This window comes from Homo sapiens, chromosome 21, assembly GCF_000001405.40.
Source record: "Homo sapiens chromosome 21, GRCh38.p14 Primary Assembly".
Lineage (NCBI taxonomy): Eukaryota > Metazoa > Chordata > Mammalia > Primates > Hominidae > Homo > Homo sapiens.
In genome coordinates, this window is record NC_000021.9 from 14,957,526 (window position 1) to 15,095,944 (window position 138,419).

A 138,419-nucleotide genomic window follows, 5' to 3' on the forward strand; every position below is an offset into this window, starting at 1 on the left:
AGGCAAAAGATATGGGTTGTAAGCTACAGATTAGGAAAGTCTTCAAAAAGTGGCTAGCGTAAGAAGAATCTGCTGAGGACCAACATTTTTAGAAATAAGCAAATTCCCAACAAAGGGATAGAAGAACAAACTGGGGAGAATGGCTGTATACTGAATTCAAGATTGGGGCATGTTGAAATTTAGCTAATAGGTTGACAAGCTGGATATTCATGAGTGGTAGGAAACAGAAGACAACTAGACAATTAGAAGGAACTTGGAATACAGTATGAGGTGCTTGAAGACATAGGGATGGCTGTTTCTGCTCAAGATGTAATGAAGGAAGAGACAGCTGTAAGGCAGAATATCGGCAGTTATGGGAAAATAAATCTGTTATGAGACCAGATGAAATTAGCATTAAGAAGAGAACTAGGAGACACTGGGTTGTGAAAACCAAAGAGAAAAATGGGTCAATGGCTTGCCCAGGCCAGAAATGCAAGTAGAAGGAGTTGCTGCTTCTGACTCAGGCCTGCCTGTTTTCTGAGTGATTTTTGATTGCTACACTCTTGGTATATATCATCTATAATAGTCAAAGTAGGCCAGAACTTCACCCTTAAGCATCTCAGTCTCCCCAGAACAGGCCTTTCCAGAGTGAACTACAAGCAGGAAATCTCCCCTTCAGAGGGCTGTCTATTCTTTGGCAGGTAGACCTGACTTTAGTAGTAAAGGCACAAAATTCTCTGGGATGCAAGCAATTCCAAAGGGATCTAAAAGACCATCCCTGCTGCTTACTTTGGAAAGATTATCATGATTATCTTTATTAGCACAGAACTATGTAAAGTGAGGTAGATTTTATTATGGAGGTGAAAGTGTGGGTAGGAGCAGGTAATCATGCTTGAGCCCACTAAGCCCTAAATTCATCTACCCTCTCTCTGGTCAGACTATCCCCAGAGTTTAGCCATGTGTAAGTCCCCATTCTTGACTCCACTTAGGAGATAAAAATCTCTTTGTGGATGTTGTTGGGGGTGGGGAATGGAAGCTTCCCCCCTGCCCCGACATTGTTGTCAACTGTCCTTAGAAAAGCAGAAAAGAGCAAAGAGCTCTATGGACAAAAGCCCAGATTTTTATGGACACAGGGAAAGGCCACTGCAGCTTTAAAGAAACACTTTCTCTGTTGAAGTGGGGTCGGAAATGTAATGGAAGTAGGTAGCAAACTCAAAGGTATGGTCTTGTGAGAAAAAGTATTTATTTGTTATAGGAAAGCAATCAGGGAAAAGGGAGAGAAAGGCCTTCGCTAGAGATCTAAAGCTTATTGATCAGTGTGTGTTACAGCATTGAACCCACTGGTATTATTCCCATACTTTAGTCTCTCCCACAGACTGGATTGAGCCCGTTTTTATCCACATTAGGCTATCAGCACTCTAAGTGCTTTTCTAATGGACATTTCCCCCCCAAAAGTAAGGTAATTGAAAGGAGAAAGCCATGATTTAGAAGTTGCGGAAGTGGCGAAGGTTTGTATTACAACTTTGGTTTTTGAAAGTGACTACAAAATTATGAAGGGGAGAGAAACAGGATCTCTCCCAGTTTACCTAAGCATTTCTATATACTCAAAGACACCACTGTGAATCAAACAAGAACATAAGAAAACTCAGAAGACATGGGCAGAGAAGCAAAATGGCCAGGTACGATGTAAAATGTAATGAGGCTAGCTAGCACATCCAACCTGGTGCTAAAAGTCTTTTAAGGACTTGAAGCTAGCTTGTGGAAAGATCAGCTATTAATGTTTGCCAGAGGCAACCCTTAGGCCTTTAGAGAAAATTGTAGTTTTCCAATGATAAGAAAATTACCCCATGGTTCTATTCTTGAATTATTTTATCAATTAGCTAAGGGAAAATACAATCTCAGACAATGCACTGTACCTGCACTGCGGCTCTATTGTGTGGCATCGTTCACATAGCTTTCCAAAAATGTGGGCTATGACAACTATAAAACGTTAGGTCATTTTCTTTTCCAGATGTGATCTCAGAGGTGAATGTTTCTCAGCTGAAGTGAGGAAAATGAATATTCCAAAAGGATTGCAGCTTTTCTTAAGGTTTGGAACACATACCAATGAAGTTTGGTAAAGGCAACAGAGGGAAAGCAGGTGGTTGTCTAGGACTTTGTGTCAACATAAAGGCTGTAAGAAGACTTTTGAATGTCTCAAAAATTCTCTTCTGACTGCAAAGGTATACTATTTCAAAATTTGGTTTACTGATTAAAAGGTTTATATGCGTACTTTTAGACACTCATAAGAGGACATCAAAAGTGCAACAGCACCTCCCCAGGACTGGAATTTATGGGACTCTATTTCCTATTATTCGGCCTCCAACTCAAGTACATAAATTTTGGCTTTTAGAGTGAGAGTCTTTAACTTATTTATGAAGATGGAATCTGAAAAATGTTGTAGATATTGTTGTGCCAGCCACTTATAGAGAATTGGAGTATTAAATGATGCTAAATGATGCCAAAAGCTTCCTCTACCAACCCTTATAAGGTGAGGTAGTATTAGATACAAGTTTTATGGAATAAACAAAAAAATTACCAGTATGCTTAATAATGAACATTTAAAACCTGTTTCCTACAGCCAAACAGGTCATAGTTGAGTGATACCAGTGGTAGGAAAATAAATTTCAAAATTACTTTTGTTGATGATTTTCCACACTAACAAGCTTGAAATAGAACCTTATATAGTATGTGATTTTAATCTGAATTGATTTTTAAAGACCCTCCATATTAAAGTCACAGGCACTATTTTATAATCAAGAATAGCTAACTGGTGCTTCTCTTCATAAAAATCCCTCCTGGGCAATTCACTACTTGATGCACTTGTCAGGGTTTTTCACCATGTAAATAAAAGAAGACATGGTTGTGCATCTCTCATTCTGTTATTATACAAATAGCAAGATGCAATTTTTCAACATTTTAATAATGTAGAACAGCAGGAAGTATTTTTATTACTTGAACATTTTTAGACATTTATAAACCTATTAAGAGAGAAGCTGCATGGATTACAATAGACCTATCTGGGTCCCAGGAAACAGAATTCCTCTTTGGGAAAATGTCTTTCTCATAAATTATCATTATTTGTAAAAATAAAAATTCCTAAGCTGTTAAGTTTACCTGGGTACAAAGTTTTTTTTTTTTTCTTGGAATCCACTGGTCTCTAATACTTATTGAGTATGTATGTTGCTTATCAATTACTCATTACCTATACACATACAGCATATATTTAAACATGTAAACACGTGTATATACATACACATTCATTTTTGGAAAATTATTAAACTCCTTTTTCTTTTATTTAAAATAAACCACACCCATTAAAAACTGGATAAAAGCCTTCTGATAAAGTCTTATCCTAAAATGAAGTGTGTATGTATATACATATAGTCAACATTAATTTTGAATACTGCACAAACTATTTTCTAGTTTAAAAATTTACAGTGATCAACTAGTTACACACTGAATCATGGGAGAAAGGCCATAGGCTGATTGTCACTTTGAGTTATGCCTTAATTACCCTGTTTCTAGTGCACTAACTTGCCAGCCACCTTCTTTTTTGTCCCCTTTATTTTTCTAAGAAGGGCAAAACATCCTTGAAGATCACTGTTATATTCATAGCAATGTGTTTTACGTTTATGGAAAACCTAAAAACCAGAGAAAGCCCACAAAATAACAGTCATTTCAAACCAGAGACAATGCATTTTTTCTCATTTATTCAAATTCACTGCAGGAAGTAAACACTAAAAGATTAAAAAACAAAACAAAAAAATTCACACTGCAGTATGTACAGTTTCATGACATCACATGAAGAAATTAAATTTCTAATAAAAATGGCAAATTATATTACTGAGCAGATCGCATCAAATTTGGTTGTGTAAACACCAGAATTCTTACTATGAATGGTAATGTGCCTATATTCCAGTATTGCTAATACTGGGATACTCTTGGAATAATGTTTGCAATGGGATTAAAAAATTCATGAAAGTAGTTGTGTGAATTCTTTATGTTTAAAAGTGGTTGACGATTAAAAAAATTCTTTAAGACCCTTCGAATCAAAGCACATTCTTTCACAAAGCTTAAACCACAGACGTCATGTCCAGAAATGGAATACTGTCATGTTAGGATGAACATCTGATCTGATTTGTTAAGACATTTTGCCAAATGCACAGATGCACAGGGTCCCCCATGCACTTTTCATGCAGCAGGTAATCACAACTTAAATAAAAGGTTTATTCTATACATTTGTCCAGACTTGCAACTGTATACATACATGCACAACTTTTAAACCTGTCTGATTATATTTACACTTATACATGGAATATACAGGAACCAAAGAGATTAAAAGGCTTTTCTGTTGCATTAGAACAATACAAAATATGTATTTTTCATTAAGGAAATCACTATTTACATCACCTTTAAAAACCGATTTTAACATCTTCATGTAACAAGTCAATATATATATATATACATATTATATATATATATATATATATATATATAAAATATATACTCTCACCAGTTTACTCTTCTGTAAGATGCAGCAGAGAATAAACAGGTAATGAATGCTACCTTACTGATGTCAATAAGCTGTAGTACCCTTTCACAAATGACTTTATTAGAAGAAATTGTCTAGATATCTAAAATAGTCCTTGAAAATGTGTATATGTGCATCCTTGTATCTACATATGCATAAACAAAGTGAATCTGTGGATGTATGCCCTTTCTCACTGTTCTTTAAAATCACCCTAAATTCAAATTGGGAACATTCTCTAGTAAATCAGAACAGCATTCTTCGTGGTCATGTTTATTTAAGTATTACATATTCTCATTCCTTTGTTAACAACAACGAAAACAACCAGCCAACCAAAAAAACAAAACAAAACCCACACACACACACACAAAAGTAGCAATGCTGGCCCTTGGTCTTTTCCCTGACCTAAATTTCACTCTCTTGTAAAAAGGTCATTTCCCCCTACCCAAGGGAGAATACCAACATATTTTTTCTGACATACCTCTAAGGCTCCAAACCTTCCACAACGATCAAGAAAAATGACTTGTTTAAAAGCTTATTTATATAGTGTTGACAATAAGATTGTCATAGTATGGACATGGAATAGAATATATTCAACTGGCCAGTGGAATTTTATGTCAGAATAAGCCTATGCCTTCACTTCTCCATGATGTTGCATAATACCCACTCCTATTACTGTATAATATTTCCAGTAGCTATTTACAAATCATTCTGAGGAAAAATAACCATTTAGGGTTTTAGATCATATTAGGAAATCACACCTATTTTTAATATAAAAATCTTAGAAACCACTTCAAGTAGAACAATTTTAAATCAATATCCTAACTAGTAGTGATTATAGAATAATTTTTGATAGGTCATTTGCTAACCTGGTTCACAATTAAGAACAAAATATCTGGTGAATGAATTGTGGATTGTACAAACTGAACATAAAAACAGACCTGTTTCGCAACTGAAACCCCATGTGGCTTCACTAATATATTAATTTCTTCTAAGACAGTATCAACATGTACTTTTCATCACTACTTTAAAGTAAAAGATCCAATGGAGTGATTGTGTACAATTCTGTCACGTATATGTGCCCTTTGTACTTTTTATTTAGTCAATCTGAGTTTAGTGCCCTTCTTGGGTTTAAACTAAATGTTGTAAGCTTTGTTGGCATTGTTCTTAGGACAATGGTTTTAATAAAGGTTAAGGATGCATTCAGGAGAAGTTTCCAAACCATCCTGGAATCACCTGAGTTTGGTAAGTGGCCCTGTTTTTCCATCCCTAAGGCTAACTAAGTAGATGTTACTCATTAGAACACACAAATAATCACAGATTTTCCTGAGATGTTGAGCCAGATATGAAAGTTATCCCCTCCACCCAATTTTTGTCATAAAAAGTGTTCTGAACCCGATTTCCAAAGACATAACGGTAATATATGAACTACAATATTGCAAATTTTGAGCTGATGTGTGACTGTATTGGGGAAAATAGAGGCATCACATAGTTTTTTGTTTTTGTTTTACAGTCTCATGTTCTGAGGAAAGTCATAAGTCATGGTTCTCAAACACAAGAAACACCTAGAGAGCATGTTAAGATGCAGATGGAAGATTCCAGGTCCACTTAGCAGAGATTCTTGTTCTGTAGATCTGAGATGCTGCCTATGAATCTGCATTTTAAAACAAGTGCTCCAGATGGTTCTAATGCAAGTGGTCTGAGTTCAGGTTTAAGGAATCCTGGTCATAACACTCGCAGGTACCACAGGAATGGTGAGAATTAACTTTTACAAGAGATGGTGAAAACTGTCCAAAGAAAAGCCATTTTGCTTCTGTTAAAAACAATTTCTTAAATATTCAACTTTTCAGGAAACCACCTAAAGATAAATGTTAACTTTTCTAATTCTGTAAAAGGAGGAGTATTAATTTAGTAAAGTAGTTAAAATACAAAAAATGGAAATCTGCCTTTTTTTTAAAGGATCTATCAAACTTCCCTCAATTGTAATCAATTTTTACTAAGTAGCACAAGGTTTAAAGAAATATATATTGAAAAGGATCAGGGTGGGACAGACACATTGGGAACCACAAAACCTCTTCCAAGAGTTAAAAATAAACACCTTTTTTTTTTCTTTTTAGCAAAAGTGAAAAATGTAAGCATATATTTTTCTAATTTATTTTTGAATTGGATAATAAGCTGTGAATCAGCACTAGGTTTTTTTTTATTGGATAATTATCCTTTAAAGAGTTGTTTAACAGTTTAGACTTTAAAAATGTGTTATGTAGGCTGACTTCTGAAAAGCAAAATAAAGTACCCTAATAAAGGCAGCAAAATGCATTAATCCACTATGAATGGAGTTTTACATTTTAATTTATGCCTAATATTTATAAAAGAATTTCATTCATAGGCTACTCACAGTTGTTATCTGATGCATACAGAAGTGTTAAACAACCAATTGCTAGTTCAGTAGTTTCCTCATGACATCTAATGTTAAGCAAAAATTAGTATGCATATTTCAACATCACCAGTAACCAATACTTTTCAAAATGAAAAAAGTTTCAATTATACCATGCTTTTTTTCAAATCATGCTCTTATTTATACAGATCTCAAGTTCATACTCATTAGTTTTAAAAAGATCCAAAACTGGATGGCAGGTACATTTTATTCTGATTCTTTCTTTATCGTTAGCACGCTTCCCAGAAGTCCATAAACTTCTCCATTTGCGCTGTGTGGGCGAGAAGCATTATTTCCCATATGGCTATTGTAAGGGCTTCTTAAATTAAAGAAAGAAGCTTTCGTTTCTGCAGTAGGAAGTAACTCTTCTTTGGCTGTGACCTGTGAGACACTTTCAGCAGATGAAGCCTCCCTCCAAATGTCCTTGTCTTGTGTTTCTCGACTGGTAACAGAATTGCCTCCTTTTTGAAGCATGTAATATAGTATTGGGTTGGTTTTGGTCAATCTTGGAGAGTCTTTTTCATACTCATTCTTCTCCGCATCAGTGATAACCCACTTAATGGGTCCTTTCTCACTGGGCATGGAACACCCATTCAAAAGCCCAGATTCTGGTCTAGACCCTGCACAGCCCAAGTGCTCAGGGAAAGTAGGACTCACAGGAGTTTTTACTACACCTGGGTATGAAAATGTCCTGTTATCCATGCAACTGCTGGGCTGAGTGGAACTGTACATCAGTCCATTTAAAGAAGAAATGCTAAATTCAGGTTTGCTGTTGGTCACATTATTTTTGTGTCCTTTCTTTTTACTGTCAGCCACAGAGTTACTTCTGTGCGGGGACAAATCTCGCACACAGTTTTCTGAGAGAAGCAGCTGTTTCAGAACATTAAAGCTTTTGCTCTCTCTGGCCCAACTCCTGTGTTCACTTTCGCTGGCTGAGCCATGACCAGCAGGATATTTAAATTCAAGATCATTTCTGCTAAATTTCAGCTCTTCCTGGTTAAGCAAGGACCCATACAGTACTTCTGGGGCACTGTGATTGTTTGCAGCATCAACAATGTTGTTTTTCATCTTTTTAAATGGATTTTCTAATGGCTCAGTATAAAGCTTCCTTTTCTTAGGGACCATGCAAAGATTCTTTGATTCTAGAAGTGCCATTTCATTATTTCTGTGACTCCTGTCTGAATCATCTGCCAGGTAACTATCTTGATTTTGTCTTAGCAATCGACTTAGCAGACCATTCTTGGAGAAAGAAAAATCCTGAGGTGAAACAGGCTCCGATTTAAAGTCTTCGGACACTGGTAAGGCAGGTGCGCTTCTCTGCACAGCAGGAGCCATACCCAAGAATGGGGCACTCTTAGCATCATGGCTCAAGTGCACATTTGTGTTAGGAATTTGTAAGTCATCACAAGGCTCAGATTTTATTTTCACCATCAGTATTTGTTCACTTAAAGCTCTCTCTGAGTGTTCCTGAGTACTTTCATCTCTTAAGGGAGTTTTCTCTTTTTTTTCACTCTTCCCTTTGTTGGGGTTCCCCAGGAGCAACTGGAGGACAGTACGTCTTTCAAGCAGATTTTCTATTTCAGAACCAGAAAGCCCTGGTTCAGGACCTGTTGGTTGACTACTAAATGCTTTATTTTCTTCAACTGCATTTGTTTTATTTGAGAGCAAAGGGCTATTTAATCTATCAATCATACCTATCGGTTTATCTGTGTTTCCAGTTAACAGCTGTTTGCTGGGTCTCTGCTCTTCCACTGACATGGATGACTGCATTCCACATTGTGCTAAATTTTGTAACAGCTTACTGGCACTAAACGTTGCAGAGTTCTGTGCACCTTCATTTTGGGCTGGTTTCTCTCCTGGTGGGTCTTTGCTTTTTGTAAGGTCCATTGAGTGGTTAGATGCAGTATTTGTTAGCTTTTCAGACTGAGTACTGCAGACATATGGTGGGGAATTCCATTTGATGACCAGAGAGTGTTGAGAGAGATTGATGGGAGACCCTGCTTTGCTTGATGTAAGTAAAGGTGGAGTGCTCACTGGAGTAGTCCGATTTGTACTGGGGCTTTCTATCACAGAAGTCCTTGCATAATTTTGTGTATTGAACTTGCTCACATCATTGTGTACTCCCTGAGGGCTGGTGTTTTTTTCTACATTTTCTTCATTCTTATGGCCAAGTAGCAATTGAAGAAGTGTTACTTTCTGGTGTGAGTTTAGCTTAGAATTCTTTGAGGTATCTTGATCTTCTTTGATATCTACATCTGGGACTTTTGGATCCCAAGTGTTTAGCAAGGATTGAGTGAAGTTATCCAGGGAAACAGGTTGGTCAGATTCTGATTTTTCAGTTCGGTGTTTGCAAGACAAGTCTATGGGAACACAGTTGGAATAAGAACTTTCATCACCACTGCTGTCATCTGTAAAACTAGGATTGTTATCTGAATATTCATCAATAGTTGTAGGTGTACTACTTTCCTCAAAAATGCTTCCTCTCTCACTGTGACTGTGTCCATTCATTGGCTTAGGTATAGTCTGGCTTTTAAGAAGATGTAAAAGCAAACTATTGTTAGCAGCTTGTTTTATATTGTTTCTTTCCAGTGAGTTCTTATAACCTGCATTTTTAGGGGAAGAAGGAATGATACCCATTGGATTTTGAAACACTGTAGCACTACTTTTGCTAGCCATCAGTTTGCTTGATGATGTTCTTGCCTGACCATTAAGATGGCTTGACATTCCTTTTGGGAGCTGGTAACTGCCAACATCCTTCTGGCCATTTTCTTGCAATCTGGCCATAGCAGCAAGTCTTTCACTTGCTGCTTGATTTGCATTTTGCGTTTTTAAAGCGTGTTCTCGAGAATACTGCTGCAAATGGGCTTCGCTTGACAGAAGTAATGCTAACTGGCTACAAGCAACACTAGGTTTAGGTGAGGTGGCAGGACTAGCCCTTTTTTCCACCATGCTTGCAACAGCCTGTAATCTTGCAGCACATGACAACGGTTCACTCATGACCTTTGTTCCACTTTGTCCAACATGATGAGGAGACTCTGCAAACCTATCTCTGATGAGGTTTTTAGTCACATCAGGAAGATTCGTATCAGGCTTTTGATCTTTAACTTTACTTTTCTTCAACAAAGTTTTTAAGTGACTTGATGCAACACCATAGCACCTTAAATCCTTCTCCACTTTTAAAGAATCATGACTGAGGGCATATCCTTGCTCCTTGAGGCTCTGCCTGATTTGTTGTGACAGAGCAACAGTCTGCAGCCTAGAGCTGAATGACTGAAGCAAAGAGGCCAGTAATGTGCTATCCTGTTTGCCTTTAGGCACACTGTCAACCATGCCAGCTAGCAAAGCTTCCTTCTTTACGTTTAAATTCATGATAGAATCAGACAGCCTCTTCCGCTTTGCTGCATTCCAGTCCTCAGAAGACTGCAACAGTCTGGCTTTTTTGAGGTGCAGCATGCCAGACCCCTGATATGTATGTGTATTGAGAACTGGACCATTACTTTGACAGGTGGGAAATGCACTGCCAGAAATGTTAAAGTTCTGATCCTCTTCATTATGCCCAGCAGACTTTTTGTCAACGGCAGTACCTGATCCCCCTGCTGCCTGATGCATTAGTAATCCTTCTAGGTAAGTTAAAACAATAGAATCCTGGTGCACATCAGAGCCAAGCTCTTCTCCATGAGTCATGTTCAATAGAAGTGTTCACAAGGGCTTGGTTTCTATTCACTTTAAAGAATGGTTTTCTGTGGTGAGTGCGATGTAACTTTAATAAAGGAGTATCAGTTTATCACCTTCCATCGCAATCAGAGAGAGACGTACTGTTACATTCTGTCCAAGATTTCTTCTGGCAATGACAAGATAAATGCAGTCTGACCACAGTGCTGATCAACTTCTACGCAAGGAGGAGGAGAAGAATTCCTTAACACATAGGTCTGTAGCAGTAAGCAGATAGAATCCTTAGTGAATATATTCCTTTTCCTTCTTCATCTTTTGTTCCCCATTAAATGCAAATATCAGTGTTCTAAAAAAAATAAAAATAAGAATAGTTAAGGAGGCAGAACTAGAATCACGTTATGATACCTACAAGCAAAATAATATAGCATCTGTAAATGTATATATATATTACATATAAATAATAGACATATAAATGGATTATAGTCACTTTAGTAATTTGTTTTATTGCCGTTCCTATTCAATTGAAAATGTCTACTGGAAATCCTGTGGGTTAATGCATACTGTTAAAATGATCAAATCATTAGAGAAGAGAACATACTTTAATGTTACATAGCCATCTTCCAAAGCCGCCAAGTCTCTGAATTTTCATAAGCACCTTTCTGCAAAGTAATGTGAATGTTCAGTCTCCTTTATAGCTTTATAGCTCTACAGGGGAACTAGAACTTGCTTCCTTACATTACTGGGCACTTAGGAAGAAACAAAAGTAGATGTGCAGAAAAAGGAAAAGAGATGCAGACTCTGATGAGTCTGATGTGGGGTTGAGGCCAACAGAACAGATTCATTTCTGACATCATCCCCCAAACACCAGACATTCCATAAGTAATTTTTAGAATTTCCGTTTTCAAAAAAATGAAACCACTAACAAGTTGAAGATTATTTTGTGAGTCTGTTCAAAGTGTGACCATCTTAATCATATTCATAAACATTAAAATACAGTCATAAACTTACCTACCCATACTTTTTACCATGACTTATTAAAGACAGAGAGGAGTGATTCTTTAGATGCTTGTTCAGGGCTATCAAGGGTTTAATGTAGTTCGTTAGTAAATCCTTACTCATGTGCTCTATGGAGAAGTCTTAATGTCAGGTCCATTCCTTACAGATACAGAAGACAGGGAGGGCATAAACATATATAAAAAGTACAATGGAGAATGCCAAAGACATTTTAGTCACAGTTTGAAAAATATTCCAATGATATTTATTATCTAAGAAGAGACCAAAAAATTTCCTATCACTAACACATACACAACAGAAGAAGCAAGAACTCATTGCATTTCTGAAAACTTGATAGGTAAGTGTCAAAATTGACCTAAGGAAGGGGGGCCATGACACCTTTGGAAGAGAAGCTGGAATAAATTCCATGCAGTTTGTTTTTCAAGATGCCAGAACATTTTGTTTAAGTTATCAGACCTGAAGCTATCAACAAATACCTTGGTCCCTATGGAATTTAAAAGATAAATTTTAATTGAAAGACTACCCTGTAGCTTTTTAAGTACAATGCTTAACTCTAAGTCAAACTTTAGGAAATAATTATCTGATTGTATCAAATTGTTGAATTTATTGATTAAAAGGATAAGAAATGATAGCCAAAGAAAAAGATACAGAAAGGAGGCAGCAACAATTAATTTCAACTGTGTAAGGAGTAGGATGAGAAGAGACTTTCTTGAGATTCCAATGCCACCATTTTAAGAAGCTTTGCCATAATGTACTTAAGATGGATATTTTAAGAGGTTAATAATGATATAGAAATGAAATGGTTATCATGACTGCCACCAAATATCCATTCTCCCATTTTCATTTACTAATAAAACCCTGACTTGTTTTTCAGGGAGTAGGGAGGTATCCCAGCTAAACACTACTTTTCTCCCCCCTCTGGTTATATTTTACAATTGATGGCATGTTGCTTAATTGGAGGCTTATTTTTCTTTCTTAGTGGTATAAAACATACGGGTACATTTTACAACTGATAACATCTTGGAGTTGAGGAAACCCAGTTTTCTAATTCTCTCAAAAAACTTAATATGGCCAGGTACGGTGGCTCACACCTGTAATCCCAGCAATTTAGGAGGCCGAGGTGGGTGGATCGCCTGAGGTCAGGAGTTTGAGACCAACCTGACCAAAATGGTGAAACCCCATCTCTAGTAAAAATACAAAAATTAGCCGGGTATGGTGGCATGCGCCTGTAGTCCCAGCTACTCAGGAGGCTGAGGCAGAAGAATTGCTTGAACCTGGTAGGCAGAGGTTGCAGTGAGCCGAGATCGTGCCACTGCACTCCAGCCTGGGTGACAGAATGACACTCTATCTCAAAACAAACAAAACAAAAATAACAACTGCTAATATACAATTAATTCTCAACTAGTTAAGACATTTAACAACCATTTAATGGGATATGCAAGTCCACTGTATTTCTCTCCACACCACTGCCAACCTTTTTGCTCTTGGGTAGACTCAAGAAAGTCAAAATCATACCAGTCATTTGAAAACTGGTTTGTAAACAGCCATAAAACATACTTTATTTAAGAATAAGAATGAAATAAGGAGCATCTTTGAGTTCATATTACTCCTGTTATTGCTTTCTACTTTTTACTGTGCATGATATAATTTGCAAAGTATTATTCATTGCTTTAAAAAGACTGAATTTACACATTTCTGAATTTACAAAGCAGATTTGGAAGTTGATTTAAAAAGGAATTATCACAGTTTCCTTGTAAAGGAGCTCTAACACTGTATTTTACCATTTATTTACCTCTCTACCATTTATTTCCTATCTTCACAGAGAAAGTAGATGACAGATATTAAGAATAATCATCTCTTAATAATCCATTTTTTGGCAATCAGCTTTCTCAGGTTGAAAATCATTTCTTACATATGAAAACAATTTTTAACTTCAAGAACGAAAATGACATATACAAATAATTTTATTAAGCTCCTTGGGTCTGAGGACTGTGCTAATTATAATTACTACAGTGCAACACAGTCAACAGATAACTGAACCTTGGGATACATTAAGTTATTCAATGACCAAATTCCCAGTAGGAAGGAAGGGAATTTGACATTCAAACACACACATTCTCTCACTCTCAAAAAATATATAGATGAGATACTAAAATAATTCGAATCACAAATTTGAAACCACACACTGTAGTTCATCACTTGAAGGAATCACGAGGAGAAGGTCATTCTAAATATTCAATTGTTTATTTCATTTAAATCAATACAACATATTCTTACTGAACTCCCAATCTGCTTCAAGATCTGTCTTAGGATTGGTGAATTATGTTCATTTTTAAAAAGGGATGTGATAGACAACATCTAGAGAAACAGGCAAGGTGAACATCCACCTTTAAGTTTCTAGAACATCTCTAATAATAAAAATATCTTCTCCTCATGCTACTTCTTTTCACATTTTCACATGACTCTTATATCACCAAGCACAAAAAAATTAAAAAATGTGATATGAAAAATCTTCCAAAGATTGTTTTAAGATTTTTAAATGAAAACTATAAAACAAACATTTTTAGTTCAGAAAATGTGGTTACCATAGTATGGATAAAAGTCACTATGTGTATGCACTAAGCTTTCACACTTTCTTCTAGAGAAGTGGACCAGTAACACATTTAGAATAGATTTAAAAGGAAGATGAATAATTGCTTCCAAAATATTCTAAGTCAAGGCAGTTATTTTTCATTAATTTCTTTGAAAAAAATCCTATAAAACGTACCAATTACATGAAGTAGTGGAGAAAAAGGATTTTCTTATGGAGACCTGTTTTTTAAATGAGATAAATCTGTAAATCAAAGATTGTGGTCACGTGGAGAGGCTGCCTCAGGTGACACAGCAGCAACACCTACCACTGTTCTAGCAGAAAATGAAGTGTCTATCCTAGGAAAGCAGGAATTCTTACACCCCTTAAGGCCTGAACGCACTTAGCTCCTTCTATTGAAAGCTCTTCAGGGAGCAGAGTGAGCCAAATTTCTTTAGATATCTTCCTTTTCTATCTCTTAAACTAGAGAGGGAGAAATCACTAACAATCCTTCTCACCTTTCCCAATCCTTGCCTTTTCATTTCTATAGTATAGAATATAATTGAGAAATATAGCAAAAAAAGAAAATGAGGCACGATACTAAATAGTACAGCTTGTTGGGACCTATGGATTTAGGGTATTAAGGTAAAATATGACCACTACCTAATAAATAGACGTTTTAAGGTTAAAATGTTATTTTAAGTTATTCAATATTAGCTTAACTCATTTTCTTTTAGTGAAAGACAACCACATTATTCATGAAATTCCAACATATAGTTCTCTTGCCTGGTTTTATATAAATATAACTTAAGAATGTTGCCAGGTGTATTCTTGAGTATATTTAGTTACCAATACCTAAAAGTCAACACACATTTAATAATTAGGTTTCTTTAGAGCAGCAGTCCCCAACCTTTTTGGCACCAGAGACTGGTTTCATGGAAGATAATTTTTGCATGGAGTAGCGGGGTGGAGATGGTTTCAAGATGAAACTGTTCCACCTCAGATCATCAGGCATTAGATTCTTATAAACAGTGGGGAACCTAGATCCCTCACATGTGCAGTTTACACTAGGGTTCGCACTTCTATGAGAATCTAATGCTGCCACCGATGTGACAGGAGGCGGAGCTCAGGCGGTAATGCTTGCTGGCCCACTGCTCACCGCCTGCTGTGTGGCCCAGTTCCTAACAGGCTTGGCCTGGGGGTTGGGAACCCCTGCTTCAGAGAATTGCAATTAATGTATATTTTGAAACTGGAATTGTTTATAAAATATTGAATCCTCTGGTTTGTTATTTTCTTAATTTTGATGGTGATTTCATTAGAGCTTGTGCATGTGTCTATTTAAAGTTATTAAACATTTGCATCACAGTAAGGGAGAGACTTTACTTGTATGGTATATACTTGTTAAATAACTTCTAAGTAAAGAAAACAGAACTTTTCTAGAATTTGGCTTATGGCGGATGAGAAGAACCAAAGGAAGTAAAAATACTAAAGGGACAGAAAAAGAAAAAAAAAAGGGAAAAATACTAAGAACAAATAAAGGCATCATGAATTCTGCAACTCTCATGAGGTGCCAGAAGGAAAAACTTAGTTTACAAACTAAGTAGATTATATTACTAGCCTGCCTTTAAACATTAGGTTGGTAGATATGACATGCAAAGTGAAGAAACATCTTTTATGAACACTAAAAATGCATATATACAACGAGAAAAAAGTAAAACCTACACAATAATAGAATAAAAGCTAACTCAGTGATGTTTGTTTCAACTTGGCTGTCATTTTTATAGAGTGGTTCCATAAAATTTTGAGGAAAAAATGGTTAATTTTAACAAAAAATTTAGTATAACATTCAGGATACCAAGAAGTACTAAATTTTGATTTCAGTATTATCGTCTTAAGTGAAAATCAGCTCGCATAATTTTTTTTTTTTTTTTGAGACAAGTTCTCATTCTGTTGCCCAGGCTGGACTGCAGTGGTGAGATCACAGCTCACTGCAGCCTCAGCCTCCTGGACTCAAGGGATTCTCCCACCTCAGTCTCCCAAGCAGCCGGGAATACAGGTGTGTGCCACCATGCAGAGCTGATTTTTTTTTTTTTTTTTTCCTGTGGAGATGGGGATCTCACAATGTTGCCAAGGCTCATCTTGAACTCTTAGCCTCAAGTGGTCCTCCTGCCTTAGCCTCTCAAAGTGCTGGGATTACAGGCGTGAACCACCACACCTGGCTCTTTTACAATTTTAGTTCATTTTAACCCTCAGTACACCAAGAAAAACAGTCATCATCATTTATCATCTGGGTCCAAAAGACATTTTATTAATATTTAAGTTAATTCATGAATAATTTACACAATAAGAATAAAGAAATGACACAAAACAACTTCACTGATTTTTTTTCATAAGAATTTAAACATAACATTGTAATTCAATTCTTCATTCCCTGTTTTCCTGGTTTTGAAGGAGTATATATCTGAAAAGGACAAGGCGCTTTGAAACTGACAGCTCATCAACAGGTTCATGGATGAACCTGGAAATATTTATAAATATTGATTCCAGATTTCAGGTATGTGTTTAAAAGGACTCTTGGGTCTTCTTCTTGTACTTGAAGAATTCAAAATGTGTTACTTTTGATAATTTTAATAGCTCATAATGATGTTGAAAAGATGACAGAAATTTCTGCTTCGTAATTGCCCAATATATTTCATTTTTAGACTAACAGCAATTACAATGATCAATCCAATGAATTACTTCATTTCTGTATCATCTCTTTCTTTACAATCTCCTCTATCAAACACCTGCCTTAAGTATCTGTCCACTTACGAACAGTGTCAAATAAATTTGGTGTTCCAAAAATCATAAAAGATGAAAGAATACTGTCACACACCCTTTGAAGAAAACAGAGCCATTGAAGTTTTTGCCACAAAACACTTGAGTGTTGAATACCGAGCAATGCAGTCTTTCCTAATGAATAACTAACTGTATGAAAATACTATACTTACTTTTTGTCCTGAGAACTGTATTTTTGAACTATATTGTTACTCATTGCTCCCTGTGTTTGAGAAAATTCACCTGGCTGGGCGCAGTGGCTCATGCCTGTAACTTCAGCACTTTCAGAGGCTGAGGCAGGATGAATGCTTGAGCCCAGGAGTTCGAGACCAGCCTGGGCAACATGGCGAGACCCCATCTTTACAAAAACATTAAAAAAAAAATAGCTGGGTGTGATGTTATCAGCCTGCAGTTTCAGCTACTTGGGAGGCTGAGGTGGGAGGATCACCTGAGTCTGGGGAAGTCAAGGCTGCAGTAAGCCATGATAGCACCTGTGCACTTTAGCCTGGGTGACAGAGCAAGACCCTGTGGAAAGAAAGAACAGGAAGGACGAATGGATGGAAGGAAGGAAACATTCATCTAGGATGTATCTGAAGACAACAGTCAGTGGTATTGCTTATATAATCAATAGCACCATAATCATTCACATGTAAAGTATTAGCATCAGTTTTTTTCCATTCATCTTCTGGTTTATCTAAGTGAAATATCTTCGTTTGTCAACTTTCCTCTTTGACATTACAGACAGAAAAATACTGAATCATCAATTTTTAATAAAAACTTAAAACAAAAGGGAAAGACTATAAAGACAGTGTCTCCAGATGTTTTATTTTTATTTTTTTACATTCTTGAAAGATAATGTAGTATAATGGGCTCTAAGAAAACTGAAGATGGGGCTGGGTACGGTGGCTAGCCTGTAATCCTAGCACTTTGGAAGGCTGAGGTGGGAGGATCACTGGAGCCCAGGAGTTTGAGGTTACAGTGAGCTATGACTGAGTTACTGTACACCGCATTCTAGCCTGCGTGACAGAATAAGACACTATTTCTTTAAAAAAAAAAAAAAAAAAGGAAGGAAGGAAGGGAGAGAGAGAGAGAAAGAAAGAAAGGGAGGGGAGGGGAGGAATAGAATGACGGTAAAACAGTGATGATTTCAGTATTGCCTCATCCTTCTAGACACTTCCGTTATTTTTACTTTTTATTATTTTAGCCTTTTTTTTAAAGGACAGTTGGGAATAAATAATAAATTCATTGCCAAAATGGTAAAATGCCAAAATACTTAAAGATACAGAAAAAATAAGATCACTAAGATTCCATATGTACTTTTGACTTCTAAAAGGTTCCAATGGACATATATAGTAACAGCAAGGTACTATGTTTGAGTCTATTAAGGACACATTCATTAAAACTTCAAAAATGTGGTATTATCCTTCCTACCACTTACAAATATATTTTTTAAAAAAGCATTTGAAAACTAAAACTGAGTCCAAAGAACCCTGATAGTATACCAAAGGTTAATGTATTTCATGATAATAAAATTCATGTCCAACTACTTAACAATGTTAAAATTATAAACAGAATCTTCCTTTTATTAATTTAAAATTGTTTATAAGCATAAAAATCCTTTAAAGTTTATAAAGTTAAGATTTTACTGATCTACATCATGTGGTGGAAAAAATCATTGTGGTGAAAAAGAATTATTTTAGAAAGTAATAAAATCAAACTAAACCATGAAAAAATTCCATGGAATCTTCACCATATGCGTAGATTGATTTGGGGAAAGATCTAAGTTTCAACACAAACTAGTTTAATGAAATATCTAATAAAATGCTTGAATTACACAGTATATTTTAAAAAGAGCTACATTTACTTTTTTTTATAAGTATCTGAAAAGTACAGAACTAAGTGATAGGTAATTTTTTTAGAGCTTTTTAAATAAAAGACAGTAGTAAATACTGTGCATACTAACAGTTCACAAATGGGTGCTATATTGATTCTCTAAAATAGCTAAACTATTTTCATTGCAATATGTTTTACATTTTCTGTTTGGAAATGGTTTATTAAACAAAGGGAAACTTTGTGGAACTTCTACACACTTTAAAATGATAAAATCCAAGTGATAAAATTTTACTTAGTTAAATGAAGAATGCATCTGGCAGAATTCTTACATGTAGGACTATTTTTGGTTGAGAATAGAGAAATAATGACAACGGTCTTTCTCCAGCTGTTTTTAAGGATTCAGTATCTTACTTGCAATTAAATACTCCATTAAAAACACATTTAAATGATTAAACATCTACGAGTTCACTTGGTATGCCATTTAAATTATATCTAAGGACTACCTCATGACTTCCAATTGTGTCCATGAGATCTCCCCCAATTTGTTCTGCAATATCAAGTAATACCTATTTGAGTACTGAATTTAAAGGGATTTCTACAATGCAGCTTTGACCATTAGGACACTTGGCTTTGCCTGGTTCCTCAAAATGCGTAAGTAATCAAAGGGCTACTTAATTATGTCATTCAAGAATAACTCCTAATGGACAATATTATTATCTATATTCCACTGTGGATAATTTCAGGGGTATTTTTATACAAATGGTAAGAAAAACATTAATATGTTTCATTAAACATTAGAAGAAAAATATCTAAGTACATACTAAGAAGATTCCAAAGTCCTAATTATTGACTCTTTTATTTAAAAAAAATACAGATCCAGGTATTCGGAGAACTCTCGTTGTTCTCCAAAGCAGGGCTTTGAAAGGAAGTTTTAAAAGCTGAATGAGAAACACTAAGCCAAAAACAATTTACCAACAGGATGTAACTCCAAACATTTTATCCGAAGGGATGAAAGTAGCTTTCCAAACCAAGGGCCAATGAAAAGTTAAAATACGTAAAACCCAACACTTAATTTCACATAAAAAGAAAGGAAAAGTAACATTTTAGGTATGGGTCCCGAAGTTTCATTTAAGAAGACAACAGTGAATCCTCTATTATCAATTAAAAAGTCACTGGAAAAAACATTTAAAAAGGAATAAAAGAAACATTCAAGTGTTGACATTTCACAGCAGGGAATAATAAGACAATAAAAGAATATGCCTGAAGTTTCATTTCTTAAAATATATTTCTAATTACTTGAAAAAAATGAATCAAAATTAATATATGTCTTTTAAGGGAATCTGAATTCCAAGATAATAACTTTCTTTGAAGTATTATCTTTATGAAAAGGTAGATGTGTGGTCATACAATTTAACAGATGCCAAAAATAATTATCTAAATACATTTTGCTCAACTGAGGGCCTCAACATTTGAAATGAGAACTGAGGAGTTTCTTGCTCTCTCCCAGGGGTTCTCATTTTAGGTGCAGATACTCCTCAGAGACAGGTGGCATGGACACCAGAGACACCGGTGACGAAAACAGCTGCCCAGGCTGCTCTCCACTGCAACCTGAAGGACTTAATTTTTTGGCCCAAGGCCAAATTTGCTCCTAACTTCTAGGTCCATTGGCTTTAACTTGCTCGTCAGCTGCTTCCATAGGAGTAAAATAGTGTCATTCACATTCCCAACTAAAAAAGACTCATTAGAGACACTCCTGCGGGAGTAACTCAAGCATTCAACGCAAGGACACATGTATATGAGGACCCCTCTAAATCTAAAATTTTATTCCTATGATTCCAAGTAATTTGTCAAATTATAGCTGATGAAAATGACAAGCATTTTAACGAGAAAGATGATATGCTGTCATAAAGTTGTGGAAATAGCCCTGACCAATATGTTTTACTGTCTTTTCAATAAATTCCGGGGGAAGGAAATGGTTTTGAAATAGCCACACACTCAACCCACCTAATGCCCCAAAAGGTATCTATGTTCACAACTTTCTTCTGTAGGGTCACAGAATTGCAAACAGATGTTTATTTAAAAGCTAAATATGAGCTTATATTCAAATTGGAACTTTTGCTTATCTCATAACAGCTATATACTGAATAAAATGGAGGATAATCACAAAGATTTAAGATCTTTGATGACACAAATAAAAGAGACAGATGAAATAACCGTTCTGGTGACAGAAAGAAACACCCCATAATTGATACGGCAAAATAAAGAAGGGCTTCTTTGTTTTGAATTCTCCTCAGAAGGCCTAGGTATATGAATCGGATTCAATAAATTTGCTATTCATTTTACACTGCCTCTATAGTTAATCTTAAAAACATTTAATTTTTAAACAAAATTAAGATGAAAAAGTTGGAGATTTTAAGTTAAAAATCAAAGATCTAGACAAAGGAGCTAGAGAAAGAGCTAAACTGCCAAACAATTTCTATTTCAAAAACACAATACATTTCTGGATGCTGTACTTCACTCTGTCTTGAAAATACTGACACTGGAAAATTGTTAAATAAAGTTAATTTTACCTACAATTTTTAAAGCTCCAGAAAACTATTACATGACAGACAGTACATACCTATTTATGATTAGTACTAATGTCTATTCACTACCTTCTACTGTTATCAAAGAAACAATAGTTTTTCTTAATGAACACAAAATAATCATTAACAAATTATTTTGGCAGCACATAAGTATAAGAAAAGAGTGTAAATACAAAATTAACAGAGAGTGTTTGCTTCTCACCTTTCTCAACAGCTCTTTGGAGTAACTGGTGCTTTCTATCAGTTTTCAAGAGCATAATATTTTCCAATCTCTATCAAAATAAGAAATGTAATGGAAAATGGATCTTTCTTCTTCTGGAATTGCTTGAGTGTTTATAGTATATATGCAGGGATATCCTTTGAGATGGGAGCATCAATCCTACTAAACTCAACTATGGTTTCCCCATCCCTAAAATAGATTTGACATACAGACACAAGCACAAGGTCAAGGTCACAGATCAGCAAGAAAGATTACCAACAGAACTGATGTAACCAGCTGGCTTTTGATCAAAGCTCCTAGGGTTTTTAGTACACTTAGACACTCTGCACTTACCCACATAGTATATACTCTGTTTTAAAAATGTTCCCCATCTTTGAAGTCAAGATCTTCATGCACTTCTTATTATAAAGTATGTTTTGTTAAATATATTGCATTGGATCAAGAATAAGAGGAGAAACCAGTATGTTTGTTTTTTTTAATAGCGACGGGGTTTTACCTTCTTGGCCAGGCTTGTCTTGAACTCCTGACCTCGTGATCCACCTGCCTTGGCCTCCCAAAGTGCTGGGATTACAGGTGTGAGCCACTGCACCCGGCCAGAATTGTGAATTTTTATGTGTTTGTGTGCCTGTATATATATATGCTTGCACTTTTATTTGTTTGCTTGTTATAACTGATCATTGCCATGTGACAATTTTAAAATTAACTTAACTTGCAGTTCCCTGAATAGATAATGCTCTCTCATAATTCCAAGCTTTTGACCCATCTGAAACTGAAATTAGTAGTATGCTCTGCAATGCCTTGGGTCACTTGTTCCCAAAAACACAGACTTAACTTGTAAGTCACTGCTTCAACAAAAGAAGTTTTATAATTTATCCATAGTCTTCCACAACAATTTTCAAATCACAGGGATCAAAAGAAACTTTAGTTATCAACAATGACAAAAACAAAAAGTGATTCTTAAAGGAATATATTATTAAATATATTAGTGCAGGCTAGATGTGGTGGCTCAACCTGTAATCCCAGCACTCTGGGAGGCTGAGGCGGGAGGAGTTCAAGACCAGCCTGGCCAACATGGTGAAATCCTGTCTCTACTAAAAATACAAAAATTAGGTGGACACAGTGGCATGAGCCTGTAATCCCAGCTACTCAGGAGGCTGAGGCACGAGAATCGCTTAAACCTGGAAGGCGGAGGTTGCAGTGAGCCAAGATCGCACTATTGCACTCCAGCTGGGTGACAGAGCGAGACTCCGTATCAAAATAAAATAAAATAAAATAAAAATAAAATAAATACATACATATATGCAATTATCTAACAAAATCATGCCTTTTGTTTTAGCTGTTTAAACAAGATGTTAAATTTATTTTAAGTTACATTTATGAAACCAAGAGTTATGTGATCAATGTTCTTACTGAAGCATTCTGGTCAAGAAATCATTTTGAAGGATGCATAAAGCTGTTGGGGTAAATTTACACTATAAAAGCTTTCCTTGCTAAATCAAGTACCACCTGCTGTAGCTTTATACAATTTGCAAACTACTTATGCTATATGTACATGTAAATGTTCTCAATTAGTGGTTTTTCATATTTTTGATAAATTAAATACCTTTGCATGAAAATAACCCAAAATTTACTATCCTAGAAAGATTGCTAGTTTTTCAAAAATAAAGTAAAAAAGAAAAATTATGTCAAATTATCAAATTAAATACTATTGAAATGACTTATATGACATCACTCTAGTCATTACAGGCTCCAAACACAAAGATATCTAGATAGAAGTTTCCAGTCAAGCTGTGGAAGAGAAATATCACTACAGACACAATTCATGAGCACCCAGACATGGTGGTGATACCTGTGAAGAGTCAATAAATCTGACTAGGTCCCATCCTACAGGATTAAGGAATCAAAACCAAAAATACTACATGCACAATGTACCTGCAGAAATTCTATGTCTTTAAATTTTCACAGGTAACATTAAAGTATGTCTGTCAACTTGGAAAATGAAGCTACCAGCACACCATCAGCAGGCCACTTACTTACTTTAAATGGTTTTATTTATTTTTATTGAAGAAACTGCGGTGCGTGCTTTACCCTGATCTCTTATTTGCCCATCTATCCATACAACCAAGTGTTTGAAGTACTAATCTCAGGAACAATAGCCAGTAAATGCTAATCTGAGAACCAGTTCTGCTGTTGTCCAGGTTTAGGGCACGTTCTGCCTGTGCAGCAGGGACAGTGACACATGCTCCTTGGCATGGCACCTGCCACTCATAGTCAGATACAGACCCAGGTTGGGGAGACTCAGGAGGCTTTAGAGGATGACTCCGGTGTGCTGAGGAGACAGAGGCAGATTAGCGGTCTAGGGAATGTGGGTCAGGGCTTTTGTGATTTCAATTGTTGGACCAAAAATGTTTCAGAACAACTTTTCTCTTAACAATAAAGAACATTAAAAACAACTACTTACTTCCTACTATTAGCATCATTTAATAAAATTAAATCACTTTAACACTGAAAACTAAAATCTTTAATGAAAATCTCTCATCATTTTTCTGTTGCTTTTTGTCTTGAGATAGAATGATGTGTGGAATAGTACATATATACTATATTGATCTCTTCACTATTTAGTAGTTCATTTGATTTTTTTTTTTTTTTTTGAGACAGAGTCTTGCTCTGTCACCCAGGTTGGAATGCAGCAGCGCCATCTCAGCTCAGCACAACCTCCGACTCCCCAGGATCAAGCGATCCTCCTACCTCAGCATCCTGAGCAGCTGGGACCACAGGCACACACCACCATGCCTGACTAACTTTTGATTTTTGTAGGGACGGGTTTTACCATATTGCCCAGGGTGGTCTCAAGCTCCTGGGCTCAAGAGATCCTCCTGCCTTGGCCTCCCAAAGTGTTGAGATTACAGGCATGAGCCACGATGCTCGGTCCTAGTTCATTCAACTCTTAAGTTACTTAAATCTTTACATCAGAATTTCCCACTGTTTATATTTTGCTTTGTGTTTTGGTCTTTCCCTTGATTTCAATTATCACATTTATATAAAATATATAATTTGTTCTATAGAAATTCTTGTCATTAAACAAGAGGTTATAAATAAGACAGCAGGGGAGAAACAGGGCAGTAAGAAGAATAAAGAACCTTCTGCTTAGTGCCCTTCCCCCCATATCATCCTTACCATCCTCATCTTTTGAGGAAAAATACATCAGACTTAAAAATGCATACAGAATCCTGTAATAAGCCCCATTTGTTTACAGTCAAGCTAAACAACTAGGACATTTCTTTCATTCTGTAAGTCTCAGCTGACAACTCATCCTCTCTTTAGGCAGCCTTCACTGAACTCCATAGCCTGAGGGTAGTTGTTCCTCTCTGTGACTCCACGGCACTCAGTAGATCTTTCAATCATCTTGCTTACAAAACTGTACGGTCACACGTCATTTTATTGTGCTTTGCTTCATTGTACTTTGCCATTATTGTGGGGTTTTTTTTTGTTTTTTTTTTGTTTTTTTTTTTTACAATCTAAGGATTTGTGGCAATTCTGTTGAGGAAGTCTATTGGTACCACTTTTCCAACAGCATGTGCCCACTTTGTAGCTCTATGTCTCATTTAGGTATTTCTCACAATATTTCAAGCTTTTTCATTATTATTCTATCTGCTACGGTGATGTGTGATCTTTGGTGTTACTATTATAATTGTTTTGGGGTGCCATGAACTGTGCCCATATCACAGCATACTTAATAAATATGTATGTTCTGATTGCTCCACCACTTAGCTGTTCCCATCTCTCTCCCTCTCCTCAGTCCTTTTTATTGCCTGAGACACAACAATATTGAAATTAGATCAATTAATAACCCTACAATGGCCTCTGTGTGTTTTGCATGTCTCACACTTTAAATCAAAAGCTAGAAATGATTAAGCTTAGTGAGGAAGGATGTTGAAAGCCAAGACAGGCCAAAAGCTCAGCCTCTTGCACCAGTTAACCAAATTGCAAATACAAAAAAAAAAAACAATTATTGTAGGAAATTAAAAATGTCACTCCAGTGAACACATGAATGATAAGAAAACAAAACAACCTTATTGCTGACATACAGAAAGCTTTTGTGGTCTGGATTTAAGATCAAACCAGCTATTACATTCCCTTAAACCAAAGCCTAATCCAGAGCAAGGCCCTAACTCTCTTCAATTCTATGAAGACTGAGAGAGGTGAGGAAGCGGCAGAGGTGGCTCATACGATTTAAGGGAGAAAACAATAAAACTGCAAAGGGAAGCAGCAAATGCTGACAGAAAAGCTCAGCAAGAAAAGCCAGAAGATCCAGCTGAGTGAGATAAATGATGAAGGTGGTTACACTAAACAACAGATTTTCAATAGAGACAAAACAGCCTTAAATTGGAAGAAGATTCCATCTAGAAATTTCATAGCTAGAGAGAGGTCAATATCTGGCTTCAAAGCTTCAAAGGAAAGACTGACTCTCTTGGTAAAGGCTGATGAAGCTGGAACTTGAGGTTGAAGCCAATGCTCATATACCATTCCAAAAATCCTAAACCCTTAAAAATGACGATAAATCTACTCTGCCTTTGCTACATAAATGGAACAACAAAGCCTGGAGGAAAGCACATCTGTTTACACCATGATTTGCTGAATATTTTAAGCCCGCTGTTGGGACCTACTGGACAAAAACAAAAATTCCTTTCAAAATATTACAGGCCATGTACCTGTACACTAAGAGCTCTGCTGCAGTTGTACAAGGAGATTAATGTTGTTTTTATGCCTGCTAACACAACATCCATTCTGCAGCTCATGGATCAAAGAGTAATTTTGACTTCATATCTTATTGGAAAAACACATTTTCTAAGGCTTTAGCTGTCATCAAAAGTGATTCCTCTGATTGGATCTGGGCAGAGTCAACTGAAAAGCTTCTGAAAAGGATTCACCATTCTAGATGTCATTAAGAACATTCATGATTCATGAGGGGAGGTCAAATATCAACATTTGCAACTTCATGGATGACTTTGAGGAATTCAAGACTTCAGTGGAAGAAGCAACTGCAGATGTGGTAGAAAAAGCAAAAGAACTAGAAGTGAGCCTAAAGATGTGGGTAAATTTCTGTAACCTCATAATAAAACATAAATGAATGAGGAGTTGTTGCGGGTTTTTTTTTTTTTTTCAACTCCTGAGCTCAAGTGATCCTCCCACATCGGCCTCCCAAAGTGCAGGGATTACAGGCATGAGCCACTACACCGAGCCTGAGGAGTTGCTTCTTACACATGTGTAAAGAAAGCAGTTTCTTGAGATGGAATCTACTCTGGTGAAGAGACTGTGAACACTGTTGAAAAAACAACAAAGGATTTAGAATATTCTGTAAATATAAACTTAGTAGATAAAGCAGTAGGAGGTTTGAGAGGATTGACTCTTTTTGAAAGAAGTTCTCCTGTGGGTAAAATGCTATCATCAAACAGCAACACATGCTACAGAGAAATATTCCATGAAAGGATGTCAGTCAACGTGGCGAATTTCATTGTTGTCTTATTTTAAGAAATCATTACAGAGACCCCAACCTTCAGCAACCTCCCCCTGATTCTTCGGCAGCCATCAACATGGAGGCAAGGCCTCTACCAGAAGAAAGATTATAGTTCTCTGAAGGTTCAGAGGATCATTAGTATTTTTTTAGCTATAAGGTATTTTTAAGTTAAGGTATGCACATTATTTTTAGACATAATGCTATGGCACACTTAACAGACTACAGTATAGTGTAAACGTAACTTTTATATGGACTGAAAAACCAAAAAATGTGCTTGCTTTACTGAGGTATTCATTTCACTGCAGTGTCTGGAATTGAACCTGCAATATCTCTGAGGTATGCTTGTGTTTTGGTTCGTTAAGGCCTGGTTCCCCATGAGAGTATAAACTCCTTATGGGCAAGAATTATGTCTTTTTCATCTTTACATCTTAGCACCTAGCAGAGGCAGCATTCCTAGTAGAACATGCTGTAAACAGCAAGTAAACCTTTTGGAGCCTTGGTCTGCAAAATAAGGAGTGGGCTGTCATAATTCTATGGAAATAGGAGAATTAAAATGATATGACAATGTTATTTAAAATGATGGTTTCAGATCCAATATATCTTTTTCCCTGGAATATAAATTAATAAAAAGGCACAAAATTAAAGAATAAAAAAGTATTTTATCCTACAGAGAGTTCTGTGGGTTTAGAAAACATGCGTGACTAATATTATGGTAGAAAACCCACAAGATTTAAGCCAGCTATCTATCATCTATCATCTGGTTTTAAACTCCTGACCTCAAGTGATCCACCCGCCTCGGCCCCCCAAAGTGCTGGAATTACCAGTGTGAGCCACCATGCCTGGCAAAGTATTTTAAAAATATACATATTTTTAGAGTATTTTAAAGTTTTTGTAAGATGATCTTTATTTTACCACTTGTTTATGAAGAACTGATCATACTAATTTGGTTTCTTTTAGTTGCTGTTTCCCATGTCAAGGTTAGTAAGATCTGGTATGGATTTAGGTTATATCAAGAATGAGTATATGCTTCAAAATACCAGTTCCATCAAGCTTTTCATCATTTTTCCTTTTCAAATTACCTCCCCTAGATAAAGATGAAAACCCAGTTAACATTAAAATACTACTTTGTTACATTTTCTTTTGATGGAGATATTAAGAAATGAAGTATCACATCAAAAGATTTAGTCTCTAAAACCAGACATTCATTCTAAAAAATAAGTTACAATGAAATAGGCAAAGTAAGCCTTTATGCAAGAAAGGCTTTTTATTTATTTATTTTTTTACAGTATCAACCACAATTAAACTATTTCTCTGTGCCCATTTTAAAAATCAATCATTGAAGCAGATAATAATTATATGCCAAAGAATTTGAGCCCTTTAAATGTGTGATAAAGATTAAATCAAATTGGTCAAAGCTATTCTTGGAATGATCTTTTTAATTTGAATCTGTATTTGTTGAAGAGCTTCAAGTATGAATGTTCAATGAATATGGCTAAATAAAAACAGTATCTTAACTAAAGTGATTAATTATGAAAAAAGTAGTGAAATTCCCTTTTAAATAACTGAAACCTGAAAAACTAAAAACCAATTCAACAACAACAACCATTACCCAAATAAGTCTTGAATACTGATGCAAGACGACTCACGTGTCATTGCCACGGCTTTCAACTTTTTACCATATTAGCATGTTACCATTAGTAGAAACATAAAATCAAGACAAATCACTCCTTTGACCTCTTTCAAAGAGTTTCAGATCCACTCTCGCCTTATGGCATAATATTAAACTTTAATAACATTTCTCAGGTCTGAGAAGGCTAAAAAGTCATGTGGGTCCAGAAAAGATCTCACTTTGCTGTGAATGGGTAAGATTTAGAAACCTAGTGTTCTAAAATGCATAGTTAAGACACTCTTTTATTTAGGCAATTGTTTAGGTATTTGTTTTAAATATATGACACATCAAATCAAATTTCCTTGTCTATAATTAGAAAACGGAGATTTTTGGCATATATTTTATTCATTTGAACTAACGACTTAAACTAAACTTACAAACATCTTATCCTTCATAATACCAGATTACACAAATTTAAAGAACTTGTATCCAATTGGAAGGGCAGCTAATTTTTATGAGGTGAAATCTATTTTCCTCTAATAATTTTGCCACTGGCTACTGTTTTCATAATAGCATGGCATGTAAAGTAATTCTCCAAACATGACAGAATCATAATTTAAAGGTTGGGAGGCAGTTGAAAAGTCATCTGCCTAATCAATCATCCTGTCTGATGCTTAATCCCCTTTATAACCCATTTGCTATCTCTGGATATCTAGCTTATTTCTAAAAACCTCTAGTGACCATGAACTATCTTCCAAGGTGGTCTTTTGGAGACGGATGGCTCTGGGTTCAATTTATTCCGGCTCTACCATTTACCAACTCTTTGATCATAGGAAAGTTGGCTACTCTTGAAAGTTTATCATTATTAAACGTGCAAAAGCACTAATACCTGTTTCATAGAGCCCCTGGGCTGAACAAATGTGGTAATGCTCACATAGCCTAGCCACAGAGTCGCTGCTCAGTAAGAGTTCCTTGCGTAACTCCAACAGTATGAAATTCTGCCTTGCACTGAGCTATAATCTGTTGAGTTTTAGTCTGACTATTGGTCTTTTTGGGGACACAAAAAACAAGGCTAATCCATCAGTTACCTTTCAAACATTAGAAACCTGCTGCCAGGTTCCACTGACCAGGTCTGTCACCTTGTTAAGGCCAAGATAAGATAGTGAAAACCCATTGTTGACAGGGGCTTAGCAAAGGGCAATCAAAGGAAGACAAATGTTCCTGGGGCCAGTCTGTGGTGGGTGCTGCAGAGATGCAATTCTTTACAAATTCTTGACTGGCCAAAACAGTGTATAAAACCTCCTGGGAGCTCTTGTCACTGACCGTTGATTCCTACAAAGTGTATTTTACATTTTAAAAGCCCTGCTTTATCACAGGTGCTTTAAGCCATACTCACCCTTCCTCGAATGAAATACTAGGATAGAGTTGTCTTTGATTCTCCTCACGGGGTTGGTTAATACATTATTTATCCTCATTCCCATGTTACCAGGGCACTAAAGCTCAGAACAACTGAGTGGTTGGTTAATTATCCAGTAAATGCCTGATCCAAAACCACGTCAAGGTCTTCTGGAACACAGTCTTTCCTATCATATTCAATTGCCACAGACTGTAACAAATGTGGATTTGAAAACTTTTCGTAAAGCAAAATTTATGCAGCACTCTGAGAATTCTGGATTACTTTTCCCACTCTAAAATCTTGTCTCTGCCAGTGTCAGTCTCTTGCTTTTATTAGGAAGGCCACAAAGCATTGTGGTGAAAAGAACAGTCTCTGGATTCCTGACTCTGCTATTCAGTAGTGGGTCACTTTGGTGGATTTACTTAACTGTTCCGAGGCTCAGTTTTTTCAGCTGTAAAAGGAATAATAATAGTATTTACCTTATAAAACTGTTGTATTAAATAAAAGGTACATGTAAAACAGTATAATATCTCACATTTTCTAAGCACTCAATGAATGTTAATTGTTTTACTATTCACAGACAAAGCTTCAGCCCAGAGAACTTTCTCAAACAAAATTTTTTTTGACTTACTAGTCACCCTATATAAAGCTCCTTGAGGCTTAGGATTGTCTTTTGTCTTTAGATAGATAGATAGATAGATAGATAGATAGATAGACAGACAGATAGATAGATAATATAGATAGATAGTATATATATATGTGTGTGTGTGTGTGTGTATATATATATATATATCCTGAAAAACTAAAGAAAAAGCATTTGGATCTGTAAAATAATTTAATAATCTAGGTAATTAATTCTTTCACTCATAATTTTGTGTGACAGGTTTACTTAAAGCAAAAAGTAATTTCATATACAAAAGATGCATATAATTTCTTCCTTACCTAAACCTTTTTCTTAAGAACCTATACCCAAACCACAGACCTCAGGAGAATGGAACAACACTGGGAACCTAACTAATGGACCAATCATTTCCTCTCTTGACATCTGGAATTCAGAGGGAGACAGAAAGCTTCATTTTGGAGTGGACTTCATGAGGCCACATTTCAGATTAGTGCCTAGAGGAGTCAGTATTCTGAGAGAAAAGATTGAAGTAAGCACACAGAGAGAAGCAGAGATGAGGGAGGCAAAACGAGGAGAGGAGAGGAGAGGAGAGGGAAGGGACAGCAGGGAGGTGCTGAATGAATGGCTTTCCAGCTTCAGGAGGGGCAAAGTACTCCGATCACCAGGTTCCTGAAGAGTTCGCTGCATGCCTCTAACAAGTCCTCCTGTACCTGAGCTTTGTTGAGGGGCTTCTGTTCCCTGTAATCACACCACCCCTAAGATACTGCAGTAACATTATGTAAGACAAACTGCACATTTTAATCCATGGTCCTGAAGAACTCTGCAAACGCTCTTTTTTCTCACTTTTCCTATGGTGCCTTTACCTCACGTATGGTCAAAGAGCAACATGTGGCTCTGAATTTCAAATGGGGAAAGCTAACAGCACAAAGAGGTAAATAAGATGTCCAAGGTCATACTTACAGTTTGTAGGGGCGGAACCAACAACAGAATTTCATATTTCTTATTCCGAGGGGCCTGCACTAACCAATAAACCAACTGCCTCCCTTGATGAAACTAAAGTATGCCAATTATCCAAACTGTGTAGGAAACGTTGACCAAAACAGGGGTTAATTGGACATTGGTTGTTTTAATTCCATAATCAGCTCCTTCCCTGAGCTACCCTGGGAGTGAATAACATATCTTTCACAGGAATGGGAAGGAAGCCAGCATAGGCCATCTGGCTGAACATGTCCTTTCCTCAAGTTATCCCTGCAGCTGTGTGAAACTTAACTGATGTTGAAGAACTTTACAGTTTAATTTGCTTTATCATGTTCCCTCTATTCCATTAAAATTAAAAGTAGACAAATCTTTATGTTCATATTAGCCAAGCAGTTTCCCTGACTCCAAAGTCATGGAATATACATGAACATATATAGTCTATGTGTGTGTGGAGGTGAGGAGGAGGGGAGCCTGAAATTTTTGGATATCAAGAAACACGTTTCATATTCAAAAAGAACAATTCATTTAGACTAGGGCCACTAGAAAATAAACAAAAACTTGTCATTTTCACATGAAAATGAAACTAAAATACTGGTCTTATTAATCATGAAAAAAAAAGAAACATGAAAGAGAATAGGTAGCTTATTTCCTTGCCCATTTTCCCCACTTCTCCTACTTTGTAAATTTGTAAATATGACAATAAATCTAGACTATTAAGTGGAAGAGTATTTCCTAATGAATACTCTAGAATCAGATGTGCATCCGTCAAGTGGGTTCAGTCACGATTCTAGCGCCACTAGCCTAAGAGCTGCTCCAGAAGGTGAGCATGTACTCTTTCCCTCTCAACAATTCTCTCTTCCTGCCTCCCTCCACCCCTCCTCTTACATGGTTTATTTTCTTCTTTTCTCCATCTTTTATTTCTCAAGTTTGAATGTATTTCTACCTGTCTTACTCATGAACATTGCTGGCATTCAGATACTGATATAATGCCACCATATTCCTTATGCTGGGAACTGTGTACTAGGGAGGGCCGGGGTGGGTTACTTTTAAGCAATGCAAATACTAATGCCCAAGTTTGGGTCAGACTAGGGCTGTCCAAGCCCTAGATGATGAGCCTTGAGCAAGGTTGAAGAGACTTGAGTAAGGATGAGAATTAATGAGGCAGTGTAGAGGGAATGTCTTTTCCCAATACAAAATTTAGGTACTATGACTATTAACTAGAAGAAGGTAAGAGCCAGAGGGCAACAGTAAGAAACAGCCAAGAGGTAATGAAATCTTAAAAGAGATGCTGGTGTTCAAGCTATATGTGTGAACAGACATGGAAAATGAATTCCTAAAGTGAAACTCTAATGCAAAGACTGGGTGGATGGTTATGTTGAAGTTGGCCAGCAAACAAAGACCAGATGGTTCTCCCTCAGAGGGCTAGATGGCAAAATATTAGATAAAGGGACCCTGATACAGCTAACTTCTATCATTTCTAGCATCATATGCCTGTATTTATAATAATAAATGGACATAGCATCTAATAATAAGTAGCCATCACACTGCCTGCAAAGTTCATTAGTGAAGTTGAGTGGGAAGAAGGGTTACCCTAGGTCAGGTAAGGCCAGTTGTACCTAAGGGCTCTACGTGCTTCTCGTTTCATTTGCTGCTGTCAACTATTAGGTTGCCGCATGTCTCTACTTCTTCTTAAATAAACTCTGATGGCTCCTGGTCCTAGATTACAGCCCTGGCCCAAAATGTCTTGACAACAATTGCCTAAAGGAAGGAGTCAGGAACAACAATTATTCCATGGTGTGATGGCTAAGAAAAAGAGGCAAAAGATTCCACTGCTGTAGTTCTAACTACTTCTCACTTACTTTCTTTGTGCGTATCATGTAACATGCCTCTTCTTATTAACAGGACCTGGGCTCTGTGGGACTGCTCTGAATCTGTCCATGCAAACCAACTTTTGGAACTCTGGGGCTACGAGATAAAGGAGAAGAAAAAATGTTCTAGGTGTTATTTTCTCTTTGTGCCTCACTCTATTCATTTAAAAAAAGAAAGCTCAACAAGATCCTCTTTGAGATTCTACTGCATTTTCCTGGGCTTCAGTTATTTTACCTCCTTATTTTAAAGGCCTTTTTGAGAATGTTGTTAGTTCAGCTAAACATGATGACTCTGCCTTTCTTCCTCTGCTCTATCTTGTAGGACTGATGTTCCTTTCAGGCAGAAGCATGCATTTCCACTCCTGACAGAATAAGATGCCTTATTTCACCTCCCCTATTACCCACAAAAAGGGAGACTTGTAAGTGTCACTCCAGAATTTTTGCCATTGAGTTTTAGAGAATATCATGGCCATAAAAAGGAAATAAAATTATTTGCATAAATAATGTCAAATTTTCAAAAAGTAAATGGAATAAAATACTCTTGTATAGAAAGGAAGAAATAAAAGGAAGCAAGGTCACTGTTCCATTCATTTTCCCCACAATATTATTAACACCCAGGCATATGATAAAGATTTGTCAAAAGACTTCCTAATATTAAATTGGAAGATGACTAAAAATGTTGTCTATTTACATCTGAGATAGCAAGAAACCTCATCCAGAATTAAAAAGCTGCGTTCCTTTCATCTTTTTTTTCCTTTTCCCCTTTCTCTGACCAACATTTTCTCCTCTATTCTAAATATTGTACACAGCCCAAAGGAAGTCAGTCTTGTTTTGTTTTGTATGCTTTCAGACAGGTCTCACTCTGTTGCCCAGGCCTGAGTGTGGTGGTGTGACCATGACTCACTGCAGCCTGAAACTCCTGGGCTCAAGCAATCCTCCCACCTCAGCCTCCGGAATAGACGGGGACTATAGTTGCGTGCCACCATGCTTGGCTAATTTTACATGTTTGTTTGTTTGTTTATAGAGACGGGGTTTCGAAATGTTGCCCAGGTTGGTCTAGAACTCCCGGACTCAAGTGATCCCCCGACCAGGCCTCCCAAAGTGCTGGGATTATCGGTGTGAGCCACCAACCCCTGCAGAGTCTACATCTGAAATAAACCACAGAAGCAAGGATATCACTTAAACAATGTAACTTACCAATTCAGTCTGAGTGAGTTTTGTAGTTTATAACATATTGATGAAAACAGTTAAGTGTCCACATTCCGTTTACATAAGAGAATGCTATTCAAGCTTTTAAAATAAAAAACTTAAACTATTCCCCTCACCCCCCAAAAAGTCTAACTATAAAGATGGGTTTGCTACAAAATAATTAGCAAAACTGATTTACCAAGTAAGATGTCCTCCCGCTCACTGCCCCCCAGAAATACGTATACTGTAGGAATACTCCTAGGAAGTGACACAAGTGAAAGAAAGAATATTCTTTCAATATGCTAAAAACATCTACAGTGCACTAAAAAAAAGTCCCTAAATTTGGCAATACATTTCTTCCAAAAATGTTATTCAATAACATAAACATTATGAAGTAGAACTGGCTGTCCCATATGTTCAGAATAAAAGGGTTAAGTGGAGTCCTGCATAACTAGCAAAGTGGAAGAATAAATGGTAAGATTAAGACATACACATACAAACATTAAAATCTAAATATCAGAACAACTAAATAAAAATTTACCTTGCATCTCTACTTTTAACTATATAATAAAAAATGGTCATTGGATAGCTGATACTTGTCAAATCTCAGCAAACTTATGAGAGAGAAGGGATAAAAATGGTTAAACCTTAAAATACCTGTTCAATAATCAGTTTTTAATTATCAAAAAAATGTTGACATGAAAGGCACTTCTACAATTGCAAAGGGAAACCTTGTATTTTGCATGGCTATGTAGTTATACCTTTGTGTTATCAGTGGTGAGTCTGGAGATAAAAGATGATCACACATAACCAACTAAAATCGAGACCAGTAATGACCAAAAAAAAAAAAAAATCAGGGCTGAGAAGCTTCCTATACTTGACTTCATAAACTATTTTACTGTATTGGTTACTCAGAGGACTAGATACCACTCCAATCCACAAATTGTCAACCTCAACAATTTAAATGTACGAGTCAGATTTTCCACAGTTCACTTCTGAAAGATCTTCATTTATACAAATATCCCTTCTATATTCATATCTAAAAGATACCATGAGCCTTAAAAACAGTAACACTGAGGGTCAACCATTTGCTCTGTAACCCCAGCTTAAATGTGTCTGAGCCTCAGTTTAACATGTATAACAATGTATTTAATGGAGCAGTTATGAAAATTAAAGATGACAACGTCAGCCTGGGCAACACAGCGAGACCCCATCTCTAAAAAAATAAAAATAAAAAAATAGCTGGGTGTGGTGGCACGTGCCTGTTGTCCCAGCTTCTTGGGAGGCTGACACGGAAGGATCGCTTGATCCCAGGAAGTTGAGGCTGCAGTGAGGTGAGATCATGCCACTGTGCTCCAGCCTGGGCAACAGAGAGAGATATGTCTCAAAAAAAAAAATGACAGTGTATATACAACGTCCAATCCAACACAGGAGGTCCTCAAGAAATGTTAATTCACCTTTTTCCTTCTTTGTATTACTTACTACTTTGAAAATGTTTTTATACTCAAGTATCTTGAACAATTTTCGGTATAATACTCATACCAAGTATCTGGTATTTCCAATTCCTGACAGATTCTGACATCTACAGTTGGATCATGTATTTATATATTTTACTATGCCTTGGTACTTTCAATCATATGACACTGCTTAGTCACAATAAGCGTATTGATTCCTCTATCCTATTGTTTATAAAACCATCCATTAAAGGCAAATTGCAAGATTTTTTTGGGGGTGGGGTGGGGGCGCAGACTGAGTCTTGCTCTATCGCCCAGGCTGGAGTGCAGTGGTACGATCTCAGCTCACTGCAACCTCCGCCTCCCGAGTTCAAGTGATTCTCATGCCTCAGACTCTTGAGTAGCTGGGATTACAGGGGTGCACCACCATGCCTGGCTAATTTTTGTATTTTTAGTAGAGACGAGGTTTCGCCATGTTGGCCAGGCTGGTCTCGAACGCCTGACCTCAAGTGATCCGCCTACCTCAGCCTCCCAGAATGCTGGGATTACATGCAAATTGCAAGATTTTTATGCTATACAGAGAGTTTTCTTGAGTGCTATCTAACTTTTTTATTATTTTCATTTGACTAGAGAAAATAAAACTATTAGCTTACTGAAAAGGATCAGCCTTCTGAGTGATATGACATGGATCAACTTTAATTTCACTCAAGAAACAATTTTTTAAAAATAGAAATTTTCATTGGAATTTCAAATGAACTTTGCTTTTTACAGTGAAAAACATTGTTGTCAACTGCAAACGATATACAACAGGCATTTTGTGAAGACATTTCATTTCAAAGATACCTTAAAAAAGTAGACAGCACACTGAAGCTAAGAGAACCAGCCTTAAAGTCAGGTGGCCAGGCTTTGAATCTTAGGTTCAGGCAGTAACTTTTCTGAGATTCTAGGGATAATATTAACTATTTAACAGGGCTGTAAAAAAAATGAAAGCACTTAACATTGTGTCTGCTATCCTCTAAGTACTCAACAAGTTCAAGTATTCTAGAGCAAACAAATTTTATTTTTCCCTCTGAAGTAAAAGCAAAAACCTACACTCACCTGCCTTGTATTTTATCAGTACTACAAAATAAATCCAAAACCTTTTGCCATCACTCAGTAGTATAAGTAACAATAAAAACCCAAAGGGTAATAATTATTCCAATTTCATACACATTAAATGATGGTATTGCAAATACAGCTTCTGATCCAAATAAAACAAATGGAAAATGTAACTCACATTCATGCAGACAGACAACCACATACATACTAAATAAAAGGAGTAACTAGATAAGCAGAAATCACAAGACATATGTCAAAGATCTGAGTTTTAGCCTAGAGACTGTCATTTGCTTACCAGTATTAACCTTGGCAGCTTGCATTTAATTAAGTCTCAGTTTCTTCATTTACAAAAGAGGGAGAAGGAGTCCTACTGCAGAGAATAGTTGGGAAGATTACAGGCTGGACTGTATGAGGAGGTTTCTTAAACCTGGGATACAAGGCCTTCTGAGAAATGCACATGTAGGCCTATGGGATCTGAGATTGTCAGTAGCTTCCAATAAATCATCAGTTACTTGAACCACAAAATATTATGAAATGTAGGTTTGTCAAAACGCTTCAGAATCTTTAAAGCTATAAATGATTTTAAAGTCGTGTTAAACTTGCATGAATTACAGTGTTCTGGGAGAGTGAGAGATTTAATTTTGTAAGAATTTTAATATTTCATAAATATGAAAGAAAGAGAATTCTTATATATGTAAAACTATAGCCTAGGAAATTCTGTCAAATAAGACTGAGAAACTCACTGGTGATTAGAGAGACTATTTTTAATGTAAATTTGTCTGACAACTGTTGTGATAACTGGTTTAGCTGTGTGTGCGTGTGTGTGTGTGTGTGTGTGTATTACTGTACTCACTTCCTAACTGGCCCTCCTCCAACACATTTTCCACACTACAGCCAATGCTCTTTGTAAAAGGTAAATCTCTTGGCTAAAAACTCATAATAGTTTCTATTTCACTTAAGAATAAAGTCTGAATTCCTTTCTATGGTTTGGAAGGCTCTGCATCAACTGGCTCCAGTGCATCTGACCAACCTTATCTCGCATCATTTAGTCCTTTGCTCATTCATTACGCTCCAGCCAGGCGATGTCCAACAGAAATGTAATGGGAGCCACCAATACAACTTTAAATTTTGTAGTAGCCACACTTTTTCAAAGTTGAAAAAAAGTAAAATTAATTTGAGTATATTTTATTTAACAAAACATACCATGGTATCAATATGAAATCACTATAAAATTCTTAAGATACTTCACATTCTTTTTGTAGTACTAAGTCCTTCCTCCAAGTTGGTGTGTATTTTACACCTACAGACTACCTCCATTCCGGAAAGCTGCATGTGGCTTGTGGCTCGTAGCTTCTTCATTGGACAGTACAGCTCTCCAGCTACACAGACTTCTCTGGATCCCAGAACACCAACAGTGCTCTCCGGTCTTTGGGCGTCTGTGTGAGTGGTTCTCTCTTTTGAGAAAGTTCTTTCTGGCTTTCTTATGGCTGCCTCCTTTGCCTCCTTCCCCAAACTCAGCTTAAATATCACCCGCTAAGATACGTCTTTCCCAATGACTTTAGGCAAACAGTCTCCCCATTTTATTCCCTAGCAGAGCACCTCGGAGATCACAGTTGTCTTAGGACTTCTCTCATTCTGTCATTTTTTGTGCTTGCTTTCCTTGCTTTTCAAATATTTGTTTATGTCCTGTTTTCCACCACTAGACTATAACTATTGCTCCATGAGAACAAGGACCACTTTTATTCTGTTCACCATGGGCACATCTGAGATACCGAATTTTTGCTAAATATAATAAATGCACGTCATTACTCTTAGTTGCTCCCTGGCCACTTCTAACATAATATTCAGAAACAACTGGGAGCATAATATACGCACAAGAAAACAATAAATAAATATATATAATTATTTAAATTATAAACCAAATAAAGATGCTTACATGATATAATTTTTGAAAAATCCTTATTTTCAAGACACTTGTATAAAGATAAATAAATCACTTTATTAAAAATTATAAGTACTATCCAGTTAAAAAATAAAACTTCACTTAAACTCAAATCAAATCATAAGGCATTTCGGATATTTCTCCCTTTCCTGCCTTCCTGAGAAAAGCACTGTGTTAACTGCTCTTCATTCGGCATTCAGACTTTTAAAGTCAGATCACCCCAGTCTCCTACAGATCTACAAAAAATCTCTAAATGCCAATAAATTTTTACAATTAAAGGGAGAAAAAAGGAAACTATGAGTGATATTTGAAGAAAGATAAAGGTTTAGTTAAGATTTAAACAAACTAAATTTTACCTTTTCTGCTCTTAACTCTCATTTTCCAAATCATTTATTGTAATTCTAAACTGAGATTCACAGCTCCTTCAGACATATTATACTTTTAAGTGGAAAGGTGATCACTGACAAGTATGCAGTTTTTGATACATATTTTAATAAATTCGGTACAAATAAAAATCACATAACTGATCATGACAAAGAATATATACTTTGGGAGAGGAAAAAATATGACTAAAGTGACAGACCATTATCTAGGTTAAAAACTGAGAATAAATTAATAGGTAAAAAATAGACATAAATGGTTGGATACAGCTCCCATATTATGGTTACCTAGTCAAGTCGTCTGTTATTAACAGCAGGATAAAAAAATACGTCAGTAGAAGACATGGTAATCTTACACGTAGACACACAAACCCACAAAAATAATCATTATATATATCATTTATATTATCCTTGAATATATATGAAAAAATATATTTTTATATTTATATATATACACATAAATATATTTATATATACAATTTATATATAATTTGTATATACTCCAGGTATTATACATTTGTCTTCTCATTTAATCCTCATAACCTAAAGAGGAAGACACTAAAATAATCCCCATTTTGCAGATGGGGAAACTGTGGTGTAAAGAGGTGAAATAATTTGCTTGCACACTTTGCCCAACTGTTGAACTAAAGAACCAGGCCTGGAGATTTATTTTCCAGTAATTGGAAGGAAAGGGTTAGAAACACTTTACCACCATCCCTATGACTTGTAAGCTTATAAACTTAATTTTGAGCATGAGACAGCCACGTCTCCAAACCACACTGCTACTGTCTAGCAGCTTCTCCAGTATCTCTGTGTTTGGTCAATTTGGCTTTCTGATCATTTCTCTAGTTCCTTGTTCATTTCTCTACTGGAAATAAAACCAAGTCATGAGTAGCCCATGTGGTTGAAGGCCTGACCCACCTACAGCTAAGTCTGTCAGCACCCTGAACTAGGCATGTGAATTTTGGATGGACCTTCTCAGTCTTTAACCTGAATATTTATCTGACATGTACCGCTGGGACCTATCTGCAAACCACAGCTCCAATCCCAGGAGTCTAATCTCTCCATGAACAATCTGAATTAGAATATTTCTTGAATTTCTTGAAAAGTCAGCATTTAATTATCACTGAAGGAGGCAAGCATTGCCCCTTGGTGGTCCCCACATGGCAAGAGACTCAATTGGCTGCCTTCCTCTGCAAAGCCATGACTATATTATTAAAGAAAACACTGCCACAGATACCAAATGTCAACAGACTATATAACGTGTTTGTGATGTGCTACAGTTGACCCTTGAACAACGCTGGCTTGCACCGTGTGGGTCCACTTATAAGCAAATTTTCTTCCATTTCTGCCAATCCTGAGACAGCAACACCAACTCCTTAGCCTACTTAATGTGAAGATGATGAGGATAAAACCTTTATTATGATCTACTTCCACTTAGCAAAGAGTGAATATATTTTCTCTTCCTTATAGTTTTCTTCAGACATCTTTCCTCTAGCTAACTTTATCATAAGAATACAGTATATAATACCTATAACATATAAAATACATGTCAATCAACTGTTTTAATGTTATTGGTGAGGCTTCTGGTCAACAGTAGGCTATCAGTAGTTAAGTTTTGAGGGAGTCAAAAGTTATATGCAAATGTTTTAACTGCACAGTGGCTGGGACTCCTAATCCCCACATTGTCCAAGGGTCAACTGTATTCACAAGTTTATTCCAGTGTGAACTCTCGTAGAAAGAGAGAGAGAGAGGCAGGCTCGTGCTCTGTTGTCCAGGCTGGAGTGCAGTAATTCAATCACAGCTCCCCATAACCTTGAACTCTTGGGCTCAAGCAATCCTCTCGCCTCAACCTCCCAAGTAGCTAGTTAATTTTTTAATTTTTAGTAGCGATAGGGTCTTACTATGGTGCCCAGACTGATCTTGAACTCCTGGGCTCAAGCAATCCTCCTACCTCGGCCTCCCAAACTGCTGGGCTTACAGGGGTGAACCACTATGCCTGGCCACTGTAATTTTATGTAAAGTTTTCTTCTCAAATTTTAATACCTTTCTTCATAATACTAAATATGTTGTCACCCATTCTTGGCATGGAAGTCTACTGAGTCCACATCCATAGGGAGCAATTGAAAATTCTGTGTGTATGAGTTTGCTTTGATTTATGTTCTATTTGGTTATAAACTTTACTGCAGCTACAGGAATAAAATTTGGCTAATATAAACGTAACAATTATTATTTCAGAAGCATAAAATTGAACAAAGAGTTGATACCAGGTTAAAAAAAAAATCACTTTTTTAAAAGCTAGATGATTTGTGTTTTAGCCCTGGCTCAGGTCCTAAGCAGTTTTATAACAGTGGCTAAGTAGGAACTTGCCTAAAGCCCAGTGTTCTCATCAGTTAAACGAACTCTTTATAATAATTCCTAAGGTTCCTACTGCTCAAGAACTCCAGTCCAAGCCTAGCTAACACTGGATACCAAGTAACACTGCATGCTCATTTACTGAACTTAGGGAAGTATCACCCACATAAAGTTGTTCTCATGAATGTCTTCCATTTCATGGCTTAAATTAATAGCCATAATAACATGTCAAATGTTTGTTTTCTCTATAGTTTAATGTACCTAGATATATCTGACTAAAATTAACTGGTGATTTTCTTGGATGTTTAAAATAATTTGTTGATATTGGTTAATAAGCATAATGTACCTAAACTGACAAGATGAAACTCTAAGAATTAGATTTCACAGCTTAACAAAATTCAACAACACAGTAGATCTGCATATGAGGGGAAAGAATAGAGGCAATTTGAAGGGAAGAAGAACTCAAAGCACACATTTGGAAGAAGTACACTTTAAGACTCAGTCATTTGAACTACTCTGACTGGAAAACAATTCCATAAACACCATTCAGAGAGATTCCTGTTTCTTCAATACCTAGAGTACTTTCAAAAGAGCAACTCATGTAAAAACTCACTACCATGAACACTGCACAGATTGAAACCACAAATAGCCAAGAGAGAAGAAAGGAATGTATCGGGGTGGGTGAGAGGGGAAGGTGGTTGAGGATTCCTTATTCATGTGTTCAACAAATGTTTATTAAGCAGTTATTATATGCCAGGTACAGTGTTAAGCACTGTGGATACTTTGGTAAACAAAATATAGTCCTTTCCTGTTAAAACAATCTTCCACTCCATCAAAAAATAAATAAATAAGAAAAAAAAAGGAAAATATCAATTTTCTCTACTTGGTAACCTATTTTAACTTCCCCATCTTACTTGGCTAATTATTAACCATGTGCATGCCATGTATTTCTTTTGAGAAAGTGAAAGATTCTAAAATCTTCAAAATTTGTAAAGTAATTACAAAATCAAAAACTGTAAGTAAAAAGAGTTTAAAGAACATGTTTAATTCTGAAAAATAAAATATTCTGATTTTTAGTTCCATAGTTTACTTTTCCTCTACAATTTCTGATATGTTTTTTCAATAGAGAAAAACCCACAAAACTAGGTGTACAAAAATACAGTACAAATAATTTTGATGCCTATATCCAATTGAAACAAAATTTAATAGTCTGAATTTTGTAAGGGAGTTCCAAAGTTCTTTGAAAACATCCCCTTTATAGACAATATGACCTCAAATAGTTCATTTTAATCAATGTTTTTATGTCACAGAGTGATATATTTATTATTAACAGGTGCTTAAAAATGCTTCTTCACTTGGTCATTTTCTATAAAAGTATCTGCAAGCCAGTCTAGACCAATGTCTATAGCTTGTGATTATACAGATCTCCGGAATGTCTTCAGGATGTATAATTACTACATACAGAACACTTATTCACACATTTAAATGGAAGTGAAATGTAATCTAAAAAATGTAAAGCTATATACTAGTTTCAAGAATACAAAAGTAAACAATAGGAAACAACTTTCATTTCATCAGTGTATTAGTATGAGGTATTTTGCTTCCTCTCTCTCCTAAATCAAGTGTTCTGATTGTAATCGAAGGATCAGGATGGGGACAGAAGAGGGAAAAGGGCACCTGCAGTTCACATGTGGCAAGAGGCTTGGACAAGAGGAATTTCTTTTCTCCCCTTGCAGTACAGATTTATACACAACCGAAAAAGTGCAGCTATGACCACATTTTAAGAATGCCTAAAAATGCCCAGGAGTCTAATCCCTATCACAGATATTTTAATCACTTTATAAAATCTTAAAGCATTTATTCCTTTCATATTAAGTAACCTCAAATAACCCAAATTGTACACTACAAGTCTCTATTTGAGTAACAATCACAGAATTAAAAAAAATTATAAGAAATATGCAATTTCCTTTTCTACAACCGAATAAAACAGTATAATGTTTATGCAAATCAAGCTAGCAGAAGAATAAAGTAAACAACACATTTCTTAATTTCTTAATATAGTTCAAGGTGGTGTAGTGGCCACCTCTTTTCTTTTTTTCATGAAAATCTCTTTCCTTTGCACCATGTTATATAGGATCTTTAAGAATATAATGTACTGAAGATAATTTAAAATAATTTTCTAAACTATGTCCATAACCACCTCCATGACTGCTCCCATCTGATGGTTAAAATCTTACAGTACTAGCTTGAATTTCATCTCTGCCTCACATGTTTCAAGCAGGGAAGCAGATTTAGTGCCTCAGAACACTTTACAGGGTTTCATTATCAATCAGGTTATGTTCCCGGTGACGCTTTCAGTAAAATTATCTTATTCAAATGAACTCTCTTGGACTGAAGTAAACAAAGCTGTAGCCCATTGCTCTCACATACTCTCCATTCATTTATTTCCTTTTTCTTTACTTAGACTTACAGCACGTGCCCTAGAAAGAGCGCATGTTGAATATTCCTGGAGTGTCACAATATGCAATACAATAAAACAGATTACGGCCCTACCTTTCTCTCACAGCAGTGGTGCCAAGCACAGGTACACCGGAGTAATCAATTTGTTCTGCAGACCGTAAGGCTTTCATAGAATACTAATGTAAAATCTCTTTTCTTTCTCCTTTGCCTTGACTCCCTAATGCCCAGGTCCCGACCAATACAAGGAGGAGGGCGGTATGTCTTCTGCTGAGATAACCACAACTACTAATCAAGTATACGTGTACAAGGGCACAGGATTAAACCTCCACCAAGCTTGAGTCAGGGTTTGAGAGCAGCTAAACACATGCACAGCATGGTCAAAATTAAACACACACACACACACGCACCCACGCACACACACGTGCCATGAAAATACAGATGTGTCTACTTCGGTGAACTAATTCATCACACTTTACCATGCCTCGTTTTTTTAATCTCAGGGGCATAAAATTACCTCCTGTTGAACTGAGGACTTAGATTCAACAGTGCCCAACAATTGTTTTTCCAGAAACGAGAATCATGATCAGTCTTCTTTGTACTCAACTGTTAACCATTTTTAAAACTAGGCATTTTTCTTAATTGTACTATCCAGCGCAGTTTTACATGAATTTATCATTTCAGGTATTAACATAGGGTTAATAGACTCTGCATGGATTCTTCAGATTTTACACTTAAAAATATATTGTAATAGCTCAAGTCTACTTTACCAAGAAAAGTATGTGCATTACCAGTAATAAGACATACAAAAGATTTTCATGTATCTTGAAGTATTTACATTATGAATAATCCCAAGCTATTTGAAAAATATTTTCAGGTCTCAACAATTATTTAAAAAGCACCTTTAACACTTCATAATTATGGCATCACGGTGGTATGGTTAATCTTATAAATCTAGAGTTCTGGTGTTCTTTTCAATTAGACATTTTCACTTGGCTTATTTTTCTTTTATTCAAAATATGAAAAGGTATGCCAGTCATTGAGTAGGCGAATGACAGAAGTTGTTAAATATTTTTTAACAACATACATTGCCACATTTTAATTTGCCTGCCTTAATTTTCAAATAACTCTTGAAAAGTATTGATAGTTAAGGGGCTGCAAACTAGGCAAAAATTAAGAACAAAATACTCAAAATAACTGAAGAAACTTATTAGGAGGCATCCTAAGCCGTTCTGTTTTCATGTAAACAACTGCTTTAACACTGCTAAAATACATGTGTCTCATTTTGCACTTTTTCTATTTCTTAAAAAAAATCAGTAGGAACAATTAAGAAATACTAGGGACTCAATGAAGTATTGCAATAATGTTTAATCGATACTGATGCATTTGTCCTTGACACACTGACCATGTCATCAGGCTACTGTCATCTTATATCATGTCATTTCTCCACCTGGCTCATGACCTTGTCCTCTAAATGACCTAAAGCTTCCCTCAAGTAGCAGGAGGCCCCTCCCCGCTGTCTCAGCAAGGTCGAACGGGTCAGCGTGTCCTCATCTATAATCCACCACCATTTGTCAGCAGGGAGGCTGGAGGAGGCAGGCTTGCTACAAGGGGAGAATGCCCAATTAGGCAGCTGTCACACAAAGCATAGGCTGCAAAATTATCCCCTGTCAAAAGAAAGAGCAGCTGCGGGTGCCAATTACAGCAACCTTTCAACCCTTTAGGTACTGGAAACTACACAGAAGTAAATGAAGAACAATTAGTGATAACAAATCGATGAATTAGGACAGTAAATTAGAAATTACTAGCAGGTGAGCTTGGGTCATACATGACATTTAGGGCACACCAGACTCCAGGCAAGGGCAGGATGCAATGAATCACACTAACCATTTCCTCACATATAGATTTCCCCTCCAATATTTTCTTTTTGCAAACCTGAGATCTTTAAAATACCCATACCTAAAAATATGTATCTTAATATACACACCTTTTCATTTCATGGACCCCCAAAATTGTTTCTCAATAGGAGAAAAATCCTTCAGAATAATAAGTCTAGTTCATTCTAACTTGTTTTCACACAGTCCAACATGTTATCCCCTCAAACAAATTTCTTAAGTGTCGCCCACAAAATCCAAAATATCAGTTTAAATCATCACACTTAAAATATTGTACTTGTCCTGATTCTACTTCAGTCAAAAAGCAACTGGGTATAAATTCTGAGAAAACTGCTTTGCTAATATCATAATGTTGAAGGTAACTTTCTCTACACAATGTCATTTTGTGGATAAAAAAATAACTGCCATGTGTGCTTCTATACATAATACACATAAAGAAAATATCAACCACAAAATTACTCTCTTAGATTGTTCTGCTCCAATCCTGCAGAGGTGATATACATTAAGTCTCAAGCACAGAAAGCCAATGCACTTGGACTTTGTCCAACTAATTTATTTGGTAGTTAACATTCGCAGGCAGTGAAGGAGGAACATGGGGAAACAAGCCCCACCAAGGGGAGCAGATCCAATATGGCTACCGAGTGTTCATGGACATGGTTTCATTGTGCCTTAAAATGTCATGCATGTTCAGAAACAACTTTCTTAAAGTCCATTTTTAACTAAGATTAATTTTTTTTCCATAGAAAAAAGATGGTCTTCCTACATCAGTTCTTTGAAAGTTGAGAAACCTGAATGATACGTGCTGTTATTTCTAAAGAGGCAGGAGAAAATTGCTTAACTAGACTTCTAAATCACAAATGGATAAAAGTGAGGAAGAGAGAAGGTGAGGCAATAAAGAAGCACTTTACTCACCCACCTCCAACACATTATAAATAAATCACAGTTGCCAGAGGGAAAAGTGTGTAACTCCTAGTTCCTAAGTCCAGCCATGTGATAATGTTTCTAGGAGATAGATGTCATGGGGAGAAAACTTCTCCATGAAAAGTTTATCTGAGAATTTGATTTATAAATTATATTTCATCATTTAAAAACTGGGCATTTATAAATTCTCTTAAGTTTAGAATGCAACCCTCTAAAGTCAGACATAAGGAATTCAAAGCAATGACAAATAGATAGGAATGAAGGAGTTAATGCCTTTAGAATTCAGCTTCCATCATACATGGGTGACTATCTCTTTAAATAATTTAAATCCTCTCCATCAACTACAAAGCTGTTTTGAAGCCATTTAGCTTTGTTCTTTACATGTGTTCTAATTAAGAGATGACCTTGTCATCACACACACCAGAAATCCGGGATTATTTCCTACAGCAAAAATTCACAGAGCCCCCCAAAGAAGAAAAAGGGGGGTAAAAAAGTCTTCTTCCTCAGTTCCTCACTAAAGGAAGTTGTTGGTTGGTTGAACGCTGAGGCAGTTTCACCGCATAATTTTTTTGTTGTTGTTGAATGTCACAGGGCGGGTTAGTGTGACCTTGAGCTGCATCAGCAGCACAGCAAGGGTCGAGATGCCTGCAGGCGCCCTTGTACTGGATTTGCAAGACAAAAACCTTCAAACTGGCTGAAGGACATCTTAAATCTCTTCAAAGGTTTTCCGAACTAATCTGGGCTGCTCTTAGCAGGATCTGTGCCAGTGTGAGAAGCAAAATTAAAAACAAGGTCTTTGACAGGATGTTGTCTCCTCTTAACCCTTCCCAAGCAGAATAGAACAAACCACCAGCATTCTGGAGAGAGGGTTTACCTAGAAGCATTCTTTTATAACAAATTATGTAAGCAGACAATCACAAAGAATGGGGCAGTTATTAGTTCTCAAAAGTAAACAACCCTTCCATTGTGCTTATTAAAGAATTCAGGTCGAATTCTTTCTTGACTATATTTCAGTGTAGTGAATGTAAAACTTAAAGCTCTATTTGTATCTTTCAGATTTGTAGCACAGTCACAGGTTAAGACTAAAAAATATTTCCATCAATATTTATCTCTAGAATTTTCATTTTTAAAAAAAAATACATGGTTTTAGTTGGTTAAGTCACAAACTTCACGCATACTGCATATAGCTTACTAAAATTACAGGTAAGGAAAATTACATTATAGCATGTTTACTAAATTTCTTATTCCCAACATGATGAATACATTCTTAAGACGGAAAAAAAAAATCATTAGAATAGTGAGTAACACAAGTAAAACAAGGTAAAGCAATCTCGGTCTTGTTATAAAAACATCAGCATGACATTTGATGTTTTAGCATTACCAGTGCATGGGCCAAAAGAGAAAGTATTAATGCCAGTAGAGGGTGTTTGATTCTTCCCTGGCAATGCTCTCAAAATTTAATTTAGTAGCTAAAGTAGGCAAATGTTTAAATCATTACTCTAGAACAACAAAAGGAAAAAGGTGAATAAAATAGTCCTGGCTTTCAAGAAATAAATAGTCTGGTGGAACAAACAGCTGTAATGCTTAAATCACAATATATGCTAAAATCAGTGTGTCTCCATCTATAACATGCTGGTTTGTCATCATCAGATATAAGGTATGTCATGATTAGTTCTAAAGAGTATTTAGTGTAAGTATTTAGTGTTAAGTACAGAATTTAATAAGGTCTAAGAGGTTGCAAATTATTCCCTTTTAAAAAAACAGACTAAATAAATTCAAGATAACTTGGGTGATAACCACACTTTCACTCACTTGGATTCAGGTATGTTTTCCTGAACAGGACAGGAAAAGGACAGAGTAATAACACCTAGTGAGTAAATAAGACCCGAGAGTGCACAGTGCCGGTGATTTTCTTCCTTAGTCTCTGTGCCAAAGGAGAGAGAGTATATACTGTGCTAAATGCAATGACTGAAATATGTAAAAAGTGCTCTAGGAACACAGATAGGCTGTAACCAGGTTTTTAGTTCATATGTACACATGCAGGTGGTAGTCAGTGATGGTTAAAAAATGAGTAAGGGCTAGCCAGGCAGAAGAGAATGGCAGCCATTCTAGGGTCCAGAAATAGCACTCAAAGGCAAGGAAGAGCTGAGTGTGACACAGGAAGTGTGGTAGTCCAATGGGAGTGGAGATTAGGCTGGAAATGCAACTGGGACCAAGGACTTTGAATCAAGGCCATGCCAAGAAGCTGGCCTTTATCTGGTGGGTTTCCTTACAAGCAATGGTATTATTAAAAGCATATTAGAAAAACAAAACCAGAAGCTATGGGAGTTGTTGATAGCTTGGAGGGAAGAAGAAACTGTAGATCAGTTAGTGCACTGCCATGGTCAAAATAAGGCAAAGGCAGGAGAGTTGAAGAAAAAGACAGCTCTGGAAACAATGAAGGCTGCTTTGAATATTTAAAAACCAATTTGTTTAACATAAACAGTGCTATAAGATAGGGTGTTATTTCATAGCAACTTTATTGAATCAAAGATAAAAACGATAAAAATAATTACTATATCTCAAGCCTAGGTTTGATAAACACTGTGCTAAAAAAATGATTTCTACAAAGTTTCAAAAAAGTAGTAATTCTTACAGGGGTGCTTTAAAGAGGCAGAATCAGATCCTGTTTGAAGTCTGAATTTTGTACTTTGAACTATCAACCTTCATTAAGTATTAGGTAAGGGTTTTGCTAAGACAGTGACATGTACCTTTTCAGAACAGTGTGAGAGCGTATTTCCCTTGGCTATAAGACAGAGATGTCCGACTTAAATTATAATGTGGTTCTTGGAGCTAAGAGTTCTATCCAACGCTAATGAGAAAAAAAATTAACTCAGCAAACATTTCTTGAGTCCCGACTACGTTTAGGACACAGAATTAAAAAATAAAAACTACCCAACATTCTATCAGCTTCATGTTTTTAGATGATCACTCATAATGATATCAAGTCCTCAAATTCCAGCTTGCATGACATCATCACACAATAAAAACACTACGAGTAAAAACAGTATGAAGCTGTCAGTAAATCAAGTGTCGGAACTAGCAGCCATCTTGGTATTCCGATCCAGCTGAAAGGTACACAACGCATTCCCAGAACCCTCAGGGAAGACCCAGCACCAATGTAATTTGAAGAGCGTCGTCAGATACTCTAGAGACTGACTGTCCCGCTGAGACCTCAGAAAGAATTTAACAGAGTATCAGCCAAGGTAAGAGAGTAGGGAGTAAAACAGAACAGGAGTCACCAGGGCCAAGTAAATATCTGCCAGAGAGCAGACTGTACTCTCAGAAAAGGACCGCCAGCATCAGGGATCAGGTTGAGGCAAGTGGAGGGGAAGGTCACACAAAGGAGAGAAGGAAAGACTTGAGGGGAAGCCTACTCAATCCTGCAAAATAACACATCAACTTCATTTTGTGAAACTTTTTTAAACGACCAAACCTCTAGAGTTGGGCGAATCACCGTAGAAGAAGTATTAGAAGGTACACAAATCATAAAGAGGACTTGAAAGCCGGGGTAGGGGGAAAATTGACAGGGCAAAACTAGGAATGACCTTACTGAGTATCCACAAATAAAATGACTTCTCCTTGAGTAAGCATCTCTGTCTTACAGCTGCCAAGCCAACGCTGGCAGTAAGTTTCAGCACATTCTAGGTCTAGACATTAATAGAAAAGTGGGTAATATGATACACCGTGCAGTTATTAAAAAAAAACTTATTAGTCTACAAACACAAAAGCAAGGTTAACATTATTGGAATAAAAATATAGAAGATTCTGTTCGCAATTAGACAAGTGAATTGCCATAATACAGCAGTCCTCAAAGGGTGGTCCAAGGATGCCAGGGGTGGCCATGACCCATTCAGGAGGCACATGAAGAAAAGACTACTTTCATACTACTAAATGTTATCTGGCTTTTGGTATCATTCCTTCATAAGTGTACAGTAGAGTTGTCTAGAGGCTATATACATGGAATGCATCCTTGTGTAACTCTTGTTTTAAATTTTTTCTCAGTTTAAATTTCTAATATGATAAACATCAGTTGATATGAATCTCATAAATAAAAGCTCTCTTGGGTCCTTGATAATTTAAGAATATAAAGTTGTCTTGAAAGCAAAAAGTTTGAAAGCTGCTGCTATTAATAGTTGAAAAGTACAATGTTGGTTTTCTTCAAACATAATCTCTTCTAATTTCAAGAATTTCCACTATAATTATGGCAGATAAATATTGTTCTCTGTGCAGAATGTCCCTAAGACCAAGACGAGGAAAGAAAAGAAAGAACTTTCTAAAAAGATGAGTAAACTAAGGAGGATATGAAAAATCTCCCATCTCTAGAGTCGTTATTATTCTGAATTTACCATACAAGGAGTAACAAATGTACAAATATTTATAAAGAAGCTGCTATGTTGTTAAGAGCTGAAGTTATAAGGATAACTAAGTGATAAACCAGCCCTTAGTGGGCTCACAATCTCATCGGGAAAAAACAGATCAACAACATAGTGAGATGCTACTAAAAAGATGGCATGGACAAAGTGGAGAAAGCACTGAAAGACACAATTTTTGGAAGAAGACTGAGTGGTAAGGCAGGGAACACCATTTTTAGTGAAGGTTCTCTACAGAGGCTGCATGTGAACTGACTCTAGGGACAAACAAGGCTTTCTCAATTAGAAAAGAAGCTTCAGTATTCTTCAGAAAGTAGGAGGACCATAAGCCCAGTCCAGGAAGCACAATGGCATAGAGTATGTTCTAGAAACTTTAAGTAATCACCTCCAAGAATAAAAATTGCCAGTAATGACAAACTTTTATAGAACATGACAAAATAATTTGATGGCATGTTCTATAAAAGTTATAATTAAATTTAATGATGAAAGATGTGGACTTAGATTTTGTAGTCTTGCTAAAAACTTCTGTCATATAGCTTTTTAAAAAGACAATAAAAGTGAGTTACTAAAAAAAATAAAATAGAAACAGACAAACAAATTATTGGCCTTTACTGCAGATATTTTGAGAAGCACTAGCTTGGAGGACAGGCTAGAAGATGGCAGGTGGGGAGGAGGTGCAGAGAGGGGCGGCAACAGCAGGAGACAAAGCTTCAAGCTAGAAGCTTACATAGACTGTACTATGAACATTTTTTTAAATAAATAAATGCAAAAAGGAAGCAAGCGAGGTTTGAAAATTACTCATATACCTCTAATCCAGAATGAAGAAATTCTAGTTATCTAAATAAAATGCATAAGCTCTGACGTTAGAATCAGAAAATTTTCAGATATGCAAACCACAGGCCACATGGTTGAAGGGCAAATGTAGCAGAGAATCAAGGAGACTATCAGGTTCACAACAGTTAATTTCAGTGAAAAAAGACCAGGGTCTGTGTAAGAAGAGAAAGTGTATTGACAGTTTGATCAACACTTTTAAAATTATTTTGATTCCTTCATTTGAAACCTTTCATGGAAAAGGAAAAAAAAAAAAACCTGAGTTGATATGGAGGCTTCGCATATAGCGACTTTATAAAATCTGAGTTGATATGGAGGCTTAGTCTAGTAGGGATCTTCCTCCCCAAACAACGTAAGTTATATCAATTAAGATACTAAGTAAAAGACTTAAGGAAAAGTCAATTATTTAAAGATACCAAATTAAAAAAATGTTAATTGTATTAATGTTTCCCATAGTAACAGTAAGTTAGGATTAAGGAAGGTCTATTACTTTTCTATGTTCATTATGCTATTGCAATTGCTACATTATTTTTGATCAGACAAGTAACACAAGCAAGCTGGAGTTTTAGGAAGATCTGGTGGTTGTAAAAGACTCGAACAAGGATGTCAGTAAACAGGCCTGCCAGCACAAGAGCTCCAGATGAGAAATGATAAGACTCTGAACGAAGATGGCTGGCTGTGAGAAAGGGAATTAAGAGTGGATGGAAGCAATGCTGGAAACTAACAATGATTCATTTGAGCCAAGCATACAGATTTTCTTACCAGGGTTATCCACAAGGCCAGGAAAACACTAGTGAGAAGGCCAAATTGGTTTACGGCAATTAATTCCAACTAGGACAACTCACCCAGATTATAAATTGATCTTTCTTTCACCAGCATCACGTTTCTACTAAAAATCTGGTGTGAAAGTTTAAACACATTTTACAAAGAGTTATTTCTTAAACAAATAAAAAAAAATATGACTTTGAGGAGTGTTTTATGAAGTTGGACAGGCATTCCATGTATACAATTAGCCTACTTTACCAACCTCGTAACCCAGCTCATCAGTACTGGCACTTTTTTTTTGAGATGGAGTCTTGCTCTGTCGCCCAGGCTGGAGTGCAGTGGCGCGATCTCAGCTCACTGCAAGCTCCACCTCCCGGGTTCACGCCATTCTCCTGCCTCAGCCTCCCGAGTAGCTGGGACTACAGGCGCCCGCCATGGCGCCCGGCTAATTTTTTGTATTTTTAGTACAGACAGGGTTTCACCGTGTCAGCCAGGATGGTCTCGATCTCCTGACCTCGTGATCCGCCCGCCTCGGCCTCTCAAAGTGCTGGGATTGCAAGCGTGAGCCACCACGCCCAGAGTACTGGCCCTTTTTTAAAAAAAAATTTATATAGATATTTTATGTCTGACAGGAAAGTTTTAAACTCAAGACATCTATTCTACCATAGTTGTCAAAAATTTAATCAAACTAGAAAAAAGTACAATAGAGAACTCGTCCTAGTGGAAAACCATGACATATAACAATAAAAATTCCATTAGAGAAAATTAGTATATTCAAGTGTTTAAGCTAAATTGATTTATGGTCATTTAGTTAACACTACCGAAAATATTCTCTGTTTTTGTATCAGCAATTTTATCAAAATTAGCTAATAAATATTATACACTGAGATAAACAGCACAGAAAGTATATAAAGTCCTATAAAATATAAAAAAGGGTGAATTAATTTTGTTAGTTACTCAATATGATGATTGTATCTCTTTCAAAAGAAGGAGCTAACAAAATAGCAAGGGAAACATGGCCTAAGACACTGAAAGGCTTTTTAAACACTTCATTCTTTATTTAGTTTGCAATATTCAATTAATTACATCCTTTTTCCTCCCAATCATTATCTTTGAGCTTTCAGTCAAAAAAAATTACTATACTTAAAAATATAACATGAGTGTTTTGCAGGGTAAGACAAACTATAGTAAAAACCTCATAAAACATTAGTTTAGAATCCTCAACTTGTCAAATACTCATCTCCTGAGATATACCAGATCCTCCTTTTGGAGACACAGTCCACTGGTTAATGAAAGGCATATTGAAAAGACATTCTATACTTTGACCCAACATCTCCCAAGCTTATTTGACCATGGACTGTTCATTTAAAAGGAAAACATATTTAACACAACACGTTTTAGAAAAAACACATTTGACATAATCATCTTTAAAATCTAAAAACGTTTAAAAATATGTGAAAGGAATATAGAAAATCACTATCAGTAATTTGTTTTTATAAATTTTTAGTTTTCAAAGTTGTTCACTATACATTATAATGTCTTTTTTTTTTTTTTTTTTTTTTTTTGAGACGGAGTCTTTCTCTGTCACCCAGGCTGGAGTGCAGTGGCACAATCTTGGCTCACTGCAACCCCGACTGCCGACTTAAGTGATTCTCCTGCCTCAGCCTCCCAAATAACTGGGACTACAGGCACGCGCTACCACACCTGGCTAATATTTGTATTTTTAGTAGAGACAGGGTTTCACCATACTGGTCAGGCTGGTCTTGAACTCCTGACCTCATGATCTGCCCACCTTGGCCTCCCAAAGTGCTGGGATTACAGGTGTGAGACACCATGCCTGGCTGTCTTTTTTTTTAATCTGGAAGAAAAATCTAAATTTGACAATTTTCTAAGAACAACTCATTGGCTGTGTATATTTACCAGATGGCTACCTATAATTTACTTATCCAACTCCTAGTTGGATCCAGTGAGCATTGCTTATCATTCTGGCTATGTGGTAAAACAAAGGTGTTGAAAATTAAGAACAACAACAAACCAATTATATCTTGTGGCGGGGCGGTCACAGGAATATGCATGATTATAATGTTAATTTTAATAGAATTAGAAGTTCAGAAATGGGGTTCAATATCAACTGTTTCATCAAATATAAAAGCAGATTTCAGACTGCCAACCAGTGATTAACACCTAATTATATCTGAATAAAAAAATTTTAGTATTTACAAATAATTGCGTCATTGATTTTAAATTCCAATTATAAGTAAAATATAAATGAATATACGAAAAGTGACTTGCAACCAAATAATTATTAGTAATTTTATGCAGTCTTTTAAAAAATAACATTTTAAAGATTTTCTTGATGAAATTACAAGAAAAGCTAAGCATTTAAGTGGGTGATTAAAATAACTTCATTACTAGGTTTTCTGAACATTATCAGAATAGTGAAGAAAAAGCAGTTAGGATTATCCATATGAGGCCTACAGGTAAAGAGCAAATTTGGCTCAAAGTTGCCATTCCCTTTTTGAAACACTGTGGTCAGGTAAAACATGGTGAATTTCAGCATGCTGTATCTGCTCTCTCTCTTTGACCAGAGTTTTTCAGTTAGCTAGATGAAACTGAACTATTCACAACGGATTATGAGCACAATAATCAATCATTATGCCTTTACCTAGTTCACTTGGATTTCTCCTTCCCAGAAATAAGCAGCATAAGGTCCAAGAGCTTAAGACATGACAAATTCATTTAGGTTGTAGCTATACTAGAAAACAGGAGTGTTAATCCAAGTAGAATTAACCACTTGCTCATCGTCTTTTTTGTTGCTCTGCCCACCTACTTGTGTTAATTTAATCCAATTACTTTATCATTTCTCAGAAATACTAATAATGCTCTTTCCTTTGTAAGAGGAATTTTAATAATTCCAAAAGTAATCACTGGCCTATACTATAATAAACACACAATAATCAAACATGCTTCTATTTTTCCTCAAAACGGTAATTAACTTTTTATCTGAAATCAGGGATTGCTATTGTAGGATTTGTATTAACTGTCCATTTTCTCTGGTTTTTGATAAATCGAATTAAGTGTTGTCAACAAAAATACTATTTCTTCTTTCAAGCTTTCCAATTCCTCTCTCCAGAAGTAATCTACACACTGAATTCTCAAGAATATTTTTCTCCATTTCTCTTACAGCATTTAACCTCTTTTACTGTTTGATTACATTATTTATCTACATTTATTCTTTCCATATAAGTTCCTTAAAGGAAGGATTGTAGCTCTTTCATTTTTTAAACCACATTGCCTGATGAAGTAACTTGCACAGATGAAGTACATAATACATATTTTGAATTATAAGCTAATTTATAACTGAGAAAGAATTGTCTGAAATATATTAAAGTCATAATGATTAAGCCTTAAGAACTCAGGAAAAAAATATTCTCACCGTCTGTCTCCAAGCTCTGAGCCTCTGCTTTCTGAGAAAGAAAATTGAGAAGGCTGTTGAAAAGTAGCTCTGATGTCATCCGGAGTCTTCAGATTCCCTGTCCTCCTTCAGTCAAGTGTGCATCTTAACAAGAGGGAAAAGATAGTTTGGCATCTATTCCAAACCAGATTCTGGAATACCTTTTGATCAAGTTCAACTTATCCCATTACCTTTTCTTGTTCAAGTTCAATGCAAAAGTAGTCATTTGACAGAAAAATATCAATTGTTTATGAATGCTGGTTCATTAACAGAAAGCAATAGATCTCTGCTTTCTAGGTAATAATCGATAAAAGTAGCTGCTTCAACAAAATAAGCTGTGAAAAAGGTTTATAGTTGCTAGGATGTGTTTATTAACCTTTGTTAATTTCAAATTTCTTAGCGTGCTGTGCTAAATTAATTAATTTACATACAAAAAATTATAAATCCTCCTAAACGTGTATTTCTTAAAAAAAAAAAAAAGAATAGCTATAGTTTTCTTATATGGAACTTTTTCAGTTTCAAAATACCAAGTATGTAATCTTTGCAGCAAAAAAATTGGTAATAAATATCAAATGCCCTATATATCCATGAAAAGATTTACACAACAATGCCCAAAGTAGATTTATTTTTAATAGTCAAAAACTGGAAACAACTGAAATGCCCATCAATAGGTGAATGAATCATATGGTATATCCATACAATATAATTTTACTACTCAGTATCAAAACAGAATACACACAACACATACGGAAAATAAATATGGATGAATCTCAAAATAATTACCCTGAGTGCAAGAAGCCAGACAAAAAGAAACATATTTTGTGTGATTCCATTTGGATAACATTCCAGAAAACGCAAATTCATCTATTGTGAAAGAAAATAGATCAGTGAGGTTGCCTGGGGATGAAGGATGCCCAAGGGAGGGATTACAAAGAAATATCATCTTAATGGTGATGATGGTTTCACAGGTGTACACACATGTCAAAACTTGTCAGATTGTTCCTTAAATATGTGCAGTTTATTCATCAATTATACCTCGATAAAACTGTAACAAAAATTAAATGCCTTAACATGTTATATGTCCGTTGATGCAGCAATTCCATGTCTAAGATTTATCCTAATTAAAAAAATCATGGAGGATAGGTGTAAATATTTAGCCATAAGGATGTTCAAAATACATATTATTATATTTGTGCAGTACATTGTATACAGCCATAAAACGTCAAAATGAAAAAATTAGAAATAGTTAAATAAACTACAGTATATTACATCATGGAATATTATGTAGTCATTAAAATATTATACAAGAAAATTAAATTATATGAAATTATATACTATATAAGTGATAAAAACAGGAAACAACATTATTTCAGCATAATTGAATTTTTGTTTTAAACAAAAGTAAATGCAGTAATTATTTCTGCATTTAGAGGTAATTGTTATTTTTTCTTTTTGCTGATTTGCATTTTCTAATTTCTCTACAGTAAATACATACATATTATTTTTCTAACAAACACCACAAATAAAATGATGCAAATAGGAAAAAATCTAAAATTTTCCACTCCCTAATACAAGTATAAAACTCCTAAGAGGCAGTGCACAATACAGATGTAGTTCTGAGCTATCACACGGCCACCAGCAGCACCCTACTAAATAGCTGTGGGAAAGAGACAGGTCTGACACATAAATGGGAGCATCATTAAGTGAGTAATGCTTTACCAGTTACAAAATGCTATCATGGACATGACTGTATTTGATTTTCACAACTCGGTGAAATGAGCAGAGATTCCATTTCATAGAGGAGCAACAGATACTGAGCAGGGCTGGTTAAGTCATATGCCCCAAATTATAGATCTTGGACTCAATTAAATCTTGACTATAAATTCAGATAGGAATTCTAAGAAGAGTAGGAAACAATCACTTGCCCTGATTATATATACCTAGAAGGATGTGATTCACACATCAACTTAACAATAACCATATGTGTAATTACATGAGTACTCCTATTAGAATGTGGTAGGGACCTCGGGAATTTCTGAAGTCTCCAATCCCCAGTCTCTGAAGTAATACTCAAGGCACGCCCATCTTCCCGTTATCAACATTATCTACCAACTCACTGAAATTCCAGTAGAATTTAACTGTTCAGTTTTCAATTACCTTTTTTCCTTCTTGAAAAAAGATTATAACCTTTTATTTTAAAGTTGGAACAAGAAAGTACCCATAACTATATTTGAGAATGCTGGCCGGGCGCAGTGGCTCACACCTGTAATCCCAGCACTTTGGGAAGCCGAAATGGGCAGATCATGAGGTCTGGAGATCGAGACCATCCTGGCTAACAAGGTAAAACCCCATTTCTACTAAAAATATAAAAAAATTAGCTGGGTGTGGTGGTGGGCACCTGTAGTCCCAGCTACTCGGGAGGCTGAGGCAGGAGAATGGTGTGAACCTGGGAGGCAGAGCTTGCAGTGAGCCAAGATCGCGCCACTGCACTCCAGCCTGGGCGACAGAGCGAGACTCCGTCAAAGAAAGAAAGAAGGAAAGAAGGAAGGAAAGAAAGAGAGAGAGAGAGAAAGAAAGAAAGAAAAGAAGAAAGACAAGAAAGAAAGAAAGAAAAGAGAAAGAAAGAAAAGAAAGAAAAAGAAAAGAATGAAGGAAGGAAGGAAGGAAGGAAAGAGAATGCTGCAACTAGTAATCTATAAATTGATTACTGGAACTTTAAAATGTGAACTTGTGGGCTAAATCTTTTTTTGGTCTGTGTATATAGATAAGAAACCCTACAAACTGGCATATTCTATAAAGAAAACCACCAACTCCTGAGAAGGGTAAAAGGAAATATCTCTAGAGGAACATTACTATTATCATTATTATTTTTATTTTTAGAGACGAGGATCTCGCTATGTTGCTCAGGCTGGTCTCAAACTCCTGGGTTCAAATGATCCTCCCGACTCAACCTCCCAAGTAGCTGGAACTGCAGGTGTGCACCACGGTGCCCAACTTAGAGGAACATTATTAATGAACTGGTCATTATCTGTTGATGACACCATGAGGAATCCTTACAGCTACTACTCTTACCAACACTCCTAGAACTAAGAGACTTAACAGGTAATGATAACTATAGTTTAATGAGCAATTACTATGTCTCAAACATAACAATAAGCCTTTTACAGATATAATCTTAAAAAAACCCTGTAAGGTGATTATTATTATCCCCAGTTTGTAGATGAGGAAACTGGGTTTAAGTTACCCCAAATCACAAAGTCAATAAGAGACTGAGGTGGAATTCAAATCCCAGTATTTTGGAAAAAGACAGGGCCTTGACAGTTCTCTGGAAAATAAATTCTGATTTTTCCCTACTACTGTTCATCTACAATGGTCTCAATTCAGGTAATGCAAAATACTTGGTACTAGCATATGAACTTAATGAGCCTACATTTTCCATGTAAAAAGTTAAAAGTATTCCGAGCCCACAATGTGTATTTGATATTTTGTCACATTCTAGAATTGTTTATGTTAATGGTTGGTCTCTACTAAGACACTCTCCTTCTGAGACAAATATATGACCACACAAAAGATAAATTAAAAGAATATTTAAATAAAACCAACAAAAGATAACACAAAATAAACTACTCTAACATTAATACTTAAAGTTTTCCTATATTAATAAGTGAGTAAATTAGCCTTCAGTTCAAGTCAGTGAAACTGAATATGCCAGATGTGTTCTGAATCATGACAAAAGAAGCATGTCTAATGAATAAGAAAATTTTAAATAACTTCATCATAATTATATTATGAAATATTATACAATCTTTAAAATGGATGTTTTCAAAGATCCATTTATTTAATAATGTGGTAAAATTATCACAATACAATGCTAAGAAAGCAAGATACTATTCATCTGAGTTGAACAAATTGCTAAACAAATTAGAAGGCTAGACACTATGCTAGGTGTTGGAATTACAACATGAATAAGACGAACACAGTTCCCATGGGAAAGAGACAGGAAAGAAGCAAACAGAAAATAAAATAATTGAAGATTTCAAACAAAGCAAGAGGTAGAGAGGAAGCTATTTTACATAAAGTGATAAGGAAAAGCAAAAGCTTCTCTGAGAAAATGACATTTAAGCTGAGAAGGCCCTAGTCATACAAAGAATAAAGTGAAGAGAATTTCCAATAAAAGAAATAGTGTATGCAAAGGACGTGCCTGCTTAAGGAACTGAGAGATGACCAAAGTAGGTAGTAATGAGCAAGGAAAAAAATGGTAACAAATTAGGTCAGAGATGTGAGCATAAAGGATGATCTCAAATTTGTTTTTTAATGTGTTACCCCACACACATATACACACACCATACTGAAGGGACGGAGAACACAATGATAACAGTGATATTCTAGATGGTAGGAAAAGGAGTTGGGGTTATTTTCCCTTAATATTTCCACATGCTCCAAAATAGGCTGCATAAACATTACAATGAGAAAAAATATGGCTAGAACTTCCAGTCTAGTGTTGAAAAGAAGTGGTGAGCGCAAACATTCATGCTTTGTCCCCATTTTACGGAGAAAAAATTCCACCTTCCACTATTAATTATTATACAGCTGTAGTATATAATACAGCTGCTATTCCCTCTTCCCTATGTGTAGTTTGTGAGTTTTGTTTGCTTTTATCACTGATGTGTTGGATTTTGTCAAATGATTTTTCCTGTATCTATCGAGATAATCATGTGAGTTTTTACTCTTTTATGTGGGTTTTTAGTCTTTTAGTCTATTAATAATATATTATTATATTTATAATATATATAATTACTATATTAATTGTTTCAGTGTTAAAACAATCTTTCCTTTCTAAGATAATTGCCTACAACTAATATCATACTAATGGTGAAAGACTGAATGCTTTCCCCACCTAAGATCTGAAGAAGACAAGGATATCTGATGTCTACTCAGTGCAACAAATATAAAGATAGATAGACTGAAAAAGAAGTCAAAATTATCCTTATATGCAGGTAACATGATCTTGCTTGCCAATAACTCTAAGGACTCTACAAGAAACCCAAAATAATTAATAAAAAAAAGTTCAGAAAGGTTTATGACAAGATCCACAAACAACTGCATTTCTTTTTTTTTTTTTTTTTTTTTTTTTTTTTTTTTTTTGAGACACAGTCTCACTCTGTCGCCCAAGCTGGAGTGCAATGATGCAGTCTTGGCTCACTGCAACCTCTGCCTCCCAGGTTCAAGCAACTCTCCTGCCTCAGCCTCCCAAGTAGCTGGGATTACAGGCATGCACCACCATGCCTGGCTAATTTTGTATTTTTAGTAGAGACGGGATTTCACTATGTTGGTCAGGCTGGTCTTGAACTCCTGACCTCAGGTGATCCACCCACCTAGACCTTCCAAAGTGCTGGGATGACAGGCATAAGCCACCACACCTGGCCATTAAATTTATTCTTAAGCTTTATTCTTTTTGTTACTCTTGTGGCTGAATGGAATTTATTTTTGGATGGTTTGTTGCCAGTATATAAGAAACGCAGCCAGGCACGGTGGCTCACGCCTGCAATTCCAGCACTTTGGGAAGCAGAGGCAGGAGTAAAACATGTGCACTCAAAACTACAAAACACTGTTGAGGGAAATTAAAGAAGACTTGTTTATTGGAACAAAGATTCAGTTGATTGAAAGATCCAATATTACTAAGACGTCAATTCTCCCTACACTGATCTACCTAAATGCCATCGTAATCTTTTTCTAGAAATTGGTCCTAAAATATATATGAAAGTATAAAATACCAAGAATAGTGAAACAACTCTGAAAAAGTATGAAGCTGCAGGACTTAAACTTATCTAATCTCAAAACATACTATAAATCTATATGGTAACCAACAGTGTTGGTCCTGCTATAAAGATACACATATAGACAATGGAACAGAATAGAGTCCAGAATAAACTCCCATTCATAGTCATTTGATTTTCGACAAATATGCCACTGCAATTAAAATAATAGTCTTTTTAATACATGGTGCGGTACAGTTAGATATCCATATGTGAAAATAAATAATTAAGTGTAAACCTGTATCTCTCAACATACAAAAATAACTAAAAATGGATTATAGTCTGAATTGTAAAAATTAAAACACAACTTCTAGAAGAAGGAATAGGATAAACTCTTATGACCTTAAGTTACAGAAATATTCCTTAAATAAGAAAACAAAAGCACAATCCATTTAAAAAAATTAAAAATGGAATGTCATCAAATTGAAAGATAATCCACAGAATGGAAGAAAATATATGCAAATCATATAACTGATGAAGATATACTATACAGCATATATTAAAACCCTTTGAAGTCAGCAATAAGATAAACTAACCAAATTGTTTTTAATGGACTAAAGATTTAAAGGTACTTCACCAAAGAAGACATGTGAATGTTTGGTAAACACATAAAAAGATGCTCATTGTCATCCACTAAAGACATGAAATACTAGTAAAATCACAATGAGATCACATTACACACTCACTAGAATAGCTATATTAAAAAAAAAAAAGACTGAAAAAACTCAAAGGTTGGGGAGGACAGGAAGAAACTGAAACTCTCCTCCATTGCTGGTGAGAATGTAAAAATGGCATAACCACTTGAAAAACAGTTTGGTGGTTTTTCAAAAAGTTAAACATACATGAATGTATAACCTTGCAATGACCCACTAATTGTACACTGGAGTACCTAAGAGAAATGAAAAATATATGTCCACAAAAAATCTGTCTACAAATGGTGATATCAGCATCAATCATAATAACCAAAAACTGTAAACAAAACAAATGCCCATCAACTATTAAAGGCAAGCATAAAGTGTAACCAACAAAAAAAGGGAATGAACTAATGATTCACGTCACCAAGGATGAACCTCAGAAACTTAATGCTTAGTGAAAGAAGCTAAATACGAAAGATATCTATATTGTATGATTCCAAAAAGATATCTATATTGTATGATTCCATTTATATATGAAATGTCTTAAAAAGCTGAACTGTATGTAGAGAAAGCAGATCACCTCCTGGGGCAGGAGAGGAGAACAGAGATTGGAAATGGGCATGAAAGACTCTGTGAAGACATGAAAATGTCCTAACGCCGGACTGTGGTGATGGCTGCAACATCTGAGTGCATTGACTCAAAACCTTCCAACTGAACACTTGCAGTGGATGAATTGCTGGATACATGTAAATTATACCTAAATAAAGCCATGAAAAACAAAAATAAAAATGATATATTACATACAAAATCATAAATTTATTTAAAATGAGTCCGATGTGCTGACAAAGGTCTCATATCCAGAGTTTACAAAGAGTTTAAATAAATTTACAAGAAAAAAAACATTAAAAGGTGAACAAAGACATGAACAGACAGTTCTAAAAAGAAGACATTCGTGCGGCCAGCAAATATAGATATAAAAGCTCAACATCACTGATCATTAGAGAAATGCAAATCAAAACCATAATGAGATAACCATCTCATGCCTGTCAGAATGGTGATTATTAAAGAGTCAGAAAACAACAGATGCTGGCAAGGTTGTGGAGAAAAAAGAATACTTTACATTGCTGGTGGGAGTGTAAATTAGTTCAACCATTGTGGAAGACAGCGTGGCAAGTCCTCAAAGACCTAGAGGCAGAAATAACATTTGACCCAGCAATCCCATTACTGGGTATACACCTGAAGGATTATAAATCACTCTATCATAAAGACACATGCACATGTATGTTCACTGCAGCACTATTCACAACAGCCACGACATGAAATCAACCCAAATGCCCATCAGTGATAGACTGGATAAAGAAAATGTGGTACATATATACCATGGAATACTATGCAGCCATAAAAAGGAATGAGATCATGTCCTTTGCAGGGACATGGATAGAAGCCATTATCCTCAGCAAACTAACGCGGAACAGAAAACCAAGCACTGTATGTTGTCACTTAAAAGTGGGAGCTGAATGATGAGAATACATGGACACATTTCTGGGGAACAATACACACTGGGCCTGTTGGGTGGGAGGTGTGGGGGGAGGGAGAGCATCAGGAAGAATAGCTAATTGATGCTGGGCTTAGTATCTAAGTGATGGGTTGATCTATGCAGTAAACCACATGGCATATGTTTACCTATGTAAAAAACTTGCGCATCCTGCACATGTACCCCAGAACTTAAAATAAAAGTTGAAGAAAAAAATGAGTCTGATGTAAAATACACTGCCACTTCTCTCATTATTTTAAATAACAATCATACTTTAAGATAAACCTAATGTATTACAATTACTCTTTGGAGAATGCAAAAGTAGAATTAAGATGACTATCCACCTTCTTCATACACTACTGGTGGGAATGTAAAATGCAGTGTAGCCACTAAGGGGAACAGACAGTTCCTTAAAAAGCAACATCAAGTTACGACGTGACCCAGGAATTCCATTCCTGTGTATATACAGAAGGGAAATAAAAACCTGATGTCCATCCACTGATAAGTAGATAAAATGTGATAAATCCATACAGTGAAGTATTATTTAGTCACAAAAAGGAATGAAGTGCTGACACATGCTACAACATAGTCAAACTTTATTACGCTCAGTGAAAGAAGCCAATCACTAAAAATCACGTGATCCCATTTCTATGGAATGTACAGAATAGGCAAATTAATCTAGACAGAAGGATCGGTGGTTGTCTAGGGCTGGGGTGGGAAGGGATGGAAATGGAGAGTGACAGCTAACAGGTGTGGAGCTCCTTTTAAGATCATGAAACTGTTAAAAAAAGACTGTGGTGTTGGTTACACACCTATGTGAACATAAAAACTACGGAACTGAACACTTTAAACAGGTGAATTTATAGTATGTAAATTATATCTCAGTAAAGCTATAAAAATGACTATTCACCTAATACTTATTAAAACATCAAAAGTAATTTCAGGGTAAAAACCTAGATCTCTAATCTTACTTGTGTGCTTTTGAAGTTATGTCACATTTATCAGAACAGTTTGTTAATATTCAATTAATTCTGGCTAAATATTAGAATACTTTTTTTAAATAAAATCAACTGTATTTTTGTACACCAGTAACAAACAGAAAACAACATTTAAAAAATATCCAACAGCAAAGCATACCTAGGAAGAAAAGTAACTTGTAAATACTGCATGCTCAATATAAATAAAATATATTGGAAGGCATTAACAACGAAACCTAAATAATCCAAATAAATGGAATGACACACCATGTTTATTATATAAATACTCAGTATCGTAAAATGACAATTCTTCCCAAATTAAACAAATGCCTTTAATGCAATGCCTATCAAAATGTAAAAGGTTTAATAAGTTGATTCTAAAATTTGCATGGAGCAGCAAAAGCCCATGAAAGAGAAAAAATCCTACCACCAAAAGAAAATAGTAGGAAACTTGCCTTGCCAGATACCAAAATGTATCATAAAGTTCTAATAATTAAGCTAGTGCGCTCCTGGAAAGGAGAAAAACAAATTGATTGCTGGAGAAGTAGATCATCACACAGAGAAAATATTTGACAAAAGTTACACTTTAGATCTCCAGAGAACGGAGACATCATTCAATAGTGTTGAAACAACTGGTTACCCATCGTGGAGGCAAAAGTGGATTCCTGATGTCTAACATATAAACAATAAATTCCAGAGGGATTAAAGGTTTAAATAGAGAAGGCATGTCTTTAATATTTTTAAAACAAAATATAAGAGGATATCTTTATGATCTCATAGTAGGAAACGTTTCCTTAAGACACAGAAAGGTTAACTATATGCAAAGCGTTAAGATTAATAAATTCAAATGCATTAAAATTGAAAACTTCATTCATCAAAAATACAACAGAAGATGAAAAATGAACAACACCATAAAATACACTGCCAAAAACATTGGGGGTTGGTGTGATGGCTCACGCCTATAATCCCAGCACTTTGGGAGGCTAAGGTGGGTGGATCATTTGAGGTCAGGAGTTCGAGACCAGCCTGGCCAACATGGTGAAACCCCGTCTCTACTAAAATACAAAAATTAGCTGGGTGTGGTGGCAGTCACCTGTAATCCCAGCTACTAGGGAGGCTGAAGCAGGAGAATTGCTTGAACCCAGGAGGCGGAGGTTGCAGTGAGCTGAGAACGCATCACTGCACTCCAGCCTGGGCGACACTCTGTCTCATATACACACACACACAAAACTTTGGTATCCAGAGTGTGTGTGTGTGTGTGTGTGTGTGTGTGTCTGTGTGTGTGTGTCCTATAACATTTTAATTAAAAATGGGCAAAATAGAGAGGGGGTAGCCCTAATAAGAGGAGTCAGAGAGCTCAAGCAGGATGAGGTTGGTGTCACTGTGGAGTGGAAGAAATGATGTGGTATGGGGAATTCGAGCCCAAGCTCTAGATCTGTATTGTTCTTGTTATTGTATGTGTTATTTTAAAATTTTAAAAAATTTAAGACATAAAAGTATTTAATGTAAAGTTTTAAGTATATAATGTACGAAAGGTATGAACTCGCATTTCACGAAAGAATACACTAATGGTGAATAATCACATGAAAAGATGTCTAACCTTATTGTCAATCACAGAAAAGCAAATCAAGACCAATAAGATGCCATTTTGCATCCAATAAATTAAGAAAAGGGTGGTTTGAGGTGAGCAGGATGACAGAGAAGTCCTTGCACAGGAGTGGTCCAGCACTGGGTATCAATGCCCAAGTTGGAGCAGAAGGGCATCCACAAAAAGATGCACTGTGGTGTGCAATGTAGAAATCGATGTGGGGTGAGAACGGCTTCCACATAAAGGGGCTTTGAGGCTCAAGTAAAACTAAGGGGCAGGGTGAGGGACAGGAGAAATGGCAGATTGACTACATACAGGGAGAATGATCAAATAAAGTAACACTAAGGATCATGGTAGTCAGGTTTCTCACTATAAGAGGAGGTACAAAAAGGGAAGGAAATATAATTGAAGCCTATAGGATTGGAATGAAATTAGAGATATCAGTATGATCAAGGGATGACATGTCAAAAAGATACTGAAGGGGGTACTGCTGGCAAAATCAGGGACAAGATGGGCACCAAAATAAGTTACAATAGTAACGGATTACAGCTCACTGAATAAAATACGGGCTCATAAGCACACACTGATACAAATAAATTAACTAAAACTGTGATCAGGAAAGGGATTTTACATAGTTTCAAAGCACCTGCATGCAAAATAATTATTAATTACAGAGGGAAAATGAGTAATTTCACAGTAGATGAAATTAGCAGACACCATCTTAATCAAGTAATCCCAGTGAAAAGTCAACAGTAATGGGTCAAAATGAAATTGTATGCCACCGCAGAGGATGCAAAGAGAAGACACAGTATCACTTCTGTGATATTCCTGCTCAATATTCATAACATGGATCTAATCATGAGGAAACAGAAGACAACCCTAAAGGAAAAGATATTCTACATAATTACGGGCCGACATGGTCTTCTAACATGCCAGTGTCTTTAAAGTCAAAGACTGAAGAACTGTTCCAGACTGTGGGAGACCAAAAAGATGAGACAATAAAATGCAAAGTGTGATTCTAAATGGAATCCTTTTGCTGAAAAGGACATTATCGGGACAACCTGGAAACTTGAATGAGCTCTGACGATTAGATAGTAGTGATGATCAATGATTTTGATGGTTTTGTTGTGGTTTCCAGGACAAGGTCTTGTTTCTTTCTGGGAAACACACACTTGTTTATTCATGGGAAATAAGTCAACAGAGGAAAAAAGTTCCACTGTATTGTACGTGTAACTTTTCTGTATGTGTTACTTTAAAATTAAAAATATGTAGAATACAAATGCATAAAAAAACAGTTTTGAGTACATAATGGGCATAGGACATAATAAGAATTTCATAAGATAGTACACCAATGATGAAAAAACACATGAAAAGATGTTCAGCCTCATTCGTTATCACACAGAAAAGTAAATCAAGATCATAATACGATGCCACTGTATCTACTAATTTGGAAAAAGTTAAAAAGTCTGACAATTCTTAGATCTGACAATGATGTAGCTCAACAGAAACTTCTGATATATTATTAATGAAATGTAAACTGGTCTGATAACATTGGAAACAACTTCATATTATTTCATATAATTGAGCATTCTTTACATATCTACTCTTGGGTATATACCCTAGAGTCTTGCACATCTTCTTCAGAACACATATAAAAGAACGTTGACATCAGCAATGCTTATAATAGTCATACATATGTGTGTAAATATAAGTACACCTATATATGTATGTAAGTATATCAACATAGGTATATCAAAAACAAAACAAAACAAAACAATAACAAACAAACGAAAGGACCCAGCAACCATCCAAATGTCCACACAGAGGGGAAGAAATAAATACACACAATGGAATATTGCCCAGGAGTGGAAATAAATGAACTATACCTACATACAGCAGTATAAATAAATTTCAAAAAACCAATATAAGTTGAAAAAACAAGTCTCATAACTGTACATATTAAATAACTTAAAGAGTGTAACTGGGTTGTTTGCAACTAAATGTATAAATGCTTGAGGGGATGGACACCTCATTCTTCATGATGTGCTTACTTCACATTGCATGCCTGTATCAAAACATCTCTGTACCCCATGAATATATACACTTGTACCCACAAAAACTAAATTAAAAAAAAATTTGAAACAGCAAGTATCCGAAGACTTCATACAGAATGCTACCATTTTCGCAAAACAAAAACATAAAGTAACATATTACTTAAAGATTAATGTAAAAACCAGTATTATTTAAAAGGCAGTAAATGATTAACACAAAATTGAAGAAAGCGGTTGCAAGACACCAGGGGCAAGGAGAGCAACATATCGACAGATTCAGCTGTGGTAGTTAAGTCTGATTCTATGCTCGATGGTAGGTTCTTGGCAGATCACTGTCATATTGTGCCTCATAATTCAAATACATTCCTGTTTATACCAAGGGTTACTTACATAACAGAAAACAAGTGGCTATATTGTGGCAAATCAGAGCTTTGACAAGTATCTTGTTTAGGTAAGCATCTTAATAATTTTCACACATGAACAAATGTTAACTGTTAGGTGACAGATTTTCTTTATTCTCCTTGTTAGAAACAAAACCAAAGGAGTATATAAAGAGATACACTCAAAAGAATTGAAAAACTGACTGGCAGATAAAAACTTATAGCTTGGTCAATCAAAGAATGAGGCTAATTCATATCTACCACCACTTTGGTCTCAAATAAAGCTAACATAAATGCTTGCTTACTTAATTACTGCGAACTTCAGAACTGTCTGATGAAAGATGATCATTTTGCAAAAATTACTTAACATGAGAAATAGGTAAACTGGAGTAATTCAATACACTTCAGGTTCTTAACAAAATGCATTTTCCCTCTAAATCTAAACGGGCTTTTTTCTCTCTACTTGGTCACACAGGCCAGCAATCATATATTCACCATGACAGCCAAAACTGTGATGAGAAATACTTAATCCATTTTAAAGAGCAAAGTTTACTTGCACAATAAATAACTCTTTATATTTATTATATGGTACTTCCATCTAAAAAAAATACAATTCAATTTTCTCAACAACCTTGCATTACAGGTAAAGCACACACTGTTAAGCAATAACCACTGCATGTAGTATAATACTTAAAAATATTTTAAATAAGTTAGAAATGTGAATGATACTCTAAATCAAATTTGCTATCCAAATACTTCTTGAGTATCTAGCATGTGAAAGGTACTTTATAAGGTGCTTTTTTGGCATTTTATGTGATGCACACGGATTGAAAATCTTAGCTACGTGCTGCATTCTTGTTAAATGCAAATGAGTACAATAATCTTGTTAAAAGACATCTCACACTAATTCCTCTTCAAAAGAAAGGGAGTGAGAAGCCATTCATCCTGATAAACTTGCATAAGATATACTGTACTGATTCTTTCTCTGGGCTTGGATTTCTTTTTAATGATGTGCTTGCACATTAACTACAGGCTACACAATACTGAGGAAGTTGGAGTGGGGTAAGATCGCCTATTTAATAACACATTTCCTTTAGAAGGATCATTGCTTCACGTTACAGAGGAAACAGTCATAAAACTACATCCACACCATTAGTCCTTGGGTTGTATTTCTTTTTGTATGTATATTTTTTACAAGGTTTGGGGCTGAAAAATCAGGCACTGATTCAAAGATTAAATAGATTTAATATGCAATTTTTAACACTAACGTAGGCACTAAATAAATGTACAGTGTACAAATGTTTATTTGAATACTCTTATTTTAAAATTACTTCCAGTGTTTCCCTGTGTTGTTCAATGGAACATAAAATATCCACTCCATATAACACTTAATTTTTCTATTTCCTATTCTTTATTGTTATTATTGAAATTACATACTTTTAAAAGTCATTTCCTATTATTAATGGTCAATATCGTTCTTTTAAAAAATATACATTGGTCCAAAAAGTATTTATATAAACAAGTGTTTATCTGACATCCCCATTTGGAGGTCTCCAAGCATTTCAAGTTTAATATGTCAATAACTGAGTCCCTGTTATTCCTAATCTCAGATCAGCTCCATTCTTCCAATTGTTCAGGCTGCCATCCGAGATGCCTCTCTTCCTCTCACACCCACATACAATCTTTTAGCAAATTCTGCAGGCTTTACCTTGGAATCCAGAATCCAGAATTCAGCTACTTCTTACTGTCCCCATTCAAGTCATCTCCTTCTCTCCTGAATTATCATAATGGCCGCCTCACTGGTTTCCTTGCTTCTGTTTTTGACACCTCTTTGGTCTACTTAACACAACTGCTGAAGCGATTCTGCTAAAACATGATATTGGGCCACTCTTCTGCTCAAAACTTTCTAGGGGCTTCCCCCTCTGACCTCATCTCCTGTGACCCTCCCTCACTCACCCCACTCCAGCCACAGGAACTTCGACTGGAATACTCTCCTTCCCAGAGGGCTGCATCACTAGCTCCCATGCTGACTCAGCCTCTACTCAAGTCACCCTCCGAGTAAGGCCTTCCCTGGGTGTCATCTAAAACTTCCTGGACATCTCCCCTGCCCCTGCCCTCAATACCCTCCATTCTCCTCTCTTTGCTTCAATTTTTATTTAGCACTTAATAAGATACCATAAATTGAATTGCTTTATCTTATTTGTCTATCTCACCAATAAAATGTAAGCTCCAGGAGGGTAGCAATTTTTTTTCTCTTTTGTTCACTGTTCTATCCCCAGGACTTAGAAGAATAACCGAAATACAGCAGGCACTCAATAAATATGACTGGGTAGGGTGCATAGTTCACACCCATAATCCCAGTGCTTTGAGAGGCTGAGGCAGGAGATTGCTTGAGCCCAGGAGTTTGAGGCTGTGGTGAGCTATGCTAACCCCACTGCACTCCAGCCTGGGCAACAGAGTCCCTGTCTCCAATAAAGGAAAACAAATAAATAAATAAATAAATAATAAACATGTCTGTACTTTGTGATCTCACCAGAGAGTCTGCAGAGATGAGCAAAACTCATATCCTCACCAGCTGTGACAAACACTGCAGTGACCTCCTCAAAAACACACTGTCCTCTTCCTTATCCACCTGTAGAAACTCACCCTCTTCCCCTCAGGAGGTGAATCCCAATTAAGTAAAGCCACTTGTGACAAATAATGTCTACTCTGATAGTAAGAGGCAGGGCTTAGGCATGGGTATATGATTTAATTATGACCAGTGAAGTTGACAAGGAAATGTGGGAAAATAGCCATCTTTCAACCATGAGGAGTGACATCACCAAGTCACTCAAGATGGCAGAGTAGAAAACAGAAAATACCATGTGGGACACTAATAAGATCATTATGACAATTCATTAACTGCCAATACTCCAAATTTTTTGTTGAGTGAGAAGATACACCCTTACTGTTTACTTTACTTGTAGTAAGGCCTTCTATTACTTATATTTTTATTAACACAGAAAAGTTTTTACGAATATTCACACAGTTTCCCACACTGGGTTAAGTCAAACTAACACGAAGTTGGATTGATTCCTCTGGTAGAAGTCAGGGGTTTTCCCTTTCTTCATGCTGCATGCCTAGACAACATGTCACATGACAATAAAACAAGATATTTCAATGGAAATCATATTTTCTCATAGGAATAATATGTTACAAACAGGGTTTCCTCTTAATTAAGAATTGAAAATAAACATATTACCAAAGCAAAGGCAGTACAAATATAGAGTTCTAATAAGTTAAATGGTAAAATTATGCTCCCAATGACTACATATTTAACAATGTTCTACAGAATAAGTGCTCACTCAGAGGGAGGAAAACATGGAAGGAGGGAGAGAGGAGGATAGGTGGTAAGGAGGGAAGAAGGGAGGTCCCAAGGCCAAATAAATTCAGGAAATGATGATTTAAGTTAAAATAGATCACGACATTCCCTTTCTATGTGTATACACTCTGGAAGGCGGTTGGAGGATCACTACCTTCCCCTTCTATGTGTGTACACTCTGGAAGGCGCTCGGAGGATCACCACATTCCCTTTCTATGTGTGTACACTCTGGAAGGCACTCAGAGGATCACCACATTCCCTTTCTATGTGTGTACACTCTGGAAGGTGTTCAGAGGTTCACCACATTCCCTTTCTATGTGTATACTCTGGAAGGCGGTTGGAGGTTCACTACATTCCCTTTCTATGTGTGTACACTCTGGAAGGCGCTCGGAGGATCACCACATTCCCTTTCTATGTGTATACACTCTGGAAGGCGCACGGAGGATCACCACATTCCCTTTCTATGTGTGTACACTCTGGAAGGCGTTCAGAGGTTCACCACATTCCCTTTCTATGTGTATACACTCTGGAAGGTGGTTGGAGGTTCACCACATTCCCTTTCTATGTGTATACACTCTGGAAGGCGGTTGGAGGTTCACCACATTCCCTTTCTATGTGTATACACTCTGGAAGGCGCTCGGAGGATCACCACATTCCCTTTCTGTGTGTATACACTCTGGAAGGCGCTCGGAGGATCACCACATTCCCTTTCTATGTGTATACACTCTGGAAGGCGCTCGGAGGATCACCACATTCCCTTTCTATGTGTGTACACTCTGGAAGGCGTTCAGAGGTTCACCACATTCCCTTTCTATGTATATACACTCTGGAAGGCGGTTGGAGGTTCACCACATTCCCTTTCTATGTGTATACACTCTGGAAGGCGCTCGGAGGATCACCACATTCCCTTTCTATGTGTATACACTCTGGAAGGCGCTCGGAGGATCACTACATTCCCTTTCTATGTGTATACACTCTGGAAGGCGCTCGGAGGATCACCACATTCCCTTTCTATGTGTATACACTCTGGAAGGCGCTCGGAGGATCACCACATTCCCTTTCTATGTGTATACACTCTGGAAGGCGCTCGGAGGATCACCACATTCCCTTTCTATGTGTGTACACTCTGGAAGGCGTTCAGAGGTTCACCACATTCCCTTTCTATGTGTATACACTCTGGAAGGTGGTTGGAGGTTCACCACATTCCCTTTCTATGTGTATACACTCTGAAAGGTGCTCAAAGGACACCACATTCCCTTTCTATGTGTGTACACTCTGGAAGGCGCTTGGAGGATCACCACATTCCCTTTCTATGTGTATACACTCTGGAAGGCGCTTGGAGGACACCATCATTCATCTGAGATGCTCCCACTCATCTCTGAAGTAATCCTAAGTTCAAAGTGGAGGAAGGAAGTAGGTCAGTGATAGTTTGACCCAAAGGGGTAATTTTGAGTCAAAGGGTTTTGATTTTTAGCTCAAAGCCAAGCCATTAATAACAAAGCCAGAACTATGACTATCCAAAACAAGAACTCTTCAAATTCTCACTACAACCACCTAACAAACCACACACTGCCTCATTATAAAAGTCTTAAAAACTTTGAAAATTCTAATAAACTCCTTGTACTATCAAGTAACTTACTGTAGACAAAATAGAAGATATTTTTTAAAACTTTCCTATAGGATAAACCTAACTCTATCCTTAACACAGTATCTGTAATATACAGTAATTGTTTAGTTATCAGTAGTTTTAGTAGCTGTCATTTTTGAAAAAATATTTGGATAAATGATGGCTCTAAAAAAAAAAACCGTTCGAAGTCACTGAAAAAAAGTAGGTATTTCCTTCAAAACCTTCTCACCATATTCTCTAATAGTAAACAAAGGCTTAAAGTTATTCTGTTGGTAAAACTTCAAAAAGCAGCAACTGAATCAATTTAACTAAGGACTTTAGTCCAGAGAGGATGTCTTGCTCATTGTAAGGTTGACTACAGAGGTCTACTGATTTCAGATCCAATCCCTGCTTCCTTCTGCTCTCCCCTGGTCACACTACATTCAGGAAATGAAGCAGGAGATGCAGCAGAAGGGTGAGTTAAGACTGGAATTAAAAGTCTGAAGCCACAGAAGGACCAAAAGATGTGTGTGATGTAAAAATGATTTTACAAAAATATAAAGTAGTCTGTTTGATTTCAAATATGGTTCTTTTAAATAATGGGCCACTGAGAAAGCTGAAAAATTAAAATGATCACCGGGCGCGGTGGCTCACGCCTGTAATCTCAGCACTTCGGGAGGCCGAGGTGGGTGGATCACGAGGTCAGGAGATCGAGACCATCCTGGCTAACATGGTGAAACCCTGTTTCTACTAAAAATACAAAAAATTAGCTGGGCATGGTGGTGGGCACCTGTAGTCCCAGCTACTCTGGAGGCTGAGGCAGGAGAATGGCGTGAACCTGGGAGGCAGAGCTTGCAGTGAGCCCAGATTGCTCCACTGCACCCCAGCTTGGGCGACAGAGCGAGACTCTGTCTCAAAAAAAAAAAAAAAAAAATACTGCATACTATGTGCCAGGACTACGTTAAATGCTTAACGTAGGCTTAATTCCTATATGGTAATTCTCAAATAACTCTATGAATTTATTTCCATTTTACAGATGAGAACACTGAGCCTTAGGGAGGTAAGGTGATTTGCCCACAGTCAACAATAGTAAGTAAGTGGCAGAGTTGGGGTTCATACCTAGATTATCTGGTCTTGTTCAAAACCACCACATCACAGCCTGTGTCAACTTCAATCCATTTACCCATAAACACTACTTTGGCTGAAATGCAGTTTCTTAAAGATTTTAAGTAGCCTCAAGTATACTTCTATACTGTAATGGTGACTTTCAACATGGAATGTAAGTTTTAAAACAATTATCGAGTGGGTTATTGTCAGTTATCATTATTAACTTTATTAATTAGACACTAGTAAATACCTGTTACAATACTGCTAAGACATACATTATTTCACTTAATCATTAATTGTAAAATAGATACTATCCAATTTTACAGATGAGGCTGAGAAGTTTGGTGACTTTCTCAGTTAAGGGGTAAATCTGGGATTCAAACTCAAGTCAGTGTGTTTCACAGTAAGGCATTCCACAATCACTCCCCAGTAAACCTCAACAGTGTGAGATCAATTGCCTTGGTCACCTGGTCTCCTGATCATTTCATGAAAAATTAACCATCTGTTTACAAATCATTCATCAAATTTCTTGTTCCTGGAGCTATGCTAAAGACACAAATATAATTACAAGTCCTTGCTGGACCCCACTAGACTCTTTAAATAAAAATATGTTCCTAGGGTCATCTAGATTCTGGCAATTTCTATTGCAAATTCACCAAATCCCTTGCTTTTGTTACTACCACAGGATAAACACCCTGAATTTCCCTTACTGGAATAAAGCCTGTTAAAACTTTTTGCAGGAAAATCTCTAGGACTTTTTAGGTATCAAAAAGCTGAGGAAATGTTGGTACTTTAAAATAAATCCTGACCCAGTAAGAACTGGCACTGAGCCTTTTATTTTCTTGCAGTCAGCAAAACTACAAACCTATAAAAATTCAAATAGTAGTTAAGGGGCATGCATTTTGAAGTAGTTCCATATGTGGTGAGTCACTTCCAAACTCATGCTTTATACTGAAAACTTTTTTTAACCTGGATATGTAGGCAGAAATCACTTTTAAAACCTATCACAGCCATACTATGAAACGAAAAGCAAGTCCATGTGGGAGTTTACTAATTGTTTCCCCTGAAAACTGTTTTCCTGGGGGGAAAAAATGAATATTATTATTGACTCCTATGTACCACCTTGCTTTATAGTTCAAACAAATTCAGAAACTGTTTTTCCTAACCCAGTATTGATCTAGATATTTGCAAAAATGAAATGAAAGACAGGTTAATCATCCAACAAACATAATACACAAGTGTGTATGAGGAGAGGAGAGCTGGAGGAAGTGGAAAGAACTAGGTCAGTAGGTGGCAGATGTTAAGTGGTTCAAACTTGAAAGGAATCCTAAAAGCATGGACCGAGGTTTGTGGAAACTCTTAAAAGTAAATGAACATAAAAAATAAAAAATAAAAATAAAAATGTGTGGAAGAAAGGTTCTAATTAGAAGGACATGGTGATTAAGTAAAACAGTGATCATCCAAAAACCTATTTTCTTTGTTTTGAAAAATACATTAGAATTAACAATATTGTCCATAACACATTATCTTTCTATAGCATTACACTGATGCACTTTATGTATTTCCTCATTTATTCTGCATAATATTCTTATGATGTAAGATGTATCCTCATCTTACAGATCAAAAAACTGAAGCTCAGGTTAACTGATTTACTAAGAGTATATGTGAAGATGCAGGGCTCAAATATAAATCTTAGGATTCTAAAGCCATCATTTTCCATACTATTCTATTTAACTGTGGCTGTGACAGTAGCTGCTCTTAATGCCTACTCAAGAGGTAAAAGAGAAATATACCCTTTGTTTTAAATTTTTTTAAAAAAATAACAATTACCTCTGCTTTTTCTGAAGAGAAAACAGGAATCCTTATATCTCAAATAAATGTTTTCTTTTAAAATACAAGTTTACAAGGTAATAAGTAGTATTCATGTGATAAGTTTATCAGAAACAAGTCTAAATGCCTGAGCCAATTTAAATAGTTCACATTTATTCATTTCATACAATGTTGCTATAAAAATAAAGTCTGTATAATTCTCATTTTACATTAAAGTAACCAAGATGAAGAGAGGTTATACTAATAAAAGGTTTAAAACTAAGAAAATAGCTTTCTGTGGTCACCAGACTAAGTTTAAATTGTATATGACTTTTTTTTTTTTTTTTTTGAGACAGAGTCTCGCTCTGTTGCCCAGGCTGGAGTGCAGTGGCGCGATCTCGGCTCACTGCAACTTCCGCCTCCTGGGTTCAAGCATTTCTCCTGCCTCAGCCTCCTGAGTAGCTGGGATTACAGTTGTGTGCCACCATGGCCGGTTGATTTTTTGTATTTTTAGTAGGGACGAGGTTTCACTGTGCTGGCCAGGCTGGTCTCAAACTCCTGACCTCGTGATCCACCCGCCTCGGCCTCCCAAAGTGCTGGGATTACAGGCATCGTGATGTATATGACTTTCTAACAAATACTGTAATGATGCTATTCATCCTTAATAGAAATCCATGGGAGTATTTAAATAATACAATAATGTTAACGATTTCTTATTTTCTGAAATTACTGCGAAAATGGCAAATTAGCAGTAACTCAGTAGAGGAGTATCACTATTAATACAAACTGCATGCCCATGTTTTTAAAACACTTACAAAAGTAACTTTAATAACACTCCTTGTGAGGTTATATCCATTTCTATGACAATAAACAGGCTGTCTTTCAGAATTTTTGTTTGTGATATGAATAAAGCCAGAAGATCAATATTTTTTTAACCTACACTGGAAAAAAATGCTGAATATTTTCTAAACTTTATGCCCTAGATAATAAAGGGCTGTGTATACTGCCCACATAATCTAGATGGCCAATAAAGTTAACTTCCCAAACCTATTCAGTTGCCAAAAGGGTATCCCAATTGCACATCATATTTTGTTACAGTAAAGAAGATTGAGAAACTATAATCATTTCCTCCTCCCAAATTCAGTTTCTGCTACTACTCCGTGTCACCAACATCTCAGCATTTAAATACATAAAACCACAGTCAGCCCAAATGTTCAGGGTCTATGTATGATTACAGAATTCATCTTTGCTTATGCTGCTGATTCTATGAAACTCATTTCCTCCTTTAACCTTTTACCATTTCTTTCTGTGAACTAAATTTACACCCACTACCCAGATATACATGATCTTCAGATTTTGGGGGTTTTTTTGGAGGGGGGGATATCTCTGAAAGTCAAACTTATTTCATTCTTAGATACTGTTCTTAGCACGAGAACCATGCCCTAATCAAATAAAAAAAAAAGTCACTATCCCCAATTCAGTCCCATTTAGAATCTCCACTAGCCAGGCAGGCTACTTAGCAATATTTAAAAAATACTCTTAAGAAATAGAATTGAAAAGGTTGGGTTTATCTTGAAGAAATTTAGGGAAATCTGTGAAATGATTCTTTTTTAAAAATATACTTTACCCCAATGTGAATTAAATATGAAAAACTAAGGATAAATTTTGGGAAGTTAACAAAACTTTTATCTTTGAAATTGTTACATTCTAAGCAGGTAATTTATTACTTTCACCAAAAGCGTTTGTACTTTCCCTCTTGATGAACAGCAAAGAATATTAAGTCTATAGTAACTTATAAGGAAATAATAAGCAAAATTTAAGCAAAATAATAAGCAAAATTTGTTTAGCTAACATATTAAATAAATTTTGCTTATTCAGGTAAGGAACATTAAAAGAGCATTCTACATATCACAGTAAGTTAAGTCAAAGAAATGTACATATTCAACAAAATAAAGTCTGAGTACTGTCATAATTACCCATATCACACTTTGCAACCTGTAAATTTCTAACACACATGATATCATTTCAAGTCTTCATACAAAGCACATGAAAAAACTGTTGCACAAATGTAAGTAACTTGCGTAATATAACAAAGATGAACTTTTATCTTTTTTGATCGTTTCTAAGCTTTAAAATTATATCAGGACACACTCTGGAGTTGTGTTTCACCAATACTTTGATTTATCACCCTATATGTGGGAGGCATCAAGTTGAGTGCTTTGTAAGTCACAAATTTATAAAAGATACAACCCCCTCCATCTAGAAGTTTATAATTTTGCTGCAGCGATGAATGAAACGCTATGAAAAATAAAGGCAGTGTGAATGGCATTCATCAACCACTAGGAGAAAGTAGATGGGAGCACATGTTCCCTTCTGTCCGAGTGATCATACAAATCACAGGATGGATGGCCTTTTGGTAAAAGAAAACTAGTAGGGTTCAAAAGACATCTGAGCTGAAGATAGCAAAAATAATGTGGCAGAATAAGAAATGTGCAATTAACATGCTTAAGGAAGGGGCAAACCAAATATTTGATCATGAGATATGCAAGGAACCAGGTAGAAATAGGACTTGTCTTATCTTGTGAGCAAAGGTCTTTGTTCAGGGTAATAATAATTTTCTGCAGAAAGTTTTACTTTGCTGTGTAGAATGTATTGGGTAATAAAAACTAAAAGGCAAAAGACCAAATAGAAAGTTACTGCAGTAACTATCTAATAACTATCTAATAATCAGAACGTAATAAAGCCTGAATTTGGAAAATGGCAGTGGAAAGACAAAGAAACCAAAACTCATAATTCTTCCTGTTCCAATGAAAATGATTATTGACATAGTCATAATTAGGGTTGACTGCAATCAAATGTTAAATATGTAAAGGTGTAATATAAAACCAAGAACCTGCCAACAGACTTTCAGGAAAGACTTTGATCACATTTATCATCTCATATTTATCCTACAATGTAACAAACATTATAATGTCCCCTTTGAATGTATTCTAGGGTACCATATACCATAACTTGGTATGTCTTTAATTAAATTTTTGTACTATTTTAAAAACATTTATTGTAGTTGACCTAAAAATAAAACTTTGAGAACTACAATTAGATACCACCTGTATAAAATGAAAGCCAAACTATACTTCTCTTTCCAAAGAGGAAATTTGGAAAAATTACTTTCCAAAACCTTTTGAGCTCTGCCTGATCTATACTAAGATACCAAAATATAATGTATGTCTCCTATATTTTACAGAAACAGAAGAAATCTTTTATAAATGTACTTCTCAGACTGATTACCAACATAATTTTATTATCCAAATGAAAAAAACACATATTTATACCTATAAGAAAAATTACCTGACCATAATAATAAACCCTATTTTTTGAAAACTTCATATTTACATATTACCTTTCAAAGGGATGTGTATGTCAGTTTGATGAAAAAAACTACTTTCAAATTATTCAAATCATCCAAATGTATTCTTATGCTTATAACTTACAATTTTTGTTTTCATTTCCTTTAAATATTCCCTGCCCCAGAAAACCTATAAAGGCAAATTTTCAGAAATAAAAAAAAATGTGTATCTTCTCCATGCATTCAATAAATAACTAGTCTATAAACAGGTATGTCCTCCTTCTAGATGCTCAGCCTCAGACTAGCTTCTTCAGATTTATTAGTAACGAACGCAACAGAAATTCTTGCCTTCAGGGAGTCCCAATTTTAGAAAGATTAAACAATAAATAAACTATACTTTAAAAAGAAACACAAATTTCATTGTATTTTTAAAGGTGTTAAGTGCTTGGAAAAAGAGAACAGCATAAAGGAGAGAGGAAAAAGAGGAGGCTTCCGTTTTGAATTGTGTGGTCACCAGGGTGGGCTTCACTGAGAAGACGCCTTTTCAGCTAATGCAAGGACTTTAGTTTTATACCAAGTGAGGTGAAGGCTTTTAAGCAGAGAAATGATTTTCTTTTCTTACTACCCAATAAGAATTGAGTGTCAACAAGAGTACCAATTTCATTTAAGAGTGTGGAGGTAGTATTATCAAAAATGTGTTGGGGGTAGGGCTATAAAACAACCACTGTATCCCAGATCTGGGAACCAAAACAAGCACTAAAGTGTGATTATGCCGTTTATTTCTCAAAGGGCTATTCCCTCCACAATAAGTTTCCATATTGACTGTTCTCACAGGTCAATAGTCCCTTATCCACATTCCCAATTTTGAATACCAAGAAGCTTTAAAACCCAATTTGGTGGCAAAATCAAACCCACATTAATGTGAGATGGTTTATAGTCTTGATTTATCCCATTTGGCAAAAATAAACATGAAGAAACATTAACCCTCAAAATTTAGGTAACCTTTAAATATCCTAAGTAATGAGAAGTCATAGGCACATCTATATGTACACATACAAACTATCTGTAAACTTCCCTATTTTATTAAATATGGTGGAGTTACAGCATACAGCAATTTATCACATTCAATTAAGCCAGCCATGCTTTTGAAAAAAGAAAAACACACTTCCCCTAAAAGTAAAATTCTACCTAGTATAATAGAAGCTGGAATAAGATGGAAGATATGAATCTACTGTTACAGATTTTGATTTTTTAGTTTAAAGATATGTATCTGTCATTCAACATGCCCCCTAAACACTGGCTAATTGATTTATCTGATGTTCAACCAAAGAAAATGCTACTTATTCCAAAATAGAAGGAAAAATAGGCTGTTTGAAACTTACTGAAAGATGGTACTTCAGCATTTGACATGGCACCTTTCTACTGGATTTTTAAGGGTAATTTTAACTAGTCATGAACTTGACTAAAGCACTGTCTTTTAAAAACCCAAAATGTAACTCTATAGCTGTGCTGTCTAATACAGCAATCACTAGACACATGTGGCTACTGTGCACTTGAAAGATGACTAGTCAGAATTCAGAGAGCTGTGCGTCAAAACACACACCAGCTTTCAAAAATTCAGTACAGATTTACATTATTTTTCAATGCAAAATATCTCATAATTTTATATTGATTATTCATTGAAAGGATAACATTTTGCAGATACTGGGTTAAATCAAATATATTATTAATTTCACCAGTTACTTTTAACCATAGCTACTAGAAACTTTAACATTTAAAATTTAAACTTACATAATGTAGCTCACATTATACTTCTAGTGAACAGCACTGCTCTATAGGAAAGACCTAGAAAAAGATTAATTTTTCAAATACTTATATGCTAGAATGAATAATATCAATTTTAATCACCAGAATAATAAAAACACAAAGGTCACAAGAAACGCTTGTCAGGAATGCTGAAATAAGTGTTTTGTGACTCAAAAGTATCTATTACTTTAAATATTCAAAGAGGTGTCCAAATATTCAACTAATAAAAAAAGCCTTCAATACATGTTATGCCTGATTTGCTTCAAAATCCACTTTCAGTATTTCAATCATACGATCATAAGTACATAGAGGAGGATATTGTGTCCTAGTTTCATTCACTAGGGTTAGAACAAACCCAGGTTTTGTGAGCCAAATACATATTATAATGGAATCAGAAAATAGGTAACTTATTTTTTAATAGATGGGAAAATTTAAATAACTCCTAAGAAACAACTTTAGAGTTTACATTAAGTCAAAGAAAAATAAGTCTCTCTAATTATAAAACCTACCATTAACAAAAGACACACTGATTGACATTTCCTAAATATTCTTAAAAGCACTGTAAGTACCTATTACTCTAAACACATGCACATCCCACCACCCAGCAGTTCCACTCCCATGCTTACACTGTACTCATGAGAAATGAAGGCTTATTTCTACCAAAAGACCCAAAAAAGTTCACAGCAGCCTTATTTGCAGACACAAACTCGAAAGAAAACTAAATGTCCACTTACAGTGGAATGGATAAATGGTGGTATAATCATAGAATAGAACATAGACAATTTAGGGGGAAAAAACAAATAACATACACAACATGGATGACTCTTACAGACATAATGTTGATAAAAAAAGACACTGATGAGTTCATACGACATGGTTCCAACTTTATATAGTTTAAAACAGGCAAAACTAATCTATAGTAAAAGACGCCAAAGACTATTCCTGTTAGGTAGAGGCAGGATCGATTAGAAAATACACAAATTACAATAAGCCTTCTGGAGTAGGGTGCTAGTTACTCAGACTATACTTACATAAACAACAATCAAGCTAGCAAATAAGGGTGTCTATTTGATTACATGAAGTTACACTTCAGGAGGTTTTGTATAAAAATAAGAAACTTCTTCTTAAAAGGACCTTATGCATTATGATTTCTTTTCAAAATAATTACTTAAAACTAATTCCTATCTTGAATATACATGGGAATTTGTCGATTTAATCCTTCAGCTAAACTTTCAATTTCTTTGCAGTTTCTTTTTAATAAGAATAACTATCAACTCTATTGAAACATACCTTTAATTTTGAGATATGATAACCTTTCATGAATTGATAATTCATATTAGCATTAAAATTATAACTTCCATCTTTATAGCTAAGTGTGAATGTTTATACGAAATATTTATAATAGTTCATTCTCATCTTTAATTTGAAAAGATAACTCTGAATTCCATAAAATCCAGTTTCTGATCATATAATTTATTTTACTGATAAAGTATATTTTAAATTTAATTTTTTGGGTTCATTTACAAGTTCTTTCACAGACCTAATTTGCTTATTTACATTTCTTATTTGCTTTTGCCTTTCCCCCGTAACCGACAAAAAGAGGAAGAATATGCTGGTTTGCCAATAAATAATAATCTTAAACACAGAGTTTCCATTTTAAAAGTTCAATGCAGCATGCTGGGGAGACTTATTAAAAGACTGTATTCAACCAACCCTAGAAATTCACACTGCTTGACAGTGATTAAGAAAATCGGTAAAAACCAATTTTTGTATTATTTCATATGAATAAAAATCATGAATATTCAGCTAATAAAGTTACATCTGTATTATAGTAAAAGAAGGTGGCCAATTCACTATAATCTTAACAAATACATTATTTTATTGCATGTATTTATGCATCCTTCCTTCATCTGTTTCTATCCCAAGCAAGACAGCTGGCAAAAGTTTTTGAGAAGGAAAACACAAGATACAGAGGAGGTATAAGGTCGAATATTAAGAAGGATGCCTTGGATATAGATCAAGAAGACTATGTTCACCACTGACATTAGTCAAATTGGCTGGCATATCCATATGTGATCTATGAGGTATGCTATGGCCTGAATGTTGTGTCTCCCCAAAATTCATAAATTGAAACCATATTTGCAATGTGAGGGTAATTTGGAGGTGGGGCCTTTGGTGAGTGATTAGATCATGAGGGCAATGCCCTCATGAACAGGATTAGTACCCTTATAAAAGAGGTCCCAATAATTCTCTGGCCACCTCCACCCATGTGAGGTTACAGTGAGAAGTCAGCCATCTATGAGGAACAGGCCCTTACTAAACATTAAATCTGCTGGCACCTTGGTCTTGGACTTCCCAGCCTCCAGAACTGTGAGAAATAAACCTCTATGGTGTATAAGCCTCCCATCTATGGTATTTGTTACAGCAGCTCAAATGGACTAAGATAAGGTACAAAAGACAAAGCACAAAGTGAGTAAGTTTCTCAACAGATGATTTTAACATAACCTTCCTTCCTAGTAATATGTCACATGTCCTGACACTCTGGGCCTACAAGCAGATAAATTATTATGCTATACCAATCTATCCACAAATGATAATGCAAAGAGAGAATTTCGCAAATGGATGTTCGGAGGCAAAACCAGGTGGCCTGGCTGAGTCTGTCCACGGACTCTGATGACAGACTGATCCAAATGCAGATGGCAGCTGATCCCTACACTAGAAGGTAGAGCTGTCACAGGCAGGAAGACTTTTAAGACTGCCTGAATGTTTCAGGTATACTTCACACTGTCTTAGATAAAAAGGAACTTTATGTATCTCATTTTCAAATCAAGACATTCTTTAAAATAGTTCTATAGTAGTAAAGTAAAATGTAAATACCTCAGTGTTTAAAATAGGTAAAACTGGTTTACTCTAAACCAGACGTTTTATTCGCTTACACAAAATTTTGATTTACCAAAATTGAAATATAACCTTCTTTGTGACAAATGGCAAGGTAGTTTATCCATATCTAAAAGTTAAAGAAAAATAACAAAATGTGGCATAACAGTCTTACTTTTCTACAATTGGAAAGGCTTGATAACATTTTTAAAAGTGGGGCAATGAGACAAAAGACAATACCTTCTGGCTGTGTTTCTCCCAAATGTTAAAATAATGAGTCCTGAGAACAGTTCTGAAATAGCTCACAATCCAAACACTTCCTGAAAATTAAGAGAAATAAGTGTTACTTCAAGTGCACCTTATCTCAAAGATTTGTTTTACAATGGAATTTTAACTACTAACTAAATCATCTCAAAAAACAACAAAAAAGATGTATTACAAGGTAAAAAAAAGTATTCATATTCTTCATGATACATGCTTTCTTTGGACATAGTTGTTGACCACATGTAACAAAACAGCTTTCATTACAGAATTATTTGCCAAAATACACTACCCAATTGTTTTTTTGTTTGTTTGTTTTTTGAGGTGGAGTCTCCCTCTGTCACCCAGGCTGGAGTGCAGTGGCGTGATCTCGGCTCACTGCAACCTCCGCCTTCCAGGTCCAAGCGATTCTCCCACCTCAGTCTCCCAAGTAGCTGGGATTACAGGTGCCCAGCACCACGCCCGGCTAGTTTTTGTATTTTTAGTAGAGACGAGTTTTCGCCATGTTGGCCAGGCCGATCTCAAACTCCTGACCTCAGGTGATCCACCTGCCTCGGCCTCCCAAAGTGCTGGGATTACAGGCGTGAGCCAGCACACCCGGCCCACTACTCATCTGTTTTTATTTTACTATAAAGATTGTCCCTATTGTCAATGATGTAAAAAGTTAATGTCAAAGATAAAGAGGAATTTCAGTCAAGGATTCTGGGAGAAAAAGTATTAGAATTATTTAACAGTCATTGCAGAGTTTGAAACACCTCATTTCTTTTCTGTACCACTAGGAACAGAAAATGTTAAACTCAGAATTAGAACCATACTAGATATAGAATGACACTGACGTGGAAAAGTTCATACTTTCAGGAACAAAAGAGTGGATCAAAGTTTTTGGCCAGCAAGAGATGTAGCAAACAATTTAACATTGTGGTGGCTGAGGAAACTTTATTTTGGTCAACAGGCCAATGGACAGTGAAGCTAGCGGTGATAAGGGAGGTACCATGCGAACTCCCTGATACCACCATAGCAGCATTCCATTTCTATCAGCCACGCCACTTAGATCTGACTTATACTTCTAGAACTCTCAATTCCTAGCCTATAACCTATGATCAGTTCTCACAGATTATAGCTTTGAATAAAAATACATCTGTAAACCTGAATTCTAACCTCCCAAAATAAAGTAGCTATTTTTCATTTTCATTTCATTTTACTGGGGGCCCTTCAGTCTCCTTAAAACCACTTAAAGATAACAAATTGCTTAAAGTAATACTTCCCCAAAATCCAGCTCTTCACCACTATACCTGTAGGTCACTTAGTCTGTATCTTGCTTATTGTTATTCTCCCTGTGTCTGTGAGCCTTCAATACCCAGCATGGTGCAAGGTATACAGCTGGTACTCAGTAAATGTCTGATAAATGACATCAATTAATCACAGAGCCTTAATCAATTAATATGCCAGGCTTAAGTAAAAATATAAAAGAGAAGACGGTAGTTTTATATGGACCAACTACAATGAAAAATATATGCCTTTAATTACTACACACACATGCACATTCTCTCTCTCATCCACTCATTCACTGTCAGTTCTTCATCAGTAAGACTCCTCCAGTATCTTATTTCAATGCTCTCCTAATCCCCCCGGCCCAGACAATCAGCCTGGTTGGGTGGTAGGTGTCCATTCTACCCAGATGAGTTGGGACTCTAGTGTCGCTGTCTGACGTCCTATACCAACCAGCATGGTACTCAGGCATTATTAATACAAGTCTCTAAGCACATAAAGGCATACCTCAGAGATATAGTGGGTTCCATTCCAGATCACTAAAATAAAGCAAATATCACAATAAAGCAAGTCACACAAGTTTTTTGGTTTCCTAGTGCACATAAAAGTTATGTTTACACTGTACTATAGTCTATTAAGTGTGCAAAAGCTTTATGTCGAAACAATGTACATACCTTAGTATAAAAATACTTTATTGCTAAAAATGCTAACAATCATGTGAATCTTTAGAGAGTTTTACTCTTCAGTGGTGGGCACCTTGCCTCCATATTGATGGCTGCCAAATGATCAGGCTTGTGGTTGCTGAAGGTTGGGGTCTCTGTAATGATTTCTTAAAACAAGACAACAATGAAGTTTGCCACATCGGCTGATTCTTCCTTTCACAGAATAATTCTCTGTAGCATGTAATGCTGTTTGATAGCATTTTACCCACAGTAGAATATCTTTCTAGATGGGAGTCAATCCTCTCAAACCCTGCCACTGTTTTATCAATTATGTTTACATGATATTCTAAATCCTTCGTTGTTATTTCAACAATGTTCACAGTATCTTCAATCAGGAGTAGATTCCATCTCTAGTAACTACTTTCTTTGCTCATCTATAAGGAGTAACTCCTCATCCGTCCATGTTTTCTCATGAGATTATACAAATTCAGTCACATCTTCAGGCTCCACTTCTAATTCTAGTTTTCTTGCAATTTCCACCACATCTGCAGTTACTTCCTCCACTGATGTCTTCAACCCGCCAAAGTTATCCATAAGGGGTGGAAGCAGCTTCTTTCAAACTCCTATTAATGTTAGTATTTTGACCTCCTCCCATTAATCACAAATGTTCTCAATGGCATCTAGAATGGTGAATCCTTTTCAGAAGGTTTACAATTGCCTTTGCCCAGATCCATCAGAGGAATCACTATCTATGGCAACTACAGCTTCACAAGATGTATTTCTTCAATAGTAAGACTTGAAAGTTGAAATTACTCCTTGATCCACAGGCTACAGAATAGATGTTGTATTAGCAGCCATGAAAATTAACATTAACTTCCTTGTACATCTCCATCAGAGCTCTTGAGTGACCAGGTGCGTGGTCAATAAACAGTAATATTTCGATAGGAATCTTTTTTTTCTGAGCAGTTGGTCTCAAGAGGGGGCCTAAAATATTCAGCAAACCATGCTGTAAACAGATGTTCTGTCATCCAGGCTTCTTCTTCCATTTATACAGCATAGGTAGAAGAGATTTAGTATAATTCTTAAGGGGCTTAGGATTTTTGGAATGGCCAAACATTGGTTTCCACTTCAAGTCACCAGCTGTATTATCCACTAACAAGAAAGTCAGTTTGTCCTTTGAGGTTCTGAGGCCAGGCATTGGTTTCTCCTCTCTAGCTATTAAAGTCCTAGATGGCATATTCATCCAACAGAAGGCTGTTTCATTTACACTGAAAATCTGCTGTTTAATGTAGCCATCTTCATCAATGATCTTACCTAGATCTTCTGGAAGCTTGCTGTAGCTTCTACATCAGCATTACCTGCTTCATCGTGCACTTTTATGTTATCCAGGCAGCTTCTATCCTTAAACTTCATGAACAAACCTCTGCTAGCTTCCAACTTTTCTTCTGCAGTTTCTTCATCTCCTCTCGGCCTTTGTGGAATTAGAGTGAGGCGCTGCTCTGGATTAGGTTTTGGCTTAAGGGAATGTTATGGCTGCTTTGATTTTCTAGGCAGACTACTAAAATATTCTCCATATTAGCAATAAGGCTGTCTATTAGTCCGTTCTCACACAGCTATGAAAAAATGCCCGAGACTGGGTAATTTATAAAGGAAAGAGGTTTCATTGACTCAGAGTTCCGCATTGTTGGGGAGGTCTCAGGAAACTTAAAATCATGGCAGAAGGTGAGGGGAAAGCAAGGCACCTTCTTCACAAGGCAGCAGGAAGAAGTGCCAAGCAAAGTGGGAAAAGCCTCTTATAAAACCATCAGATCTCGGCCGGGCGCGGTGGCTCACGCCTGTAATTCCAGCACTTTGGGAGGCCGAGGCAGGCAGATCACGAGGTCAGGAGACAGAGACCATCCTGGCTAACATGGTGAAACCCCATCTCTACTAAAAATCAAAAAATTAGCCAGGCGTGGTGGCGGGCGCCTGTGGTCCCAGCTACTTGGGAGGCTGAGGCGGGAGAATGGCGTGAACCCAGGAGGCGGAGCTTGCAGTGAGCTGAGACCGCGCCACTGCACTCCAGCCTGGGCGGCAGAGCGAGACTTCTTCTCAGAAATAAATAAATCATTAAAATTAAATTAAAAAACCATCAGATCTCATGAGAACTCACTATCACGAGAACAGCATGGGGGTAACTGCCTCCATGATTCAATTACCTCCCACTGGGTCCCTCCCAGGACACATGGGGAGTATAGGAACTACAATTCAAGATGAGATTTGGGTGGAGACACAGCCAAACCATATCAGGCTGCTTTGTGTTCTTATCATTCATGTGTTCACTGGAGTAGCACTTTTAATGTCCTTTAAGAACTTTTCCTTTTACATTCACAACTTGGTGAACTGGCACAAGAGGCCTAGCTTTCAGAAGAGCTTGGCTTTTGACATGCCTTCCTCACTGAGCTTAACCTTTTCTAGCTCTTGATTTAAAGTAAGAGACCTACAACTTTTCCTTGCATTTAAATACTTAGCCATTATAGGGTTATTAATTGGCCTAATTTCAATATTGTTGTGTCTCAAGGAACAGGGAATCCCAAGGAAAGGGAGATGAGATGGGGGAACAGCCAGTCTGTAAAGCAGTCAGACCACACTGAACAAGTTCGCCGGCTGATATGGGCACAGTTCATGGTACCTCAAAACAATCACAATAGTAACATCAAAGATCACTGATTACAGATCACCATGACACATATAATAATATGAAAAAGTTTTATATATTGTGAGAATTATCAAAACATGACCACAAAGACACAAACTGAAAACATGCTGTTGAAAAAATGGTACTTGCTCAATGCAGGGCTGCCACAAACCTTCAGTTTGTAAAAAACAAAATTATCTTCAAAGAGCAGTAAAGTGAAGCACAATAAAATGAAGTATGCCTACACATCAGCAACACCAAAGCTACCCTACATCATTAACAGGGTATGTCACCTAAGTGTATAAGTCAAAGATATCTAGAATCTTAACTACAGGCAGGATGTTCCCAAAATCTTAGTCGACAGAAGGCATCTCCTCAAAATAGAGTTTATAATCAGACAAAAACAAACAGAACCTGAAGAGACCTCCAGGTGATAAAGGAAAAACAAAAAGCATTATCATTTCCTATTAGGACATTACTTTTTTAGGAGCTAAATAAAAACATTACCAAATCATTTTATGTAATAAAATTTAACCTTATTTTGACCTTTCTCATAAAGCAAATAAACCTCTCTATCCAATAAGGTTCCATCTGAACTATGTAAGATGATAGGCAATACCTTAATTGCATTCATTTACATGACTCTGAAACTATTCTGGGCTGAAGTCACTGACCGCAAGGTCACAGAATACAAAAAAGTAGAATGTGTGTAATTTACCAAGGAGAAATGATCCACTTAGACAGTGTGGCAGCACCTTTTCCATCCTTCATTAGGGGATACTAAATGCTTAATGCAATCAACAGGTGTAGACATCTCCATTTAAAATATATCATACAAATACATACACACACACACGTATTCATTTTACAAATATATAAATAACACTAAAATATATATTTGAATAAGTCCATCATATATTATGGCTTTCTTCTTAAAATTAATCTGCCTAAATAAAGAACAATTCTATACCCTAATAGCATTTAGAAGCAAAATACAATATAGGGCCATTATTTTCCCATTGTCTTATAAAATTTCTAACACCTAATATTCAGGTTACAAAGCTATAGTTTTAGGAAAAGAATTTAAAACACAGGATGCCAAGTATGTTAAGAGTTCTTGCTTTCATTTTTTATAACCTAAACACGAATATATTCAACTAATTTGCTTAGAGAAGCATAGTTTACATGTCTCAAATCCAATAATACTATATTAATAAAAGAAAAGAGGTACAATAGATTGACAGATTAACAATCATAGATTACAGGGGATAATGTGTATTCTCCAAAACCTCAAGAGTATATCAAAACACACACACACAAAAGTTAACCCTACAAATTATTTCCCTTTAGCTTTGTAAAATGCAATTGTAACACAAACAAGGTATTATTGGCACTTGAAGTTACTGGAGAAAAGAGAAGGAACTCAAAAGAATAGGATTTAGGGTACTTTTTAAATGTTTATAATATTAGTACATATGCAGACTGTGAAGTATTTGTTTCAGGTTTAATACAACATCACCAAAAGATTCATTTAAACAGTTTCCACACATTAAATTAGGTAAATCTCTCACATTTAATTTACTATCCAAGCACTTTTACACTACTCAAGCCAATCTTTTGCAACTTACAAATGATTTAATGAAAAAAAAGCTATGATATTATAAAATTCATGCTTCTTCATTTTCTCTCCCTATAGAGAAGGGCAAAACTTTTCTTACGTAAATCTATATTAGATCCAAATCATTTCAAGAGATGCTACTCCACAAAGAACACACAGATGGACATATATTTAATTAATATATTCCTAAAAAACTTCAATACATGATGTCACTTTGTCCTTTGTAAATGAGAAATAAAATTTCTCAATGTCTTCTTATAAGTTAAGCCAATTCACTTTGGATTAGCTTAGTTTTAAAATAAATGCATACATATACATAATAAAATACTAATTCCTATTGTTATCTACATATAACTTTCAGTGACCACATCTTGGTATTTTAATTTTCTTTCTATAAGAAACAATTCAGAGTCAGACATGAAATATATGTGTGTAACTAGGTAACAGGCAATATTTGGTTCCTATTCTTTGACAAGGATAAGCTATTGAGACCAATCAGAACCTTCCAATGTGTTTCCAATGTTCTTGGCTACATTTCTACTTAAACTCAAACCTCAGGAAGAATATAATCTGTTAAGATAACTTTTGTTTTTCTCAAACATTCTCTCTCTGCCTATCCCAAAAGAATCAATCAATGCTTTATGTTACTAAGTTCACTGATTATGAGGACAATGTCTGAAGATTTCATACACATAATATTGGGATCTTCCCTTTCCTTGAATTTCAGAATATGTTGGAGCCAATTTCTATAACCAAAACGTAGTATTTGTGTATCTTTAAATGAGCTACAATCCAGAACTGAAAATGAACTATACTAATGGCATCGCACTTAACAACTTTCAATGAAGAAAGAAATAGGTTAGAGTCTAAGTTCAAACACACTTCAAACTCACGTGACCACAGTAAATCCTACCCTTAAAGCAAGTACATATGTGTGTATTGTTTATGTTTCTTATTTTCTGTATATTATGATGGTTTTGACTCCTTTCTGGCTGGGAAGAGATTGCCCCTCTAGGGGCCAGCCAACGCTTAGAGAAGGCAAAGGACTCAGCGTGCCTTTCACATGCAAACTAAACAATCCACAGCGATACCTCCTCTACCTGACCCATACACCCAGGAGGCAATATTCCCCTGCCTGGTATCTACCAGGCAAACTAGGGATCACTCTTACAGTTTAGAGCCTGTATACCTATAACTTATTCAAAGCTACTATTATTACACACCTATAGCTTATTAGTAGTAGTAGCAGTAGCATTTACCTACAGCTAATGCAAACTAGCGAATCCTAAACTTGGTTACCCGCCCTGCCTTGCCTTTCCCACAGATACTCCAGAAACGGCTGCAGCCCGGTCTCTCTTCTAGCTCCTGCCCCTTTGGCCCCTAGACCAACACTGGGGCTTTCTCATGTGGCCCTGAATGGCATGCTGTGCCTCCGAGAACTCATGAGTATAATAAACTTTGTTTTCCTGAGCCCCTCCTGGGTCTCCTTTTCACATGCACCTGACTGACCACATAAAAGAACACAGAACTCTGTGTGTGTGTGCGCGTGTGTGTGTCATTTTCATTTTATTTTCCCTTGTTCAGGTGGTCAATAAAAAATTATTACACCTTTAAAAAGAGGTACCTAAATAAACAAACCTACCAATTCTGTATGCAAAATTAAATCCTGGACTGGCAGTGTTGCTCAGATAACACTCAGAAAAGAACAATGTGACTGAAACTGTAAGGAACAGGTCAAAAACACTCCATTTAAAATGTGAACACCTGCTACAGAATATTTTGATTCACAAGTCCATCTAGGAAATATTTTTCTTCCTCCCTCACCTGTTCCCCCACCTATCTTGCATTCAACACCATAAACAGCACTTATCCCCCATTATAAAACAGTTGACGGTTAAAACAATGAGCCAACCAAGAAAGTATAATACTCTATAACTGACATTTACTGCATTGGCCTTGGACTTCTAATCTTTACCAGACGGGCACACAAATCAATCCATCAGCTCATAAAGGTGTGCTTTTTTAACCTCTAAAACAGATGGGATTGGCCAGAAGTGTCTGGCATGTCAAACTGCTAATCACTGCTGCCCTTTGCACAAAATAACCCACTTAAGTTGAGGCATGGTTGCACTGTAACCGACATTAGTCTGTGGGAAACCCATTTAACTGTCACACACTCCTGCCACTCCTGCTCTCCCTTAATTAAGCCTAATGCCTTATGCTTTGACCTTTTGTTCTAGCCTATTAACCCTATCTAGTACAAGTTCAATTATGTTAAGCTAAAAACTTTGCTGTAAAATATTAAATGCCAAGCTCAAAAAATCATAAGGGACATCCTCTCAGCCCTAAGTTCTATTCACCCTGATACTCAATACATTTGAAAGTAAAACCTCACTTTCGAAGTAACGCTGATACTGAAGCAAGGAGATGTTGAATGACTCACCCATTTCATAGCTTTTCCGTGGCAAAGCCTCACTAAAACCTATCTAATCCCTAGCTCCAATTCTTTAATCTCCATGGTGCTTCTGATTAATAGTTAAACCACCCGGAAGTATGTTAAGGATACTAACATTTTCACCCCGAAGTATTATCCTTCGCCATCCTCTAGAATATGCTATGCAAAGAGGCCTAAAACAAAATAAACTGCGACTTCAGCAGCTGAGAAGTAATGATTCCTTTCCCCTCCCACACATCAAAACTTCCTATCCTATCCCCTCACTACTTTTTTTCCTTTTTAAAAGTAACAATGGTCATTGAGAACTACTAAATCCTGCAACACTCACAAGGTAGTATGTACAACCACAGTTTTCCCCCGCGATACTTCACTGAAGTATTCAATACAGCCAATGACTTAAACTACAGAAGGTAATTACAACTTGCTACTTATCCTCACTGGACAAATTCACGCAGCATATCTTTTCAAATACGTCTTTTTTACACCTATATGCATATGAATTGCTGCTCACATTTACCAGAATTCCAAAAAACACAATGAAAAACACTTCCTAATTCACTGTAAAATAAAACAAAACGTAGTCCAAAGTAACATGCTATCATTAAAGATAGTTTTACCACAGTGATGTATACTGTTATTTTTCCTTCCATTTACTTCATACAATTAAAAAAAAGGTTCCTACCACTCTCACTGTGACACATAAACAACTTAAAGATCAGTAACATAAAACAAAATTTGAATTTCTGATTGGTATAAAGAAATCCATATTAATTTTAGATTTTCAAAAGATTTAAAGTCAGATTTTAATTTTACTTTTGTTGACTGCCCAAAGGCCCATTTTTACCTATTCTCAATATTAACAAATATTGTCAGCTTTTGCCTTTAGCAACCCTAAACTTTACAGTTTTAAAGTAACATGCCATTAAACAGAATATACAATGATTTTGCAAAAGCAAGATCGTTTAGAGTACTGCCAAAACAATGAATAATCTCAATGAGATAATTTATTAAAGGAGGAAAAAAGAGAACGAGAGTTTAAAATTCACAGTGAATGTGTTTGTGTTGTTAGAATGATGCCTGCAAAGGAAAGCATTCCTTGGCATTATCGGGAGGAATACCCATGGATGTGTAAAATGTAAAATAAATAGATAGATGTATGGTCAAAGCTAAGCAAACACTTGTATCAGGGGCAACTACCAGGAACTTTAGTTTTATTCACCCTTTTCATTGCAAAGGATAATAGTGTTAATTTTGATCAGATGTCATGCCTTAGCTACAACTTTTAGTTCATGAAATAAAAATTAAGTTTGGGTGTCTGCTGAGGAATCCAACAGTGGGAAATTCACACTCACAACTAATTTATAGAAATTCACACATTTCTATAACATACCGACTGACACTAATGAACAATGAGGGAAAAAATTGTTCAGGAATTCAGGATAAGTAAGCACTGGAGGAAAGCACACAGTAGAACACAGTGCATAAATAGTAAATGTGCTCATTTTTCTGCCCTTTTACTTCATATATTAGTCCATTAGCTTGTTCCTTTTTGCTATGATTTACAAGCAGGTGAATACACAGAAATATGAGCCAAAAGAAATATACTGTCAAATACTCATGAAGTTACCTTTGTTAAACAAAAAAGAAACAACAAACAACTTTGTCTTCACAAAGCAAGAAACTAGGTTAAAGTTATTTTAAGAGCATCTGTTAAAAATCAGTGTTATAAATATATATCCATATAATTTATTTTCTATTAGCATTTTAAAATAAATTTCTCGTCTAGAAATCTCTGAGCTCCATTTCAAAATAATTTTATTTTCTGTCTCTTACCAGCAGTTATTAATGTAGTTGAATATGACTCTTAGAAAAGAGTCAGGAAATTCACCTTCAGTGAAGAGCAAATCCTAATTTTTAAAACATAGATGGGCTTCATATACTACTTAATCCCATAACTTACCAAGTTCTGAATCATCAACTGTTCTTGATACCCTCTTAACTTTTAAGGTTACTGCACACCAAAATGAACTCTGGATGTGAAATGTTAAGATTTCCACCTTACCAAGCCGTCAAATCCAAGGCAGTTAAGTGTGCCCAGCTGGCGGGTCCCTTTGACTACAGGAAGTGATGCTAAGGAAACTGCCTAGTAGGCTCCAGAAATATTTGTATTCATTTCCTTACAAAAAAAATGTTGCCCCCAAAGATTTTGCTAAACGTTTTCTAATATAATTTGCGTATTACTGAAGAAATGTAATATTACAAAACAAATTATTTCAAGTACCAATTAATTATAATGTCAATAACAGTCAGTTTCACTTTTTCCCTCATAATTAGTATGCCTGGAAAGAAGAAGATACATTTTAAGGAAAAAATATTGTTCCTTTTAAAAGTCCTAATTTAAACAGACTAAAGAAAAAACGTGGAAGAGCTTCCATTATTCATAAGTTACACATAATAATTAACAACTGCTATGCATAAATACATAAAGGTTCTACTGCTGTGCCAAATTTTGCCAGTGGTTGGGACTGGTACAGTTCAATTTAACAAATGCTTATAGACATCCTTCTGTGTGCCAGACACTTACAGGACCAACAGTACACTGATGAATAAGCTCCTATTCATGGAGTTCTACCAAGGAAAACAGCTATAACACAAGTTTAACTTTTACAATCAGGGCGTACACAAAACTGTGAAAGAAAATCTGATCTTGTTAGAGGCTTGGGGACAGAAGTAAGCCTACAAACTCCCTTGCCCACTGTCCCATGAGGGAGAATATTCCTTTCCAATTTGTTTCACCAACATCAGGAACGTGGCCAGTGTGTGGTCCATGAAAAGGTCTACACATAGGTTTCTTCTCTCTTGCTCTCTTTTCTAGGGGTGTAGACCAACGTGCACTTGGTTCATGGCACATTATCACCACTGGTCCACACAGTGCCCCCTCATCTTATTTGTTACCTTTCTCAAGAGAATAGAGGAATGGGGTCCATAAACTTTGAGATATGTTTCCAGTTGAACCAACAGACCCAACCACCTACATTAATGGTGTTGGAATACTACTCATCAGTAAAAAGTAGAGCTGGCCTGTGAGTGTTCTGGTCAACTAAAGGTATCTGGCTCTCTTTGTCTGCAAATAAATAGCAAGTCTCCCTACTTCTTTTTAAATAAAATTCCAAATGTACGTAACATGTAAAACAATGCCACTGCATGAACATGTACATAACTGTACTATTCTTTTTTTAAATTCTCAGCCTGGAAATTACATTTCAAGTACTAGAATATTCAACAAATCCTAAGACTTTTATGAAGACCATGAGAAGAAAATAAGGTACTAGAACAAAAGTGATGCAGCCAGCCAATTCTCGTTTCATGTCTCAAGACCCAGTTCTTATTATTATAGATCCCTTTGTGGGGTTAGCTTGGATTTTACTGCGGGATCCATCACCAAAGGTTATTAACTATTCCTTAACACCTGGTACACAAACCCCTCTTTCTGAGACTGCTTTGACAAAAATAAACAAAAAAGTGTGAAATAAATCAAGATTTGACTGACCATCCTAGGTCTACCCAACTGCTAGCTGAATGACTTTCAAAACGTCTTTAAATTCTTAAGGACTCAATTTCTTCCTCCGTAAAATGCAGATAGTAACTGTTTTGGGCATTTTAACTTAACAGCAATAACAAAAACTACAGGAAGATAAGTAATTATTGACCCCATTGTATCACATGGATCCCCTGGCAATTAAAAAAAAAGATGAATGAGATATTAAGAAATAAAAAGGAAAACAGAGTAAAGACAAAACAGAAATAAAGAAGGAAACCCAAAAGGAAAGAAAATGGCACATAAGCACTAAATGGTAGCATTTTATCATTATTTTATTTATAGTCTACACTAACTGTGTGCTCTTCCATACAAAAGATGCATCTAAAAACTAACTTGTTTGATAAATGGGGGGAGGACAAGGTGCCTCTAAGATAGGTGTGCTTAAATCCAGAGCAGCCGTAGCTTTTATCAAATTCTCTTCCAACCTGAAAAATCTAACGATTCTATGAAATAACTTCAATTTGTGAAAGCCCAAGCAAAAGAAATTCAAAGTTAAAAAAAAAAAAAAAAGAAAATGTGACTTTGACTCAGGTCAGTCAAGTATTACCAGGATAGATAAAAGTAGATTTTTAGCAATACAGTTAACAATGGGTCTTGCCACAATAATAGCAAACATCCAGATATTGGAAAGGAATCAGATGGTAAATTTAAAAAAGACTGTTTTCAATCCTTATATTTGGCTTCACATAGATTCAGTGTATTTTAATTCATTTTTTTTTAAAAAGCATGGATCAGTTAAGGAAATAATATAAGTTCATTCTGATCTTTAGGAAGACATTCTTCCCCCCATATTGTTCACTTTGACAATTTCTCTTTTTTCTTATTTGGCCAAAATATAACGTATTCTCTAAACAAAACACAGATGTTTCCTTTGCAGCTTTTATACAAATCTCTTGCTTTTCCAACATGATTTGGCAACTCAAAATCCAAAGCACCCTAGAAAATATTATGTTTACACGTCTTATTATTCATCTTTGTGTCTCCAATATAGTTTCAATTTGACTATACCTTTCAGTGTATAGGGAACCACTCAGCTTGAATCTTTTAGGTTCAAAAATTCCATAAATTTTAAATGAGGCAAGTAAAAGGAGGTGGAGAAGCTCATAACTCCATTTCTTATGGCTTTAACAATAAAAGAACGTACCTGGTATGTACTTAAAAATGTACTATGTGCCACAAAGCTCCCCCACTCAACAATCTCCCTCCTGACACAGTCTACCCTCAAAATAAAGTCAACTACTCCTCATCTCTCTGCTTCCACTTCCTTCCAATTCACAAATACATTGTTAATTTCCTCTTTGCATTTCAGAGAGCAGTTTATCAGCACAGGATAGTCTTTAACAAAATTGTTGTGAGTGAAGATAGGGTAATTAAAAAAAAAATCATGTTAAGAACTGTTAATAGTCAAGAGTTGTAACTTTTCAACCAGGAAGAGCTATGGTTCTGAATTTGCTACAACTGCTCCTTGAAGTGGACAAACATAACTAGCCTTGGGAACACTCAGTTTAAGACCATGACAAGCTATTTCAATGAATTATATAAAGAAACATAGTTGCTTTCACTGCCTCAAATAACACCGCAGTAATTCTGTGATACACTTCAGAAGAGTTAGCACTGGAGGGAAAAGAGCCTGTGCGGCAGCCCTTGGTGACTACATTTCCCTCCAGCGCAATGCAGGTAGCAGGACATCAGCGCTTTGAGAACTAGCATAAGCTGCTGCAGAATCATCGACTGGCAACAATGTGCCTTCCCAGAGAGCCTGGTCTTGGAGAATCCAGGCTATGAGGCTTGCAAATGCTGCATGAGTTTTATGGCTACCAGGTTGGGAGCAAGGTTTTTTAACGGCTTCCTGAATGTCAGATGGCAACTGGTTTTTTCTTCAAACAATGGCATATTCTTTAAGAAAATCAAATTATCAATGAAATTTGCCATGTGACCACAGGCAAGTTAACTATTCTTGCATTTTTCAGACTAGGTTTCCTTATCTCTAAACTAGAGAAAATGATACCTACATGTCACAGGGGAACTGGAAGGATTAAAAGACAAAATGTGTGTAAAGCTTCCAGCACAATGTCTGGCACAAAACGGTTGCCCCAAAAAGTTCAATACTCTTCCTTTCCCTGCTCCCCCTCCCAACAAAACAGGAAAAGGCAACAGCCAAGTAACTAAACAACTTCTTAATATTCCAAGTTTCTACCCAATCATCTCTTCTTCTTTTAAAACCACAGGCTTGAAATCTTTACTGTTTACTGTCAACAACGGCATATACTGCTGTACAGTCAGAATTTTAGAATTTAGAAATCAAATATAACCCCCTTATTCAACAGATGCTGCCGGGGGAGATAAAAGGGCTTTCCTTTTATCTGTATCATCTTGATTTAGTAGCAGAACCTAAACTCGAAAAATAAACGTGGAATAACAGGAATACTATTTTTTAACATGTTTTTCAAAAATCAAACCTGAGCCTACATAACCCATTGTGCAAACAGTCCCTTTAGGAGAAAAACTGCAACTGTGATTAATTTCTCTCAAGAATATTTATTTCCCATTTGGAGAGTTTCACATGTTTCCAAACATATTTTCTTGATGTCCTCCATGTCATTGTGTATTCTCTCCTTCCCTTAATTTGTTTCTTTTCCAGTGTATAAATCTATTGCTCTATTATAGATTATTATAATATAAACTCATAAATTCAGGAATTTAAAAAAAATCTTTAAAAGCATGCTTCTCAGAAATCATTACACTCTGTTAAACACTTGCTATCTCTCAACTTCTAGATAGATTCCTCAAGAGAGAAGTCCTTTTTTCATTCTGAACTTCTAATTCTCAAATTTTGATTGTGTCCTGTTAGTTACCAAACACACCATTATACTACTACTCTCATTTCAATATTGTACATAAACGATTCCCCATCTTACTAATGAAATGCTTTTTTAAAGCAGTAACATATTTAACATGTGCACATGTTATGAAGAGTATAGGCAAACTCAACTATTAAAAACATGTAACTATAAGGAAAGCCATCTTAGACACTATATGTGACTACAGCTAAGCTTTTCTCTTAAGTATCTAAAGCAAATCACCAGACTTTTACATAGTACCCTCACATAGCTAGATAAGAAAGTAAAAGTAAAATAATGAAAGCAGACTCTAAACAGCAGAAGCTCCAAACTCCTTAGTTTCTCTGTTGTGCTCAATCCTTTAGCAAATTACAGGCCTGAAAACAAGGAGTAGCTCTATCACTTAACAAGTGACTAAGGAATGACTTTGTTAATTAGAAGTCCAAGGGTGAGAGGCTCCTTTCCACCAAAGCTCTGAATAAACATCAACATCAGGTCAACCAGAGTTGTCTTGGTCCCAGGAGTAGCTTAAGCGGATGACTCAAATTCCCAGCAGAATTCTAGTTTAATATTTATTGGAACTCCGAGCTTAGTCACACAGTGACTTGGAATTTAAGACACATGGGGTCTCTTCTTTCCATCCTTAAAGATATTTTTGCTAAGTGACACAAAGTTAAAGAGGCAAGATGGGTTTTAATTTAGAGTTTTTATTCCCTGAGGTGTAAGAAATTAAAATTTTATTTTCTGGGGAGAGTGAACCATACTAGCTCTGAATTTCAAACACAACTATTAACCCTGTCAGATAATTCTATTATCAAGTTTTACAAAACTGTTTACTATTATTATTTTTTTTTGCTACCCCAGCCCTATGTATTGAAAGTGGAAAGAAGGAAGGGAGGGAAGGAGGGAAGGAGAGAGGGAGAATGGATGAATGGATGTATGTCACAATCACCTTTCTAGCCAAAACTGCAACATATGCTGGAGTTCTTGAAATTATTTCAACCAAAAAAAGAATCACAGGACTCATAATTTGTTTAGCAGGTAATTATTTGCCCCATTATCTTCAAGAACAATCTATCTTAAAACTGTGTATAGCTTTTTAAGAAATCTTAATACTAAGAGGATCCTTTTTTTCATAACCCCAAAGAGTGTTTTCTTCCTCTATTTTTGAATTGCCAGCCTTCTCAATTCTTTAAATCTGATTCACATTATACTACTTTTAGAGTTCTAGGCTAAATGTTTATCCATAGCATGATTCAAGGTATTAATTTCAACAAAATACTAATATAATGATAAAATGTATCACATTTATTTTCAACTCTTTCCTATTCTTCTGATTTAAGAACTTAAAGAAAAATATTTTATGTTTCGGGTGCATTTTGATAAGCTAAAATACCACAACTTTTGTAATTCTTCATTTGTAATATTTGCAAGATAGTGTAGGGATCAATTTGAATTTCAAGGTTCATGATATAGAGTATGTACCATAACAGTGAGAAAAGTTAGTATAAATTCCTACTCATCTCAGTTTCTATATTTATTGCAACAAATTAAAACTGCATTTCATAACTCGTAGTAAAACAAAAGGAAAGTTCTGTTTTAAATAAACTCCAACCTTCAGAATCCTATACATTCAGTATCCATCAACCTGAACACTAAATTTCAAGAAAAAACAACAGATGGGCATCCATATAATAGTTTGCAAAGAAACCCTGATAAGACTTCAGGAGTTTCTGTGGTCTCTATTTTCCCCCTACCATGAATCATAGGTAATGTGCTTAAATAAAGCATTATTTCTGCAGTTATTTACATGTTTATCTTTATCAGAGATCCTATAAAAGAATTATCCAGTTCACCACCCAAACTTTAGCACTCAGAACACGGTTTTCCCTGTTGATGAAGACCCTTGTAAAATTCCAGATCTTAAAAGATTAAAGAAAATGTGATCTAATATTAATTCATTTTCCTCCAAAGTATAACTCCTGATTCCATGCTGGTACCCAATTTTGATCCTCTACTTTAAAGATATCTCAGAGACATTCAAAACAAAGTGTGAACATGCACAAAAGGGGAACTTGTCGTTTCTCTCCCTCAAACAACCACTATTTATATAATATTGCTGGCCTCCTAAAAGAGAATAGAATCCATTACCATCAGCAATTCATGTCTCTGCTTCAGCATCAGATGCAAACAGGATACAGAAACTAGATCTCTCTCCTCCATTTACTTTTTGTTCATTCCAACCTCTCGACATAATCTTCAGTTCCATTCCAATGGCCTGTTTCACCATCTGACACTCCTGGTTTTTACCTTCTCAAGTCTTAGTGGCCATAGTGGTGTTACATTTCTCTAATTGTTGTGTTATCTAAATACTACAGGATGAGCCTGCTCATTCCCCCTCCCCCAAAAGTCCCTGAAAAAACTACAACTTAAGGAAATGCAACTTGAACCTTTTTAGTTCACAGATTCAAACTCATATCCTGCAAGACCCTAGCATATCTTGTTGAAAATTTTCTTTGACTTTTCAACAGTAGTCAAGATTATTTTAATGAAAATATTTCTCCAGTTGGAAGACATGGGTATACAGGACTTTGCTAGAACGGCAAATGCTTTTTCCCAGTCTTCATCCGTGTAACAGTAAATCGTTATTAAACAAACACACAGAACAAAACCCACTCTGATTGTGTATCAATCACCTGAAGGGGCAGAAGGGAAAAGTACAAGAGTGAAGAAACTTCTCCCCACCCACAGCCAAGAAGGAACGCTGCAACTAAGGCAGTTTTTCATGGAAGAAAATATCCAAAGATCTAGACAGTGTTTATTTTAGAAAAGGGGAAGAGAGCAAGGGAGGGAGGGAAATGGTAGGGAAGGGACTACCATTTCCTCTTACTAACCTACATTAAAAACTAATTGTATCAAGCAATCTCAAATGCGAAAAGCAAAACTGACCCTAGCACAATTTAAAGTGAATAATGTTTTCCTTGACAAAAATTCGGTATTTTAAACTCATTCTGAGCAAAATTATCTTTTAACCTGATACACCAAACTATTACTGCTTTTCCCAAACAACAGTTAGAACATGAGCTTTTGAGTTTCTTACATTCTTTACGTTTTAAAATTAAAAGCCAAATTCCTTTAACCTCATATATCCTAAGCCACTCTGATTTAAAATTACTTCTATGTCATTGTCTTCTAGCATTGGTCTGCAATAGAATCTGTGCAATTAACAATAATCTTCTTCCCTCTGATCTTTCTAGAGTCAAGGATGGCATATCTCCTTATCTTATTTGTTCCATTAGATTGGCATATTTTGCCTCATCTGTCACCTTCTATCAAACTCTGCTTTCAGATATGCGTTAATTCATTTTTAGTTGTCCTCAATGTTCTAAAATAGTGATGTTTGACAGAATTAATACAGTGCTCTAGTTCTTTCTGTTCAACTGGTATTTAATTAAAGATCTTGGAGGCCATCTTTCTCTCAGGCTACACCACTTAAAGGAGGAACATTACTTCCTCCATGGACAATGTGATAAGCCACATGGCAACAAAGCTGCCTCCCTAAGGTCTCTCATTTAATAGACTGCTTTACCACATATAAACTACCAGCAAAACAGATTATCACTTTAATTCACATTGATTTTACTCTTCATATCTCTGAATCACAACTCTGTCATGGGCTGCGTTCTCTCTTAACTTCTGAATTTCCAGAATTTCTGTAGTTGTAATGCTCTCCTGTATTTTTGCTTTTGTTTCATCTGGACTTCAAAAAGTTCTAATGGCATCTGATTGGGAAGATTTCTTGAATCTCTGATAACAACGCAGAAGTCTTTAAGCAATCAGAACTGCCTTGGCGCACAAACTGAAAACTCCGTTTTAAAATCTTCTGAATTAACATCTTTTGGAGAATAGCCCACTCAACTTGATATGTCATAATTTTCAATTCTAAAGGTGGCACGGATAATTTAAAGTGGCACTTGCTATTTATTACTTAAATAATTGTTCTCTTGGACGGGCTTTTGAAAGCTAGTACTTCTTAATCATTTTCGACTATATCAGAACTGTAACAGACATGTCAATTTAAGCAAACTTCATGAGCAATAAACTAACAAACAGACTCTAGGTGGTGGTATAGGTTATTTTTTATCATGATGTTTTGCACTTATAACTGCAAGAGTCAGAAAAGCCTTTAGTCTCTTCACACACTTCTTTAGTGCAAAGTTAACAATATTTTAGGGTGTTAAAATTAGCAAAATCCAAGTTCTGCAGAGTTTAGAAATGCATGTAAAAGAGGCATTAAACCTGGTTTTCAACTAACTTCCCACAGGCATTAAACCTGGTTTTTCAACTAACTCATTTGAATAAAATCAACAACGAACAGTCCTTTTTTTTTTCTGTTATGTTCTGATGTATATTTTACTCACACTCCTAGGGCACTTTTAAAGGTAAGTTTGGAAAGAGGTCTTTCTCCACCAGAGTATGAAACAGACTAGAACAACCAATCCTACAACCTGCAGGGCAGTAGCCGCTCCACTAATTGATTCTCCTTCTTTGTCTCTAGGAACTATGCCCAGGCAGAAAAAAAGTTACTGTAGGTGATGAAGCCAGTGCTCCCTGAACCAAATAAACCCTATCGACGTTACCGAACTGCCGGGCAAAACCAGAGCAACTCACTTACTTGGAAGGTGAAAAACACTTCAACATACTCCAGGCGGCAACCGACACTTAGGGGCCAGGCAGATGAAACACCATTTGTTTAAAAAGTCTATTATTTCACTGTCTCTTCAACAAAGGTGGAAAACTGATGATTAAACACTGAATAATGCCACCCACTTACTAAACCTATGATTCACTAATAAGCAGGTTCAATGCAATTCATAACTTTAAAGAATGAATTACCGAAGCCCCTTGCTTCACAAATTCCCCCAAGAAACAGAAAGAGCATTCATCACATATAACCCGACAACCATTTTTACTATGGACACCTACAGATGGCTTCTCTTCCTCTAAGGACACAATTTCCTTCACAATCCCACATGTAATCATTTACAATACCAGAAACAAACTCCAACTCAGTTCCACCAACTGGGTTTTTAAAAATCCTTGTGCCTAAGAACGTCTTTTTTCCCCAAAGTAAAATGTGCCATTAAAAAATATTTTTAAAACGCAAAAGTGCTTATCATTCCGTACTTCTTTTACTACCTTCAGCAGCCAATTATTGACGTGATAAAAGGTAGAAACTCCTGGAATGCTTCAGAGATCAACATGTGTCACAGACTCCCAGCCTGTCCGCCTCTAAGACACAGTTGGTTCCTTTGTTCCTTCTGACTGAACACCAACTCCTGATCAAAATTGGGAAACTACTTTGGAAGGGATGGGAGGGTCTGCAGAATACATCCACGGAAACCTTCATAAAACAATATTCAATCGTAATAAGGTGGACACAGAAGAAGGGAGAAAAGGCAGCCTCCCGGACTTCCACCGGGCTCACCCTAAATGGGGGCCGGCCCCTGGCTCCTGGTAAAATGATGGCTGAGGCCTCGGGTCCGTGAGCCTCGCCATCGGGAGGGGACCGCGAGTGCGGGCAGAGCGGCCCGGGGTCGGGTGGGGGCCGGGCGAGCTGTCCCTTTTCCTATTCACTTTCCCAGCCGGGTATCCAGCGAGCAAGGAGCAGGGAGGCACCCAGGCGAAAGGCGCCGCCCAGGATCCGGCTGGACAGCAGGACGGAGAGCGGCGAGGCGAGCGGTGCCCGGGGTTCGGGACCGAGAGGGCAAGCGAGCGGGGGCAACCCCGACCCGGCCCCCCGAGTCCGGCCCCGCTCAGGGGCCACGCGACGGCCGCCCCCTTGCCCAGAACTGGCACGGACGGGCGGGCCGACCCGGGGCCACTCCACAACTTGCCGGCCCGCCGCCCCGGCCCCCCGCGAGAACCCGGAGACTCGAACCAGGCAGCAGAGGCAGGATTTCCCCGGAAACGCGCCCTCCCCGCCGCCCCGACGCCCCCGCGGCCCTGCCAGCCAAGCGAGAGCCGACGCGGGCCGCGCTCCCGGGCCGTTTCCGGCGGCGCCGGCGGCCGCTACTCCTGGCGCCCTGGCCGCGGCCGTCACTCACCCCAGGCCGCCGCGGCTCCCAGCCTCCGGCTCCGTCAGGCTCGGTCCGCGAAGGCGCCTGCCGCCCCGTCCTGGCCCGGCGCCCCGGCGAGCTCTTCCCTCCGACCAGCGGCGCTCACGGCGCAGCGGCGGACGCGAGGCCACGGGCGGACGGGCGCGCGCGGGTGGCGGGCGGGCGTGGGGCCGGGTCGTCCCTGCGCCTCGCCGCCGCCTCCTCCGCCGCCGCCTCCCGAGTTCGGGGCTCTGCTGCAATGTCTGCGAGGCTGACTTTGAGCGCCTCGCTCACCGCCCGCCCGCAGCCGCGCTCCTCCCTCCGCCGCCGAGTCCGCCGCGGCCCAGTCCCTCCCCTCGCCGCCCCACGCCATTCAGCTCTTCAGCCAAGTTTCTTAACCCTTTTCTCCCCCTCCCTCCCATTGTCACCCGGTCAGGAGGAAGCCGCGCGGATCCGGGCGGCTCACAGGAGCTGCGGAACCCCCTCTGTTTCGTGGATTTCCTTCTCGCCTGCTCTCCGGGTGTCCCAGACGGGGCTGCAAGACCCGGAGGCAGCGAGAGGACCGCGTCCCCGAGAGAGGGGCTGCACGGCGCGCCCGGGCCGTCCCCCGGGCTCCCAGCTCTGTCCAGCCGCCCGCGACCGCTGCAGGCGCCTGGACAGCTCCTCCTGGGGACCGGGGAAAGCGCTCTTGGGACCCAGGCCGAATGCTCCCGTTTGGGCACAGCCTGGGGGCCGGGGCGCCCCAGACGCTCCAGGGTCCCCGCCTGCCTTAAGCGTCTACCTCCTCCCCTTCACCCCACAACACGCGCTCTCTGGGCCCCCTTTCACCCACCCACCCCCAATTTCTATCTCCTTGTAATCTGTGTGTCCTGCTTTAATGTTGGGGGGCACGGGCGCGAACTCTGGGTCACTTTGACCCCACGCCCAGCACGTAGTAGGCGCCCAGCACTCGTGTGGAGCGACTCTGGGAGGAAAACTAGGAAGGAGACCTGAGGAGCGCCCCGCTCAGCTCCCTGGACAGACGTAGGACCCAGGAGCAGGGTTAATCCTCGGCTGCTTTGTCACTGCGAAGTCTCCAGCGGAGTCTGTCAGCCAATCTGCATCATCCCCGGGAAGGATCTGACCCAACAAGACAAGGGAAAAGGAGCAGGGCTGCTACTTCTTCAGCAGCTCTCCTCGGTTCGGTCTCCGAATAAGAAATAACAATTACATCACGAGGCCGGGGCGGCAGCGCGGTGGAGCCTCTCGGTTTCCTGCAGCCTAATCTCACTGAACCCGCCTCTAAATTGGGGGGGCCACAGATTGGTGAAACGAGAAAGTGGAAGGAGGAGAGAGTCATACGAAACCATAATTTCCCCTTATCCTTGTATTTGCTGTTTGAAAAATCGTATCCTCAACGCTCCCCAGACATCTCACTAGAACTATTAACACCCCCTCAACACCTCCCCAGATGTCAGGTTTCTTTTTGACTTGAGCATCTAGCATTTAGTAATTCGCCATGAAAAAAATTACCAGGGGAAGCGAGTGTTGTTGCTGAAATTGTTTTTGCTTGACACAAAAAAGCTAAAGTACAGCTTAGTCTCACCCGAAATTCTGAAACGGCATGCCCGTGTTAAAACACTTATTACATAAGACAAATGAGCCGATGAGGCACTCCATTCTTATATGTAGGTTTTCATATCCTGAAGAATTTGATAGCATTTGGAAATGAAGTTGCTAATGCGCTTAAAAAACAAAAACTATCCAAGTCATGAAACTGTATTCTGTGCCTGTTATGTAATGGCTGTATTGTGTATTGCAAATTTCACTTAACCTTTAAACAATATGAATGAGAGTTTTAGAATACTGTCACAGTCTTGAAAGTGAAAGCAATTTTTCAAATTAATGCTTAATAAATTCAGCACCCAGCACAGTGCCGGGCACATAGTGCCAATGTTTTCCTTAGTGGCAATGGCACATTTTAAAACAATTATTTTTCATCACCCTAGTGATTGAACTATGCAATCTGTTGCCATTTTATATAGTTAAACCTCATATAATATAATACCATATTATTTGCATATACCACAATTCAAAATCTGCTCTAGGCAAAATAAAGTCTGCTGTTTTTTAGTGCATCATTTATTCAGAATTGATACAAAGCAAACCGTTTCAATTCAATGATGACCAGCATAATTGGAGCTTGGCCCTTAGTGGGGGGTCAAACTTTTTTTATGAAAATTATTTTTAACCATTATACAGATTTTTCTACAATGTATTGCAAATGTTTCTCTTAAGCAGTTTGTTGAACGTCATTTAGCATTTTCTTGATAATTCAATGTTAATTTTATTAAAAGTAATTATTGTAGTAGGTTGTAGCGGATTCAGTAAATATATCCAGTTCCTATTCTATATTCTTTCTAGGTGTTAGGAATGCTCCCAGGAGGTACAAAAGCTATCAGTCGCTGCACCGAAGGACTCTAGGATGCTATGACTTAGTGATTATCTCTGCCTTTTGTAATTTCTCTCTCTCCCCCTTCACTAACTGACAATCTATTGTCCTTACTGTTACTAGCATAGCTGCCACTAACATTCTCCTCATCTTCTGATGGGTAACTTCCAGTCTAGTGCGGACTGGGAATCCAGATAGCCTCACTTGTCACAATTCTGTCTAAAGTAAACTTAATAGGTTCTGGGTAAGGGACTAATGGGCTCACCAAGGAGTAGGGCGCACACACACCTTAGTGCATAGACTTTGGGAAAGATATTTGGACTACTCAAGTCTATCTTTTAAATACATTCCTCTTACTTCTTAACCAGGTTTTGGACCATGGAGATTGCCCAGCAAGCCGAGAATATTCCAGCCCTCCAACATTGTTGTTAAAAAGTCCACTGCTGTATGTTAGGTGACTTCCCAAAGCTGCTCACTACTTCTTCTTATTCTGTTTTCTCAACCCCACAAAAATCCAATCACTGAAATCCTGAACTCTTTTGATAGTGGCATGAGTGTTAAGTAAATTGCACACCTCTTGTGGAATTCATTTTCACTTAATCATGCTAATTATGTGGAGACTTGTTTGTTGTTGTTCTTTGTTTTTTTAAGTAAATCAATACCTAAATTTCCTGGCTAACAGAGTCATTGCAAGGATACTAGGGCATTATATGTAATATAAGAATGCCTATTTGGTAATTTGTACTTTGAAGTCAAGTCTCATTTGAATCATTTGTGATGTGAAAACAATGCTGTTGGGTTTATATACTTAAACACCTAATTATTGTTTTACGTCCAGGGTTCCTGTGGGATCACATGCCTTTAGTTCAGTCTCAGTATACCTCTCCGCCACAAAGATGTAGTCTGGGTGTGTTCTCTAGCCTTTGGTTCTGTAGCCTTTGGTGTGTTCTCTAAATCTCTCCTCTATAGCATTTTCAAAAACCGTTTTGTTAGTGGGTATTTGCTTGTCCGTATCCCACTGTAGAATGCAAGCAGTACAGGCACAGGGTCCATATCCCTCTCATTCACATTTGGGGACTTCCAGCTACCCATCCCTGTGCCCAGCAGACAATAGACATTCAGTAGATATTGGCCAACATACTGTCATACCCCAGAGGACAGAATGTATCTTTCTCTTGGGGTCCTGGCTGTGATGTAAGGGAGTTCAGAGAACATTTTGCAGAGAAAATAATGCTTCCGCTGGCCATTAAAAGGTTAAAAGAATTAGCCATGTAGGCAAAGTGGGAAAAGAGGTTCTCAGGAGAGGACATAGACTGTTCAACAGTAGAGAGGTATGAGAAGACAAAAATATGCACTGAGAAGTATTGAGCCCATATTTACACTATGGAGTGAACTATGACACCTGAGTAGGGAGAAATATGTGTAATATAATAGATCACAGACAAATGGAACCCCACTGCAGTTACCTTATTAGCCACAGTCCCTTAGCCTCTGGAGCAGCACTGACCAATAAAAACATAAAGTGAACCACAAATGTGAGCCACATAAGGAATGTTAAATTTTCTGGTAGTTATATTCAAAAGTACAGAGGAACAGGTAAAATTAATTATAATAATGCACTTTAACCCAATACATCAAAAATTACCATTTCATGTCTATACAACATACAGAATTATTAATTAGATATTTTACAATCTTTTACAGTCTTCAAAATCCAGTGTGTCTTTTACATTTATAGCACATCTTCATTTGGACTAGTCTTATTCCAGGGCTCAACAGCCACATGTGGCTAACAACTACCATATCAGGTAGTGCAGCTCCAGAGAATGTAGGAAATATTTAATAATATAGTTTAAGAAAAGTTTCTTAAGAGGAAAATCTAAATCTTGTTAACTCTAAAAGCTTATGCCGATTATTAGTGTTGAATTATGCTAGGTTATAAAGACCACCTTCTTGTGTTTAGACTTTTACGCCAATTTAGAGAATCAGCAAAGTTTGCATTTTATGTACTGTGTCTTCATTAACGATGCTGTAGTTACAACTACTTCTATCTCTATTAACTATGGTGGTGGACTGTAAATGTAAACTGTCTTTATGGCAGAAATAAAACGCTATAGATTTGGGGTTGACTAAGCTTTAAAAAAAATTCTCTCTACAGTATGAAGCTATCTCTTCTATGCAGTTACTGCCAAGCATCTTCCTAGCTGTAGAAGTCCAGGATTTTGCTCTCTAATTCTTTTATGCCCAGTTACTTGTAGATGACAAAAACCACCCTGACCTTTGTTTGAGGCAGTCGCCTACCTGAAGCTGCAGTAAGGATTTGCTGCAGCTCCCTGAGTACCAAGAAAGGTCTAAAGAGCTGACTTGAAGATGCTTAGACACCCTCTCTGCAGGTTACTGTGCAGCTTTCCCTAATGAGATTGGAGCCCTTTTGGTTTCATTGGGATTTGAGTGTGGAAGACTGGCAAATCCAGGGCACTCATTTTCTACACTAAAATGAATCTTGAAAACTGTATCTTTTTAAAAAAAGTCTGAGAATGATTGTGTACAAGTAGCCAAACCTGTGCAAGGAAAAGGCAGATACTTTAATGAAATGCATATGTGGTTGATGCCGTCTCATTCCTTCTCAAAACAAGAAAATGTCTAGTATAGTTACAGGGTTAGAAAAACCAAGAAGTCCCAACGAAGCAAGGAAAACCTGTCAGTTTTAATAATGTGTCAGTTTGATATGTCTAAATGATTGAGAGTAAATATCACATGAAATCTTTCCTTTTATGTAGAAATGGCGTATGCAGCTCTCATTAGGCAGTCCTGTCGTAAATGCATATGAAAGTTTCCTTTAAGGGATTTCACAAACATAGGACCATGTTATGAATCAATTCAGTAAAAACATGATCCTATTATTTTTAGAGATATATTTAGATAGACTTCAACTAAAGAAAAGTGAAGAACACATCTGTTTTTCCAAATAATTCAGGGTTCTAAAGGGAAGAAAGATACAAAGAAAGCATGATGTATGCTTACTATTTGTATAATTGTTTGGCTCTCAAAAGAAGACATAGACACTGACCTATCTGTTTTAGATTAGTTTAAGAAACATGAAAATCTCGTGTAATTTTTCTTTTCACAAAGAATTTGAACACACACACACACACACACACACACACAATTGCATGCAATTCAATGGTGGAAAGAATCATCTTTTCAACACATGGTGCTATGATATCTACATGCAGAAGAATGAAATTGGACTCCTTCACATCATATACAAAAATTTACTCAAAATGAAATGTAGACCTAAATGTAAGAACTAAACTATTAAACTCTTAGAAGAATATATTGCAGTAAATCCTTGTGACCTCTGTTAGGCAAAACCTTCTTAGCTATGACACTGAAAGCATGAATAACAAAAAATAGATAAATTGTACTGAAGTCAAATTTAAAATCTTGTGTGTTTCAATGGATACCATCAAGAAAATGAAAAGATAACCCATAGAATAGGAGAAAATATTTGCAAATCATATATCAGGTAAGGGACCCATATCTAGACTATATAAAAAACTCTTACAACTCAATAATAAAAAGGCAAATACCCAGTTTTTAAAATGAGCAAAGTGTCTGCATAGACATTTCTCCGAAGAAGATGTACATCAAGCACATGAAAAGTTACTCCATAGGATTAGCCATTAGGGAAGTGCAAATCAAAATCACAGTGTGATGCTACTTCACACTCAAGGCAAATGACTATAATAGAAAAAAAAAAGATGAAAACAAGTGTTGGTGAGCATGTAGAGTCATTGGAACACTCAATTGTTATTCCTTATTGATGCATAGCAAATCGCTTCAAAATTTAGTGGCTTAAAACAAGAAACACTTATTATCTCATAGTTTCTGGGGGCAAAGAATGCAGGAACAGCCTAGCTGGATGGTTCTGACACAAGGTCTCTCATGTGGCTGCAGTCAGGGTGTTGGCAGGGCCTGTGGTCATGCGAGGCTTGCCTAGGTCTGGAGGATCGAATTGCAAGAAGGCACCCTCACATGGTTGTTGACAGGAGGCCTCAGATTCCTGCCACATGGGCCTCTCCTCAGGCTGCTTGAGTATCCTCATGATGTGGCAGCTAACTTCCACTAGAGCAAGCCGTCCAAGAAAGGGCGAGAGCGAAGCCACAGTGTCCTTTCTGACCCGGTCTCCTAATTCACACATGGTTACTTCCATTTTATTCTATTAATTAGAAGTGAGTCCCTAAGTTCATTCCACACTCAAAATGGAAAGTCATCTTGAAGGGAGGAGTAGCAAATAATTTGTGAACAGATTTTAAAACCACCACAGCACGCAATTCACATTTTTGCCTGTGGTCTGCCTCTTTGGTTTCCTAAACCAACTTGCATGTCCTTGTTTCCATACACTGAACAGGCTCACTGCCTCCCTCAAGGGAACAAGACTTAAGCGTCTTCTGGTTACTGCATCAAATCTATTGCTTAAGAATTCTGGGTGATATGCAGCACTCCCAGGATGCCCCGATGAGGCCCCTTGAAGGCTGGTAAACGGGCGTGCTTTCAGCCATAGCACATTTACATTTTCAACCATGAAGAAGGAACAAGATCATTGCAATAAATCTGTCCATTTGGAAAAGGAAGAATGAGGAACACACATTGGTCACCGTTCCATAGTAATTATCAAAACCTACTAAGCAGGAGTAGCCAGGACTCCTTTCCTTGGCAATACAGGAAGTTCCTTGATTGACCAACCTGGTAGCCTCTGATTCTTTCTCCTGAATGTTCTCCCTCGTGCCTTGCCCTCTGCTGTTCCTGGATCTGCCTTTGAAGTTTCACATTTGACAGTTTTCCTCAACAAATGTATCTGAGACAGACACGGGGGAGGTTGTCCTTCTTGGAGACCTCTTGGATTTTGAAATATTTCAGCACAGGGATTATTTTAAAGTTTTAACAATGAGATTATTGCAAACCAAGTTGGGGATTTCTTTGGGATGTTAATTTCTTCAGACACTTAGCAGGCTTGATTTGTTTCCATTCCATTCCATGTACAGGTTACCATAGCCAAAAGTCTTGCCCAGACATGGTTTTCAAGGCTGCAGATTCTCAGTTTTTATTTACTGGGCTCTGTACTCTGCCCATCCCTCTGGCCCTTAAATTAATGGTGTCTACCTTGAGATCATCTGAAATAATAGCTTTAGGTGGGGAGGCAATACAATTTATCACCTCTTGCTAACAATATCACTGCTGCATTATGACAAAGCACAAGTCTTACCTCCTGCTAAGCCAGCAGTTACATGGCCACAGCTTAAAACTTCTTCAATTTCAAGTACAGAGTAGATGACTTTTTCAACACTGCAAGGCCCATATCACTGGACTCTTCATCAGTTGTTAGCAAGTATCGGCAGAGAATGTCTCCCTTAGAAAATCTTTGCTTCCTTCCACCTCTGTTTTCAGAATGTTTGATTCTAGTCTGAGTTCACCTAACTCAAAAGACTTTACTGAAAATAGCAAAACTATACCACCACCTACAAACACTATGAATTTATCTTTTATTTCCCTTAACATTATGGCCTCAGTCAGCAAAAAGTCTGCTTTTCAAGGTAAGCAGTTGGCAGCTTAACCAAATAGTTTGCTACCACATTAAAAACAGAGCCCTATCACACACTGCCCAAATCTTTCTGCTAAATCAGTGGTACTTGTACCATGCAGCATACCATTACTGGTACCTACTGGCCATGGTTCCTGGTTACAGAAACAAAATTTACTCTTGCTAGTTTAGGCAGAATGTGTGTGTGTGTGTGTGTGTGTGTGTTTTTATATAACAAAATAATTAACAACATTTCTTCTAGGACCCAGAAACCAGGCTTGGATAATACATGAGAGAAACTTCCAGTTGCACAAAGGGACTGCCGTGTGGAAATTCCACTCACCTACCATCTGCCACATGGAACCAATAAGGATACAGACTAAATACTAGAACCTTCATTAGAACTCTACAGAATAACCATACACTTCAACCAACCACTTTATTTGCCAAGCAGCCCTATAGATTCTGCCTTACAATGTTCATATCCGGCTTCCATGTCTTATGTAGGTGCATTTTGTTGGTGGAGACCAGGTCACATGTGAAACCTTAGCTTCATCTGAGTCTGAGAAATGCCACATTCAGCCTTCCAGTAACCTGGAAAATATACTAGGAAGAGATTAGAGTAGTATTTAGTGTGTGTCATTCTACAGTATCTGGCACAGTGGCCAAAGGTTTATTTTTGAGTTTTCATTATATTTTAACTGACATACTAAAATTTGAGGAAAGTCATGATGAAATATATAGTAAAATTAATAAATAGCATGAATTACATTGACTTACTATGTTTCCTTTTCTCTGTAGGATTCTTCTTGGTTTGAGCGTTTGTATTAGTCAGTTTTGGGTCGCTATAACAGAATACCTGAGGCTGGGTAATTTATAAAGAAAAGGTGTTTATTTAGCTCACAATTCTGTAGGCTGGGAAGTTTAAGGGCATGGCCCTGGCTTACGGAGAGGGCTTTCATGCTGCATTATAACATGGCAGAGGTCAAAGGAAAAGCAAAAACGTGTGAAGAGACAAAACCCGAGGAGCTTCTCACCTTTATAACAAAGCACTCTCTTGGGGACTAATTCATTCCCAGGAGGACTAATCCAGTCCTACCAGAGGGAAAACTCACTACCAAAAGAATGGCACCAAGCTATTCAAGAGGGACTTGCTGCCATGAGCCATACATCTCCTATTAGGCCCTGCTTCCCAGCACCACTACACTGGGGATCAAATTTCTCTTCTCTTCTCTTCTCTTCTCTTCTCTTCTCTTCTCTTCTCTTCTCTTCTCTTCTCTTCTCTTCTCTTCTTTCTCTTTCTTTCTTTCTCTCTTTCTTTCTGTCCCCTTCCTTCCTTTTTTTTTTTTTTGATACAGGGTCTCACTTTGTCACCCAGGATGGAGTGCAATGGCACACGGTTCACTGAAGCCTCAGCCTCTGGGGCTCAGGCAATCCTCTCACTTCAGCCCCACAAGTAGCTAAGATACAGGCGCATGCCACCACACCCCGCTAACTTTTTTGTATTTTTTGTAGAGACGAGGTTTTGCTACATTGCCCAAGCTGGTCTTGAACTCCTGGGTTCAAGCGATCTGCCCACCTTAGCCTCCCAAAGTGCTGGGATTATAAGCATGAACCACCTTGCCTGGCCTAGAGATCAAATTTCAACATGAATTTTGATAGGGACAAACTTAAACCATATCTAAGCCATAGCAGCATTCTTGCTGTTGTAGTTTGTTTGGCCTACCTGTCTATTTTAAAGCCACTAATAGGATTCCAGAAATGTTTGATATATATCTCCATATGCAGATAAATCAATAACTGCTCAGTTCATCTCCACAATTTTTCATAGTCAGGTGCATGTCTTTGTTCCAGGCCCTTCCCTGGTGAAGACACAGAAGTGGAACATGGTTGTGGGGCAATAGTGAACAGTGAAGTATGGCAATAATTATGCCTGAGGATCAGAGCTCTTCAGTGGTGAGAGAAAAATATCAGCTGGAGCTAAAAGTGGCATGAAATTAAGGGAGCAGGAAAGGTCAAATATCCAGTAAGAGAGCAAAACCCAAGTTTCTGAAGCACGGGAAGTATTGTAGATTGTAAAATGAACAATAACTCACCCAATGATCATTAAATTTGGGTAAATTTTGCATTAATTGTATTTCACTGTATTCTAGTTCTTGGAAAGCAGGCTAACACTGTTAACTGGTATATCATATATTGATTTTGTTGGGATACAAAAAATGTGCTTACTCTTGGATAAGTAGATAAAACACTTTTGGTTGTAAGGAAGAGCGACTTATGCCAATTAACTTGAGAGAAAAGGAACTTCTAATTCATAAAATCCAAGGAAGTGCTGTCCCATCAATCCTCAGGAGACCATAGCTCTTCATCCTGGTGCTCCACCAATAATGTGCCTTTTTTCTCCCCTTATTCAGTCCCTATTGGTCCAATTCTCCAAAGAGAAAATTTGATTGACTTTTGGCCAGCCAGTGGACTACTTCTTTTATGGTCAGGTGTCCAGCCCTTGTCTAACCAGTGATACTGAATGGAGGTGAGGGCAAGTTCACTTAATTCAAAGGATTGACATTCCCAAGCCTGTGAATAGGGCTGGTAAAACTAGCAGGGTAAGACGAGTGTGGTAGATCAATAAACTAATGACTCCAGTACAGTTATTATCTTTTACACCACATAAATTAAGACTTGTAATATTGTAACAGCATCATTAATCTTATTTACAAACCGCTTGCAAATTAATGCTTGTGATTCTTATATACAAAATACATTAAACATATTCATTCTTTCACTAATTATTTACTGGTGCCTACAAGTACCCTGTGGCACAGTGTATCAAGTTCTCTTGATGCCAAATGAACAAACCATGGATACATTCTTTGAGGCACCACAGGAGGAGACAGCTAATATTTACTGTGATGTATTTTTTAATACAGGCATAAAGATGAATATTATGGGGAAATGAGGCATTGGTTCATATATGGGGGATTGAAGGGAAGGTTCCTTCCTTCAAGGAAATGATTTTTGAACTAGATCATGAATGATGAATTTACCAGTGTGCTTTTTTCTTATGGTCATTGCTGATTAGTGTTTATATACTTACTATAACATCTTATTATCAAGTCATATTTTACAGGTGGTATTTCCCTTTCGGGAAGTTTTGTTGATTCTCAATGTGTCAATATATAGAGCTAGAACTGTATTTTGTCAATTGAAAGTAAATTCAGATTCCCTCACATGGGGTAAAATTGTTTTATTTTTCTTTCTTCTTGTAATTTTCTTTCCCTTTTCATAGGCATTGAAAAATCGTTTTCTAATAACATAGCTTTCATGAACGTGAGAATTTTTCAGGTGTCTAGTAGTGGTGGTGATTGTCATTTCCATAGTCTCTTCCTTGGTATCAAGGCCAGCCTTAAATAATGTTGTGAAATGTGCCAACCATACCTTTGGTACCAATACATGCCCTTTCTCTAACACACTTTTAGTGCAATGCCCAGTAACTGCATAATAACATTGTATATTTAGGGACCAAATCTTTTTCCTCTAATGCACCATCAATTGTTTCATGTACTGTTAAGAAAGAAGATTGGAACCAACCAAATAATGGCACAATGCTTTCTTATGACATAGAATTCTAATTTTATAACTATTGAAAGGGCCCTTTTAAACTTATTTATACATAGATTTTTAATCCTCTATCACTCATATATATAAATAAAAGGACAATATAAGTGAATCACATTCTTTAAGATATTCCTAAACATGTTCACATTGAGCTTGTCCCACAAGAATCACTTTTTGACTTCATCATCAAGGTTTATTTTTAACAAAACGCAATTTACTCTTTTGTGCCATCAAGCAGTGTTGTTGATGCAGCATGCCTTAAAAGAGTGCTCCGCTACTATGTCTGTAAATTTTTTTCCAAGCTGCTGATCTCCACTGTACAGGCTTTGATGTAAATGCACTAGCAAATGACACCCACAGACAGTGACACGAAGACACCTTCCCATTTCCGAGATGTTAAAATATCAAATGATGAATCAATGGCATATGACATACAATTAAAGAGATATGACACTACTTGATAACTTCCAAAGTATTAGTGCAGACCTTATGTTTCTTTATCATTATCATAATGTAAGCCAAGTTAGGTAGTCATTGGTTCTTATTTCACAGACAAAGTACTGGATGTCCTCCAAATTAAGTAATCTGCTCCCAATGACACAAAGAAAACAAATAGTAGATTTGGTACTATGCTTGATAGTACTGGCATATTTTATTTATAATCCAAGGCTTTTTCCACCAATTCATGCTATTTCTGCCATAAAAGTAATGCACACTAACCAATTGCACCCTTGGGGCACCCCAATTTATACTATTTCCCATCATATTTCTTAGATATTCATAAACCTACACTGCAACTCTCAATCTCTCTACCTGTCACTTATCCTTGCTGATTGAAAAATTTAATCCAACAGTTCACAAACTATGTCCCCCAAAATACTGTTGTTTCAAGATTTTCTGTTTTTAAATCAAGTAACAGTCATCTTTTCTCAATTTGCAGGAAAAATTCAACTATCAAATGGTCTTCTAAATCAAAATTTTTCCATATTTTTTGTTTAGTCCTAGTTTCTGCTATCATTTGATGATAATAGAATCTTGTTTCATATGATATTGAATTTACACAAAACATGATCATTTTTCATTTACCACAGCAACATTTCAAGGTATTATAAAAAATTTTCCACAAATGTTACATTTCTTGAACAAATATGAAAACCTTTGATTTTATTCATTCTTCTGGAAGCCTGCTGTCTTCCAGATACACAGATACACTAATGGTTCAAATACACGGATCTGTGCTATTTAATTGGCAAGTTACTTTGTCAGACTCCTCAGAAGAGTCCTTAGAAAATTCATACAGAGTGAATTGAAGATTGGGAATTTGAGACACTTCATAAGACAAAGGAGTCATTTTTTGCCAGTCAGCCTTTTTCAAATTTCTTTAATTACATAATGTGAACAAGATATTCTAATTTCAGGACAGCCTTACCTGTGACCAACACTTTTTCCAGCTAATTTTTGGGGGAGTAGGTCAATCCTGCATCAAAGAATCAAATTTACAGCTTCTTTCTACCCAGGAAAGAGCTGATGCACTTAATTAATCTTTCCAGGAAGCCAGGCTGACGCTCATTATTTCAACGCGTTGTATGCTTAAAGCATGTATAATTTAATCCTGTTTGAAAGATAAGTGAAAGAGAATTGACATAAAATAGCAAGAAAGCTCTGAAGTGAACTGAGCTATATAATTTGGGCATAAGCATTCTTAATATCACCTTTAAAAGAACTTGAAATATATTTGATGGTGGGAGAAATTTTAGTATAGATTTGAAAACTATCAAACAGCATCTGTTGCCTTCTCCATTTTGATTAAAACATGCTCACAGGGAAAATAGTGGTTTGTCTGTTAAGTCAAACACTAATGAAACATTTGCTAAAATAATCTCTTTAATTTGGACAACATTTGGCAATAAAGTGCACTCATTGGATCATTTGCCTGTATTCTGAGGCTTCCGAGTTAACTGAGCACAGCTAAGTCTAATATGGTAATGGGCTCTTTGTTAAAACCTGGACATATGCATTTCTCATGCTTGGTTGTGTTCTCCTCTGGTGAAGAGAGATAAGAAACGTTATTTTGATGGCATTAAAGGTTTCTCATTGACATATCTAAATACCATGAGCCTGAACTGTCTCATTTCATCATGTCTCATTTCTGTATATCTTTTGAATCAAAGGCACTATGGCCATAAGGCTCAGGTGAGGAATGAGGATTAGTGGTATTAGTCAAGTCACCAGAAACAGAGTTAGTAATTAATCTATAAAAACTGTAGAAATGCTTTTTGATTAGCCTATGGGAGTTCATGTGAAACATAATATTGCTGGCATGTGAAACAAAATAAATCCAGCAGGTAATATCAGTAGAAAATAGAAATAACTTATCACGACATACTATTGTTTTATAGAAATTAGACTAAGTGTTTTCAAATTCAAATTGGTTCTTGTTTCTAAATTACTGTTTTAAATTTTATGTACGTGTATGTTTGCAAATATATGTATACAATACACACACACACACACACACACAGCACTCTTGCACTCCACACACATAATGTGCTTCGTGTTAACATTTTCTACTCATAGTCAATTAGGCAAGTAACTAGTGGACATACACACACACAAACACAAAGTATACCTACAGCTTTGTCTTGCATCCTGCAAAACCAAAGCCTTAGTTGTCCATGTATACTTGGAAGAACTGACCTGAAATGCCCTTCCAGAAGACATATGTGTCTAGATCATTATGTTGCAACCCTTCGTTAGTTTTGAGTTTTTGCACTATTAAAAGAAGAGCAAAGTGATCACCTTTTTAGTCTCTTATTCCATTACCATAGCTCAAGATGGGCTTCCTTTTATTCTTTGTCTATAAAAATATTCTTATCCACCTGGAGAGTCAGGCCAAATACCACTCTCTACATAAAACTTTTCTTCCGGTATAATATTTCTCTTATACTTCTTTGTTAGTATTTCATCCAGGCTTGAATATGGTCACATTTCCAGATGCCCTTTTCTCGGTTGGACTGTCAGGTCCTGGAAGGCAGGGACTTTTGACAAATCTGGGAGCAGCTAAAGAGGCAGTGTCAGTAGAGGCGGCATTTGAGGCGCTGACCCATGACAGGAGGAGCACGGGCTACAGCCGAGGACACACTGCTAGCAGCCATAACGGTGGCAAGTGTTGAACAAGCAGAAAAGATGTAATAGTTGTGAAGTCAGAGGAGTAGTCAGCGACATTGGCCTGGGTCCTTCCGTGAGGAGCAGACTCGAATGCTAAAATACACTCCCATGCCTCTTCCCACAGCACTGCCACCACCTAGAATTAAATTTTTGACAGTAACAGCAATCGCGTGTTTTTAGGATGTATTCTTTATTAGTAAACTTTATTATTTAATATTATTTCTCTGGGTAAATCCTTCCTCATCCCTAACACTGAATTCTAGGAAAATAGTCTCCCAGGAATCTTCTTAGTTGAGGGTAAGGAACTCTAGCAGATTGCTATTAAACAAGTAACATGTAAGTGAATATCCTTACACATCAGTTCATTGTTAACAGACTATTTCTCTCCTTTTAACCAAGTATTCTCAGTGATTAGCACAGTTCCGACCACACATATAGGTGTCAATAAATATTTAAATGAGTGACTAACAATAAATAGTATTTACTTGGGGCTTATGCATGTTGACATGGTACAAAATACTTTACAGATATTGTGTCATTTAATAGTACTGTTATTCCTATCTGATAGATAAGTAAACTGGACCTTGAGAGTGTAAATAATTTGTTCTAAGTTGCATAGTTAGTAGGTGGGAAAATTAGGATTTGAACCAAAGAAACCTACATGCAGTGCCATAACTCTTAACCTGTATACTACATTATCTCCCAATACTGAAAACATGCAGGAATGAATGACTGAATGTCCCATACTTGATAAGAGACAATCATTCTCTGAGTTAATTGTGCATCAAGAATAAAAAACTAATTAGGAGTACAAAGATGCAGGGCACTGCCCATTCTTATAAACAATTTGTTTTGGTAACAGTAACTAATTTTTACTTATTTTTGTACTTGGGATGGAATGCGCTATCAATTTTTTAAACATTATTTTTAAACCTATCTACATGATAAAAAGAAACTTAAGATGACAACTATTTCAGCAAAGAATGATAAGTGAAGCACCAGATGCTACATATTTTCAACTGCAAAAATATCATGGGAAGCCAGCTGTATCTTCTAAAATTTCATGATGTCATTGTATGGCTTCAGGATCTATTTAGCTGCTTTATAATCTTATTAGCTTATCTCTGCTTCCAGTCATGCACTAGGCCTTAATTGCATAGGTTTGTTTATAATATTGTTAGTGTTCTGGTATCATATTTCAAGCAAGAAGCATCTTGCTTACAGGCTAGTGCACAAAAACTTGCCACCCTGAGCAAAACCTAGTGATCCATTGCAAACTGATATCACTGTCCCATTTTTCTGAAGAGGTCATCGTTTCCTGGCATTGAGCTATCATGCTAGTGACTCAGAGTTTTTTATTTTATTCAACTTTTCCCAAAAGTTCGAGTCTAGGATGATGATTTCAAAGTGTGATGGAAGCGAAGTGTTTCAGTTCAGTGAGTTTCAATGTCACAGTGAAATTTACCACGTTTTCCAGGAATCAGTTACACTGCCAGTTCGAGAGAGATTTCAATTATATTAGGGATGGAAATAATTTTGGATTTCTTACAGTTCTACTCTTAATTTCACTGTCCCATCTTTTTGCCCCCCAAATTTATTCATCATTTTATTGTCTCCAATCTACATTCTTTTACAGGTTAATATTTTCTCGTTACAGAATTTTAGATAAGCTATTGTCAGATATTTTCTTGGAGATCTCATACAAATAATTGAGTTGTACCACTTTCAAAAGTTTCAAAAGTGGAACCACTGGCATTTCCTGCCCAATAAGAGAGGATGCTCCTCATGGCCCTACCAGAACTAACTTGGGTCTTCATAGAGAATGGGTGGCAAATTATCTCCATAAGACACTAGCTCTACCTATATCTACTGGTTAGTTGGGCAAAAATGAGACCATCTTTCTTTCCCTCATTGCCTTCTGTGAGTAAAACCTATTAATTAAGACTCTTCTATGTACAACCAAACAATTCAAACTGGTCTGGATGTTTGGGGAATGGGAATTGAACTGATTTGCTTCCTTAAGTGAGAAGTCCAGGAGTTTCAGGGATGGCTTCAGGTGGGGCTGGTGTAGGCAAGAGCTCCAGCAGTGCCCTGGTTTTGCTTCTTCTCAGTCCTCTTGGTGGTAGACTTAGCTCTCCACCCTTGGTATGTTAGCATCATTCTCAGCTTCATTCACAGAGACAAGTGGCAGGAATCTCCAGCCTTTAAATTCCCCAAATTCCTAGACCAGCAGAAAAGGACAAATGATATTCCTCATAAGGACAATATAAAATTTCCCCAAAATCAATGTCACTGGCTTTGATTGGCCTGACTTGGCCATGAGCTCACTGGGAAGCAATTACTGTGGCCAGGAAAGTGTGATGCTCTGATTGGCCAGTTCTGGATTACAGGCCATCCCTGGAGTCATGGTAGTGTTTTCTCCACAGGGGCCATGAGAACCGAAACTGGAGGAGCCAGTTCCCAAATAGATCAGCTAGATACAGTTATGAGAATAGGATGAATGGATAGTGGCAACTACTAAACAGCACCATTTCAGTTATTCATCCTACTTATTCACACGTTTGGATATTTTCTCTTTCTCTTTCTAGTTCTTTTAACAAGCATATTAAACACTCGGTCTCTGTTTTTCTTTGGGCCTGTTTGCTTTGAAGCTGTCATCTTACATCTGGCTTTTTTATATTTACTCTTGGGTCATGCCTACATTTTGCTTTGTCCTTTTTACATATTATTAAATTTTGTTATCATTGTTTTCTTTGGTTACTGTCCTGAAACATCTAATTTCAACATCTGCTAATGTATTCATTTCTTCATATTATGTTGCCTGGATTTGGGGATAAATATTGAAAAGTTGAATGAGTGGCCAGTTAGCATCTAAGTACCCCTTTACGCAGACAATATTATTTTTTTGATAGCAAAGGAGAAAAGTCAGTGTTTTGTAGTAAGTAGAGGGCACAGATGTGAAAGAATTAGGAATGAAAAGAAAAAAATAAATTAAAAATATTGAAACATCTTAATTACTCTACTCAACCTTTTCTTCATAAAACCTTTTTATTTGTGCAATTAATAACCAATAAATGTATTTGAATTTTGCCTCCTCTTTATGACCATGCCCACTGGAGCTGTTACTGAGTAGGAAAATGATTAAGAGGCAGGTGGCAGAGGAGCGAAGGATGTGAATCAAAGAGGCTAGATAATGCACAAGCTCAATAGTGAGCGCTAAATAATTGATACACAGGTGTATACAATACACAGACAGGACACTGATACACATGGAAAAACACTATTGTTACTAATAGTCTCAGGTTAGCAGCTGCCTTTCACCAATAATGACTCTTTATAATCAATTCTTACAATAATACAGTCCATGTTTTTGAGCCAGCAGATTCTAAAATAACTTCTTCTGGAAGCCTTTGGATATATATTTTTCACTTGATAAAATAGCCATTAGACAACAATAGAATGGATACTAAAATCTGTCATGTATTTACTTCAACAAAACCATCATATATACCTATTGTTAGTAGAATGCAGTTTTTGAAACCCATAATGTCTGCATATGGTGCTACATTCAAGAGACAGACAAGGCATACAGGGAAGGTAAGTCTTTCTCTGTCCTTCAGTTACCCAGTTCTCCTTTCCAGAAAATTGCTGTTACCTGTTTCTTATGTATCTTACTACAGACAATGTTAGCATTTGCAAACATGTGTACCTCTACAAACATAAATGAATTTTTATATACATACCTAGTAACACATTATTAAGCACCTTACTTTTTCACTTATTAACATATGTCAGAAATCTCTAATGGTTAAATTACAAACAAGGATGTTGAGGACCAGGTTTCTAATATAAATTCTGACATTTTGAAGAGTCGTATTGTAATTGCTATGATGGTAGGCATAAAATAAGCCAAAACACCCCCTTGGCCCCCGGAATAAACATATGAAAAGAAATGTAAATTCAAATTCAAATGAGAAAATCATTGCTACCTATCAAATAAGCAAATGATAACAACAATGAAATAGTTGTTATTTCAATATAAAATCGATAATGCCTATGGCCAATTGCTGAAGCCAGAAACCTCAGCATCATTTCTGATTTCTTTCTCTGCTTCATCCACATTTAATCTTTCACTAAGGCCTCCCATGTCATCCTCTAAAGTATACGTATTAAATTTCTCCGGAGGACATAGCTGAGTTGCACTCGGAAACTGTAAGATAATAATATTTGCTGTTTTAACCCACCATGCTTTGAGCTAATTTGTTTCACTATGATATGTAACCAATACACCTTTAATAGCACCTTGTTTTTTTTAGTTATGGTACTTTTTAAACTCTGTCATTGATTGTTGTGATATTTATTATCTCGTTTATAAATGCATACGCCAGAGAGTAAGAATCTTGTGTATTTGGTCCCCAAAATACCTGTGACATTTATTATAGTCCTGAAATTCAGTTGTTGAATAAAAGAATAAATAAATGAATTGATATTCTGGATTTACTGCCTATGGGAAAATGTAAACTGGTGTAAGCTCATTGTCTGTAAGTGAGTTTATCACTTTTGTATCAAAGATCTTAACTTTGCCAACTCTTTGACCCAGCAATTTCATTGTTAGAAACTTATCCTGGAATATGAAAATTTAGCTAGAATAAAGTTTATTGTAACTGTGTTTATAATAGCAGAATAGTGTAAACAATGCGTCCCACAATAGAGTATTCAATTACGGCGCATCCTATGTATCCATGAAAAATAATGGTATAGAAAAATATTCATTAACACAGAGCATATTCACTATATGTGGCTGAGTGGTGCAAGCAAGTTACAAATCAGAAATATAACAATAGGTCCTGTTTACTGACTGTTTAGTGTATGCCATTCACTGTGATACACACCTTACATGTGTGATGTCATATGTATAGCATATCCAGAGGGGGGTGTGTGTGTGTGTGTGTGTGTGTGTGTGTGTGTAGATTCAAAGGCATCAGATAGCTGCTTTTTCCAAACACTGATCTACATACTTGGAATATGTATATAGAAGGTTATGTCACTAAAATGCTTACAGTGATTATCTCCAAAAGGAAAGGTGGGATTTGTATTTTGCTTTTTGTTTCTTTCCCTCATTTTTCTACGGTGAGAAGGAACCTCAGGCCAAAATGGAGAGTTGCCAAATGATAAGGGTTACAGATACCAAACCTAGAAAAAGGAGCCAGAGAGACAAAGAGCAGAACAGTAGACCAGGGGTTGGGCAGGAATCCAGGACATGCCTAGAATAAGGAGCTATTGTTAATGGTTCTGCTGGGATATGCTGCCACTTCTCTAAGATAATAGGGATCCTGTAAAGTCTGGGAAAGATTCTGGGTAGTACCTCTGCTGGGCACTGACATAATTAGGCATTTATGTGCTGCTCAAACTGAATGGTCTCAGTCAGCTGCAGTATGGCCTGGCTGGAGAGAAGGTTGCCAGGTCAGAGGAGCTTTTAAAGAGGTGTCTGTTCTACTGAGCCATGCTGGTTTGTGTGATCTGGTATCTTCTTGGTGCTGACTGCTCAGGACTGAGACCTTCTGCAGGTTGAAGCATTTGAAGAACATAGTCCATTTCACCTATGTATTCTGGTTGGTTTGGCTCTCCTAGTCTGCAGTGTTTAGATGCCTTGTCATCACTTGCCTGAAGACCTGACTGAAATTTGGAATCGATTGCCAGAATTGTCTATTCCTTGAGCAGTATTGATTTCAAGTGAAACAAAGTTTCTAGAGATATGGGCATGGAGATTTTGTTTGCTAGGATGCTCTTTAAGTATCAGCTTCAATGGTGATATCAACATAAGAATCAGAATTTTCAACTGTTAGGATGCTATAGGTTCATTCATGGACCAGATTACTCATTTTAATTCCTGAGATCTTTACTGGGGTGGTCAGAGTGAAAAAGTACGGCATGAACCACTGTACGCAGAAAATCATAGAAATTGTTAAACATCCTTGATCATCCTTCCTTTCCATGATACTTGTGTTTCTAGAAATTGCACCTCAAAACTTAGTATGTTTTATTGGCATTAGTGCAGAGATCGTATATTCATATTATGTTTAGAACTGTCCTGATGTTTAGAATTGACGAAATGAGCTCATGTGTATCAAGAAGATGTCAACATTTATGATTCTGTTTGGTTCAGAATCTGTAGAATCACCTCTTGGGACACTTAATGGAATTATAGTGCATTCAAAAGTTTGGAAAACTGTTGTCAATTTGCCGTGCTCTCATATCAAATGTTTAGCCTGCAAAGACTCAAAAGTCAGATGGAGTCAGATGATCCCAACCTCTATAAAGATAATCCTGGTATAGGTGACGACCCTCAAAAGAGGATCTCATAATGGTTTGGCAGACATGGAAAACAAACAGATTTTTCCGCTCTTTTTCAAAAGGGGTACCATGGGGCCTAATGAGTTTTCAATACAGAATATGTCTCTATATAATCTTGAGTACCTAGAAAGTGAAGATACTTGCTGAACAGGCACTTGTATATGGGCAAAAGAACCTGCACAGAGTTGTCCTGATTCCCAGTTTGTGTTACCAGGTTTTCCACCTTGGAGTCCCCAAGATATTGCCTATCACATGGGAATGGATTGGTTTTGGAGCAGTTGCTAGGTCTACTGGATCAGTGTTTGGCAAAAGCAGTTATCTGATGCCTTTCAATCTATCAAGGATCAGAATAGGATGCAACTCCACTCCACCTTTAATTCCATAGGGTGCAGAACATTTGCCTCCCCCCACCACACCCCCATCCAGAATATAAACAAAGCCTAGCCTGCTCTCTTCTTCAGCGGGCTGGGTGGCTGTTAGATTGGGCCCCTGCATACAAAGATGCCCATGATCATAGTTTTACCCCTTCTACCTTAGACATTGCATGCAGCCAGCACTCTTTAACCTTTCAATTTTGTTATCTAGAGCCACAGTCCTTAGGTACCAGGCATAAAGACTGGCTATGACCTCAGGTATCTTGGAAGGCTGGGGAGAGGGTAGGTCAGCAATGTTCAGTGGTTGTGGACAGAATGGGTGATGATGCTCACACAGGATTGGCAGAGATGTTTAATCCAATTGTTAATTTAAGTATTATTTATGTCAACAACGGGTTGCTAGGTAAGCATTCGGTACAAGTTCTTCAACCATTTCAGGAGATAATACCACTCAGAGTAAATTGCATTTAAGGACAAAAGAGCAGGTCAACAGACCCCCTGAATTATATATTTTAATCTGAGCTCAAACTGGAAGCAAAAAATCATCTGTAAGTACAAGTGTTTATTTTCATAAATGTATTTTTTCATAAAACACATTAGTAGCTAAAAGCTAACAGTTTACTTATAAAGCTATTAAAAGTTAAATAACTTTTCTAAGAAAATTAGTGCATCAGAAATAGACCTGAAACTAAACCCCCAAATATCCAATATTGAGTCTTTTACCTGGCTAGATTATTGACCATCATACAGCTTAAATTTATCTTATTGATCGAGTAAGATAAAAGGAGATGAAATTTCCTGGAAAAAGGATGACTATTTCTTTAGTATCAATATTTTTATTTGACATCTGTCAAGTCAAACCCATACTTGTTTTTAGTCATTCTAAGTTATTAAAAACTATTGTTTTATGCTATCATTTTGGAAGGCAAAACCATCGATCTTTCTGGAAAAATTACAATTAGGCATGTTTGATCACCCTTTTCCATGACCCAGCTCTATCCATCTTGGAGGTAAAAAAAAAAAAAAAAAAAAAAAGCTATAGAAAAGATGTAGGTCATTATTAAGAAAAATGGTTCTTCAAAGCTCTATTGATTGCCAAAAAAACTATTACTGTGAAAAGAGAAATCTTCAACTACTCCTAAAATAATTGGCTGGACATATGTTATATGTGACCCAATGGCACAAAAAAGAATTTCATTTAATCAACAAAATAGATCTTTCACATAAAAGTTGGCCTCTCATAATGACATACAATAATCACCAATTTTATAGTGGGCTCCAATATTAAAGAAGCCCTTCTGAAAGCAATTGACTTTAAAGTGGTCTCTGTTTTAACATCATGAGATTCACCTACTGTCCAAACTAAATTGTCTCGGTCAGTTGCACTGTGGACTGGGTGGCCAGAAAGTCCCCAGGTTAGAAGATCTTTCAGAGAGGTGTCTATTCCAATAAGCCCTGTTGGTTTATGTGATTGTGGCATCTGCTTGGTGCCGAGTGCCCAGGATTTCATATGCAAATTGAACAAAATAGATAGCCACCCACAATTTTTTAAATGGATTTTTTTTTTTTTAAAGAGTAGATTGGGATTTAGAAATTATTGGCCACAATCTGAGAAGGCCACTTTTTTTACCCTGGGTTTTTTAATCTAGAAAAATGAGGAGGGAATTGAATTAATAATGTCTAATTCCTTTCTTACCTCTAAGATGCTGTGATTTTGTTAATGCATATTAATGCTTGTTAATATGTTACTGATGACAATAGTTCATGTGTGTTCATCTGTTGAGGCATTTTCTTTCTCATCCAAGGTGAGATAACTTTTATCATGACTTTCAGCCTGTTTCATTTTATGAATAACTATTTTGACTCAGTTTTGGCTAATGTAATCTTTCACTTAAAGTTGGCAGAAATGAAAATTTTGTGAACAAAAATTATTTCAATGTCAATAAAAGTAAAATAATGTAGGGCAATAGTTTTTCCCTTATTTACAAGAAATTTTTGAAGACATGGCATTTGTGACCCAGCTGAGAATTCTCCTGGTTTATGTAGTGAGGGAGGGAAGAGAGGAGAGATGCTATTTGCTCGGAAGTAATTAGCAATCTGCAACCACTCATCAGTGAAGAAATGAAACTAAAGCCACCTGTCAAAATTAGAACTATAAAAATACATTAACTACCACGAAGTATTATAAACAAATAGCCAGTTTAAAATAAAGTAGTTGCTATATTGAAAAATCAGGATTGTCTATTATTGTTCCCAAGCATATTTAAATAGGTATTACACAAGTATTCCCTTGATTTTCTCATTATCTTCACCCTGAAATTGATTCTGTGTCTATAGGTGGCTACTGGTTCAATTACTTTTAGTCAAATCTCTTTTTATGCCATCTTGATCATTCAGTCATGACCAGCTAATCACATTGGTAACTTATTCAACATGAATGACTCAGTGAAAAGACCACAAAATCTCAAAGTCAGCTGTTTTCCCCATGGGTCTTCCTTCATATAAACACAGGACAAAGGTACGCTTTACATCCATTCATTTTAAATTACCAAAATGTCTCTGGTTTTCATGACTGCAGACTATAGAGTACAGATTTCAGGTAAGCTAGTTTTCTCTCAGATTGCCAAAGAAATGCAAAATTGCCTTTACTATTAAATTACATTTAACCATTCAATCTATCTGTAACTTCATTTCTTTCTTACATACACATGTTTAAAGTTATTTAAAGTAATATCTGCACAACTGATATGGTTTGGCTGTGTCCTCACCCAAATCTCATCTTGAATTGTAGTTCCCATAATCCTCACGTGTCATGGTTTCGCCCATGCTGTTCTCATGATAGTGAGTGAGTTCTCACGAGATCTGATGGCTTTATAAGTGTCTGGCATTTCCCATGCTGGCACGCACTCTCTCCTGTCACCTTGAGAAGAAGGTTCCTGCTTCTGCTTTGCCTTCCGCCATGATTGTAAGTTTTCTGAGGCCTCCCCAGCCATGCAGAACAGTGAGTAAATTAAATCTCTTTTCTTTATAAATTACTCAGTCTCAGGTATTCCTTTATTGCAGCATGAGAACAGACTAATACAACAACTGTATACAAATTTTGGGAAAAATTAAAAAAAAACAAAATTTACTTGTAATCATAAAATAACCATTAATATTTTACTTTGTTTTTTATCCTAACCTTTTTCTAACACATAAACGTATTCACACACATGTAAATACAAACAAACGTCTCCTATCTATCGCATTTCTCTATGCATGTTTATCTGTTTGCATACATGGATATGTATGTGCATGTATATGCATTGTATTACGAATATAGTTTATTATTTTTCTTTTACTCCTTTAAAAAAATTTCAATACAGTGTCATGGGCGTGTCCCTATATTTATTAAGTAGTCTTCAAAAATCTAATTATATAGTCTGTGTAATATCATCAAAGTATTCACGATATTTTTAACGTATTTATTATCGAATATTAGCATTTCCATTTAGAATTCACATCATTTTTGAAGACTGCTCCAGAGTTACATATCTGATAATTCTGCAGCCATAACCAAATATTTACATCCTAATCTTCATATTTATTATATTTAATGGCTCTATTGTCTCCTTAATTGTAGTCATCTGGCCAGGACCAGAGTGAGAGGACTTTCTAATGTCATTTCATTTTGATGACTCTATATATCAGTAAGAAAACAACTCTTCTTTCCAAGCAAAACGTTCTTTTCTCTTTAGTGCCCAACAAAGAATCTTCAATCTGCGTATACTATACAAGAGAGAAGTAAGTGGATTGACCCATAAAAGGAAAAAAGAATTAGCATTTTCCTTTACTGTTACCTGGTTTATAGAACATTAAAACATCTGCCAAAGGCTATGATAGTTTAGTCTATTTTAATATGGAAGCAGTATATATATATATATATATATGGTTTTGTCTTTTTCTGCATTAGAAAAATCAAATGTGGTGGTTCTTTTCTGGGACTGTTGTTGGAAGTTTAATCCCTCCCTCCCCTCAAGAGAAGGAAAACGCAATTTCTCAGTTTCTTATGATCTGGTATCAAGTTTAATGAATCATCAGGTTACATTACACAAGGGTTGGGAAGACATGGGAAGATGGGAGTTTTACACACCATTGGAAGAATATAAATTGGTACAACAGCTTTGGAAGTTAATGATGTCTATTCGAGTTAAAGGTATACATTCTTTATAACCATCAATCCTATTCTCAGTCAGGTACAAAAGGAGCCAAATATATTAATGGTGTTCATCTCAGCATTGTATAATAAATAATAGCAAATAATAAAAAAATTATTGCAAATAATAAATAAGAAATACAATAAAAATAGCAAATAACAAATAACAAAAAATTGAAAAAATAGCAAAAAATAAATAATAGCAAAATTTGGAGAACCTAAGTAACTACAAATGAGAGAATAGACTAATTATGATGTGTTTGTATAATAGAATTCCATACAGCAGTTACAAGGTATAAACTAGATGTGTAGGCAACAATATGGACAAAACTAAAAAGTCATGATGAATGATAACGGTAAATTGCAGAAGTATATATGCACAATGATTCCATTCATGTAATGTTTAAAAACAATATCACTTCTGGATTATGGTTATCCCTGAGGAGGTGGGGAGGGAAGCACAGAGGGATGGGAATAGAATGAGGGATGATATAAAGAGGTGTCAATAATATCTCTAACATTCTAGTTCTTAGAAAGAATACAATTTCAGAAGCACATTTGGCAAAATACTAACATTTGTTATATCTGGGTGGTGGGTAAACAAATATGTGTTATATTCATCTCTGTAGTTTTCTGTATGTTTGAAATGTTTTATGATTTTAAAATGCTTAAATATTATTTAAAAGTTCTACTGTAAATGTCAGGGAGAAGAGCTTAAGCATTTGTTTTGGGGTGCCAGGGGGGAAGGTAGGAAGGTGGAAATTGAGAAAACTTGGGAAATGGTGGGGAAAAGCTTTACTGTCTGTCACAGGAAATTGGCATCTCTTCAGGAATGGAGAGTACGTATGTACTGACACTTTCATTTGTCAAAAGCCAGGTGTGAATGGCACGGACTTTGCTTAGTCTTTGTCTGTCTGACTATGCCAGGTGGACATCTCCCATAGTGCCCCAGGATGGCCAGAAATAGAAAGGCCCAGGTTGTTTCATGAAAATGCTATTGGAAATTACATTCTTCTGGGTCCTAAGACACCTATTTTCAAACCTGTTACCACTGGCACACATGCCCACACAAAGTTAGCAAAGAATATAAGACAAATGTTATTTGTTGGCAAAAAAGAAGTTGCTCATTTTATGCGCAATGTTGGCAACAGTGGTAAAACTGGCACTTTGCTCACTACGAGTGGGATTGCAAATTGGGACAATTTGCCAATAAGTGTCATGAATCTTAAAAGCACAAAACTTTCTGACCCTGTGATTCCTTATTCTAAAGAATCAGAAATGTGAAGGAGTTGTTCACAACAGTACTATTCATAATACAGACTTAGAACAGCTTAAATGTCCGACAATATTGAAATGAACAAATTATTGTCATTACTGCAATACAATGGAACATTCTACAATTGTTACAAATAATAGAATACTTTGCAGCCATTAATAATTATAGTATTGGGCTGGGTGTGGTGGCTCATGCCTATAATCCCAGTGCTTTGGGAGGAAAATGTAGGAGGATCACTTGAGACCAGGAGCTTGAGAGCAGCCTGGGCAACATAGTGAGACCATCATCCTCACAAGAAAATGTTAACAAATAGCTAGGTGTGATGGCATGTACCTGTAGTGTTAGCTACTCAGGAGGCAGAGGCAGGAGGATGGCTTGAGCCCAGGACTTTGAGGTTGCAGTGAACTGTGATAGCACCATTGCACTTTAGCCTGGGTGATGGAGTGAAAACTTGTCTCTTAAAAAAACTAGAAGGCATAATATTGAAACATATTTATTTACACGAGGAAAATATTCACGATATATTTTGTTCAAGAAAAAAATCACAATACAAAATGGAATATACATAACAATGAAAATTTAACAAAATATATTTGCATATCTATATGTACAAATGACAGAGGAAATATTTCAAAAAGTTATTACCTTATGATTTTTATTTATTCTTCATTTATTTATATTTTGCATGTGTCCTATAATAAACATGTTTTAATAAAAAAATTCAGAAGACAATTGGACACTAAAATAATAAACATTTTGTAGTCCTCCATTCACTTTCATAACAGACATTTTATGTAGAAAGAGAATTGGTCTGGGAGTCCAAATACGAGATCTTTTCTTTCTTATAACATTTGCTTTGTATGTCTCTCTGGTCCCAAAACTTGTCATCTGTAAAACTGAGCCATAATACATACCCTACCTAGTGAGTTAATATGCTGGATTAGCAATCAGCATATGAAGGCCTTTGAAATCTGCGCTTATTTCTTGTTTTAGGCTTGCTCTCCTTCAAATCCCTCCATTGCAGCCCAGTGGGCTGCCTTTTCCATGAACTTCATTCACCTATTCCTTTTCCTGCAACCCACTTCCAACTATGTAAAAAGCACAGTCTCCTCTTTCACAGCACTCGCCTCTGGTATTGCAATATATTTTTCCCATCACATCCACTAGACTGTGAACTCTTGAGGTTGTTTATGTTTTATTCTCCTTTATCCCATTAGTGCCTAGCACAATTCCTGACACATCATCAGTAAATATTTGTTGAGTGCATAAGTAAAAGAGAATATGTATTGTAAAAGCAATTTGCAAACTGCAAAGTGCTGTAAAGTAAGCATTCCTTATTTCATACGTGCAAAGATCTCAACATTAAGCATGTATTAGCAATGCAATGCAATATGTAGGAATTGAGTAACAAACTCAAGATTATCATGAGCATTTGTAAATTTGTAAATTTGACTAAATCTTCTGGAGGTGTTTAAATGAACAGGAAATTTTCCTAGGCTACACTACAAGGAAAAGTCAAAAAAACAATATTTTTGAGATATGGTTAAAAAGAAACCCACTAGGATCCAATATGAATAGCATATAATATGAAGTATTTAGATAGAGATGAGCAATATCAATACTACTTAGTGAGAAAGGCTTAGCTGGCACCACCGTCATGATATCATGGTTGTTAAGCATCCTCACAGTACAGGAGTACAGATTATAGGAAGCCACAGAATAGGGTCATTGGTGCCAGTCTACTGTTATGAAAGCTAATATAACATGGGGATATACTACTAAGCATAACATCCTGCAGTGGCCAGCAAACCATCTAGAAGCTAAAACTAAGCCAGGTCCACAGAAGGCTTTGTCCCATTTGGGGCTCTATATTTTTTAAGTGATTTGGAAAGTTGGAAATGAACCAGGGAAGAGCAACAAAAATAATTAGCGTTGGCAAATGGACCTATGGGGAACAAAAGGGAAAAGAACTTGGAATTATTTGAGCTGAAGAAGAAATTGCTGCAGGGTGACCTCATAATCACTTTCAACGGATAAAAGGGTATCATAAGGATAATAGGTGCTGGGGTTTGAGGGAGCCGATTCATTATTTCTCTCCTGACTTCTGGTTTCCAAATTTCTAGAACCAAATTCAAAACAGGTCAAAGCAACCAGGTGAGAAATCAAGGATATAATCAACTTTCCTTCCCCAAAGAGTCATGGTTTCTATGTCAGAGGGTACAACTTGGGCCTGAGATCCAAGTAAGGTTTCCTGTTACTTTGCTTATTTCCTTTTCTCCACTCACAGCTCTGCTTCTGCTACTCTACTCCACAGATCTTAATACAGGACCCAATCAAGGAGAGAGCTGGGTCTAGCAGGTGAGATGCTTACCCACTGGCCCGTGCATGCTTGTAGTCTGCCTCACATGTGGTTCAAGGAATAGAGAGAACCAAGAGAGCAGCTCAGGAACAAGCAGTGATTTTGCCCCAGTCTTAACAATAAGGAAAGTAGTGACAAAGACAGAGAGAGATAAGAAGTGAGCTTCTTCCACAGCAGAGGAGCTCAGCTGTTTTGCTGTCTACAGAAATAATAGGCAGCTGTGTAACAAGCATCACACTCCCTCCAAAACAACAGGATCCGGGGGATCTCCATTTTCTCAGTCATAAACCAGTTTTCCAAAAGGAAGATTTCTCTTGAAAACAAAACTAATGCTGAATGTTTCTGAGAGAATGACATAGCTCTCCGAAGGACAATTTAAAATTTCCTGCGGAGAGTTCTGGCAATTACAATCATAGGACCAACATTGTTCAAAGTGGTTCCATGGAATGTTAACAGGGATCACATGGAAAATAGGGCTCTGCGGTCAAATCCTTTTGTGAAACACGAGGTTAAACCAAGTTAAATCATTTTCTATACTAAAGGTCATAATAAAACTTTAAATATTATAATATTTATTGTGAAGCTCCATGTTTTCCAGAATCTTTCTTCTTTTTGGCAGAGTATCTCATTTGGCTTGTGTTTCGTAAAATATACTTTGGAAAAATGTAGCCTTAGATGGTTTCATTCACTTAACATGGAGACAGAAAAGTTGGATCTCATCTACAAGCCTCTTCTAGCTCTACTATTTCACTACTAAGTTTGGTGCAGTGACTCATTAGAAACTGTAATCACCACGTTTCACCAAGCTTAAACCTCCAAGTGATTGGTGCAACTTTTTTAATGGGAATGAGACTTGGACTCAGCAGACTACATCTCACTGGGAGACAATACAGCCTTGTATTAACAGCTTATACTGACGAAACCATGAAAAAACACAATCACATTTATTTACAATTTTTTAATTTGTTTATCTGTACTTAGCAGCAACATGGTTGTTTCTCGGAAGGTCAGAGTAGGGTGCTCATGAACTTAAGTTTAATATTGGGCATTGTTACTTTATTTTTGGCCATTTACGATTGTACTATGCCTTTACTTAGGAGGGGCACACAGCAAGAGTGTGGACAGAACACAGGAAACTCATGGTTGCTTGTGCGTAACAAATAACATTATGGCTTTTCTTATAGTAACATCACACCACGCTAGAGAAGAAAAAAGATTATCTCTCAGAAGAAAAGGATATCATTAACCCAAAAGGGCCTGTGGTATCTTCTGTTTTGTGTTAAATAAAAGCCTTATGTCAATTTTCAGATTCTGAAAATGTTCCCTTTAAAGTTTTCTGTTCTTATGGATAATAATGAAGTGGCATCTGAAACAACATACTCCATTCAGTTCGGTGCTTTGGCAGGAAGTAGCTGAAAGAAATTGCTTCCATAGGCAGAGAAACCTGCTGAGGCTGCAGGACAATTGTGGAAGGAGGACTCTCTCAGCTGCTTTAAGGGTTTTGCAGCTTGGTTGGTTAGTCCAGAAGATGGTAATTAAAAGATCCCTTCAAGGGAAAGAATAGCTTCAAGAAAAGCAAGATTCATGAGTAAATTAGGAGAGCTTCAGGATTCAGGTGCCACATGCTGTATGTAGCTAGGAGTGCAGGCTCTTCTGTGACTCAGGCACACCTGAGTGCTTCAGAGGCAAACCAGTCTCATTTTATTTCTGGTGCAGAACTCCAAGTTTCTTAAAAGTTACTCCACTGTCAGCGTATGTGTGTACCACCTTTTGCAAGAGAGCATGGAGAAAGAGAGAGCGTATTGTATTTCCAGCTCTGATGTACTTGTCTTAGCTATATTGTTTTAAATCTG

The 138,419-nt window shown here is 36.7% G+C and overlaps 1 protein-coding gene and 1 long non-coding RNA gene across 22 annotated transcripts, besides 12 other annotated features; one reads left to right on the forward strand and one right to left on the reverse strand.

Moving 5' to 3' along the window:
* On the reverse strand, positions 3,710–108,411 carry NRIP1 (nuclear receptor interacting protein 1). 21 transcript variants are annotated; one of them, XM_017028475.2, is made up of 6 exons: positions 108,200–108,411; positions 85,970–86,049; positions 56,819–56,941; positions 33,676–33,781; positions 30,217–30,667; positions 3,710–11,001 (listed from the first exon to the last, which is right to left on the reverse strand). In XM_017028475.2, exon 6 carries the CDS (start codon positions 10,665–10,667, stop codon positions 7,191–7,193), a length of 3,477 nt encoding a protein of 1,158 aa, XP_016883964.1. In that variant the 5' UTR covers positions 10,668–11,001; positions 30,217–30,667; positions 33,676–33,781; positions 56,819–56,941; positions 85,970–86,049; positions 108,200–108,411; the 3' UTR covers positions 3,710–7,190. The 21 variants fall into 21 exon arrangements, with proteins under 21 accessions (XP_016883964.1, XP_047296950.1, NP_001426212.1 ...); XM_047440994.1 differs by lacking the exons at positions 30,217–30,667; positions 33,676–33,781 and adding exons at positions 57,620–57,700; positions 82,838–82,891; NM_001439283.1 differs by lacking the exon at positions 108,200–108,411 and adding an exon at positions 107,220–107,475.
* Positions 13,430–13,599: an enhancer, noted in NCBI's record as "experimental_61697 CRE fragment used in MPRA reporter constructs". NCBI's record gives its function as "activates a minimal promoter by MPRAs in K562 erythroleukemia cells, with activity observed for the introgressed 21:16343361 variant allele {active_cell/tissue: K562}" and the evidence as "EXISTENCE:reporter gene assay evidence [ECO:0000049][PMID:34662402]".
* Positions 27,256–27,425: an enhancer, noted in NCBI's record as "experimental_61707 CRE fragment used in MPRA reporter constructs". NCBI's record gives its function as "activates a minimal promoter by MPRAs in K562 erythroleukemia cells, with activity observed for the non-introgressed 21:16357187 variant allele {active_cell/tissue: K562}" and the evidence as "EXISTENCE:reporter gene assay evidence [ECO:0000049][PMID:34662402]".
* Positions 47,494–48,429: an enhancer, noted in NCBI's record as "OCT4-NANOG hESC enhancer chr21:16377340-16378275 (GRCh37/hg19 assembly coordinates)". NCBI's record gives its function as "activates a minimal SCP1, AML or CMV promoter by ChIP-STARR-seq in naive and primed H9 embryonic stem cells {active_cell/tissue: H9 hESC(naive and primed)}" and the evidence as "EXISTENCE:reporter gene assay evidence [ECO:0000049][PMID:30033119]".
* Positions 50,324–50,493: an enhancer, noted in NCBI's record as "experimental_61740 CRE fragment used in MPRA reporter constructs". NCBI's record gives its function as "activates a minimal promoter by MPRAs in K562 erythroleukemia cells, with activity observed for both the introgressed and non-introgressed 21:16380255 variant alleles {active_cell/tissue: K562}" and the evidence as "EXISTENCE:reporter gene assay evidence [ECO:0000049][PMID:34662402]".
* Positions 73,731–74,930: an enhancer, noted in NCBI's record as "BRD4-independent group 4 enhancer chr21:16403577-16404776 (GRCh37/hg19 assembly coordinates)". NCBI's record gives its function as "activates an origin of replication core promoter dependent on BRD2, P300/CBP, MED14 and CDK7 cofactors, and independent of BRD4, by STARR-seq in HCT116 cells {active_cell/tissue: HCT116}" and the evidence as "EXISTENCE:reporter gene assay evidence [ECO:0000049][PMID:35650434]".
* Positions 99,673–99,722: an enhancer, noted in NCBI's record as "active region_18288". NCBI's record gives its function as "activates an Ori minimal core promoter by ATAC-STARR-seq in GM12878 lymphoblastoid cells {active_cell/tissue: GM12878}" and the evidence as "EXISTENCE:reporter gene assay evidence [ECO:0000049][PMID:35858748]".
* Positions 99,943–99,992: an enhancer, noted in NCBI's record as "active region_18289". NCBI's record gives its function as "activates an Ori minimal core promoter by ATAC-STARR-seq in GM12878 lymphoblastoid cells {active_cell/tissue: GM12878}" and the evidence as "EXISTENCE:reporter gene assay evidence [ECO:0000049][PMID:35858748]".
* Positions 101,368–101,417: an enhancer, noted in NCBI's record as "active region_18290". NCBI's record gives its function as "activates an Ori minimal core promoter by ATAC-STARR-seq in GM12878 lymphoblastoid cells {active_cell/tissue: GM12878}" and the evidence as "EXISTENCE:reporter gene assay evidence [ECO:0000049][PMID:35858748]".
* Positions 105,827–105,876: an enhancer, noted in NCBI's record as "active region_18291". NCBI's record gives its function as "activates an Ori minimal core promoter by ATAC-STARR-seq in GM12878 lymphoblastoid cells {active_cell/tissue: GM12878}" and the evidence as "EXISTENCE:reporter gene assay evidence [ECO:0000049][PMID:35858748]".
* Positions 106,707–107,566: a silencer, noted in NCBI's record as "silent region_13216". NCBI's record gives its function as "represses an Ori minimal core promoter by ATAC-STARR-seq in GM12878 lymphoblastoid cells {active_cell/tissue: GM12878}" and the evidence as "EXISTENCE:reporter gene assay evidence [ECO:0000049][PMID:35858748]".
* Positions 107,817–107,996: a silencer, noted in NCBI's record as "silent region_13217". NCBI's record gives its function as "represses an Ori minimal core promoter by ATAC-STARR-seq in GM12878 lymphoblastoid cells {active_cell/tissue: GM12878}" and the evidence as "EXISTENCE:reporter gene assay evidence [ECO:0000049][PMID:35858748]".
* Positions 108,327–108,376: an enhancer, noted in NCBI's record as "active region_18292". NCBI's record gives its function as "activates an Ori minimal core promoter by ATAC-STARR-seq in GM12878 lymphoblastoid cells {active_cell/tissue: GM12878}" and the evidence as "EXISTENCE:reporter gene assay evidence [ECO:0000049][PMID:35858748]".
* Positions 109,545–110,312, forward strand: LINC02920 (long intergenic non-protein coding RNA 2920). Its single transcript, NR_186411.1, has 2 exons — positions 109,545–109,687; positions 110,010–110,312. It is a non-coding gene; the product is annotated as a long intergenic non-protein coding RNA 2920 (long non-coding RNA).

What these genes read in the sequence shown, in the direction of transcription:
- NRIP1 (NM_001439278.1), bottom strand. Translation starts at nt 10,667, where the DNA reads ATGACTCATGGAGAAGAGCTTGGCTCTGATGTGCACCAGGATTCTATT.